Source organism: Sceloporus occidentalis, unplaced genomic scaffold (genome assembly GCF_023333645.1).
Source record: "Sceloporus occidentalis isolate IW3139 unplaced genomic scaffold, rSceOcc1.0.p SCAF_170, whole genome shotgun sequence".
Lineage (NCBI taxonomy): Eukaryota > Metazoa > Chordata > Lepidosauria > Squamata > Phrynosomatidae > Sceloporus > Sceloporus occidentalis.
This window is the reverse complement of record NW_028317150.1, coordinates 40,499-184,677: the sequence shown is the minus strand read 5'-3', so window position 1 is coordinate 184,677 and position 144,179 is coordinate 40,499. Positions and strand designations below refer to the sequence as shown.

The following is a 144,179-nucleotide window of genomic DNA, read 5'->3' as shown; positions in this document are numbered from 1 at the left end:
TTTGAGAGGACACCATCCCTGTTCCCAGGGGAGTCCTGTCTAACGCAGAAATAGCCATCTTCTGAGTCTTAGGCTTTAAGGGTATATTATTGTCCAGAGCCCAAGTTTTGTGTATAAAATTCTCTGCTGCCCCTGGAACTGGTTCTGCATCGCCGGCTTTCTGCTGTCCGATCTGATGTAACGGCTTCCGTCACGAAAGCCGGCAAGCTGTTACATTTTTTAAACGATGATCGCGCGATCGGGTATTCCCTTCCGGGTCGCATCACTGCTGGCGTCACTCGGAAGGTCATCGGAGGACAGGATATCCCCTGCAGGGGGATGCCGGCAGCGGACGGGTCAAGTAAGTGCCAAGTACCTGCTACACGCGGGTACTCGGGTGAGGAGCTCTGTTGTGGGGCATGACAGTATCATGACCTAACCAGAAAGGGGACAACATACATTCATGAATAAACATATATAGGCAATGCTACCAGAAGAAAACAATTAAGTGAATTAACATAAGCTAGATGTTTTCTTGCCATTTTTTTGAAGCGGGTGCTCACGACGATCCCTCCTCCTGTGCTGGCCTTCTTCTGTCGCCAGGAGGTGGGCAAGAGACATGCGCGCTCACCACGCCCCCTTCTCCGTAACGTCATGGGCCAGGGCGGTGGTGCATGGCAAGTTTAAAACCAAGCACTGACATCCATTCAGTGCTTGGTTGTTCTGTAGGCAACCTGCATCCAGCTGCGCCCTGCAACCAGCTATACCCCGCAACCAGCTGCACCCTGCAGCACCCTGCAGCACCCTGCAACTTGCAACCATAACTCCACGGAGTTCATTGACTTTTTGCTATACTTGTGGACTGTGCTATTAACTGTTTCACAGCAACATACATAGCATTTGTGTATTCTGCATCGCTGTTGCCTTATCCTGTTCCTCATTTGGTTAAATAAACCTGTTTCTACACGAGTCCCTGCATACTGGGCTCCTTTCCTGAGACAACGTTACATTACAACCAAGCCGACATGGAACCCGCAGGACTGACTGAAGCTGTAGCTGCTCTTACACAACAAACGGCAGCCTTCAATCAATCTCTATAAGAAGTGCAAGCAGGACAACATCAGCTTCGGCAGCCAATCCTCCGGACACAAGGAGTTCCAGCCATATCACACTTTCATGACTTCTTGCCAAATCCTGTTCCGGCTAACACCAAGAACCTATTGTACGGACTTTATAAAAGTGCATACCGTTATCTCTTTGCTAACAGAGGAACCTCAGCTCTGGGCTCACTACTTATTACGTTGCAACAGCCCGATACTAGAAACCTGGGAGTCCTTTTGCCAAGCCATGAATGCACTGTATGAAGACCCCCTTAAAACCTCCTCTGCGTCAAGCATGTTACGGGCCCTGAAACAAGAGAAAAGCCAAATTCAGACGTATATCAATGGATACATCCTGGAACGAATCGGCGCTCCATGATAAGTTCAAACCGGGCTTGTCTGAGGCAATCAGGGATGAGTTGGCACGCGCTAACATACCTGATTCCCTGGAGGAGTTCTCCTGGTTGACTATACAAATAGACCGGAGACTACGTGAAAGAAAAGCCAAACGCCACACTCCCTCTTCGTCCTCTTGGTCCGTGGTTCGTCCTGTTGTTCAGCCACCAAAAGGTTCCAGAGAGAAACCTATGCAACTGAGTCTAATTAAAGGCCCGCTATCCGTGGCAGAGAAAAAACTCCGCAGTTTGCTTGACTTGTGCCTCTACTGCCCTAACAAGGGCCACTAAGTGAACAAATGTAGAACAATACCTCTGATGTTTCTCCTCATATCTGCAAGACGATTGGTACCACCTTCTTCCATTAGCCAAATTCGCATACAACAACCACATCCACTCATCCACACACATGTCCCCCTTTTTCACCAATTATGGATTCCACCCTTCCATGCTTCCTGGCTCCCCTATGCCCAGTTTTATCCCTTCAGTCACTGAAAGAGTCACACACCTGACCAAAACCTACAAACTGTTACGTACTGTCACGACCACCACCACACTGGCACTTACCGCGGAAGTTTTTCTACCCAAAGTACTACTGCTGAAGGAGAAGCCCCCGGCAGCAGCACCCCAGGATTTAGAGGATCCCAACAGTAAGGAGGCCAGGTAGAGGTAGGTAATATTGGAACGGAGTTGGATCAACAAGGTACTGGAAAAGCATAGAAGGATCTGGTAAAGGATCCCACAGGGTGGAGACGATGCCAAAACGATAGTCAGGAAAGCCGGGTCGGAGCACCAAAATGGGGTAGTCATACAAGTCGTGGTCAAAATCCAGAGAGGGTAGTCGAACAAGCCAGGGTCAAAATCCAGAGAGGGTAGTCAGACGAGCCAAATCGGAGAAAGCAGCGGTACAAAATCAGCAGGCAAGAGAGACATCAGGCAAGCAAAGGGTCAAAATACTCAGGAGACTAAACAGCACGGTGCATACAGCAAAGACCACAACAGGGTAACTGGGAAGAGGATTTCCGGATTTTTTAATCCGGCGCCAGACCTAAGCTCCGCCCACTGGATGACATCACTGATGCAGCTTCAGCCTGCCATCAAGACCACGCCTCCAGCTATGCTGTGACGACACGCCCCCGTCTTCTACACAGGAACCATGGATGTGCCGAGATTGGGTAAGTACTTGTCTCTGGGGGTCTCCACATCGTGGTGCCCGTCGCGCACGGCATTAGCTTGCCCATGCTGACCGGGACCCGGAGAAGCTACACCAGTCCCGGAAACCTGTCGTGCACGGGCATTCGCCTGCCTGTCACCGTCCCGGCGGCTCCAGACGCCGCCGGGAGTACCACTGTCCCGGCTCCGGCCGCCGCCGGGAGGAGAACTGGCCGCGGTTCTCGAACGCCGGCCGTTCAGGAAGGCGGGCGGTCCTCCGCTCGCCGCACAGGGGTTAGTAGCGGGCGGAGGGTTGGCCGCGGGTCCCGGGAGAACATCTCCCCGGGCAGCGGACAATCCTCCGCCCGAGGTACGCGTCGGGGGAAATTTGAGTACTTACCCGTCCTCCGGTCGTCGGTCCGCCTCCCGGGCTCGCGGCTTGTTACTGGGGATTGAATGACGGCTGGGGGGCGTGGTCTTTGTTCTGGTCCGGGAGGGGCTTGTGAATTGGTGCCAGTTTTAAAAGCCGGCTGTGCCTTTCACAGGCACCCTGTTGTGGTCTTACAGTTTAGTGATTTCTGCTCGTGTTACCAGTTTCGTGTTTTGTCCTTTACTCCTTTGCGCTACGATTTGGTACCTTCGCCTGTGACTTCTGGTTTTGACCCCTGGCTCGTCTGAATACCCGCTCCGTGAATCTGACCCCTGGCTCGGCTGACTACTCGCTCTGTGTATCTGACCCCTGGCTCGGCTGACTACCCGCATTGTGCTCCTGTCTCGTGCTGCGCCTTGCTGCTGCCGCTCAGTACCTATCTCCAGCTGGTGGGAGGTTGTCCACTGTTGGGATCATCTAAGTCCTGGACTGCTGCTGCCGGGAACTCCTCTCTCAGTAGCAGTAGTTTGGGCAGAAGAACTTCTGCGGGGAAGACCTTCCTTAATAGTCCAGCGTAATAGTGACACTGCCCTTGCTTGCCAGGACCCGGGACTGTGACACGTACCACTTTACTCCAGGCCCAACAACGGTACAAACGGTATGCAGATGCTCATCGTACTGCTGTTCCCGTCTACAGACCTGGCAACAAGGTCTGACTCTCAACCAGACACTAAAAACCTGGGACCCAAATATATCGGACCATATGTGGTGACCCGTTTCCTATCACCGATTACTGTAGAAGTGCTGCTATCTTCCATGTGTCGCTCCCAAAACCATTGAAGACGCAAAGATTTTGCCTCTTGCAAGATAGCAGCATCCCTTAAAAAATAAACAAGTTTCCAAGAGGGTCCCTACAATCAGGCAAGTCAATAGAGCCCAGCTTTCTAATCACAATTTGATTAGTAAAATATTTTTTTAAAATAATGAAAAAATAAATAACCATTAGCTAAAATAAATAAAAATGTGGTAACATTTAAAAATAATTATGCAGTAATGTCACCATCACGGGAACTGTCCATTTCCAACAAAATGTAAAAAAAGTCCAAAATTATAAAAAAATAAAAAAGAACGTTTATTTTTATGAGCAGCTGCTTATCATGAGGATCACATTACACCATAAACTGGCTACACGACCACGTACTACACAGGTTAGTACAGTTGACTTCATTTATTCAGCTATAAATTTGCCACATATTGCATCATTTATTGTTCTTGAGAAAGGATCATTGACATACCTGGAAACTCTCCGGATTGCCGGGTGAGCACTACTCCCCCGGTTCTCCGGGTCAAGACCCGAATCCTAAGCAACACAGAAGTGCTTCTGAAAAAAAAAACAGGCTACCTTTGACACTGATTGATGGCCAAATAGCTGATAGGATAGTCTGGGTTGTCTGCTTTACAGAAATATATACTTTGGTGGGTATTTGTGGTTTATTTGCAATCCCATCATACCTAATGTAAAAATTCTGTTTTTAATGTACTGTTTAAATGTACTGTTGTGGGGTGGATTGAAGAAATTGTAGTGACTGCTGTAGTGCATTGCAAGGACTGCAGCAGGCATTTTCATTAAAATCTCAGTTTATTAAAGGTATGCATGAAGACAAGTTACAGAATGTACATAAGACAATGTTGAAGAAGCACACCAGGGTCCAGAGGACTCAAAAGACAAGATGTGTACATCGCGTAACAAGGAGAATTGAGAAAATACAGAACAAATTGCACACATGCGAGCCAGTACCGTATGACAAGAACACAGAAGCATGTATGAGATTACAGGCATGAGCACAATGAAACAAAATAGAAATAAAAAACAAATGAAATACATAACTCGAACAAACGACTCCAGGATGTCAGTGTTGCTAAATCAGTGTGTGTATGAGTAAGTGAAGTCTGATGAGTGATACCTCCCAGTGAGAGGCTAGTGCGACTGAGAAGGCCTATCCCGAGCCCGGCTTGTCACCGGCCCCTTGGGGGAAGATGTCTAAAAATCTAGGAGAAGCCACAAACATGGACCAAGGAAGCCATTTGAGGCCATTCTTATATTCTTGCCCCTTAGAAGACGCCACCATATCTTCCATTTGTGCGATAAAGTTAACTCTAGACACCCAAGCCCTGATAGGAGGGGGCCCCACTTTCTTCCAGTACCTTGGGATAATGGTTTTTGCCGCCTGGATTAGGTGGATCAACAATGATCTTTTGTAAGAGCCCAGAGAGGAGTGCGTATGATGTAGCAAAAGCGCCTCCGGCGAGGCCACCAAATCTGGCTCTACAGTCTCCTTGATCACTCTAATTACCGTCTGCCAGAACGCATGGATATCACTACATTCCCACCACAGGTGGAGGTAGGAGCCCTCACCCAGCCCGCACCTCCAGCACAACGGCGAGATTTGTGAGAGATAATTATGTAGTTCCACAGGTACCTTGTACCAACGGGAGAGCAATTTAAATGAGCATTCCTGTACTCTAGCGGAAACAGAACCCTTAAGTATGAGACATATCATCTTATCCCATTCGGGGTCCGTAAAAGCTTTGGGAAAGGGATAGATCCCTTTCCCAAAGACTAAGATAAAATGGCTTGGTTGGGCCTTGGGCATCAATCAGCAGGGCATAGAGCCAAGAGAGAAGGTGGGCAGGTTCCGACTTAGCAACACATAATTGCTCAAAGTTAGTAAGAGGTCTACTAAGATGCGAGTCTGGTAACATAGTGTCTAAATAATGCTTAAGACGATGATATAGAAAAACCAGCCGAAAGGAGTGGGCCCCCTGCGGAGGGTTCACCAAATCATCCAGGGGTCAAAAGGTAGCACCCCGAAGGACCCGGCAAACTCGGAGGGTATCCGAGTGCTCAGGCGCTAACGACCGGAGAAGGGCAGCGGAGATGTGGGAAGTGAGGTCCGGATTATGTGACAAGGGAAAAAGCGGGTCTGGAATAGAAGTTAAGACCTGTTTATTGGCCAACCTGCGCAGAACCTTCATTGTGGCAGAGATAGTAGGGTGAGTGCCTGTCAGACACTTGCTGGTGTCTGTATTAGCAGGGTAGAAGGAGCCCAGAATGCAGGACTACTGGAGGTAACAGGAACAGTCCAGAGTAGTAGAGATAGGGCACGATAACTAAATCAGGTAGAGGCAGGACGCCAAATAGCGTAGACAGGTCACAGGCAAGGGTCAGGTCCAGGCAGCAATCAAATAGCGAAATCAGGGCACAGGCAAGGGTCAGGTCCAGGCAGCAATCAATTAGTGTAATCAGGTCACAGGCAAGGGTCAGGTCCAGGCAGCAATCAAATAGTGTAATCAGGTCACAGGCAAGGGTCAGGTAACAGCTCAATCAGGATACAAATAGGTAGAGGAGCACAGTACTGGGGACGCTGTGTAGGGCACAGAGCGTCTCAGAATATCTGAGCGCCGACATAAGGGAGCTTGAGGGTTTTATAGAGATCCCAGACGTGGCGTCTGACGTCACGTCTAGATCTCCACCCACTGTTCCGCCCCCAACCACCTCTTCCCTGTGAGACGGCACAAGAGGTGCCGCCCCTCCAGGGGAAGCCCCTACCCCCACTCCTCCCCCTCCCTCCTGCACACCGTTAGCAGGAGGAGAGGAACTTAGGGCGGCGTGCTGGAGCACCGCCCCCTTCATGGGGACCTGAATTGCGTCGCCGGCGTGTTCCCCGGCCCGAGACGGCGGCAGGAACTGGGAACCTGCCGCGAGCAGACACGGTCTGCCACGGGAGGTAAGTCCCGGACCTCGAACGGCACGTACCGTACGCCGGACGGTATGTGCCTTACAGAGCCCCCCTCCCAGACGACCCCTCCGGGGGCGATCAGGTTTGGGGCGATCAGGGTGGTTACGGTGGAAAGCACGGAGTTTGGCAGGAGCATGGATATTACTTATAGGTTCCCAGGAACGATCCGTCGTCCCATAGCCCTTCCAATATATTAGATATTCCAAATGGCCGTTCTTTACACGGGAATGTGCTGAACCTCGTATTCATTCTCTCCTGCAATCTCTACCGGAGGCGGAGGAGGAGGATCTGACGAGGGCCTCCAAGGTTTCACAAGGGAAATATGGAAAACCGGATGGATACGGTATTTATTGGGTAGCTGGAGACGGACTGCAGCAGAACCAACCATCTCAAGGACGGAAAAGGGACCAATGAAACGAGGACCGAGTTTCTTCGATGGACAGGGTAGACGAAGATGTGTAGTGGAGAGCCATACTTTCCTTTTTGGTAGCACAGGGTTGGAGAACGGAGACGATCGGCATAGGTCTTGTATGTCTCTTGGGCCTTAAGGATGTTGGTTCGTGTGGTATTGAAGGACCGGATGAGATGTTGAAGTCTGGTTGCAGCCTCAGGCACTGCATCGGAAGTAGGGGCGGCTGGCAAGGAAGCAGGGTGATACCCAAAGTTAGCGAAAAATGGAGAACAGCCAATAGTCCTTTGGGTTTGATTATTATAGGCGTATTCCGCTGTAGGCAACAATTGGACCCAGTCATCTTGTAGATAGGTTATATAGCAACTTAGATATTGTTCGAGTATTTGATTAACTCGCTCAGTTTGCCCGTTGCTCTGCGGATGAAAGGAGGAGGAATAGTTGGGCTGTATTTGTAGTCCTTTACAGAAGGCACGCCAGAAGCGAGAGGTGAACTGTGTTCCACGGTCAGTTGTGATTGAGCAGGGTAAGCCATGAAGACGGAAGATCTCTTTGAGGAATAAGGTAGCTGTCTCAGAGGAGTTGGGTAGACCCTTGGCTGGTAAGAAGTGGGCCATCTTAGTGAACCGATCCACCACTACCAAGATGGTTGTATACCCATGTGAATCAGGTAAGTCTACAATAAAATCCATTGAAATATCAGTCCATGGTCGTTCAGGTACTGGTAGAGGTGGAAGGAGTCCGGCAGGTCGTTGGCGTGAGGTTTTGGAGGTGGCACACACTTGGCAAACTGAAACAAAGGCGATGATCTCTTTACGCATAGCCGGCCACCAAAAGAGACGTTGGATTAACTCCACCGTTTTACGTGAACCTCCATGTCCTGCAGCCAAAGTAGAGTGGTGAAGACGGATTACCTCCTGACGTACAGGAGGAGGCACAAAAATCTTGTCGCGGAAGTAAAGCAACCCCTCTTTGCGTGTACAGAAACGAGGGGCAGTAAATCTCTCAGAGGTGCTATGATAACAAAGTCTCTCCCACATAGACGGAAAGGATGCTAAAAAATGACCTTTGTGTAAAATGGTTTCGTCGATGTCTGGTGTACTCTCCAATCCCTCGTTAGTACGAGATAGGGCATCCGCTTTGCCATTCTTAGATCCTGGACGATAGGTGATGTTGAGATGAAAGCGACTAAAGAACAGGGCCCAACGAGCCTGGCGAGGTTTTAGTCGTTTAGCTGTGCGGAGATACTCCAAATTACGATGATCGGTGTATACCAATACAGGATGGGTGGCCCCCTCCAAATGATGTCGCCATTCTTCAAGGGCAGATTTTAGGGCAAGTAATTCACGGTCGCCGACATCGTAATTCCTCTCGGGAGGAGTCAATCTCTTAGAGAAAAAGGCAACTGGGTGTACAATGTTCTGAGGGCCACTTCTTTGAGAAAGTATAGCCCCTATCGCAGAATCGGAAGCGTTTACTTCCAAAATATAGGGTCTGGAGGGATCAGGAAAGGCAAGGATAGGTGCTGAGGTGAAGAGACGCTTGAGACGATCAAAGGCATCCTGAGCGGGAGAAGTCCAGATGAATCTACCCTCCTTTTTGGTCAAAAGTGTAAGGGGTTGTATTACTTTAGAGAAATCACGGATGAATTTCCGATAGAAATTAGCGAAGCCTATAAAACGTTGGACTTCTTTCTTGTTGGTAGGACAAGACCAGGAAGTGATGGCCAGAACCTTTTTGTCATCCATTTGGACCCCTTGGGGGGTTACGAGGAAACCGAGGAACTCCACTGTGTCTGTTTCGAATGCACATTTTTCCAATTTAGCATAAAGATTGTTTTCGCGCAACCGGATGAGAACCTTGTGCACATGTTCTCTATGCTCTTTCAGGGTCTCCGAGTATATTAATATGTCATCTAAATATATAACAACGAAGACATCCAGATAGTCCCGAAATACATTATTCAGAAAATGTTGAAATGTCGCTGGGGCGTTGCATAAACCAAACGGCATCACGGTGTACTCAAAATGTCCGTACCGTGTCCGAAAGGCAGTCTTCCACTCGTCTCCCTTTCTTATCCGTACCAAATTGTAGGCCCCACGCAGGTCAAGCTTGGTATAAATATGGGCAGAGCTAAGACGATCCAAAAGTTCAGGTATCAATGGCAAAGGATAGCGGTTCTTTATTGTAATATCATTAAGAGCGCGATAATCTATACAAGGACGCAGACCCCCATCTTTTTTTTCCCACAAAGAACATCCCTGCACCGGCTGGAGAAGTAGATGGTCTTATAAACCCTATATTAAGAGCATCATCAATATAGTGTTTCAAAATTCTGAGTTCAGGACCCGAGAGAGGATAAATGCGTCCATACGGAATAGGTGCACCAGGGAGCAAGTCAATAGGACAGTCGTAACTGCGATGAGGCGGGAGCTTGTCTGCACCTTTCTTTTCAAATACATCGGCAAAAGTGTGGTAAGCGCTAGGAATACCCGGCGTTATCTTATTGACAGGTTGTGACTCTAGAGGAAGCAACTGTCCATGTGGAGAAGCGGGTCGACACAAACAAGTAGTTCTGCAATGGATGGAGGAGAAGGAGAGTGTTCCCTTCTCCCAATTTATACAGGGGTTATGCAGTCTTAACCAAGGTAAACCGAGGATAACAGGAAACATGGGGGACTGGACTAAATCAAATTGAAGAAGTTCGTGATGGCGGGTTCCAAGTGGTTTCTTGGGTAACTGGACCGGAGGCCAGAGGATTACCATCAACCAGGTAAATAACAAGAGCTCTAGACTTGGTGAGACGAGGTATCCGATGCGCAGAAGCAAATGCAGAATCCATGAAGTTCCCGCTGGCACCGGAGTCCACCATGGCCGATGTGGTGACGGAGCCCTCAGTCCACTGTAGAATGAGACAGACGGATAAGTGAGGAGCAGAACGAAACATAGTGGGTCTCTCTGCGGTGTGCATCGTAAACAGCTTACCTCGGTTCTTAGAGGGTCTCACTGGGCACTCGCGGAGCATATGGCCTGCCTTGCCGCAGTAAAGGCAGAGATTCAATGTCCTTCTTCTGGAGTGCTCCACAGCAGAGAGTGGTCCCCGAAAGATGCCTATTTGCATAGGTTCCTCTGTGGGGGGTGCGAAGGTCTGAGGGGATCGGACAACAGCTGGAGCCGGAGCAGGAGCAGGAGCCTGGTAGAGCCGACGCCTTGGAGGGCTGGATCCCAAGGTACGTTCATGTCTACGCTCACGCAAGCGACGATCTATCTGGATAACCAAGTCCACAAGTACCTCCAGGGAGGTAGGAATGCCAACGCGTGCCAGTTCATCTTTCAGAGGGTCTGAAAGACCTAGACGGAACTGATCGAGGAGGGCAACCTCATTCCACATGGATTCAACAGCAGCTTGACGGAAGTCCGTAACATACTCCTCCACTGGTCACCTACCTTGCCTGAGGTGGCGCAGTGTGTTCTGGGCAGTAGCTGCTCTTAGGGGATCATCATAGATCTTGGTTAAAGCTGACTGGAATGTGGGCCAGGAATCAAGGACCGAGTCATTAGTACGAAGAAGGTGATGAGCCCACTGCTGAGGTTCACCTGCTAGTAGTGTTATTACTGTGTGTACTTTCGCACGGTCAGAGGCAAAGGTGCGAGGCTTGAGTGTAAACATCACTTGGCAGGCAGTAAGAAAAGTCCGGAATTGGGACCTCTCCCCGGAAAACTTGTCAGGCATCGCGATATGAGGTTCGGGATCCATAGCCCCTGCCTGAGCAAAAGCATTGGACGGATCCAGAGCCGATGGTGCAGAGCGTCCGGATCGAAGTTCCTGTAGCTGATACCGGAGATCAGCCACTTCTGCCTGGAGTTCCCCCACAGTGCGATTAAGGGAGGTTAGTTGGTGGGCCATAGATGTAATGGCCTCTGCTAGCCCCGCGGACTCCATGTATGGCTCAGATATTATGTCAGACACTTGCTGGTGTATTAGCAGGGTAGAAGGAGCCCAGAATGCAGGACTACTGGAGGTAACAGGAACAGTCCAGAGTAGTAGAGATAGGGCACGATAACTAAATCAGGTAGAGGCAGGACGCCAAATAGCGTAGACAGGTCACAGGCAAGGGTCAGGTCCAGGCAGCAATCAAATAGCGAAATCAGGGCACAGGCAAGGGTCAGGTCCAGGCAGCAATCAATTAGCGTAATCAGGTCACAGGCAAGGGTCAGGTCCAGGCAGCCATTAAATAGCGTAATCAGGTCACAGGCAAGGGTCAGGTAACAGCTCAATCAGGATACAAATAGGTAGAGGAGCACAGTACTGGGGACGCTGTGTAGGGCACAGAGCGTCTCAGAATATCTGAGCGCCGACATAAGGGAGCTTGAGGGTTTTATAGAGATCCCAGACGTGGCGTCTGACGTCACGTCTAGATCTCCACCCACTGTTCCGCCCCCAACCACCTCTTCCCTGTGAGACGGCACAAGAGGTGCCGCCCCTCCAGGGGAAGCCCCTACCCCCACTCCTCCCCCTCCCTCCTGCACACCGTTAGCAGGAGGAGAGGAACTTAGGGCGGCGTGCTGGAGCACCGCCCCCTTCATGGGGACCTGAATTGCGTCGCCGGCGTGTTCCCCGGCTCCCCGTGTGGACGTGGGGAGTGAAAAACACACCGCCCGAGACGGCGGCAGGAACTGGGAACCTGCCGCGAGCAGACGCGGTCTGCCACGGGAGGTAAGTCCCGGACCTCGAACGGCACGTACCGTACGCCGGACGGTACGTGCCTTACAGTGCCCTCGAACAACTTCCCATAACGGGGAGGCAACCAGGGGGCCGCCGATATGTGATAAAGGAAGAATGAATCCTCAAGGTTCACCCATTGCTTAGGCGCCCCAATTGACCACTCCACCACCCTACGAAGGTGGGAAGCCATCCAGTACCCCTCAAGACTAGGTAAGCCCAATCCACCCCTAGTTTTATGTCTGATGAGGTGCTGGTATGCAAGTCTCGGGGCACGATCACCCCAAACATATGCCGTGAAAAGTCTGCGACAGGAGGCAAAGTAAGACCGTGGTAGAAAAATGGGCAAGGACTGAAAAAGGTAGAGGATCGTAGGAAGAACGTTCATTTTGAGAACCCCCACGCGGCCAAACCATGAAATATGAGGCATCGCCCACCTGCGAAGATCTGCGGTCACGAAGGACAAAAGTGTGTCATAATTCAACGAGGCAATTTTGGAGAGGTCCGCAGGGATCCATAGGCCGAGGTATTTAATGGCCTGCGCTTGCCACCGAAATGGGAAAGCACCAATAATCAGTGCCTCCGAGCGAGCTGATACATTAACCCCCAAAATTTCTGATTTTTGAATGTTTATTTTAAAGTTAGAGAGGTCACCAAAAGCCCCCAACTCTCTAGTTACATGATGGAGGGAGTGAAATGGATTCGTGAGTATACAAAGTAAATCGTCAGCGTATGCTGCCAGTTTATGAGTAACCTGCGAGACCTCACAGCCTGTGATGTCCTCATTGGCCCGAATCGCATTAGTAAGTGGTTCCAACGCAAGAATAAAGAGGAGGGGGGACAGTGGACAACCCTGACGGGTACCGTTTTCAAGACAGAGCGGAAAGGATCCCATTCACTCTGACCTGGGCTGAAGGATTAGAATAAAGGGCCTTAATTTGGTTCAGGAAATTACCCCCAATGCCAACAGTCTCCAAGACCCGAAACAGATATGGCCAGGACACCCTATCAAACGCCTTTTCGGCATCCATGGAGACAAGCGTCAAGGGAAGTTTATGATTGCGGGCATACGTCAATAAATTAAGGATCCGAATTGTATTATCCCTGGCCTCCCTGCCGGGGACAAAGCCGGCCTGATCCCTATGGATCAACGAGGGGATGTAAATCTGAAGGCGCATGGCCATGACCTTCGCCAAAAGCTTAACGTCCGAATTAATCAAAGAAATCGGGCGGTAACTTGAACATTGTTCCGGATCTTTGCCGGGTTTGGGGATGACCGTGATATAGGCCAGATTAGTTTGAGGGGCCAGTTCTGTAGCGGAAGCCAGGGAATTAAAAAGTGACACCAATTGTGGACCCAAAGCCGGCAACAGGCGCTTATAATAACCAACGGTGAAGCCATCCGGTCCCGGGGACTTGCCGTTTGGGGTTAGTTTAAGAGCATTCGCAACTTCCTCCTCAGAGACAGGAGCATTTAACGTCTCCCTAGCCTCCGGAGCCAGACGCCGCGGAATGTGTTTCGTTAAATACGCCTCTAAAGCATCATGATACATGGGGGTGGCGCGCTCAGGCGGGGGAAGATTGTACAGGGACTTATAGTAGGCATGGAAACACTTGGCAATCTGATTGGACTGAACCGAGCCAGCCTGGTCCCTAATTTTGGGAATATAGGTAGCCGCCCTTTGTGCCCTAAGTGCTCTGGCCAACATTTTAACGGGTTTGTCGCCCATCTCATAAAACGCCCTCTTGGTTAATAAGAAGTGGCGTTTTGTTGTTGAGTCCAAAAGGGAGGCCAGGTGTTCCCTAAGAGAGTGCAGCTGTTCTAGCACTGCCGGGGCCAGGGAGGATTTATGGGCTTGTTCCAACTGATGAATCTGCCTTGTCAGCGAAATGGCATCAGCCAAATGTAAGTTCTTAAGTACGGAACCCATCTTAACTAAGCGACCCCTGATGACTGCTTTGTGGGCTTCCCAGACCGTAGGAAATGGAACTTCCTCCGATATGTTTTCTGTTAAATAGTTACGTATGTGCTGCGATAAGTCCGACATGCAGGAGGGATTGTCTAAGATATTTTCATTAAGTCGCCAACACCACGGTCGGGGAGGATAGGAGGCGAGTCTCAATGTGAAGTGCACCGGAGCATGATCACTTAAAGATCACACTTCACATTGAGACTCGCCTCCTCTCCTCCCCGACCGTGGTGTTGGCGACTTAATGAAAATATCTTAGACAATTAGACATTGGAGAATGCCTATGGCCGAGGTGTGTAAATGCAATAAGTGATGGTGTGAGAGGAATAAAGCATCAATCCTGGTATATCTAGCGTGTAAATGAGAATAAAAAGTGTAATCCCTGACCGTCGGGTGTTGCGACCTCCAAACATCTACAAGCTGGTTGAGATGTAGCCATTTCCTAACTTTCTTAATTTTGGAGAAGGGGATGTGGGAAGACCGCGCCGACAAATCTCTTACGGGATCAAGCATCATATTAAGGTCCCCACCAAAGACAGTCAACCCCTCACGGAAATCGGCTAGTGCAGCAGGCATTTTCCCCTGTTCCTGAGTAGATTTTAGTTGATTAAGACAGTTGCCCATTCCGGCTGTCAGAGAGAATTCCCCGCAGCGGTACGGGGAACTCTCCTCTCTGCGGAAGGTCTGCGCGATGGACGCAGACAACCCCCGCTGCTAACGGCACCTCCTTCCGGCTGCAGCGGAAGTTGCCCCGACTACACACCAGGGAGTCAGAAGTACCAGCACCGGAAGTTACCAGACAGGAGGATCCAGGTCCCCTGCAGTGCTTTTGGTTATATGAATTGGCCACACCATAATTAAGCTCACCCGCCACGTCAAGGCACACTCTCAATAGGGTGAGAACCTACTCTCACCTCCTACATAGTGGGCACACAAAGCAGTTTATACTACTACCAAAACATTACTAATGTGTTGGGGGAGGTGCAATTAAACCTCCTCCCAATAAATCCCTGGACAGCAAGCTGCAACCAGACAAATGAGGAGCCAACAACCTCAAATATGTGCATTTGACTAGTTTAAGACAGTTGCCTATTTATGCTACAAGCCAAACCTCTAATTTGTGAACATCATAAAATATTTTCATTATCAATTTATTGGTGAATAATAAAAATTGGGGACAAAATCTGGCATTTGACTGTGTGAAATTCCTGAGTATCAGTATAGCGTTTAATTTTTATATAGCAACATTTGGAAATGTCCGTGAGTGTTTTCACTGTTTGTGGGTTAGGCAGAGGTGGCATCAGGCGAAAAAGTAGTAGTGGCAGCAAATAGCAGAGCAAGCACTGGCACTGTCAGATGATAGCAGTAGATCTGTTTTTGCCCTATAACATAGCGAAGAAGAAGAGGAAAGGTGTATACTTGCAACAGGAGTGCTTAGGACCTTACTTGGCCTTCTGCCCAGGTGAGAAAGTCAGATTTGGAGTCAAGCAACACATCTTTCAGTTTCTCTGTTGAATATGTTCCTCCTTTCACTGTGCTGAATCTGCAGCATAGCTATGCCACTACCACCATCACAAAACAAGTATGGAAAGAAAAAGAACAAAAAACACTAATACCACTGCTAGCTTGTCTGCGGGGCAACATAGTGGTAACGTGTAGGAGCATTTTGAGGTGGAAGATGGAGGCAGTGCATGTTGTGTCATAAGGTATGAAAGCAATGGCAAACCCACAACAGCTGCCACAAGCAGCAAGAGCTGCCAGAGCAGGGTTTGGTGAGGCCTCAGCCTTCTGGAGGAGTGTGACTGATTCAGGTAGGACACAGGCATCCACTGTACCAGCCCACCTTAAAACACTTTTGCGCATGTCAAAGCTGCAGTCAAATCAGGTGACAATAATTTTTGATCAGCTTATCGCTGTTGGAGGTGCCTCCTTCTCAATAATAAAGGGGGGCTTTCCACGCAGCTGTTAGGGCTCTTCCTCCCTTCTACTGTCTCCCCTTTTGCACCACCTTCAGTGAGACTGGACGCTGTGTCCGGAATGGAAGGGGCCTGCTCTCTGTGACTGGACTGGTAGGTGCCTACCCTCAACAAACAAGCAAGTATCAGAGTTCAACATGGTCAAGCAAGGTGAATAACCCTCAGGTAAGGTGCTTGACACACAGCAGGAAATACCAAAGGCAGGGCATAGAACACACAACAGAATAGCCCACAGGCTGGACTCACGGCAAGAAAGCCCTCATGGAGGACACTTGGACACATGGCAGCGGAGGCTGTTAGGGATGCTGGTAGACAGCAGCAGACCAACAAGCAGCAGCAGACCAACAGGAAACAGACAGAGAGTAGCAGGCGGTAATAGATGCTGACAGCTGCACCTCTTTGACCATCCTCACGCTGGGGGAACTTTTTTTTTATATTTCTATATTACTGAGATTCAGACCTGCTCCACTGGCCTGCATGTGCCTATCTGCCCACCCAGACGCAGAGGCACTAAATTTAAAAAGAAAATGCTAAATAAGATAATGTATTTACATTTGGATATAACAAATGTATTTTAGCCTTCAAAGCATATTGAAATGGTTTAAGATGTTTAGCTTCTGGTGTATATGTTACATCATATTAACTTTATAATGTTTCATTATCAATATGAAATATATAATTGATAAAAGGCTATTGCATGATGTTAATCTGAAAATGGGTTTTAGAATAAAAAGATATTACCTCTAAAATAATCTTGTGTACATATGTTTACTAAACTAAGGTATAGAGGACAGAATTACAATTATATTTGTCTGTTTGCAGACTGTTTCTCTTGTTATATTCATATGGTTTACATCTGTGTAATTTATGTTAATTGTGCATTTATATTCATAGAATTACATGGTCTACAAAATGGTGAGAATATATCACATACCAAGATATCTATTCTGCTTAACACAACTCCTGAATGTGCATATGCAAGAGGATGTCATGTTAACTTAAAGAGACCCCTCAGTCCTCAGATGCATTAAACTTAAATTAATGTCAAATGAACTAAAATCTAATAGGGCTTTGCATACATTTCAATAATTGAAAATCTCGATAAAACCAAAATAGATTTAACTATTATGTTCCTCTAAGTCTTGATAAAATACCAACTACTGATGCAATTTTGATGGGTGTAAAAAGTCTAAAAGAATTAGAAAAGCTTTGAAAGATGTTTCCTGTTAGCTGTTAGTACTTACTGGATAACATATAAGGAATTAATCAGACACTCACATTTGGTCTTTTCTGTATTAAAAATCCATGAGCAGTGATCATCAAAGCATCTTTATCAATTGTGAGATGGAGTAAATAAAATACACTGTTTACATAAGTCAAGTCATGTGCTTGATTCCTGAATAAAGTAAATTACCCATTCGTTCGAATAAAAATAATTAACTTTACTTTGCAGACAATTTATAAAAAAAGAAAATTGGCAAATACATACGAATGGAGTTATCTAACAAGCTTTGGTGCCCAGAAGACCAATGTATATCGATATGAATATATACATTTACACTCACACACTTTTACTAATTTTACTTTACTATGCGCCGTCTGTTCCTCTCATTATCACAGGGTGCCGGATTCCCTTCTTTCAGCGATCTATGTAACTACTGCCCTCTATCTACACAACAAGCTGTTCTTTTTTTACAACGGAGCAGCGATTCCTCTGCGATGATTACCTCTGGTAGCCTGAAGCAGTGCTGTTAGAAGATCCTTTCTTTAAACTGGAAATCGGGGTCAGAGCCGTTGGTGTATTCGATGCAATCTTGCATCTGAGCCTGAGAAAAGATGTGTCTAGTGAAGGCACATCTGAACTTCATTTAGAGCTAAAACTTAAAAAAAAAGTCACGACCTCCCATCCCCTTTTGTTTTAAAAGTGACTTAAACATATTTATCCGGCAAGAGTTATAACACGCGTTTGTTTGTTTTTTCATTTTGTCTAATAACATTAAATGGACCTTAAAAATTAAGCCTCCTTAAAGCGTTCCCGCATGCATTTTTGCTGTGATACACATATGTGCACGCAATATATATAAACATTTTTTTTATAATCGAAATTATTTCTTTGATTTATTTTATGTTAGAACGTGTATACAGCAATAATTGGGTAAATTTTTTGTACAATTTTGTAAGACAACACCCTAGGATATTGTCTATTCGCCAAGAAAACGTTTCCTTACAATCAGCATTGAAATAAGACACACACATATATAGATAATGCAAATTATGCAAATACTATATATGTTCACTGTAAATCACGCATATATAAAGCAGAATGCGTGGTAGATTATAAAAACTCTACAAGGACAAGTTAGAAAAAACACCAAGGTGACCTTCAATATCAAGGTCAATACTATCTGCAATGAATTAAAGATTACAGGTAATTATTCGTTTCCGTTGCTGGGGAGTTTAATTTACTTTGACACATAGCAAAAATGTACAAATAAAATGTATTCCTTTACATAAAGCCAAGCGTATAAAATCACAGCGTGTAAAATCATGCTTAGAAAAAGCTAATTCTACTATAATGTTTTCCTTTAGCTGTGAAAACACGGTAAACCCTTTATACTACAAACGTGTTTCAGTATTTGAGCTAAAATAATACCTATGTTATTAGAAGCAAAGGTTAGGTCTGTTTACTTATCTGCTAAATTCCCTTTCATGCTGTGGTTAAGAGCACAGCATTAAGCCAATTATAAATATTAACTGAGTGCTATTATTTATGCTTCCGTTTGCTGTCATATTAGTGACTACTGGAGCTCACATTTAATCAGATACCTTAAACTACTGCGTGTGGCAGTGTGTTAATTGCCTGGAAATAGGAAAACATACTAAAAAAGTTTAAAACAGTGATTGGTGCAATGAAATAAATGATGTCGATATCTCTGGAGGGACTGGCTAAACATTACGACTGAGACTTCCACCCGGTAATATCTGTACCCTGTTAATTAAAAAAAAAAACATGAAAAAACACTTACATTTTGATCACATGTGCTCAAATCCCAATATGATAGATAGATAGATAGATAGACATACGTGACTGTTGTACCCACAGATTGATTTCAAGGATGCATAACTGTGCCGTGGTTCATGATACACAATAAAAAGCTTGTTTTCACTCTCCATTCCATTAAGATTGAGATAATCGCCATTTTCGTTGAATTATATTAAATTATATATCATTGCATGATTTAAACGGCAAGACTTTATAGTACGCAATAAAAACGTAAAGGAAATCATTCTCTTAAGCGCACATCGTGAAATTGTTACCGAATAAAGATTGACCATTGCAATCTTTTTCAGTGCATGCATTTAAAAATTGATATGGTACTTTCCAGAGAGTGAGAGAAGGACAAGGGTTAGAAAGATAGGCTCATAGACAGAAAAGGAAGTCATCGAATTGATTACCAAAATTATGTTTGGTTATTTGTCAATCACCCACTACCAAGGAGGCGCCTATGACTATGGCTAGTGTCTGTGGTATGAAAGGGGAAATTGTCGAGGGAAGACACTAACCTTAGTCCTCCCACTAGTCCACTAGTAACTAGTGAAACCAACAACCTGAGGCATAATTAATTTCATATAATACAATTTAATTAGTGTATTTTGTGCTTCCATCCACATAACTGTTTTGGGAGCATTTACTTTAAAAGTTAGGGACTTTGGTAATTCAGGGAAGATGGAATTTGTTGCAAACGTGACAAAATCGCACTGGCTCGCAGTACCGATCAACGTCCACAAAAGGAGATCAATTGGTCTTGAGAGTTACCTGATAATTGTGTTTGCTTGCATGCAGAATCCTCTCTGTATATTTTAGTCCTTGTGTCTCCCAGTTGTAGTCCTTTCTGGAAGATGTGTTTGGCAAAACAAATCTCTTGTTCAGAACTCTGCAGGTGCAAAATGTATCCAGCCTGCTCCATAAATAACTCACCCAAAATCTCTAGAAGTTCCAATGAAACCCACCACTCATATGACCATTTTGCATTCCCATTGTTTTATAGAAGCATTTTCCTGCTGCATTGAACAACCGAAACTGATAGAATTATGTTGAATGGAGGAAGAATTCGTGTGCTACAGCTGCACTGTTTAAAGAAGGTAATAGTTGAAGAAACTTTTGCGGTACTGGTAAATATTTAGGTATCCCTAAAAAGCTATTGGGCAACCAGCATACCTTGCCTCCATTGACCTACCTTAATTGGTCTTAAAGGTGGTTTAAAATGCAGCTGAAGATTCATCCTCCTGACTAAACCCGAAATATCAACAGTGTATCCTATACTGTTGCTGTTAAAAGAGCTACGTTGAAATTATTACAAAACAGCTAAGAGATTCAATAGTGTATCCAGAGCAATAGGCTTTTACATTAGAGACAGCTTTATACTGATTTTGCTGACCACAAGAATCATTGTCTAGAAATATCTATTAATGTCTACTGTAATTTAAACCTTTGAAAGCTAAGGCCATTTGTATTACATAACAATTTACCAAATCACACTTGTACCATCTAAGTGTAATCATTATAATCTTCCTAAATGTATAACCTGGAGAACATGTTATATTATTCAAAGTTGGAATAGAAATGCTATGTGTTACTTGAATGGACACTGTTGAAAAAAACTGCTTAAACTCATAAATCAATTCACAACATATGCCGCCATATATTAGGGGGGATACGAATTAAGACTGTTACTTATATTGACCAAAACCTGAAAAAAACTCTTGTTTTATGTACTATAATGTCTATATGAGGAGTTGCAATTGAAACAGCAGAAACAAATGCCTGCAGCTGAAAATCTTCAAAGCAATGAGCAATGGTCTGCACTGCTTACCAAACCTCCCCCTTGAAGTAACATAATTATTTAATGCAATTCTTCTATTTTCTGTGTGCATCAATTATTAGTTGAAATACAAACATGCACAAAATTGGACATAGATCATTGGACAAGTCTCTTTATTTGTCTCTGACTACATTTACTTAACAAGACTTAATGCTGCTTGTCTTAATTTTGCCTTACTATACCAGCCTCTTCCCAATACAGATACTCTGAAAACCTGTCTAATTAAGCATGTCACTTTTTTTACAATCCCTCAACAGCAAGTAGATACAACACCTATAAAACATTATAGCTATGGCCTAACTCCCTTTATGCTACCAGTGTTATCAGTACCACTTTAGGCAGTTTATAAACAACTATTAACAATAAGCACTTTAAGTACCTTCTTTTGTGGAATGCCACATAAAAGTAGTGACTATATTAAATGAAGCGCTATAGGGAGATTAGAGGATAGTTGGAAAGATAGGTGACCATTTGGAAACAATTACAAAAATAAATGTAATTATAATGTGTATAAATAGTCAAGATAATCAAAAGGCAGAAATACTAGCTTAATTCCATTATTAGCTCCATGCAAACTTTGTGATTATTTATGAACTATAACTTAGAGATGTAAATAGTAGACATGATTACACTCCATGTAGAAGATAGGTAAATATATAATTTATGTTACAATATGTACCTGTTAAATCACAGTCACAATATGCACATACACACAATGATATATGTGTGGAAATTTCTAAATTTGTGAAGATGCATAGATGAATTATTCAAACATGTTACACTGGCACCAACACACGCTGCTAGACTAAAGAACAGAAAGGTGGGGGAATGGGAGGGGGTTAATGATGAAAAAGTCTCCTAGTCCCAGTTCCTTAATTAAATGCATAGAAAAAGCTGGGGAGAGAACATCTGGTTTCAATCTGTATTCCTTTGATGGCATCAAATGTTCTTTCCCTAGATCAGGGGGCTGCATGTCTGTCTATGGCAGCTTGGAGCCCAGGTTCCTGCCATTGAAACACATGGACCTCAGCACTCCTGTTCAGACCCTTTTTAAACCTCATGCAATCCCATTATTTCTGTTTTCTTACTTTCTGTAGCATTTTCACAAAAATATACACTCAACACAAAACAATCAAGCACTCCCATCAACCAGGATCAAATTAATGACAACCTTAGCATGCAACTAACTACAAGATACTTTAAGGACTTAAGGAGAATTGCTCTCACTTTCTTTTGATGCTTTAATGATTGAAAACAGCTTATGTTTTTTATTATGCAGTATTATAATATGACTAAACAATCAGGCAGATATTCAAGCATTACACAGAAGAAAGGAACAAACTTTGCAAAGTCAACCAGACTGTTCAAGAGTGGGTGAAACTATATTTCTAAAACAAAGATGAAATATGAATCTGAATCATGAGCCACAAGCACAATTATGTCCTTAAACCCTAAAAGTATGAGACTAATCTAGTTTGTGTTTCTGAGACTGGACATAAAGTTGCAGTAAGCAACCTTATTTAACTTGTTTAAGTAATAACTGTAAAGTTGATTTAGAATATTTTGGCGTTCAGCTAGAAAATACCTAAGAAAAATATTTGCTTATTATGTTTCTGGGAAGACTCAAGACAGCTAATTAATTTTTGTTGTATTAGAATTTTAAGTGCCAACATACTATGTGGAGCTGTTCCACAAAGCTACATATACATTTAAGACTGGCCATAATGTGAAAAGTTCACTAGGTTCACTTTCTAAATGCATCTTTACTGCATAAGCCACCTAAAAGTAATAAAACCTTAACGTTCTTTAACAATATTGGTTTATTTGGTTAATGTGTATATTAAAAATAATCAAGAAAACCAACAGTATGTGATTTAAATCATCAAAAAATACAAGCATAAATATTTTGCTTATGAATAAACCGAAAGCTTCTCTAAAAGCTAAACAAATGAAACAATATTATGCTTCCAAGTAATTTACAAGGCAACGTCTTTGTTTATTCTATCATATTATTTAATTTTTTAATAAGGTCCTCCAAGGCTGTCAAGTTTATTAATGGAAATATCCTACTTGCCCACATCTTGTTCCACAAAAATCATACAGACAAACCGAGCATTACTGAGATGCATTTCAATATAAAAAAAACGTAAATATTTGTTTAATAACTGATGCTTTACAACCAGTAATGTTGGTTTTACATAGCATGAATGCCCTTGAAATTATTATACAAGGTTAAATTAATCTAAAACTACAATTAGCGCTTCTTTGCATAATATTGAAAATTATTGTTTGTGTTATGATCTTATTCTTAGCCCTGAGCCTTGTTGATGAACAGACGGGAAACACAAAAAAGTGTTGATAGTATTAGTCGTGGATTAGCTACAGAAAATGTCCCTGCAGTTCTTATCAAAACACGCAAAAGAGATTTTACAACATGACCTTAAAAAAGTCACAAGGAAAAAATTATAGAAAAAAAATAATCACATTGTTTGAAGTGACTGGCTCAGAATAGCTGTCGGTTTGTCTCCGTACAAACTTTTAGAGACTGAGAATCAGAATTTGACTCCAACAAGCTGAACGAAAAAAAACTGGCCAAATCAGATGTTGGCAAGCAACTGCTAATCACAGTGATTTTTGGTTGGTGCTGCTGTTGGTCAGAGAAGGGGGAGACATAATTTGTGATGTAGAAGAAAGGGGGTGATCTGTGAAACGTCAGAAACAGCACAAAGAGATTGCCACGTAATTACAGGCTGTTATTAAGTCGATCTGCCCTCCCCTGGGTCTCCAATTTTCATTTATTCTTTGCAAATGCTCTCCCTCCGTGCCAGTCTGGGGCGTTTGATGTGCCAAAGAGTTTCTTGATCCAAGAGAGGAACGGTGAAAAAAACATATCTGGACTCTTTAAATCTCATTCCTTCCAAAAGAGAAGAGAAGCGAAAACTGACGTTTTTTTATGGTTTTTTTGGGGGGGGGTTTTTTTTTACATCTGCAAGACATCATCCCCTGTGAAACCCAAGTCATTCTTGAAATTGGAGAGAGCAGAGAGGGAGAGGATCCACTTTGTTTTCAAGATGCACCAAGACTAAGAATGTTCTGTTATTGGCATCTCTGTGTGTTGGACTGGAGTTGAAAAAAACACTAATGCTTGCATTTCTTATAACTTGTCTGACTTAAATCAAGAAAAAAAACTGCCAGTGGGAGTACTAAGAAGAGCACGTCTGGATTATACGTCTGCACTGTAGAATCTACAGGATCAACAGCTTCTTGTGGTGGCCTCAAGATTTATAGGGGTACCAGGAGGTGGGTCGATTATATTGTAACCTCTCGGTTGTTATTTTTCAACATAACCTGAAAGCCTGAGGAAGAAAATCATGACCAGCTATAATCAGCATGTTATGGACAGACAGGCTGCCCTGGCCAGTCGCTTAGATAGTCCGATCACAACTAATCTGGACAATTTACAGGCTAAAAAGAACTTCTCAGTGAGTCACCTGTTGGATTTAGAAGAGGCTGGGGAAATGGTGGGAGCTCAGGCGGAAGAGAACTCAGGAGAAGCCGGTAGGAGTTTACTAGAATCCCCTGGACTCACTAGTGGAAGTGACACTCCACAGCAAGAAAGTAAGTGGACTGTATTTGAATGCAGTATTGTATTACCTAATGTATAATGCTATGATTTATGTAACAAAAACAAACTATGGCAGGTAATTTCACGAAGAGTGTTTTCACTAGGAGACAATATTTTTTAATATTGCACAGTAAAATAAATCCACGGGTAATGAATAATCAATAAAATTGCCCATCTCTACAATCATTAGTCTAAATGGAATCATCTTATTTGCAGTATCTCCGTTTGGTGTCACTGGAATGCGTCTTTAATTGTTATCTTTATAAAGATGTTTGCATCCCCAGTATCTCTTAGAACTGACACAGTGAGAGTAAATCATCTTAATGGTCGTGTCTGTTCCTTGCTGCCACTGGGATTTTTTTTTTAAATAAAGACTCAACTCCAAAATGCCATTTGAAGCTATTTAACCTCTCCATCCTGGGTTTATTTTATGCAGTATCAGTTATGTGGCACCCTTCAGACTAGCTCATTACCAGCACAAACTGGTTGGTTGATATACAAGGGGTTAGTTTACTATTTCATATTACTTCAGTTATTTAATCTAAGAATTCCGCAATAAATAAAAGCATGGAAATAATCATTGCACGAAAATGTGTATTTATATTTATTAAGTAGTCACTTTACACATTGTGATTTTTATGTCATCCTGAGATACAAACAAATTGTCAAAGTTACATATACCTACAAAAGCTTAGGAACAGTTTTCGGAAAAATACTAATAGAAAGCAGATACTTAAATCATAATTTAGGATACAGATACAGTTTAAGTGTTAAGTTAAATACAATGTATAATTACACCAATACATTGCAACGATGTATTATATGAATAATTGTAAACTTTGCCAAAAAAGTAGGACACTAATCTCTGGAATCTGAAGGGAGATAAAAGATTGAAACGTTAAGTGAAATTAAAAACTCAAACATTAAATAATCAACTGATACAGAGGCTGGTTCAGGCAATTAGGGGACCAACTGAGGTCTTAAGAGTAATTAACACATGAATGCAAACCAGTACTGGCACATTATCACTGGGCGGCTGATGAACAGTTTAAATACCTGAAAAGCGTTAGAATAAGGAGAGAAGAATGATCTATGAGGTTAATTACACAGGCCAATTTCAGAGTTGTCATAATTAGGGAGTACGTGAAGTGCTCTAAAATCTGCGTTTTGTGAGCCAACCTCTTATTACTAGAAAGCGCATTTTTATGGGCTAAACTTTTTTATGATACACATTATTAGTAAATTAATTTACACCTACTGTCTATTCTAAAAATATATTCGCTCTCAACTTCAGCAGTGGATGAATGGCTATATATGATTATAAATACCTAAATAAAAAAGTTTGTTTTGAATTTAGTTGTCCATGTGAAAAACAACGAAATAAATTGGAAGTATGTTATTGTTTACTTACCATATAATATTACACATAACCTATTAGCTGTTTTTGCGTGTCAGTAAAGGCCACATAAGCATATTACTGTATGTATGTCTGTATATTAGGTTTTGCAGTAAGTAGTCAATTATAAGACAAGGTAACAGTTTTTACTGTTAAAAAAATTCAATATTTTTTTAATACTAATGGTTTTAATCTGAAGACAAATTTCACATTTCAAAAAAATGAAAACGTAATGAAGTCAATTCATAAATGTGTTGCTGGCTCAGCTGTAAAGTGAATACACCTCTTTATTAAGAGATATAATCTAATGCAGGAATTAGTTACTAAATGGCACTACAAAAGTGTTTTATGTGGGTCATAAAGTGTGGAATTTGCTCTCTGCGATTCTGATTAGTAGGGACAATCGCTCATAACCAGCCTGAGAGCAAGGGGAAACCTTTTGAAATGGAGGAGTAACACAGCGATCACTGGAAGTCATTAAAATCTTAACTTAATTTGGTCCCTCGGTGATAAAATGTTTTTGGTTTTTTTTACAGGGCAGTGTCTGAGTAGCGTTAATACAAGTATGCATGTGATAATATATTCTCCTTAGGTATTTCATTTGTAAAGTAGAACTGCTGTAAATTGTGCTATACAATTATGTAACACAGTCTATTCTACTGATTATATGTATCTGTTTCTATGTAAACTAAGTCAAACATAACAGATTAGGTTTCTTAGTGACATTTGTCTGACGTTAAAGGGATGATGAGTAATTTAGTGGTAAGATCGAGCAAGACTCAATCTTTACAGTTAGCAAGTAAAAATTAGTGTGTTCAGATAAAGGTGTAAGTATCTTTGCATTACCCTGCTGAAATATGTTGCATTTATATTTCTTTGTTTAAAGATGTATGAATTAATTGTTGTATAAAGTTTTTTTATTGGCTCAGTAGCATGCTATTGACCATCTCGGTTTCATACATAATGAAAAAAATAATAATCGTATGCTGTTGCTGATAAAGCAGATTTCATAATAAAATGTCCCAGGGAGATTTATGTATGCATCGCTTTCTCATAAATACACACCGGTGAACCAAGAGGCTTTGTAATCTCTGTAAACGAATATTTTCTTTAGTAGAAAGGGTTTAAGCAACCAATTCAATGGAACCAACTTATATTTAATCACAAATTTCTAATTGTATGCCAATCATTCTGTACACCTTGCAGAAAATAAAATGTCATTGATGGCCATTCTGAGTGTTTTGCAGTTGAGACATTGCCGAGATTTAGTCTGTAAACATGAAAGGATTTGAAAAGAAGTGAGATTATGGTGATCGCAAAGTAATGGCGCTTAATTCACTCCAGGCTTTAATTGGTGCCTCAGATAGCAATTTAGGAAATAAATCCTTAAGCATTAGGCCAGAACAAACACTGTTTAAGTCTCACGTTGATCATCTAGTTACATTTTCTAGTATATTATTATTGTATATCCAGTGACGTGAACTGTAACATCTGATAAAACGTATCATTCTTAATATAAACGCCAAAAAACATTTAACCCGAAAACACAATTCAGGGTTGGACTGCGTCAATTTACAAATCAATTCTTCAAGATTGTAGGCTTGCCAGCAGGACCCTCTCTACCTAATGTATCGGATTGTCTTAGTCTTTGGATTCTCGTCTTGTCATACAGTTTGAACATAAGTAATGTATTAAGCGCTGCGTAAATTGTTGGCGCTATATAAATAAAATATAATCATTTCCAATCATACCTGAAATAATGTTATACAACGTTATAGAAAGCGTGACCATTTTGCTATGAATGTGTTGCACACATTACACACGGTAATACATATTACTACGTTGTCACATAATTACGTTGCAGCAAGTTAAAAATAGTTATCACCATTAAAAAATCAATTTAATACATTGCCAGTTCAGAGAACAGGGTTTTTATTTTATAGAAAAATAAACTATATTCCTCAAAAAGGAAAAAAAAATAGAAAAAAGCGGATCCTTAAAAAATGACACACTGCAATTTATGTGACTAACAGTTGTTACTTTACTTTATTCACCTTTTAACAATACACGGGACACACATGAAAAAATGCATACATATACGCTTACATAAGAACAATATGACAAAACTCATAATATTGTTTTTGTGCTCTACTTTTATTTTAAAAAGTGTCAATTTGGTAACTCTGCTCGTATGTTTTATATAAACTAATTTTGATAAAATCTATAGATCATAATATGAAGATAATTAAATCATACAGATTTTTAATGAACAACTATAAAACTATCCATGCCTTTGGTTCCTTATCTCTTCAAACAAAACTTATTACAGATATTGTAGCACGGGCGCATATGGCTATGTCGCCCACTTGTAATAAAAAATATGACTGTCTTATGGATATATTTTGCAATCTCTAAAATCACAATACAGGTAGAGTGTATATAAAAAACAGTAGTAAATCTAACTTAATATGCTTATATAATAATGTTTGTCTGTTACATTTATAAAATCTTTATTGCACAGGTGTGCAAAACATACCGTGTGAAGGCTATATCATTGATTTCTAAGATATCTAGTGAGCTAGCTGTAACATTATTTAGGTTGTAATTCAAAAGCAAAATATCATATAGATGTATCACTATTGATATGCCATTACCGCATACAATAAGTATTACATGTTATAATACTAAATTAGTAAAGCCAAATTGTCCTAATAAGTATTTGTAAGAAAATATATGTGGCCAGAGAAAAAAGTGGGACAATCAATTTGGCTCAGGTTTATAGGGTGGTGTGATATTTTCATGTTGAATTGTTATCAAAACAAATCCTACCATAGTTAAATTAGGTGATTTGCCATGAATTAAATGGGTAACACTGTTGCTGAATTACTCATCTGGGTATGTGTGAAGGTAAACATACCTTTGAATACTTTTGCACAGAAACATAACCTTTTCCTCATTTAAACATCAGTTGTTGTTTTTTTTTTTTAGAAAACAAGCTGTGTACTGCTCAACCTGTTAATGTGACATAAAATTTAATTACAGTATAATACATCAAAATAAATATAAATAGATGAAATGTGGTACAGACACAGTTCTGTCCACTCTGGTATGCTGCTTCATTGCTTTTGCTATTATGTCCCCAAACATACTGCACACACCATCCCATGCATTTATATAACACATACCATACACTGCAAATTCACACTTCTCTACCAGTTCCTGACATCATATCCTGGCATATATCAAGAACATGTGGTACCATGCATGAGAAAACTAGGGAGGCTGTGTCAACTTGACCCATTGAATGGTGGAGGAGACATGGAGCTGCTGCCCCACTGGACCTGCCACTCTAGGCCCTTCCTCTGCCTCCCTAGCTATCTATCTATTCTTGGAAAATGTATCATGCACAACATCAAACAGTTACAAATGGAGATTTTCAAATACAGCAATGTTATCTGGACCCAAAATTGACCAATGTGTGATTCCATACACATTTGCTGTCAAGAAATACCAGGAAATATTTCTGTTTATGAAATCTGGTATAGTTTATTTGCTTCATTTACAGTTTATATAGGAACACCTTCCATCAGCGTTTGGGTTTATTTAGCACCCTCAATGCATATCTATTATGGTATAAACAATTAAAGGAAATTTTAATCTAATACTATTACTATTTTTTTTAGTTAATCATTCCCAGTGCATTTAAGAGAAGGATTATATAACATTTATAGTATTTTAAAAATGTAATTTGATCTGTTCAAAACATGTTCATCTGTGTTTTCATTCCACTTGATTCAGACTACCGAATATTTATTATGTTTATAAATACTGCATAACATATGTATCAATGAATGTGTTCATATATATTAATGCTGTCCTTACCCAAAACTAGTGGGGGATATTAGTGTTCAATAAGAATTGTTTTTAATTGAAAATGACTCTGATAGAAACATTTTCTTATAATGAGCTTAGAGGTTTAGTTACCATACATAATTAAAAAAGTCATAATATCATAGAGGCAGTATTTGTTTCTCAGAAAAAAAGGAGAAATCTAGCAAAACATTTTGTAAGATTTATAGGCTATAACAATTGTTAACACTTGTTGGGCCTAAAGGTGCCTGAACATTTCACTTGATCGTTTAGTATTTAGTTCATATTAAGTTTACTTGAAAACTACGAGAACAATGTCAATGTGGACACAGCTCAAAAGTACTCGGCAGTCATCATTTTTTTCAAACTGTTCAAAGTTAATTTAATTTAGTTACTAAAATTAGCTACTTAAATGCTAAATACAATACCATTCTAAATCCTAAATAGTACTGTATTCAGCACTGCTATATTCTCTGTGTGCTGCTTGTAAAAATGCTATTTTATTACAAGATACATAATTCGTAACTATTCTCTAGCATGTGTGACTTATTTTGGTTCATGTGTTTTTAATAACACAATCAAAGTTAAAATGCAAGTTTAATAGATAAGCAGTTTTTGTAATTTACAATGGCCAGCTTTCTTTAGTTATGTAAGCTACAGCAGTGAAAATGACTCCTTTAACTTCCAACAGCCTTGTTACACTTAACAGAAACCCCATGTGAGTGAGTTGTGCCAGCATGCTTTAAATAAATTCTTGTAAAATGTAACAGCTTTCTAGGGGGATACAATCTTTGATTGCAGGTGGGTGAAATGGGCATTTTGTTCCCTAATGGAAATTTTAGTAACACAAAAAGAATAAAATCTTGGAAATCTTGTTTGTGTAATTCATTTTTCTGCAAACTCCAAAGTAATATTTATATATTAATGTCCTACTTAATCTGGAAAGACAACAGGACCTAGGATACACCAAGACCCAAAAAGAGTGAGGTACATAATAATATATTATTAATCTAAATAACCTATAAAATGATCACTTTTAAATTTAAACATGGTTTTAATTTTTTTCAGTTCAAATGTTTGCAGTTTACATTTTATTCTTAAATCTCCTTACCCATGTTTTATAAGTTTGTAATAATGACATATAGAGAGAGAGAGTTATCCAGCAATATTTATTTTTAGATATCATATTGTATATTGCATGCACTAAAGAGGTATATGTTATTTTCCCATATAGGAATAAAGAAGTTAATGTTTACATGCCAAAAAACTAAGTGTATATCTGTTTGTTTTTAATGTTTAGTTTCTAATGTTTCTAATGTGTTGTTGCAAATGGTTTCTAAGAATGTATACATATAATGGATTACAGGACGGAAAATTGTAATGGCTCATGTCACAGCCAGTCCATGGAAGGTTCTTACAGTTTGTTAATCTGTTTTTTTTCTGTTAATAAATTCTGTCTTGTGTAACAAAAATGTGAATACATTTTAAAAAACCCCTACATTTATTATTTTGTATAAATGTATTTCATGTTCAGAATAAATAAAAACAGCTACCCAATTGACATAGCTTCCTATATTATGAAATAGGTGAGTCTTAAAAATAGTTCAGTGGATAGAATAATGTTGAAATGTACATTGTAACCGCAGCCATTTTGCTTTCTCTCTTCTATCATTAGTTCAGAAAACTATTTTACAACTGAAAGGTTTAATTTTGCCCTGGTAAAGAATCAATAAACCAAGATTTCTTTATATAACTACCAAATACAATCAATTTTATATTATTAGTGGGGTGCGCCTTTTTGTAACATTCTTTAAATAAAGGAACAAATGACACTGTACATGAAACTAAAAATATTGGTGAAGAAGATACAAAGAGTGTTTGCTGTCTTATATCAATGTCAGTTGGCCACTACATTTTTTTCTACCAAAATACATGTTGAATTAAGGATAGGGCCTCTGTCAACCTCGATATTTATCATTAATTAGCTTTTGTCGCCTATGAATAATTTTTCCACTAAGATTATTCTTTTTTATAAAACATTTTAAATCTAAATCACTTTCCAAAGAAACATATTAATAGTGTTATGTGATTTGTAGTCGTTTAATTGTGTAACAGTATTTGTAACTTGTGTGTGATTACACCAATATATTTATATAATCACTAATTTATAATATTTATTAACTTGTATAGACAAATATATTGTACTTGCTTTAAACAGGTGTTATTTTTATTAAAATAAACGTACACTCAAATGAAATACATGTGCCTTTCTAAAAGTACCATATTACGTGGTATTATTTAGTTTTTGTCTACCATGGATATCCACATTTTAACTTATAAATTCCTTTCCATCCATTTTATTTGCACCAAAAGTAAATTATTAAAAGAAGATGAAGCATATATATTTTTAAAGTGACTATATACAAAACACCCTACTTCTAAATAGAAGAATGGAAAACATTTATAAGCTTAATTAATACAAGTACCAACAAACGAATTGACATTTCTAGTTTGTGTGAATTTAAAGCTTGAGCAGCATTATGTTATCAGTCTGGTTTCCATGGTACATATATATTTTAGAATCACAGAATTACTGTTTTAACTGTTATATCATGATTTTCAATTAAATAATCATTTACAGAAAAATCTTTTTTTAATATACTTAAACCATAATGGTGTCTTTAGTCTTTGCGTTTTAATTCATTAAGGTATACAAAATTATTAGGTGAGGGAGTTATAACTTGAAAAGCTTCATTTCATAATTAGCACAGAAACAGAGTGGCCCAGGAGACAAAAGGAGCTATGTATCTTATTTTGTCCCTAGCAAGACACATAATCATAAGAGAGCCATTTTATTCCTACAACCATTTTACTGTGGACAGGAAAGCAAGCACTTCGGAGCAGGTATGTTTCATTGCTGTGCTAGTCTTTTGGATTTCTTGCTTAAATATGTTCAAATTCATAGGCAGTTTTGTGTCCAATAGAGAGTTGTCTATTTGTAATTATAACTTTCCACTCTACTAACAGTTGAAAAGGGGATACAATCTCAGACAGTATATTGTGTATTATTTGCAGATAAGATTCATTCTGCATGATAAGAAAATTTTTAATAAACAGGAATGATTGTTGCATTTACAAACAATAACTCCTATTGATAATGCTGATTCTTTTGGCTATAATGGTAGTGAGAGGTTTTGGAGGGCTGGCAGCATACAGCCCACAGGGCTAGCCAAAGCTAATATAGTGTTCCAAGACATATGGCCAAAGAAAGCAAGGATAATTGTGCACAATTTTGCCTGTTAAATGCACATTTTCTAAAATGTAAAGAATTGTTTTACCTCGTGTATTCTGAGATCTGTGCCACATGGTGGCAAAACTAGTCTATATCTGATTTTTTTTATCCTGATGTTACTTTACTTTCTTTCCTTATATCTAAGTAGGTTACCTGAAAAATCAAAGAGCATTCATGTATTAATTACTGTCTTTTTTGTAGTCAATAATGTATTTATATAGCTGTAAAACATTAACAAAAAAGCTAGCGCTAACCATATTTTTTATATTCATTTACTTCTTCATCTTATTGAAGCATACAATTCCCACATTTCAGTTAATGTAACATAGTTGAACACACCTTCTATTATTTTGACCTTTGACCTTTGATTTTGATACATTTTTTCAATTCACTGCAACAGGTTAATATTAACATTTTGGGATTACATGTAACAGCTCCAGATAAATTATTAGTATTTCATATTTAATATACAGGTCTGTGAAACTGATCGTAGATAAAATATGTTTAGCACAGCCTGTCTGCACATTTGCCTTCTACATGAGCAGTTAGTTCTTGTTTCAATAGAGTATTGTAGGGAATAAGTAAAAACACAGTAACAGACATGTTTTCATGACATAGTAGTTGATTTATTTAAATTCAGGTGGAGGAATTGTTAGAGAAAAAGTTATATATGGAATGATATCAAGTAAATTTATATACTATGTGACTAAAAGTATGCAGACACCTGACTATCACACAATTATATGCGTTTGTTGGACACCTTATTCTTAAACCATGAGCATTGTTATGAAATTGCCCCCTCTCTTTTGAAGCTATAGCAATCTCCATTCATCTGGTAAAGCTTTACACAAGATCTTGGAGTGTGTCTATGGGCCATTCAGCTAAAAGAGCATTTATAAGGTCAAGCACTTATGTTGGTCAAGGTGGCCTGGCTCCCAACCAGCTTTTAATTTGTATCCAAAGGTGTTTAATGGGGTGAAGGTCAGATTTCTATGCAGATCACCAAAGTTCCTCCACACCAAGCTTGACAAACCATGTATTTATGGACCTTGCTTTGCGCACAGGGGTGCAGTAATGCTGGAACAGTAAACTTCCTTCCCTAATCTGGTGCCACAAAATGTGAAAGCATACATTGTATCAAATGTCTTTGTATGCTGTAGTAATAATATTACCCTTCATTGGAACTAAGGAACTTAGCCGAACCATGAAAAACAGCCCTGAACCATTAACCGTCCTCCACCAAACTTTGCAGTAAGCACAACGCAATGCAAAATGTAGCATTCTCCTGGCAGATTTGCCCATTAGACTAGAGAATACATTTCCACTGCTCAAGAGTCCTGTGGCAGAATGCTTTAAGCCACTAGAGACGATGCTTGGCATTGAGCATGGTAGTCTTCAGTTTGTGTTCAGCTGCTCGGCCATGGAAATTTATTTCATGAAGCTCCCGACATAGAATGCTTGTGCTTCCAGAGGTAGTTCGGAAAGCTTTAGTGAGTGATACTTTAGAGGACAGGCAATTTACACACACTATGCTCTTTAAGGACTCTGCGGCCCTCTCTGTGTGTTCTACGTCTTGGCTGAGATTCCAATTCACAATAAACTCACCTACGGTAGAAAGGGGCAGATCTAGCAGGGCAAACATCTCACTGACTTGTGGCAAAGGTGGCATCCTCATGAAAATGCCATGTTTACTGAGTCACTGAACTCTTCAATACCACCCATTATACTACCAGTGTTTGTCTATGGAGATACACACCTGTGAGCAGTGGGTGTGGCTGAAACACCTAAACTAAGTAATTAGGAGAAGTGTCCACATACGTTTGGTAATACAGTATGTTGTAGATGTACACATCAAGACAAAAATATGCTTTAACATCTTGTCTGCTTCTCTTTGAGACATTGCATTGTGATTACAATGGTATGAAAGCACACTGTGATATCGCAAAGTGGGGAGAGATCTGTTTCTAAAAATGTTTCATTTTTCTTTTGATTGAGGCATATATATTTTTTTTTTTTATTATATAAATTTTTTAATAAATTTTTGTTCATTCATTACAGACAGTATTTCTTTCAGCTAAAAATAAAGAATAAAGTTCTTCATCCTATACACACAGGAAATTTCCACACAAATGAGTAACATAGTGAGGATAGTACATGTATGGAAGCAAACTGTCAACATTCAAAACCTAGACGGCAACAACAACTGCCCTAGATTTAATCAGAGCGAAAGGCTTTCGAGGGATATGCTCTGCAGAGTAAGTATGACTAGAGATATAAATTGCCAAGGTAAGAAAGAGATAGAAGAAAAATAAGAAGAGAGGAAGAAAGGCATCATTAAACCATAGGCAGTGATATATTTCGCCAGGGTAACCAGATCTTCTCATATTTTATTAAATTATTATGTATTCTGTAAAAATGTTTCTCCATCCGATGTTGGTATTCGATTTGATTTATGATGTGTGACCATGCTGGTACAACTTCTGATTTCCAACATCGGGCCATACAAATTTTTATTGCTGCTAAAATATTAATAATTAAATCCAAATTCAATTTGATTTTATAAGGTACATCAATATGAAAGAGGAAAGCTTGAGGAGTTAATTCCCATTGCATACCAAACATCTTTTGGAATAGGTCCATAATTTTACTCTTTAAATCAATTAAACTACTACACTCCCACCAAATGTGAGCCATAGAACCCAGTTCGTGATTACACCTCCAACATACATTTGGAATTGATCCCAACATTTTATGTAAGATTGTGGGAGTGTAATACCATCTATGGAGGATCTTAAAGTATTGTTCCTGGAGATTTATACAATGGATGGCTTTCCTTGTTTTAATCCAGGCAGAATGCCATTCTTCTGGTGAGTAAGAAATGTCTAATTCAGCCTCCCATTTCAAAATAGTGTTGGATTTTTCTGTTAATGATTGCTTTTCTAGTAATGTACCTATTTTGGATATTAGATTTTTTTTAAAATGAGCTTCCACAAATGCATCTAAAGTAGTTGCTGATTTCAAGGGTTTAGCTTTAATAAAACTTATAAATCTTAAAAAGGAGAATTGTTCCCTAGCTGGAAGAGAGAACTTCTCTTGTATTTCTGAAAAGGATTTGATAGCCCCTGAAGAATAAATATCTACTATTTTTATTATCCCATAAGCCTTCCAAGATTTAAAATCTATATCTTTGATACATAGATGTAACGCTTCTATGGGCATATCCAATGACCAAAATTCTGCAAAACCAAATTTTTCTTTAAATTTAAACATATTTTTTAAAATGTTCAAAATTAAAGGATTAATAATATTTAAGTGCTTTAGAACTTTTGGATTATGCCAAAAAAGGTGGGATGGATCAAAACCATTACATTTCCATATTTCGTAATTATACCAAGGTAGATCCTGGTCGCGTTTGATATCCCAGGCTAAGAAATGACTGAGCATACAGATTTTATGTAGATTTTGAATATTGGGGAAATTCACCCCAGCCCGAGCATAGCTATTACTCAGTATAGAGCGTGATACTCTTGCCTTCTTGTTTAGCCAAACAAATGATGAAAATATGCTATCAAATTGATTTAAGATCTTAGGAGGTACAAATAATGGGATAGTTCTAAATAAGTAAATTAGTTTAGGTGTTATATATGATTTAAGTATGTTTAACCTTCCCAACCAGGAAATTTCTAGTCGTTGCCACTCTTCCAGTTGGGTCTTCAAACTCTCTAATAAAGTCATATAGTTATAGGTTATTATGTCTTCTAAATTATTATAAATTTTAATACCTAAGTAATCAATAAATTCTCCTCTCTCTAGGAAGGAGAACTTATCCTTTAAAGTCAGTAATTTGGGGATATCCAAGTTAAAAACAATTGTTTGTGTTTTATCTATGTTTAGTTTATAGTTTGAATATTGACCATATTCTTTAATACGTTCCAAAGTTTCCAAAATTGAGGTCTCTGGCTCAGTTAAAGTAAGCAAGATATCATCTGCATATAGTGCTATTTTGTGTTCAATTGGACCCGTTGATACCCCTTTAATTTTAGACGAGCGACGGATGATAGCCGCAAGAGGTTCTATGGAGAGAATATATAATAATGGGGCTAACGGGCAACCTTGTCTTGTCCCGTTATTGATGTTAAAGAAATCGGAGTCTAAATTCATACCTATAATTTTGGCTTGAGGATTTTTATAAAGAGCCAGAATGTTATATAGGAAAACATCATTCATACCGAACATCTTAAGGGTTTCTTCTAAGAATGACCAATTAACCCGGTCAAACGCCTTTTCGGCGTCTAGGGCAATAAAAACCGCTGGGGAGTTAGACTCATTTAGTTCATATATAAGATTTAAGATCCTTCGAGTATTATCCTCACCGCTCCTTTCTAAAAGAAACCCAGTTTGGTCAGAATGAATTAGAGGCCGTATTACTTTTTTTAATCTCTCCGCTAAGATTTTTGAAAAGATTTTGATGTCTAAATTTATCAAGGAAATAGGACGATAATTCGTCACTTTACTTAAATCCTTCCCTGGCTTCGGGATAGGGATTATCGAAGCCTGAAGCATTTCTGATGGAAAACTTTTTAATAAAGGAATCTGTATAAACAATTTCAGCAACAGAGGAGAAATAATCGAATTTAGCAATTGATAAAAAGGGGCCGAGAACCCATCTGGGCCAGGAGCTTTAGCTTTTTTTAAGTTACAAATGGTATTGTTTATCTCGGAAAGCTGAATTGGGGCATTTAAGGTGTCTTGTTGTGTTTTAGTCAATTTGGGGAGATTCAGACTATTAAGATAAGTTCTAATCTCTTTTTTATCTTTACTTAGGTCAGGGAGATTGTATAATGAGTTATAATACAACCGAAAAGCTTCCCCTATTTGTTTTGGGGTTAAGTAAGATTTATCATTATAAATAATTTTATTAATTCTATTTTTACTGGTTCGACTTTTGATCTTATTTGTTAGCAATTTGCTAGCTCTATTATTACTATAATACCAGTCTTGTTTTAATTTTGTTAAGATTCTATCAGACTTCTCAATTAACTTACTTTTTATTTCAAGTTGAATTACATTTATCTCACCAGCTATAGATATTGATGGATTTAACTTATTGATTGATTCGAGTTGTGCTAGCTTGATATAGAGATCTGATAGAATCAGACCTTTAGATTTCTTAATAGCTGCCCCTTGTTGTATAATAAACCCCCTCATAGTACATTTAAATGCGCACCACAAGTTTGTATCCGGGGTTTCTCCATTGTCATTGTTTGTTATAAAATCTTTGGCCAAATCCACAAGTTTTTTTTGAAATAACGGAGATATTAACAATGATTCATTAAGTCTCCATTTGGACCTAGATTTAAAGTCAGCCTTATTTTTTATTTCTATTGTTACCGGGGCGTGGTCCGACCATGTCCTCACGCCTATAGAGGCAGAGCTACAAATTTCTATTGTGTTACTATCGACCAAGAATGTATCTATTCTTGAATAAGATTGATGTACAGCAGAATAAAATGTAAAATCTTTTATGGAGGGATTATTTGTCCTCCATATATCAAATAAGTTATTTCTTGCTATACATAAAGAGAATGATTTGGCCAAAGTTTTCATTTTTGCATCAGGAGAATGCCCATGTTTCATACTTTTATCCATCCTAACATCTTGTATGCAGTTCATATCTCCCCCTATAACCACATAACCCTTTGCTTATCCCCACTTAGCTTATCAATATAAATAGTATGAGTTTATGAGGTATCTCTTCAGTACTTGATAAGGTATATAGAGAGGAGAAAGAGAGAAAAAAAAATAAAAATATATATATATATATTCCGTGTTAGTGTCGACCTTAATAAGTATCAACGTCCATTTTTCTGATTTTCTGAGTTTCCATGTTTCTTATCGCTCGGATGAGCATAAAATCAGTTATAAGCAAAAACAAATATCAAGAGTTCAATAGGATAACATGTAGTAGACAGCTGGTCAATGGTCAATAGGATCTTTAACCATATAAAACTCAAGGCTAACTCAAGGTAGCGTGGAGCGGCTCAAAATTAAGAGTATAGAGCTAGAACCTGTAGCTCAATATAATAAAGTAAAGCACGATGTGAGGTACATCAGAAACCGTTCATTGTAACGTTCAATGCAGCATGAGCCTCAAAGCATAGCTGGTGATACGAGCCGGTATAATGCAAATAATAGGAGGCAGTGTGTAATGATACTGCACCGTATTGTAGCAGAGCCGTTATGGTCAGGCGTCTCTAGGTGGCGTCTCCAGGTGGCTTGAGCAAAACGCCGCCAGATTTCTTCAGGCGGCTTCAAGCGGCTTTGCCGCTGTTCGCTTTTGGCCGCTCGTTCTTTCGGCCACTTGTTCTTGCGGCCGCTCGTTCCTGCGACCGCCCGGTCTTACTTGCCGGACGTGATTGCCCGTCCTTGATTACTCCTCCTGCCGCCTGCCGTCTGCCACCTGCCGCCTCCTTCCAACGCACCAGCAGTCCCGCGAACTCATTCAGCCGCATCCATCACAGGAGATCCAGATCGGCACCAGCCGCCGACGTGTTGCGCAGCTCGTCAGACGTGCAGCGTGCTACGTCACAACATCCATCCCCCCGAGGCATATATATTTTAGTAGGCATATGTACAGTGAACGAAAACAATATTTGATCCCCTGCTGATTTTCTACGTTTGTCAACTGAGAAAGACATGATCAGTCTATAATTTTAATGGTAGGTGTATTTGAACAGTGAGAGACAGAATAATAACAGAAAATCCAGAATAGCGCATTTCAAATAAGTTATAAATTGATTTGCATTTTACTTAGTGAAATAAGTATTTGATCCCCTATCAATCAGCAAGATGTCTGGCTCCCAGGTATCTTTTATACAGGTAACGAGCTGAGATTAGGAGCACTCTCTTAAAGTGAGTGAACATAATTTCAGTTTGTTACCTGTCTAAAGACACCTGTCCACAGAAGCAATCAATCAGATTCCAAAGTCTCCATCATTGCCAAGATCAAAGAGCGGCCCTAGGATGTCAGGGACAAGATTGTAGACCTACACAAGGCTGAAATGGGCTACAAGAAAGACCATCGTTGAAGAGCTTGGTGAGAAGGTGACAACAGTTGGTGCGATTATCCGCAAATGAAAGAAACACAAAATAACTGTCAATCTCCCTCGGACTGGGGCTCCATGCAAGATATCACCTCATGGAGTTTCAATGATCATGAGAACGGTGAGGAATCAGCCCAGAACGGGGGGATCTTGTCAATGATCTTAAGGCAGCTGGGACCATAGTCACAAAGAAAACAATTGGTAACACACTACGCCGTGAAGGACTGAAATCCTGCAGCGCCCGCAAAGTCCCCCTGTTCAAGAAAGCACATGTACAGGCCCATCTGAAGTTTGCCAATGAACACCTGAATGATTCAGAGGAGAACTGGGTAAAAGTGTTGCAGTCAGATGAGACCAAAATCGAGCTATTTGGCATCAACTCAGGAGGAGGAGGAATGCTGCCTATGACCCCAAGAACACCATCCCCACCATCAAACATGGAGCTTTGGGGGTGTTTTCCTGCTAAGGAGACAGGGCAACTTCACCGCATCAAAGGGATGATGAATGGGACCATGTACTGTCAAATCTTGGGTGAGAAACTCCTTCCATTGAAATGGGTCATGGATGGGTATTCCAGCATGACAATGACCCAAAACACATGGCCAAGGCAACAAAGGAATGGCTCAAGAAGAAGCACATTAAGGTCTTAGAGTAGCCTAGTCAGTCTCCAGACCTTAATTGCATAGAAAATCTGTGGAGGGAGCTGAAGGTTCAAGTTGCCAAACATCAGCCTCGAAACCTTAATGACTTGGAGAGGATCTGCAAAGAGCAGTGGGACAAAATCCCTCCTGAGATGTGTGTAAACCTGGTGGCCAACTACAAGAAACGTCTGACCTCTGATTGCCAACAAGGGTTTTGCCACGTACTAAGTCCTGTTTTGCAAAGGGGTCAAATACTTATTTCACTGAGTAAAATGCAAATCAATTTATAACTTATTTGATATGAGTTATTCTGGCTCTCACTGTTCAAACAAACCTACCATTAAAATTATAGACTGATCATGTCTTTGTCAGTGGACAAATTTACAAAATCAGCAGGGGATCAAATAAAGTTTTCCTTCACTGTATATCTTAGATTAAATCATCTCTATATATGCTTAATCTGTCATGGTATTACTGAATTATTTTGATCTCTTGTTTCATAAATTTGCCATGCAGTTTTGCATGCTTAGATGTCAAATAAGAACTGGTATTTTATATAGCATCATCATATTCCCGCAGAGCTGTACAGTGGGTAAACAGGACAAAACAAGTAGTATTTTGGTTCTGAGTTACTTAAAAATTCACACACTGTGTGTGTCTTTATGATCTTTAAAATGATGTTGGTAAAAATGTCATGTGACATTTACAAAACAGTAATTATTTCATTTGTAAGACCAAAAGCATATGACCTAAACTGACTAGATTTAAAGCAGTAAACTGGATTTGGTAATCAGGATTCTCAGTTTGCTTTGGCTTAATAAACCTGATACAATGAAAATATCTGATCTTCCTATGTGATCTATTTATGCTATAGATGTATGTGGCTAACACAGGCTACATAGTCTGGTGCTGCACATCCGAAAAGCTGGGTTATGTCATTATACTGTATATACAGGTAAATTGGGCAAAATGGTAGCTGATAGCCCTGCATTTTTGCAATTAATGGCACCGTAATGGCACACGCAGTGAGTATAGTGGCTACACAGGTAGGCCTGGGCAAGGCCTAGGGCAGCGCTCAACTTTATTACACCATTAAGACATGACTATGATAACATTGTCATAATAGCTTCTCTGTGCTATTGTTTTATTCAGAACTGTTCAAACATAGAAAATCACACTTATCTTTTGGATTATTAATCAGGATAGGATGAGCGGTATAAAAATCTAAGAAACGAATATATAAATATAATATAAATATATATTAATAATAATATAAATAATAATAATGATGTTGCTGCTTTGCTTAGGCCTGATGCCACCATGTGTATCTAATTAAGTGTGTATTGTATAAGTGACACCATATATCATGTATTGATTGAAATCAACAATTGGTATTTTAAATAGTCTAAAATCAGTGGAATTGTGGTTTAGTGTGAAATTCAGTTGGCTTTAAAATAATTAGCTTGTGCTTCAGCTATTCTCTCAGAATGAAAATTTACTCTTATAAACTATGCTATTTCCTAGCTTGTTATAGGTACCCTGCAAGAATGTTAGCTTACATTTATTCCACTACAATTTATACCTGGAACATCTAAATTTTCTTTTTTCATTCTATTCTGCTCCCTCTGTCAACAATGTGCTGCATAACTATCTCATTGAATACATCTGCACACAGGCATTTTACTCAACCACAAAGGCATTAGGGAGAACTCATGAGCTATATACTCACAACACATGTGGGAATTGTCACAAATTCAGAATTCTCATTTTATACTATTTCTAACAATGCTTCTTCTAGAAGTCCAGGAAACATAACAATGTGTAGCCCCCCCCCCCAAAAAAAATAATAAAAATACTGGGAATAAAAAGTCTGGGAATTGGCAAATCCACCAGAAATCCGTCATGGCATTAAACATCCACATATTTTTAGTTCCTCTGTTTAATCATTAAAAAGAATTAAAAGGTAATACTAATGTGGTTTGATAACAATGCAGATCCCTTTCTAGCTACAAGAATTGACTGTCAGGTTCAATGCCTGAAGACATAAGAACATAATGGCTTTCTTCTTTTATATTCATAACAAAAGTTATGGTGGGTAAAGGTGATGGAAAAACCCTTCCACTTAAAATTAAGGGGGTAATAGAAGCATTATTAAACACTCATCTGCAGACACCAGACAAGGAAGAAGGCTTGTTTTTTCCTTAGAAATATCATGGTGCTGCCACAACCACAAGGGATTAAGCCATTATCACAACCTCATGCTGACAAGTCCCATTAAGGATGAAACAGCTGCACTAAATTACAGGCATAGATCACAGGTTGCACACCCCAAAGGCCAGCCCTGGCGTCCACATTCCCCACACATAACCTGACCAGTACTCAGATTACACAAACAAATTACAGTCCAGAGTGAGACAACTTTGTCCCCAAACAGCCCAGTGTGAGCCAACTTTGTCCCCAAACAGCCCAGCGTGAGCCAACTTTGTCCCCAAACAGCCAAGCGTGAGCCAACTTTGTCCCCAAATAGCCCAGCTCACAAATAATTAAAGCAATTCATCCACACACATTAATTCATTAATTCTAACTCTTTATTTCAATATACTTACTACCCCCCCTTTTGTTACTTTTATCCCCACTTCACCCCCTTCTCACACTATCTACCCCCCTCCCTACCCCCTTCTCACACTATCTACCCCCCTCGCTACCCCCTTCTCACTAGCTATCCTCTTTCTACCCCCCCTTTTTGCTAGGTACCCTCTCCCTACCCCCTTTGTAGGTTACTTATCGTGCAGTCCTGTGGTGGGAGCACGAGGCCTCTGCCGCGATGCGCTCGGCTTCACTGCTGAGCACCGGCATATGATGTCATATGCCGGTGTTCAGCGTGAAGTGCCGGCAACGAGACAGGCGCCTCACGCTCCCACCACTGCAGTCGGGGCAGCGTTGAGGCGGGTGGCGGCGGCAGGGAGCAGAGGAGACAGGAGGATTCCGAGCGGTTGCTGAAAACGACCGCTCGGCACCCCTCTCCCTCCTCCTGCTGCGTTTCTATTGGGGGGTTCCTACTGCCCTGGAGGGGATTTCTTCATTAACGGTCCCCCCCCGCATGAGTTACTGGGGGGGATCTATCCCCCCCGGTTCCTACGCCCATGATCAGCAATGATCTTTCATAAGCAACTGCTGCTGCCCAACGATCTAGGATAGATTATAAAGCCATTTCCAAACAATTTAAAGTCCATCATTCTACCATAAGAAAGATTATTCAAAAGTGGGAAAATTTAATACAGTTGCTAATATTCCCATGAGTGGACATCCTAGCAAAGGTCAGACCGTGTCAGGTGAGGGCTGGCAGCCTACTTGTGGCCCATTGGAACAAAGTCCTGTAGACAGAAGAGACCCATGTGGAGATGATTGGCCATAATGCACAGCTCCATGTTTGGTGAAAACCAAACACAGCATATCAACACAAACGCCTTATAAAAAATGTCAAGCATGGCAGTGGAGGGGTGAAGATTTGGTTTTGTTTTGCAGGCAAAGGACCTGGGAACCTTGCAGTTATTTATTCGAAAAACAGAAACTGTCTGCGCTTCTTACCCTTATAAAGTTGGCAACAAATACATAAACATAATATAAATGAGAGGTTTTGGTTATATGAATTGGCTAAAGCATAATTAAGCTCACCCGCCACGTCAAGGCACACTCTCAATAGGGTGAGAACCTACTCTCACCTCCTACATAGTGGGCACACAAAGCAGTTTTATACTGCTACCAAAACCTTATTACTGTGTTGGGGAGGTGCAATTAAACCTCCTCCCTATTAACCCCTGGACAGCAAGCTGCAACCAGACTGATGAGGAGCCAACAACCTCAAATATGTGCAAACAGGGAAAAGAAAATGTCGGTGCTCTGAGCTAGTCACAGGCTCAAATAATACAAATGTATAATATGAGGCCTACCAAACAGGTGTAAGCATGCTGCAAAAACAGTGTATTGGGTGTACTATGTATACAAAAAACAGAAACTGCCTGCGCTTCTTACCCTTATAAAGTTGGCAACAAATACATAAACATAATATAAATGAGAGGTTTTGGTTATTTATTCGAGCAAGAACTTCTCTGTATACGAAAGTATTCTAGAGTCAAATGTTAGCTCATCTTCCCGACGGCTAAAGCTTGGCCAAAATTGGGTCATGCAACAGGACAATGATCCCAAGCACAGAAGCAAATCTACAATAGTATGGCTGAAAAAGAAAGGTCCAGACCTCAACCTGTTGGAAATCCTTTGGCGGGACCTTAAGAGAGCTGTGCATAAACAATGCCCACAAACTTCATTGAACTGAAGCAATGTTACACAGAGTGGGCCTAAATTCCTCCACAATAGACATGTGCAAATGGGCCAAAAAACGATTTTTTGGTTCATTTTTGGCCCATTTGTTTTTGAGCAACAAATTTAGTTCCCTGCCCATTCAATTTGCCCGAAAACGGAATTAATTGCAGGTACCCACATTTACTCTCACTAATTTACACTCTCATTCTTGTTCAGCCTCTCATGCTCTCTACATTTTTCCCTTCCTTCTCTGTTGACCATTTCTGCTTCAGCATCTTCTTCATCTTCTTTCTTCTATCTATTACCTTCTCTTTTCTCCATTCTGTCATCACTCTTCAATCCTTCTGGTATATTCTTTCTTTGTCCTCATCTCCGTGGATTTAACTCGGCAACATGGGGGCACTGTGGCGATATCCTCAAGTGAACTGAGGGCACTATGGTGGCACTAAGTGTGAAAGAATGAGTGAGAGAGTATGAGTGAACGTGGACCCACGTATTTAGAATGAAAATTCAGAGCTTTTTGCTTCTTTTTCATCCAATTTGTAGGGGATCTGGCCTTGGTTTTGGGGCTTTGTACAAATGACAGAATTTGCAGTTCGTAAGAATCCGAATGCACAAGTCAACCCTACAACAATGTGAGAGATTAATAAAGTAATTCAGAAAATGATTACTTCAAGTTATTGCTGCTAAAGGTAGTGCTACATGCTATTGAATCATAAGGGATACTTAGACATGGCTTTTTCATTTAGGCTTTATTTTGGTTGATTAAATTATGAAACAGTAATATGTCATTTGTAAAACCATAGAATTCAAAGAGGATGTACTTGCCTTTTCACACAACTGTATACTACATATTTTAAAAAATGTAGCTTAATTGGGTAAAACTATTAGATTCAATTAGATCACAAATCACATGCAACACATGACAAATCCAATGATTGTAAATATGTCTCCCCGCTGAATGTTACAAAATTAACGGAATATTCTTTCAGCAGTTCCATAAAAATAATTTTAATTCCTCTGTTGCCCTCACAGCTCTACAGTCCCTTCCAGAAATCTCCAGTCCTTCTCATTTTTAATGTTCAATTACATAAAAAATATAAAATGTATCTTTAAAAAAATATAGGCGTTAAGTAATACATTTCACTTTGGTTGGTAGGCACGATTTGGGGGGAGACATCCTAAATTCTCTACAATGACTGTGTCTTATGCAATTGGTAGAGGAGTCAACAAGGAAGGAGGCTGTGCTGGATTTAGTTTTTACAAACAAAATATTATTTGGATGTCACTGTATTGACACCACACTAAACTAAGGTTTTTTATTTTAGAAAAAATTGTAGGCGAGTCTGGTTGTCTGGACATCTTTAGATGGAGTCCAGGACATTGCATTACACTGGTTAGACTAAAAGAAACAGGAAACTACTGTGGTACTCCACAGATGTAGCAAAAATATTGAACCAGAAGAAACTAGCTTTTAATAGCTATAAACAGACTCAAAATGAGGAAGATGGGAGCTCATTATACCGGTGCTCTGTTTCTTAAAGGCACATTGTATTGAAGATGCTGACCCAATGGTGAATACAGCACTAGCTACAAATAACAAGCACTAGATGAAGTATAAAAAAATTACTATAATGATTGAAGGCATAAATGGAAAGGTTTCCTTCTAAATATTCTAAATACAAATGTAAATTGTAATAGCAAACACACACATTGGTCCACAATAACTAATGCAATATTTTACAACTCCTGTTCTGTCAAATTTATTTTTATTTAAGATGTATAACAATATTTGCATGATTCTGGTGAGACCCCCACTAAGCTCAGAATTTTTATCTGAAATCTGTGGGTCCTTTTACTCACACTCTAATGTTCCTAAAAGGTTTCCCTACCACTTCTGCTTCTGCTTTTACAAAGGTGTGTAACTCTGGTATGAAAATTCCATGTACTTGAAAACTAAAAGAGAATCCACCAATTTATTGAAAACCTAATACCAAGGGGATGCATTTTAATTTTTTGTACATCACTCAATATAACTATAGAGAAAAGCATGCATAATTAGATATGTCCATTGAGAAAGGCATAAAGGTTCGGTATAAATAGAAATGATTCTCACGTATAATAGGAAAAAAAACACATAGTGCAATATGTTTTTAAAAAATATACTATGCAATTTAATTTATATTAAAACACTCACTGATGCATTTGTTACATTGATATCGCTCAGGAGCAGCCCTCATTGGGATAGTCATCCTCCATCTGTACATCGGGACTTCAATGATGGTTAGGGTGTAATTGCTGGGAAGGGGTCCCCTTGTAGAGGCAGTATTACTCATTCTGATTCTGAATGTATATTTATAAATTCATGTATTTTCATACGATTCTATTGATTTTTAAATACAACTAATTGGGAGGTTAAAATATTGATGCCTTTAACACAATTTTGTTATTTGTAAGAACTATTCAAAACACAAAACCTCATATTTTCAACTATTGATTCTGTTAAACATCAAGAGTCAAGACTTAATGAATGGACACCCTTTAAAACATTGTATTACCTCTCCCTCATAGAGGCTGGATATGATTTGCACAAACAGGATTGGAGAACGGTTCTCACGTGACTCCAAATTATTGCTATTTTGTATCATCAACCACTGGTTGGTCAACTTGGGGGCCATGTTTCCTCAATTCAGCTGTTATAAGATACAAATGATCTTCACTTTTATTCATTAAGTGCTTTATACAAGCCCATGAGGAAGTCAGTTTAATCTGAAGAAACCTGTCGGCCCCTGGTATTTTGGAATAGGTCGACAGCTGGGATTTATTGGAATGAGTAACACTGTGTCTATGAGCCCCTACATCCTTATCATATTTGAAGTCTTCTCCAGCGTACAGAAAGAGAGTGAGAATGAGAGGGTTTAATATAACAAATTGTTCAGGCATTTCTTTTTTTTGAGAAATTACACATGTTTTGTGAGTGTTTTAATATAAATGTAATTACATTGCATATTTCTTTGAAAACATATTGCACTATATGTTTTTTTTCTTATTTGTGTATTTATTTATTATGTGAGGATCACTTTCTATTTACAGGGGTGTGTGTGTATATATATATATATATGTGTTAACGTTTCTACTTTATAATTAGATGTGTGTCAGTATTGTCTCAGCAAGTTTGAAATGTGTTTATTAATCCTTGGGTTTAGCCTGTGTTAACCTGCTACTGATGTGCATGATTATGAGTGGCGAAGACTAAAGTGCTCGTACAATTTCTAAAAAATGTTTAATATGGTGCTTTCTGAGTTAACAAGGGTATCTGAGGTAACAAGTAAAAAGAGGGGAACCTGCACACTCAGCGTATTTGTAAATAACCACAAGCTGAAACCTTTTGGTATTACGTGCTGCTTTGTAAAGTGGCTCGTATGTTGAAATCAATTACTAACAGTATTTGAAAAACTGCAAACATTAACACATGGCTTGATTTTATGCTACATCATTTGTCTACTGTATAGCACTGCAGAATATGATGGCGATATATAAAACAATACATATTAATAGGACTTTAATGTAGTCCAGAAAACTTATTTAACCCCTTCACAACAATTGATATGCCAGCTATGTCATGGAAAAATACTATTGGTGACAGTTGACATGCCTGGCACTTTACTTTAAACGGGTATAGAAAGTGATATTTTTCACCCAAATAGTGCTGCTTTAATGTCGTGTGGCCCCTCCCCCAGGCGTCAAAGTCCGCCATATATTGTATGGAGATTTAAAAGCGTTTAGGAGGCGATTTCATTAGGTCCTTTGTTTCTAAAGTGTTCACTATAGTTTGTACTTTTTTTTTGTAAATTATATGATACAATCAAAATAATGGCATTTAAAGAAAGCCCTGAGAAAAACAATATATAACTTTGGGGGTTCAATAAATGAGAAAGAAGAAAATTACAGCTAAACACGAGCACTGTGGAATTGTTAACCCCTTAAGGACAATGGGTGGTCCCAAAACCCATTGAAAACAATGCATTTTGAGCCCATACATGTATAGGCTTTGTCATTAAGGGGTTAAAAAAACCAGCCATTGTCACGAAGTGTACAAAAAATTAAATCATGCATAGTACCTTAATGAAGTCATCTTTTCCAGATGTTTCCATTCGGTATACCTTAGTAAAATCTAGCTTCTCCACATTTATTTGGAGAAGCAAGAAACACAGAATGAGCCAAAAACTATTATCCCAAAGAACTTTAGATGAAGGTCTAGGCTACCCAAACATCAGACACCAATACATGGTGAATATGATGGCACATGTCTATAGATCTTAAGAAGAATCTGCCTATGAGGAGGGATGGTATGCCATAGAATCCAAGGCCTTAGAACTTAAAGATTTATAGGGGGTTATTTGGAATAGTCGCAGTTGGAGTCTGATGGCACTCTCCCTAGAAGAAAATATCATTTTAGGACAAATCTTTCTTGTTTGGGGAAATATAAAGAAGTGATTAGGAATACAAGGTGGTTTTCCAGCTTATATTGGTCTGAGTACTGTAGAACATAATGACAGATATGGTTCTGGCCAAATGGAAGAAGAAAGGCATTATGAATATACAGCAGATTTAAAAAGATGGCAAAATTATGACCTTCCCGTCCTTAGTCACAGAATTTGGTCTGCTGAGCTCTGAGCTATTCCAATATCTTAGAGTGAAAAATTTCCTACAAGAGCATTTACTTAAAGGCGACCCAAAAGTTTGGAATAGGATTGAATACATTTATAAAAGTGTAGCCTAGAGGCTCCGAAGAAACATGCCCAACTGAAAGCCTGGAAAAAAGATTTAGAAAGGGAGATAGAAATAGAGGAATAGTGTAAAGTTTGGGACAAAACTATAAAACAAATCCACTGTGTCACTTTAGCCGAAACCCATTTAAAATTAATTAATAGGTGGTATTTATCTAGAATGGCTTCCATATTGCCATCCGTTTCATCTCTTCGTTGGAGGTGTGGTAAGAAAGAAGGAACGTATATGCATACATGGTGGAACTGTAATGAAATTGATAAAACGGTCTTGTGCGTGATTTAGGAAACATGTGAAGTAAAAATATACCAATTATTACATTTTAATGCCACAAAATCTTATGTACACCATAACACTTTCATGAAAAATACATTGTATGTCTGAAGGCTGAAGCACATTTTACATTATATAACTTAACTGATCTGGCCTTCGATCAGATCTAATTCATACAAACAGTATGAAAGATACTTATTTAAAAAGTCATTATTCCAAACATTAAGGCTTTTAATCAAGAACAGGAGAGCTTATCCTTACTGCCAGACATATGGAATCTACAGTTGTTGATAAATTATGTCAATGGAGCACAAGGAAATTATGTGATTTCTGGCCAATGATAAATTGGAATCTTTCAAGCCATGATTTATTGTGTCATTGCAAATTCTTCAACCATGTGAAATATAATTATACGCCAATATAAATAATTGCACCTTTTGGCCGACTCTTAGTTGATTGGTAGGATCAAATTAACCTCTTCATAACAGAGGGGTTTACCACCTAAGTTACAAGAGCCTTTTTGAAATGTTTACCATATCTTTGTTCAATCGTGATTCTTGTCGTCCATGTTAAATGCACTCACACAAATTATATACTATTTTTTTTAGAAAAGATATTAAAAGTAGAAAAACATGGAATTTTCATAGTTTTACCTATGTAAATTACCACTGAAATAAAATACCTCAAAATGTTGTTATATAAAAGTGTCTTGATTTAGAAAATACTTCATTTACAGATAATTTTCATATACTTCTAGCAATTACATGGTAAATCTTAGAGTGTCGATTTTGTTTGTTTCAAGCTTGTAAGTTTTTTACCCTAAGCATGTAAGATTAACCCCATTCAGGACAAAGCCCGTACATGTACGGGCTGCTTTCAAATACCTACAACCGACTTTGCAGCATTCTCGGAAGCCTCACAAATGAGGCTAGCCGTGGATCATGGGAAGAAAGAGGCTTTGAAGATGGCAGCACCAATGGATACACCAATGAGTTCACAGAGGGTCTATCCCCCTATAGGTTTAATACAGGTACTGTATTCAACCATGCAAGTCAATGGAGCCCATCTCACTAATCACAATTAGTAAAATAAAGAAATTACAACATAAATAAATTAATAATAACATTTTAAAAAATTGTTAACATGTACAAATAATTCCCCACTGATGTCACCAAAAAAAGTTCACATATATTTATATATAACGTTTTTTTATGAGCAAGTCCTAAAATTATCGCTATATCTTCATAAAAATTGTCGCATGGAAAGAGTTAAAATGCCAGCATTTAAAAAAAATGTATGATTTGATGGGGTAACTCGAATTGACCGGCTTCAAAGATGTTCCAAAAATAGGACATGGGCACAGACTGACCAGATGTCCAAACTCCAAAAAACGCCCCCTTACAAAGCTGGTCTTTCACCTCCCTAATAACCCAACAAGCACATGCATGTGAGGTATGACTGTACTCAGGCTATGTTGCTAAACACATATTGTGGTGTTTGACAATGGCATCTACCAGGATCAGTAAATTCATACCTGAAGTAAAATGTGTGTGAAAAAAAACCCAAAAACAAATTACTACCATAAAAATGGAAAGAGTGAAGATACTATCATTTGAAATACCCTGGGGTGCCTAGTTTTCAAACTTATATGGTTTAATGGGGTAAATGGAAGTGGCCAGCATCAATTATGTCCCAAATAAGATATGGAGGTAGAATGACCATATTTGAAAAAAATTGTCATGAAATAACAAAATGCTACTTGTACTTATATCCCTGCAAACCCGTGCAAAAAAGCAAACAAAACATAAAAACATTGGGGATTACTAAACTCAGGACAAATAGAATCTATTTAGCAGGTTTTTGCATCAGTTTTTGCAGATGAGATACAGGTAGATACAGGTAAGAAAAAGTCCCTTTTTTAAAAAAAAAAATCACCATATTTTATCATTTTTATAGTAAATTAGATATGATAAAAATAATGGTATCTACAGAAAGCCCTTCTTGTCCTGAAAATAACCAACAATATATAATGTGTGTGGGTGCACTAAAAGTATCTATGAAATAGCCACAAAAATGAAAATTTAGCAGACAACCCAGGATATTTCCCTAGGACCATTAGAACACTTGTCATGTAACTACACTTCCTCTGTACTATATAGTGAAAGTCAATATGTCATACTTTTAAAACCGTCACAAAAGTTTATTTGATTTATTTTTTCTAATCCACCAGTTGTAGTGTACCACTGTCAAGCTAATGATATATTAATGGGAGTTATACTGTACCACCTTCAGGCTTAGTATATAATGATTGGAGTTATGCTGTACCATCGTCAGTGTCTGGCTTGCTATATAACAATGAGAGTTATGCAGTACAACCATCAATGTCTGTCTCAATATATAGTAATGGGATTTAGGCTGTATGACATCTGTCAGGCTCATTTAGTGCTTTTGCTTACTATGAGCTTCACTGCATCATATCTATGTCTAGCTAACTGTATGCTGATGAAATTTATGCTGTAACACATGCACATATGGGCTATAAATTTGGTAAGAAATCCACTTTTTACCCCATTCACACACAGGGCCCTTCCATAATTTAGTGGAGAGAGAGCTATGTTGCCTAGCAAGGGAACCAGTCTGCACTTCTAATACTATTTCTAAATTATAGAGACAAACACTACTTAGTCTTTAAAAAAGGTGGACATTATAATTAAAAATTCTGATAAAGGTGGTGCATTTGCTGTACTTGATACTGTGTATTACAGAAGTGAGGCTCTGAGACAACTCTCTGACCCCAATTTGTACTAGTGGACGATGGTCTATCCAATGAGGTGTTTACATAAAAAGTTGCAGAGTTTTTAGTGATTGAATACCCGATAGTATCTATATTCTACCACTTACCAAAAGTACATAACACTGTGACGGAGTGTGTGAGGGAACTATCAGTCACTGGGGCCCCTGGACAGGGCGGAAAGCAAGCCTGCTACCCACAGATTATGGACCCTGTCTCCCTGCCCTGTTGAGTGGGATTGTTGTCCTCATCTGGGACCCAAACTCTCCAGTCTTCAAGTCTACCCCAGTACTAAGCCATTCCCACCCTGGTGCTAAGGCAATTTTGAGCATTTTGCTGCAGCTCAGTTTTTTTACATTTTTACTTTTTTAACTTAATATTTTTTATTCTTCTTTTACAAGTTGTAAACCTTATAACCTTACGGTATATGTTGGGGGTCTGTAGCTGCTTAGATGCCTAAGTCCAGACGTGGGCCTCCTTGCTCTGTTGTGCCTAGAGGTATACCAACCAGACCCCACTGATGAGGCACATGAAGGCTGGAAGCTATGTCTGGGGTTGTCGCAGTCCTTCTCATTGCTGCACTGATAGTTATAAAAAGATCTCTTTTCACCCAAACTGGTTTAGCTGCCTTTAAGGGAGGAGCACTTGGATGAGTTGCACACCCGTGAGTTTGGAGAAATGGTAAGGATTGCTTAAATAGGGATGTGACTCTTGTTAAAAACCCAACTAAAACTGGGCAGGCATTATGTTAAAAAGAAGTCAAGACGCCATATTTTTACACTAGGAGGTGGTTTTGGTGGCACGAGTTTGTCGCTTCCGTAGACTTTCAGATTATCCTTGGCCTTTACTTGAATACTACCCCTCTCTCAACATCACCCCCACAGGCAACCTGAATGGTGATACTTCTAGGACAGGTAGGGACAACGGACGGTACTTACATTTTGACTCTGTTCTTTATTTGTGTATTTGTCTTCTGCATTCCATTGGTGGTATACCGATTTAGGCACTTCTCTTCTTTTATATTTAGATTTTGTTTTTGAGTAAACGCTTTCAGGGCCCTCGTGTTTGAATGTTTCTAATTGGTTTTGGGTATTTTGACTCCGTTTAATCTTGCAAAGCTCAATCTCCCCATAGAGTTGCGCATGACAATCTATAAATTTCTCTCTGAATACCGATAAAATGTTGGGCTTGTCATGATGAGTCTCACGTTCCTGTACATCTTAGGGAATCGTGTAACATTGTCTGCTTTCACTTCTCTGTAACATCTGGATTTTGTACCTTTGCATTGTTCATGTACCCTACATTTTACTTTGCTCAATAAACGGAGAATTGATTTAAAAAAAAAAAAAAAAAGACACCATATTTTTCATGGTATTCTTATCGGTACTGACTTTCAGTGTCCAGGCACAATCAAATGCCTTCAGCAGCCAATTCTGTAAGCAGCATTTGCAATCATATATTTAACTTTATTGTTATTGTAAAGTAACCTATTAATACTTCTTATAAAATAAAAATATAATTTATGATATTTATTTTATAAACTTTACCTGCTTTTCATGTAGGTGTTTATGCTTGGGCTAGTACTCTCTAGGTTGTGGACCTACAGTGCATTGCACAGGGTGTACAGAATAGCAATTTTAATATACCTCACATTTGTAAAAACAATGGTATGTTTACAACAGGGTTCACAATAAATCTGCATCAAGTGTCTAAAACAATGGTATATTTACAATGATTTTATTGATTCATTTTATTTCTGCTTTTCTGAATTTGTAATGGTTTTAAAATCACAACAACCTTTCAGTAACTTTCTCACTAAACTCCCATTCTACTCTCCCATTTTGCCTCTCCACCCTGCCACTGGTCAGACCTTGACCCCTCAAGCCATCTGGCCCTTGCCAACCCAGAAAAACAGGGCCTGCACCAAACCATTCTGAAAACCCAAATTGAGCAAGTCAAGACCCACAAATGAATCCCATCCGCCCTAAAATAACCCAGAATAACTCCCGATGCCTAACCACCATTCCACCTAGTTTCTTAACAAAACTGGCAATCATTTTGTTAATTTTACCCCTACACCTTGAAATGGCCCCATAATTCCTAGAATGTCTCCAACACAGGCAGGGAACCATCTCCGACCAAATGACCATAACCCCCGGGACCAACTTCACCATGTCACGTTTCATCCTTTTGACCAACTCCCACTGCGGCACTAAACCCAAATCGTTACTCCCCACATGAAATAACACCAAATCCGGGAGTCTCCCTGCCTGCAACCGTCCCCATACCTCGGAACACACTAGGGCTGCAACAACTAATTAATAAAATCGATAATAATCGATAATGAGAATCATTGCCAATGAATTTCATTATCGATTAGTTGAATCAATTTTTATCGATTATAAAATGAGTTTTTTTCAGAACAAATGCTCTGAAAAATACCCCTCGTTTTATAATCCGTTTCATTCTGTGTGACTTATAGCAGTTACTACTTACTAGTACCTCCCTGCCGTCACGCTGATGATTGGCCCCGCCCATTTCCTTATAGCAATTCATATGTGAGTATTAAATGTATATTTGGGTTGCTGAAAGTTAGGGGAGGTGGGGGTTAATTTAGGGGCAGTTATGGTTAATGGGGTGTTTAGGGTTAATTTAGGGGAAGTTATGGTTAATGGGGTGTTTAGGGTTAATTTAGAGGCAGTTATAGTTAATGGAGTGTTTAGTGTTCATTTAGGGGCAGTTATGGTTAATGGGGTTTTTATGGTTAATTTAGGGGCAGTTATGGTTAATGGGGTGTTTATGGTTAATTTAGGGGCAGTTATGGTTAATGGGGTGTTTAGGGTTAATTTAGGAGCAGTTATGGTTGATGGGGTCTTTATGGTTAATTTAGGGGCAGTTATGGTCAATGGGGTGTTTAGGGTTAATTTAGGGGCAGTTCTGGTTGATGGGGTCATTAGGGTTAATTTAGGGTCAGTTATGGTTGATGGGGTCTCTAGGGTTAATTTAGGGGCAGTTGTTGTTAATGGTGTCTTTAGGGTTAATTTAATGCTGAGGACTGAGGTTTAATTTAATTAATTTAATAAAGTTAACTCAAGGTGCAGTTAGAGGTAAAGGTGGGCAAACTAAGGGGAATCTAAATCCTGGGGGCAGTGAAGATTAATCCTGTATTTATTTATAAAAGTATTGTGTCAGTGTGCTGTGAACGAGTCTGCGAATATATGAGGGCACTATGGAATATCTGAGGGGTATAAGGCATATCACGGGGCACAGTGGCATATCAGGGGGTATAAGGCATATAGGGTATATAAGGCATATGTGGGGAGGGAGGAGTGGCATATTAGGGGGTATGTAACATATCTGGGAGGCAGTGTGGGAAGCCTTGGCTCAAATGTGCATAACTGGGGGGGGGCAGGTTGGGAACTAAAAACAAGAAATGCATTTTTATCAAAGTTTTTTTATTCTGCTGCTTGTTTTTAACATCCTGTTTTTAAATTATTTTAAATAAATAAAAAATTTCGGAATCGCTTCCTAAGCATAAACGGTGTTGCTGACATGCCTCGATGTAGCAACACAACCCCCCTACCCCGATAGCCTTGTGATTGCTCCGAACAGCAACCACAAGTGCCATCATGCAAATGACATTGCCGCCATTCACAAGATGGCGTCAACAATAGAAAAATGAATAAGTTCACAGAGCGCCTATCCAGACCCTCTTGAGTGCAGGTACTGCATTCAACCATACAAGGTCAATGGAGCCCAGCTCACTAATCAGTGTGATTAGTAAAAAAAAATGAAAACATTTTTTTTTTTTTTTTTTAAATGGTAACATGTAAAAATAATTCCCCACTGTCACCAAAAAAAGAAAAAAGTGCATATATATATATATATATATATATATATATATATAATATATATGTTTTTTTATGAGCAAGATCTACAATTCACGCTATATCTTCACAAAAATTCCTGCATGGAACGAATTCAAATATTAGCATTATAAATGCCCACAGGGTGCCTAGTTTTAAAGAATGATTTGATGGGGTAAATTGAATTGTCCGGCGTCAGAGTGACCATATGTCTAAATGGCAAAATAATACAAAACTCACAAAGGTGGCCTTTTACCTCCCAAATAACCCAACAAACCCAACAAACCCATGCATGTATCATTGCGCTCAGGAGATGTTACTGAACACATATTGGGGTGTTGTTTGACAGGGACATATACCAGGAGCGGTAAATTTATACCTGAAGTGCAACATGTGTGAAAAAAATACAAAACATTTTTACTACCATAAAGTTTGACAAAGGCTGGTGGTGCATGGAAAGGGTTAAAATACCAGCTTTTCAAATACCTTTGGGTGTCTTGTTTTTAAAAATATATGGTTTGATGGGGTAAATTGCATTGGCCAGCTTCAAAGAAATAGCACATGGGGCAGAATGACCAGCTTTGGGGGAAAAATGGTACCTTTAGCCCCATAACGTGCAGAAAAAAGCAAAAAAACATAAAAACATTGGTTATTTCAAAACTAAGGACAAATAGTAGAATCTATTTAGCAGGTTTTTGCAGATTTTTTTTTTTTTAAAGTGAGAAAAAGTCATTTTTTTTTAATTTTTTTATAGTAAATTAGATGATATGATAAAAATAATGGTATCTCAAGAAAGCCCTGTTTGTCCTGAGAAAAACAATACATAATATGTGTGGGTGGACAAAATGAGAAAATTACAGTTAAACAGCAACACTGAGAAATTTTAAAAGAGCCATTGTCCCAAAATGTACTACAAGTAAGAAACAGTCTTGTCATTAAGGGGTTAACTACCCATTCTAAAATGAATTTAACTTCTCAAAATAAGAACAAGAGATAGAACAGCCCATCAGCAAACACAAATCAACAAAGTAATTACCCTCAAAGAAACATCCCAACAAATGACGACACTTTGGGTGAATCGGTAGCAACCTAAACACCACCTCAACAGCCACCTTAGCCATAAGGGCATTCGGCCCAGCCTTCCTTGCCAACTCGATCGCCTGATCGAATGATGCAAAGGAGACCAAACACAATTCCCTATCAATGTCGTCATTAACTGACGACCCCTTAGCATGAGATAAATCAAGCGAAACTTACTCACTTTGTTTTTTGGGACCACCCCCAAAGGCGAAATCCGCAAGTTAGGCAGAGTTGGGGCCTCAAACAGCCTACGCAGCTGCACCTCTTTCCATAGCTTCTCTCTAACTATCTTCGGAAAGGTCTTCACCGGTTTCAAATTCTGACAACTTTGCCTCAACTCTCTAAACTGAAAAGCGATGAAAAAAGCAAACTGAAACCCCTCCCTTAACAACACCACATCCTTGCACTTGCCATAACGGCTGAGCCATGGCAGCATCGCCCCCAACTTTACTGGGGACTTCCCCAGCGGGAGCTAGTGATGCCGCTGAACCAGCGCTACCTGCAGAGGGCCCTGGCTTGACCCGCTTAAAACACCTGCTAAGGCTGTGAGCCCCCCACAACCGGAACACTCGTGTTTAAACTTAAAACTGGTGCCCCATGTACACTGGCCTTCACTGAAAAGCCAGCAAAAACCTCTTATTAACGGCCGATGAGGAACCCTGCATTTCCATCTCAGCCCCCTGCTGAAAGGGCAAAGCCCTCTGAGCCATCATCAGCTTCATCCACAACGGCAGGTCCATTTGGTCCTACCGCATCCCAGGATTATCCAATAAATGCTGCCTGAACTGCTCATCGTACTCCCACCACGCCAAACCACCATACGTATGATAAGCTTCCCAAATCCAATCCAAGTAGCAAAATAAAGAAGGGCATAAATTCTGCGACTTTTCCCCGAAAACACTAGCTGAAATACCTGCGATACCTCTACTCTTCCTCTTTCTTGGAATCCTTCTTATCCTTCTCCTTCACATCAATGAATTCTTCCAGAGGAAGAAGAGAAAAAATCTCTATAAATTCCCCTTTCCAATTTTTCTCCTTAACTTCCTGTTTTAGGTGAACCCCCAATAGACCGTCAAACGACACATAAGCATTCTGCCTGGCAGCATCAGGAATACCACCTGCTAACTCCACTATCTCACTACCTACCACCACCTCCACCGCTGTCTCTTCCACCTCGCCTACCAAACCACGTCCCACCGCTGCAGACACTACCCGCTGCGGCCCTTGGGGAACCCAAACCTGACCGCAATCTGCTCCCTTTGACACCCTTTTATCCCATGACTCTAGAAAAGCACACAATCCTGCCACAAAACTACCTTCGTGAGAGACAATACCGGACTCACCACCAGAACCCCCGGCTGCCGTGAGCCCCAGGGTCGACTCCTGACCGCTGCCAACTGGAGGTCCAGCTGGCCCGGCCGTCATCCTATCCGCTTCGCCAGCTGCCATCAGATCACCACGCTCCCCTGCAGGCTTGATCGCTTGTCTCTGCTCCCCCAGCTACGTGCCTCCTATCTGTCACCTCGGCTCCGTGCCAAGCTCCCTGCACACCAGTCACACTCCTGCCTCCGCTATGCCGCTCCCCAACCGCAGCACTCCACAGGTCGCTACCTTCAGTCCCTGTCCCAGGTGCGGCCCCTTCGGCCCACCCTCTCAGAAGTTCTTTTAATAAACGGGTAATTGTTACCATTGTGCAATACCGATTAAAGCTTCTGCAATAACTAGACCACCGTATCTCAAAAGCCAGAGCAGCAGTTTGAAGCAAGGATCTTAGCTTTTATCTTTAGAAAACAGAATAGATCTGTCCACACTCTGAAGTGCTGGAAAACAGTTTAGTGAACAGATGTTTAAACTGACTTCTTGAGAAGTCATTCATCTTCTGGTGAAATTACAAAATGATGCTACAATCTTTTGATGTATTTCAGTTCACAAAAATCTAATCTTTCTTCAGAAAGATATCCAGTGGGATTAAAGGAAAAATAATTTATATAGTTATCTGAGGAGAAGGAGAAATGAAATGTAATTTAAGATAAAAAAAATTTAAAACTGCTAATGTTAGTCTCTTTTTTTCCATATCTATTAAAGATACTTCCTTTAAGGCTTGCTTTTTGTTTAAATGGTAATGCATGGTTAAATTAACCACATCACTAGCACACGATCCTAAATTTGACAAAATAAATATTTTTTAAAACATACATGTCATTTTTTAATTGGTTAATTCATGAACCAAAGTGCACTTAGAAAAATAGCTTTCCTGCGAAGTGTACCCATGTAAACAATATCTTGTTTTTCCAAGGAGAGATAGAGCTTTAAAATGCAACAGTTTTCTGGCGTTCGTGAGATCGTGCAGAAAGCCAGGATATGTCCCTTCCGCTGCAAGAAGGGCAGGACGTACCGGTACGTCCATAGGGGATTCTTGGGATGCGTTTTTTTTACATACCGGTACGTCCATAGGGACAGAAGGGATTAAGATTAAGTTTTCAACATGCCAGGTGAGTGTAGATATATTGCTAACTCCTCCCCTAACAAAGATAATGCTTCTAACCACGCCCATTTTCAATAGCAAACACTCCAACTTTTTGGGCCCCACCACTATAACTCTATATACCGAGCCAGACATTAATAGTGATCCATAACTCCCATCATCATCATTTAATTGTTATGGTCTTTCACTCACCCTTTCTTATTATCTTTCATACTCTCACTCACTCTATCGCACATGTGCACACTGTCACTCATATCTCTCATACAGTGAAGGAAAAAACTATTTGATCCCCTGCTGATTTTGTACGTTTGTCCACTGACAAAGACATGATCAGTCTATAATTTTATAAGGTTTATTTGAACAGTGAGAGACAGAATCACAACAAAAAAACTATAATAAAGCATTTTAAATAAGTTATAAATTGATTTGCATTTTACTCAGTAAAATAAGTATTTGATCCCCTATCAATCAGCAAGATGTCTGGCTCCCAGGTGTTTTTTATACAGGTAACAAAGTGAGATTAGGAGCACTCACTTTAAGAGAGTGCTCCTAATCTCAGTATGTTACCTGTATAAAAAACACCTGGGAGCCACAGCAATCAATCAGATTCCAAAGGCTCCAAGATCAAAGAGCTATCCAAGGATGTCAAGGACAATATTGTAGACCTACACAAGGCTGGAATGGGCTACAAAGACCATTGCTCAGTGAGAAGGTGACAACAGTTGGATGTGATTATTTGCAAATGAAAGAAACACAAAATAACTTAGTGAGAAGGTGACAACAGTTGGATGTGATTATTTGCAAATGAAAGAAACACAAAATAACTGTCAATCTCCCTTGGTCTGGGGCTCCATGCAAGATCTCACTTTATGGAACTTCAATGATCATGAGAACTACATGGGGAATCTTGTCAATGATCTCAAGACTGGGACCATAGTCACCAAGTCACCATGCTGTAAAGGACTGAAATCCTGCTGTGCTCGTAAGGTCCCCCTGCTCAAGAAAGCACATATGCAGGCCCGTCTGAAGTTTGCCATTGAACACTAGAATGATTCAGAGGAGAACTGGGTGAAAGTGTTGCGGTCACATGAGACCAAAATCTAGCTATCTGGCATCAACTCAACTCGCAGTGTTTGGAGCAGGAGGAATGTTGCCTATGACCCCAAGAACACTATCCCCACCATCAAACATGGAGGTGGAAACATAATGCTTTGAGGGTATTTTCCTGCTAAGGAACAGGACAACTTCTCTGCATCAAAGGGAAGATGGATGGGGCCATGTACCGTGAAATCTTGGCTGAGAACCTCCTTCCTTCAGCCAGGGCATTGAAAATGGGTGGTGGATGGGTATGCCAGCATGACAATGACCCAAAACACACAGCCAAGGCAACTAAGGAGTGGCTCAAGAAGAAGCACATTAAGGTCATGGAGTGGTCTAGCCAGTCTCCTGACCTTAATCCCATAGAAAATCTGTGGAGGGAGCTGAATTTTCGAGTTGCCAAACGTTAGCCTTGAAACCTTAATGAGGATCTGCAAAGAGCAGTGGGACAAAATCCCTCCTGAGAGGTGCGTAAACCTGGTGGCCAACTACAAGAAACGTCTGACCTCTGTGATTGCCAACAAGGGTTTGGCCACCAAGTACTAATTCATGTTTTGCAAAGGGGTCAAATACTTATTTGCAAATGCAAATCAATTTATAAAACTTATTTGAAATGCGTTATTCTGGATTTTTATTGTTGTTATTCTGTCTCTCACTGTTCAAATAAACCTACCATTAAAATTATAGACTGATCATGTCTTTCTCAGTGGGCAAATGTACAAAATTAGCAGGGGATCAAATAATTTTTTCCCTCACTGTATTCTCTCAGTCTCTATCAATGTCTTCCTTCTTCCTTCCTTCTCTGCTGACCGCTTCAGCATCCCTATCGCCTTTCCAGCAGCTCTGCTTCTTCTCTGTTCTTTGATCTTTTTTTGTCTGCTTCTCCCAGTGTCTTATTTCTTTGGCTGCTTCTCCATGAGCCAGGCCTTCCTGTGCACTTCTGCAAAAGGGCAGAGCTTCAGATAAAGTGTACTGAGAGGCCTGGTTCACACAGGAGCTAAAGAAGACAGAGAGAAGTGGATGAAGAAATAAGAACACAGAAGAACAAGTAGCAAGAGAAGAAACAGAGCTGGGGTAAAGGAAAGGACGCAGAAGCAACTGGCATTAAAGGTAGGGAGACTTAGCCAGCTCCCCTTGCACTGTGCTCCCTGCCCGGTGCATCCCTGCTATTCACGGAATCGGTAAGAATTTCATGGGGAAATCCAAGGGAATTGCAAAACTGAGGCCAACATAGCAGAGTTAGAATAACAGCTAAATTAGAGATATTCACAACTCAGCTAATTTGGCCTCAGTTTTCTTGAAATTCGTTCCCCATCCTTTGTTTTTACCCATTTGTGCTTATTAATCCCCTCCCTGGTGTCTACCAATATATATACCGTATTTGCTTGATTATAAGACGACCCCCCAAAATCTGAATATTAATTTATGAAAAAAAAGAAAAACCCTGAATATAAGACGACCCTATAGGAAAAAAGTAAATGTTAATTCATGTAAACTATGTGAACAATTGTTTGTTAATAAAAGCTACAATTGAGAAAAATATTTTGTTTTTATTTCCTTTTTTTTCAACCTGCCCCCCCAGTTATGCACATCTGCCCCAGGCTTGCCACCCTGCCCCAGAAATGCCTTATACCCCATATATGCCACTGTGCCCCATGATATGCCTTTTAACCCTCTAAATGCCACTGTGCCCCATGATAAACCTTTTAACCCTCTATATGCCACTGTGCCCCATGAAATGCCTTTTGACCCCCTATGTGCCACTCTGCCTCCAGAAATGCCTTATACCCCTATATGCCACTCTGGCATTTAGGGGGTTAAAAGGCATATTATGGGGCAGAGTGGCATATAGGGAGGTATAGGGCATTTCAGGAGGAAGAGTGGCGTATAGAGGGTTAAAAGGCATTTCTGGCGGCAGAGTGGCATTAAGGGGGTTAGAAGGCATTTCACAGAGCACTCTGCCTCCAGAAATGCCTTATGCCCCCCATTTAACACTCCCTCCCCCTCCCTCCTCCAAACTTACCGGTGCTTCTGAGTCCCCCGGTGCTTAGTCCGGGCGCAGCGTGTAGAGCTCTACGCGATTCGCATAGACAACTTCCACTCTACGCGAATCGCATAGAGCTCTACACGCTGCCCGGACTAAGCACCGGGGACTCAGAAGCACTGGTAAGTTCGGGGGGGGGGGGGGCATACACAGGAAGATCCAGGTCCCCTGCATCGCTGCAGGGGATCTGGATCTTAGTCTCATAGTCAGACCCATTTGAGGTCTGATTATAAGACGACCCCGATTATAAGACGAGGGGTATTTTTCAGAGCATTTGCTCTGGAAAAAATCTCGTCTTATAATCGAGCAAATACGGTATATTTTTAATAATTAACCCTCTCCTTTATTTTCCCTCATTTTTTTATTAAACTCGTTTGGCCCCTGTTACATGCTTTACCTACAGAACTATATATATATATATACTCACAAATACACATTTACATCTTCATTTACACATTTACATCTTCATATACTCACTCATACATATGCATATGTGATTCAGATTTTTACACTTGCTTATCTTATTTTACACACCAATATACTTATACACACATACCCTATAATACTTACAAACACTAACATACTCACACACACATACACACAAAGTAATATACTCACACACAATAGCATACTTCCACACATTAACATACTTCCACACATACACTATAATACTCACACACTAACAAACTTACACAGACACGCACACTAACATAATTAAACACATCCCTTTGTTGGTTCAGAAGGGGGAGTGCAACAGCTCTCTGGTGCGTCTTTGTTCTAGCATGCTGCCTAAGGCAGGGCACCAGGAAACTATATCATATCTCATCACATAGGCTCTGTGAGGCTGTGGTCTGCTGGTCTAGCAGTGTGCCCAGCCAGGGGGCAAAGAGATTTGTGTAGTGTTGTGCTTGCTGCCTGCTTGGATGGATGACATTGGCTGCTGTACAAGCATGATGTCATCAACTGAGCGGAGCTGGCAGGTACATAAAAAGACAGTTGTTTTTCTTTGTAACAGTTAGCAGACATTATATTAAAAGCATCAGTTACATATTGAAATGGTCATTGCATTATTACGTTATTAAGGATATAACAGTTGGCGACGAGGATTCAACAACAAATTCACATTATAATGGCTTTATTTGGAACAGTGAAAGAGCTTGACCCTGAAACTGATAACTGGATTTCCTGGACTGAAAGGTTAGAGCAATATTTACGTGCTAATGACATTGGAGATACTAAGTCTGTCTCACAACTATTGGTGCTAAAACATATGATATTCTAAAAGTTCTGATACACCCAGACAAGCCGAGCAAAGTATTTATCTGAAATTATACAGATTTCCAACCGTGGCCATTAGAAATTGCTGAGCGTTTCACGTTTTATAATCCACGCCAAGGAATACATGAGACTGTATCTGCATTTGCCCTCAGCTTGAAGAAATTGTGTTGCTCTAAAGAGTGAGTTTAGGGAATTGGGTAGCAAGCTTAAGAAAAGGCCCTACAAGGTAATATTTTCTGAAATATTACCTGTGCCAGACACAACTGCAGAAAGACAGAGGGAGATGAGGGAGGTTAATGCGTGGCTGCACTGGTCTGTTTTTGCACTTGGATACAATCTTTATAGTCGTGATGGATTGCATCTGAATGTAAGAGGGTCTACTGTCCTAGGGGATAGGATGGCCATAAGGTTGGAGGAGTATTTAATCTAGGAAATACTAGGGGGGGCAAGGAAATTAAATAGGAGAGGAAGTAAACAGAGGGAGTATACCTTATATAGAACCAAGGAGGGTGGATAAGGGGGAATGGAAAGCTCAGATTATTATGGACAATAACAATGGAGTTGTACCCAGCCCAAAGTTTACCTTTTGATTCCTAAATACAGAACATTTAAATGGCCAGAGCAAAGTAATGGGGGAGGTATCCCTAACTACGAATTACCCAAATTCCAGATACAGCATTCATACCAAGAGGGGAGGATATTTGTGTAGACAGTAGTAGCATAAAGAATAAGGTTGCATCTGATGCAGATTGTTTTCATGAGAAAATATCTGATGGCAAACTAAATAGTCTACTAGCTAATGCAAGAAGCCTGGCTAACAAAATGGGAGAATTAGAGGTATTTGCATATGAGGAATATTTTGATATAATTGGCATTACGGAAACTTGGTGGGAGGAATCCCTCGACTGGAAAGTTAATTTAAACTATACACTTTTCAGGAGGGACAGAGGAATTAGGAAATGCGAAGGTTTGTGCCTTTATGTTAAGCCAGAGTTCATGCCTTGTATTAAGGATTCTGTATGTCATATTACTGACAATGTGGAAGCATTGTGTGTCGAAATATCCACTAAGAATAAAAGGGGTAATTCATTAATTTTGGGAGTTTGCTACAAACCCCCAAGCAGCGACCAGGATAGGGAAGATCAGCTTTTTTTACAAATTGAAAAAGCCGCACAACAGGCTAATATTCTAGTCATGGGGGATTTTAATTACCCTGACATTGGTATGTTGGGGCTAGTAATTCAGTGAAAGGGAGATTTTTAAACTTGTTGCATGACAACTACATGTCTCAGTTAGTAGAGGCACCTACTAGAAAGGCGGCTTATTTGGATCTTCTGTTAACAAACAACTGTTTTCAAATATTCAAGTACAGGAGCAATTGGGAAGTAGTGATCATAATATGGTGCAGTTTGAAATTAATTGTAAAAAGCAAACTGCTGTAACTATCACCAAGACACTTAACTTTAGTGGAGTATAGTTAAACTCACACTTCAAAAATATATTTCTATACATGCACCATTAGGAAGTAAATCCACAAGAAAGAAACTAAAACATTGTGGATGAATAAAAGTGTTAGGTAATGCAAAAAAAGGAATTGGCATTTAAACTGTACAAGTCAGAGGACTCAGTGGCATCATATGTCAAGTATAAAGAAGCCAACAGAGCTTGCAAAAGGGCTGTTAGACTGGCTAAACTTAACAATGAGAAGATGATAGCCAAGGAGAACAAAACAAACCCAAAAAGATTTTTTATGTACATTAATGCCACAAAATTTAGGAGTGATAATGTAGGTGTTTTGAAATCTGGAGATGGTAAGTTAATTAGTGAGGATCAGGAAAAGGCAGCAATACTAAATGCTTTTTTTCCCTCCGTATATAACAAAGAGCCACTACCTGCTGACTGGCAATTCAGCACTACGGAAACCTTAAATCAATCGTGGGAATGGCTGACTCAAGATAAAGTTTTTAAACATTTAAGTAAAAGGGTGCCTAGTTTTAAAAAATGTATGATTTGATGGGGTAAATTGAATTCATTAACCCATCAAATCATACATTTATTAAAACTAGGCACCCTATGGGCATTTATAATGCCAATATTTGAACTCCCTCCATGCAGAAATTTTGTGAAGCGATAGAATTGTAGGACTTATTCATAAAAAACTATGTATACCGTATTTCCCCATGTATAAGGCGCACCTTTTTTAGAAAAATTTGTGGTCTAAAAACTGGGTGCGGTGCGTCTTATACAGTGGTGGTAGATTTTTTTTTTTTTTTTGGAAAGGGGACCTGCTGCTTACCTCTCTGTTGTTCAGCAGCATCTCTTGATCCGTTGCAGCGACACAGGAACAGAAACTGAGCGGAGTCATGTGATGTACATTCACATGACTCTGCTCAGTTCATGTTCCTGTTCAAGCAACCCAGAGGGAAACAGCGGCCCCCACTGAAGTCTGTGAGCCGCACGAGAAGATCTGCAGTTCAGGTGAGGGTGGGGGAATAAATGAATGAATATATATATTTACTCACAAAGTCCATTGCACACCATTCCAAGTTTCCCAAGCCTGTTGCTAGTAACCAGCAGTTTCCATATAAAGCACTTTCAAAAGATGGTCAGCACTCCAGGTCTTTAAATTAACAATTTCTCTTTATTCAAACAAAGTCGACGTTTCAGTCATTACTGACTTTCCTCAGGACATATATTTGAAATAAAACAAACACATATTTATAATAAAATAGCTAGAGAACTCACCAATCTGAAGTGAGTGGGTGTGTGCTGAAATCGGCGTGTCAATGCCGTTAGTGAGCATGTGTGTGATAATTGGAAATTATTCTAGCCTTGGTGCCCGAATAATTATAATTTTAATAAAGACAGGAGGCGAGTATTTTGCATATCTTCCTTTACTTCTCACCAATAGCAGCAAAGAAAGAAATACTGATCAAAGAAAAAACAACCAATAAACATCCTTCAGAAGGTATATAAACCCTAGCCAGTCCTTTCACTTCCTCTTTCGACTGCTGAGAACCGAAACCGACAAAGAACATCCAAACACCGGCCACAGGCACCGGACACGAACTGGACCTCCAACCGGAAGCATGACGACGAGAAAACCCGAACCATGGCAGGCTTCAAACAGGAACAATGGAATCCTCAGGAGAAAAGCCTCAACAGCAGGCAACGAAGTATCCCGACCAGGAGGAGTACCACAAACACCCGGAGAGGGCATCAAGCTGAAAAGCAAAGAGAACATGTAACAGTACCAGATCCCAATGATAGGATAAGGGAGAACAAAGTTACATAGAGGCTGCGATAGCAGAGGCAAAAAAACAAAACGCTAAACAATACAGAAAAATGCACCAATTTCAACAAACAGGAGTAAAAGACCCCACAAACGAAAATTACCTCACCAAGGATCCTGACGCTAAACGGGAGGGAGGCCCTCGGAGACGCAGGATGTCCTGGAAAACCCGCGGGTGAAGCCTCCAGTCGCTTGCATCTCTCCAATGTCTCGAGAACCAGTCTGCTAACAGGTTCTCCGGACCCGGAAGATACTCCGCTTGCAGAGTGATGTTGTGAGAGAGACAAAAATCGAAGATGCCTTTCGTCAACTCTCTAAGGAGCTTGGAACGCGTACCTCCTAGGCGGTTGATGTACCGCACCGCCGAGATGTTGTCCATTCGGAGAAGGAGGCAGCAATCGGATCGGTCCCTTGCCAAGCTGCGGATAGCGAACGACCCCACAATCAGTTCCAGACAGTTGATATGGAGTGAGCATTCCTCCAGCGACCAAGAGCCTCCCGTTGCCTCGGTAAGGGGGGGGGCTGCGCCCCAGCCCAGCAAACTGGCGTCGGACTCCAGGATGAAATCAGGCTGGGACCCGAAAATGGCCCGGCCGTTCCAGGCTTCCATATGACGAAGCCACCAACCCAACTCCTGACGAGCTTCTTGATTGAGCCGGACCGGCTGATCGTAGGAAGGAAGAGAGCGAAGGTGTTGCGCCTTCAAGCGCTGGAGAGCCCGGTAATGCAATGGAGCTGGAAAAATGGCCTGAATGGATGCTGAAAGCAGACCCACCACTCGAGCCAGCATGCGAAGCAAGCAAACCTCCTTCCGCAAGAGGACACGGATCTCCTTCCGAATCGTCACCATCTTGGATCTTGGTAGACGAAGCATGGCCGCCTTTGAATCTATGATGAACCCCAGGAACTGAATCCGTTGATGTGGAACCAACTCGGACTTGAGCGTGTTGACGATGAAGCCCAACTGATGTAGCCTCTGGACCACAAAATCCGTCTGTCCCTGGAGGAGATTCCGACACCTGGAGAAAAGAAGAATGTCGTCGAGGTAAATAATACAAGTAATCCCCCGAGAGCGGAAGAAAGCCATCACCGGCTTGAGGGGCTTCGTAAAGCACCAGGGGGCCGAACTGAGGCCGAACGGAAGAGATCTGAATTGCCAAAGTTGATCGCCCCAGAGGAACTGAAGGAACTGTCTGTGTTCCGGGTGGATAGGGACGGAAAGGTAGGCGCTCTTGAGGTCTAACCTCATGAACCAATCCCCTTCGGACATAAGGTCCCGTAAAAGGTGAATACCCTCCATCTTGAAGTGGCGGTAAGCCACAAACGTGTTGAGGGACCTGAGATTTATCACAGGGCGAAATTCTCCGGAGCGTTTCCGGACTAGGAAGAAGGAACTGAGGAAAGAGATGGGACCCCTGGACCGTTCGATAGCCCCCTTGGCCCGTAATGCCCGGAGTTCTGACTCTATCTGACGTTGGTCAGACACGGATCTGACCGCCGGAGGAGGCCTGCTTACCTGGAAAGGGGGAGACACATAATCTATCAGATAGTTGCGAACTGTTTGGAGGATCCAAGGATCTGACGTAATCCGCACCCAGAAAAAACGGGAGATCCTGCCAGCAACCTGTGGATGGGAAGAGAGACAGGAAACATCTGTACTCGCCGAATCCTGAGCGCCCTCTGGGGAAACCGGAAGAAGCTCTGCCTCTGCTGCCTCCTCGCTGTGGAAATGGTCGCTGTTGAAAAGCCCCGATAGGACGGTTGAGTCTGCTGGGAGTATCTGGAGCCTTGGTAGGAGGAACGGCTGGCGACCCGGCCCCGCGGTCGTCCAGCCCTGGTGGAAAAACGAGGGGCTGGCTGGAATACCTTCCTCATGGAGAGCTTGGCTTTATTCCACGAAGACAGGAGGGAAACATCCCGATTAAGCTCTTTGACAAAGGCGTCGCCAAAAAGCATTCCGTTGGCAGCTGCTCCCAAGTCCTTGGAGCCCAGTTCCGCAAGCTGAGGATCCATACGTAGCAGGGCCGCCTTACGCCGTTCCGAGGCAACGGCGACGTTAGTGTTTCCCAGAAGGCAAACAGTCCGGAGAGCCCAATCCCGGACAAGTTTGGGATCCAGGGGAGAAGCCTGGAGATAAGCCCTATCCGCTAGAGACAGAATCTGGGTAATGGGACCTACGAGATCCAGGATTTTATCCAGGGCGGATTTAAGACCCTGCTCCAAACCCTTCCTAGGATCGTGCCTAGCGGACAAAAGGGCGACAATATTAGGGTCAAGCTCAGGTGTGAGCGCCACCTTGTCGGGAATGCAGGGACGAGGACATTCTGCCCGGAGTTTATTGCGCACCTCCTTAGGTAAAGGTTTGCGCAGCCATTTATGAATATACAATGCAATGTGCTCTGGAGGAGCCCATTCAGTAGCCCTGGGGTGGCGCATTGTGGTGGGATCAAATAGGGCAGTGCCGGAGGGGTCTACGACCGGGAGGTCAGTAGAAGTAGAGGCAGAGTGGGGGTAACCGAGGGGCCTCCGGAATGATGGGGTTCATTCAGGTGGGGTTCCTCCACCAAACACTCACGTATGTATCGTGAGTCCAAAGTCCTGGACGAGGCCAGGTTAATTGAAGCCTCAGAATTATCGGAACCCTCAGCCTGCCATTCGTCTATGATGGAGAGAGGGAGTTGGAGGGACTCCTCATCCCCAGCGGTATGATGCCCGGAGAGGAGGGATGGGGCAGAAGTTTTAGGGCGTTTGGCAGGAGCCTTGCCCTTGCCTGCCGAGGCACTGTTGCCCTTCCAGGGGCGTTTAGTAGATCTAGTCTCCTCCTCTGACTTCTCAGAACCTGAGTCTGAGATAACATTAGAAGGGGCCACCGGAGCTGGTGGTGGAGGCTGGGTCGACTGGGGCATGGAGGCTGACATTCTAGCTATGAATGACTCAACTGAGGAGGAAAATTTAGAGTCCAGCCATGCCATAAAGGCATCCTGGCTCGGGGCGTTGTCCTGAGGCATGATATTATCAACAGGGGCTCAGCCTGAGAAATATATGTGTGTATATGAGACAGGGACTCAGCCTGCCGAAAGCCAATAATGTAAATTGTGTGAACAGCAGGGGCTCAGCCTGTATAGATATGACAGGGACTCAGCCTGTCTGAAGCCAGTAGCAATAAAGGCTCCAATAATCTCTGAGGCACACAGAAGAAATGAACACACAAATTCAGGGGCTCAGCCTGATTGAAATAGTGAGACCGAGGGTTCTGTAAGGAAAAACGAGGTGACAACAGTAAAAATCGGAAATCAAGACACAATGGCATCCAAATCCTGAAAACGCGAGATCCGGACACCCCAAACAACATGGCCGCCGAAAACGGCAGCAATGTATAGATAGGGAAACCAAGATTGCTGCCGCCACAATAAAACCGTGAAAAAACAAAGATGGCGAAGCGAGACCTCACCGCCAAACCCTAATGGCCGCCGTGCGGCAACGAGGGAGGAGAGCTCCGGGAAGCCCGCGTAACCAAAAAAACGCCGGCAAGGGAGACGCCGGCACACAAAACGCCGGCACACAAACGCCGGTAGAAGATCGAAAAGAGGGTAAGGAGGGAGCAGAACAGACCACAGCAATCCGGAGGGGTAAAAAGAAAATATATATGAGGAAAATAAGGGGGGGCGAGATGGAAGGGGAAAAACAGAAGCCCCCAAGGGGGGAAAGTAAAAAAGGGCAGCAATGCCGGGGAAAACACAAATAAGCCGCAGTGTGTGTGTGTGTATATATATATATATATATATATATATAATTATTTTCAATGGAAACAATAAAGAACAATTATGCAGCAATATCACATGAAAACCTGTAATGGAAAAAATCTGACCTGTCGCTATCAGTGAGCAGCAAAGAAAGAGAGAAGTGAAAGGACTGGCTAGGGTTTATATACCTTCTGAAGGATGTTTATTGGTTGTTTTTTCTTTGATCAGTATTTCTTTCTTTGCTGCTATTGGTGAGACGTAAAGGAAGATATGCAAAATAGGAAGCCTCCTGTCTTGCCTTAAAATACCGCACATACCCGGAAGTGCAGTGTAGCATTATTGTGTTCCGGTTACTATAGTAACATAGTTTATTCAGTTTGTGCACAATCAGTAATGTTTTAAAGTGATGTGAAATATATTCTGAGGCTCCTGAGAGCTCATTATGTTAAATTTAAAGTGCTATAATGTGAAAACATGATTGAGGATTGACTTTAGATATTAAATATATCTATAATATGTGATATAGTGAATATACGTCTATTTACTAGACATACTATCAAAGAGTACTGATAATGTGCAATGAAATGTGCAAACTGCAAATAATGCAAATGGTGCAAATAGCAAATGTGCAAAATGAAAACTAGTCCAAAATTTAAAGTGACAGTACAAGTATGTTTCCAGGTGTTAACCCCTATCATAAGCATTATATACTTTTATTATTAAAATACATAAATAAATCACATTAAAAACCATGCATGTCTGTAGATGCAGCACTACAAAGGTGCGTGCAAATGCAACATGCAATACCAACTCACTTTAAATCACCATTATTATTATTAAATGGACAAATCAATGGAATTTCAAAATCCCTAATTCAAATATGCATAAATATAAGGCATGTTTAATAATTTAATGTGTCCATTATTATTGAACATAGTTCCTTATTCATGTATAAATCTAAATTCAACTTAAAGACACTATAGTTTTACGATTTATCTCAGGATACATCTATTGTCTAATATAGTACCAGATACCACAATTAGACCAAGCAGATCTCTACTGGTATAACTCCATCCATATAACACAAAACATTACACTATATGATTTTGCACAGTATCCACTAATATGTTCTAAACTTAGCGAAAGAGTTACATATCAGTCACAGACAGTGTTCTACTCCCTAAGTACCTACTCCAAAAGGCTGCATACAGGCATTAGACACTAACTATATACAGTTTGCGAGATAACTCATAAAAAGGATGTATATGTGAGCTTTTCATTCAATCCAAAGGGGGACATTGTCTTTAAATGAATATATATATATATATATATATATATGTGTGTGTTTTAGCATGGATGCGTGTGTGGAGGGGGCACAGGGAGGCTGATGCGCATGTACTGGCTGCCTGAGCATGATAGGAGTGTGATTGCTAACAATTGCTAGCAGCTAACACCAATCACACTCATATCATGCCCAGGCAGCCAGTACAATAACTTTATGTAACATAGTTCATAACATAGTTCATAAGGTTGAAAAAAGACCAAAGTCCATCAAGTTCAACCTATATACATATTGTGTCCCTACTGTAATATATATTTTTAAAAATTGCGGTCCCCAAAATGAAGGTGCGTCTTATACATGGGAGCGTCTTATACTTGGGGAAATATGGTATATATATATATATATATATATATATATATATATGGACTTTTTTGGTGACAGAGGGGCAACATTTTTAATTAAATTAAATTTTTAATTAAACTTTTTAAATTTTTTTGTAATTTTTATTTCTTTTTTTTACCAATGCACTGATTAGTAAGCTGGGCTCCATTGACTTTGCATGCAGTACCTGCATTCAACCTGCAGCGAGAGCTTGAGAGTTGGTGACGCTATCTTGTGAATGACGGCAACGTCATTTACATGATGGCACTTGTGGTTGCTTTTCGGAGCAATCATAAGGCTATTGGGGTAGGGGGGTTGTGTTGCTACATGCCTCGATAACAGTCATGCAAGAAAAAATGAGAGTGGAAAACCTTCAAGAACAAATACTGAAGGAGACTTGGTATGGTATAGGTTGTATCATAAAAATGAAAGATGGGCACCAGGCATAGTTGGCCGGGTTGAAGGCCCCAAAAAGTATGTGATAACCACTCAATCAGGTGTATGTTGATGTCATGTGAATCAGTTACGACCAAGGTTAGAGAGGAGAGAACAGTCTGATGAGGATTGTCAAATACCAAAACAATCAGATACAAAATTTGATATTTGAGGTGGGGTTTGGCGTGATCCAACAACAGACTCTGACTCAACTGAAAATGAGGACTCAGAGATACCAACCAGTAATGAAGAACATTGTGATGCCAGTAATGAAGAAATCCGTAATGATGAGTCAAAATTTTTTAACCAGGAACAAACTTGTCATGTTCGTACTCCCAGAAAAAGAATTCCTGTTGCTCGTTGGTTGCCAGAAAAGAATCTCAGAGACACTAGCCAGAGACAACGTGCCATATACCAAAGGAAACTTTGTCAAAAGAAGAAACAAGAAACAGTTTTCAAGTTAACACAAGAAAAAAACTACAGATGACTTATTATTTTGTTGCATAAGTTATTGTTGTTATATTTATTATTTATTTAATTTAACAAACAAAACAAAAAAATTGAGTAGGAAAGGAGATGTAGTGTTTGCTTGCTGCCTGCTTGGATGGATGACACTGGCTTCCGTACAAGCATGATGTCATCAACTGGATGGAGCTGGCAGGTACATAAAAAGACAGTTGACAGTTGATTTTCTTTGTAAAGGTTAGCAGACAGTATAATAAAAGCATCAGTTACAGATTGAAATGGTTATTGCATTATTACGCTATTAAGGATATAACAGTTTGCCAGTGGGGCCAGTGAAGAGAGATCCTATGATCTCCCTTACCAGGCCCCTTGAGGGCTGTGGGCCCCAGTGCCTTGCCCAAGCTTCACTCCCTATTATTCTACCCTTGGTTATATTTGCATGCATTGCCTGACTGGCCCACCGGGAAACCGGGAAATTTGCCGGTGGGATGGTCGGTCCGTGGGCTGGCAGACCGACATTCAAATCAGTCGTCTGTCTGCGAGCACGGCAAGTTCAAAGTAGCCGTCATGCGCCTCTAATACTGCCACCGCCAGCCGCCCAATGAAAGTAAAGCGTCCGGCGTACACACACCGTGCCGCCCAGTGGCAGTAATGCCTCAGCTCTTTGTCCCGTCCCTTTTAAGATGTGACGTTCAAGGGGCAGGCTCACAAAAGAGTTCCTCCTGACAGGGAGAGGATCGTCACGTCGGAGGACAGCAGGAAAAAAAACCACAAAAATGTAAGTATTACCAAAAAAATAGTTAGGGGTTATAGGAAAGCAGACCCATATTCAAGCGAGGGCGAAGGGGAGAAATTGCCTTGGGATAAAAATGTAATAATACAAAAGGGGGGTGGCTGGGTTGTGGTATTACAAAATCAATAGGGGGGGTGGCTGGGGGTAATACACATGGCAGTGGGGGAATCAATAGACAAGAGGGTGGTTGGGCATCACATTAGCCAATACAAAAAGAAGCCCACTGGCAGGGCACACGTCTAGGAGCCCACTGGCAGGGCACACGGCAAGCAGCCCACTGGCAGGGCACACGGCAAGCAGCCCACTGGCAGGGCACACGGCAGGAAGCCACTCTATGTAGGTGAACCGGCAGTTTTACAAAAAAAATTATTTTTATTTAATTTTGTTGCCTTTCATTGAGCAAGGGGGACAGAATGCTGATGCATGCTATACATCTGGTAGCAAAAATTACGTACTGTCACAGGTAATGTTGAACATGTCTTCTAAGAGATTTGATATTCATACACAGATAACTATTCCGTGGTTTTTTGCTTCAGCTTGTGCCTCTGAGGTCTTTTTTGGGGTGGTGTAAAATTATTGTTTAGGTTAAATCTACAGGATTTCACTTTACATTATTTCCAAAGTTCTGCTTAGCATTAAAAATGTTAAGTGGTCTTGACCATAGATTTGTAGAACTGATGGTATTATTTGCAGATGAAAAGTTGCAACAGAAATGATGGAGCCATCTTGCGACAATGATAAAAAAACACCCGTGCTAAAGTTTAGTCCTAGCAGGCTGAGCTCCCATAGAGCAAAGTATTTAGTCTTTGTTATTCTCACAGTATCACAAATGCAGTCTAGCAACATTGGTGCGGTAACGATGTGTATATACATTTTTTCATGTTTAGATTAAGATAGAATCTTTATATTGTGCAGATGAACAACTGAATGCAGAACAAAAGAAAAAAAGAAAGCAGAGGAGGAACAGAACTACTTTTAACAGCAGCCAGCTACAAGCTCTGGAGAGGGTGTTTGAAAGGACACATTACCCAGATGCTTTTGTACGTGAAGATCTTGCACGCAGAGTTAATCTAACTGAAGCACGAGTCCAGGTATTTTTATACATTTGCCTAATTTGGGGATTATGCTAATCTAAAATGTTCTACAAAGAATACATTAAATGCATGTGGATTTTTAAAATCATTCCTAGTGAGCTTTAGGACTTCTTGGACTATGTTTAAACCAAAGGCAGTTTGGCAGCTTTCAGTTTCGGTGATATGCCCAACCCAACCCCTGGGTATCAACAGCTCAGAAAATATACTCAAAGAGATTATTGTTGTCTAATTCAGTCAGCAGTGGCGTCGGCAGGGGGGGGCCAGAGGGGGCCATGGCCCCCCCTACATCATGCTGTGCCCCCCGGTGTGCCCCCCCAATTGAAACGCCGGCTTTTTTTTTTTTTTAATAGACCCGGAGGAGAGAGTGAGAGGCGCCGAGCGGTTGCTGAGGAATAAGTTCTGAGCAACCGTTCGGCGCCTCTCACTCTTCTCCGCGACCGCGAGGCCTCTTCCTGGTTCGCAGTGCCGGCATTTCAAGCCGAGCGCCGGTATATGTCGTCATATCCGGCGCCCAGCAGTGAAGCCGGCAGAACCAGGGATACAGAGACCTCGCGATCTCACCGCTGGACAAGCCCAAGGTAAGTGAACTTCAAAGGGGGGGTTAGAAAGTTAGGAGGGGGTTAGAGAGAAGAGGTAGATAGGAAGTGAGAAGGGGTAGATAAGGATAGATTGGGAGGGAGAGGGGGTAGATTGGGAGGGAGATGGGGGTGGATGGGATACATTGGGAGGGAGAGGGGATAGTTAGGATTGATTGGGAGGGAGAGGGGGTAGATAGGATTGATTGGGAGGGAGAGGGGGTAGATAGGATAGATTGGGAGGGAGAGGGGGGTACATAGGATAGATTGGGAGGGAGAGGGGGGTATATAGGATAGATTGGGAGGCAGATGTGGTAGATAGAGAGGCAGATGTGGTAGATAGGGAGGGAGATGTGGTAGATAGGATAGATTGGGAGGGAGAGGGGGTAGATAGGATAGATTGGGAGGGAGAGGGGGTAGATAGGATAGATTGGGAGGGAGAGGTCTTTATGGGACAAAAACGGCGTACGTTCAGCTGTTTGGGGACAAAGTTGACATAATGTGTAACTTAGGTGCTGGTCAGGTTCTATATGGGCAGTGTGGACACCAGGGCTGGCTTTGGGGTGTGTGACCAGTGATCTATGCCTGTAATTTAGGGGGGTTTATCTATACCTTTAATGCAGAGTTTATATGTAATTTCCAATTGATTTATATCTGCAAAGCTGGGTTTTGTGTCATTCTGTTCATCTGTATCGGCTATATTTCCATACATTATTAATGTTTACCTGCAAATATAGGATTTGCATGTCTTATTCAGTTGATCAATACCTGGAGTGCTGTTTCCATGTGTTGATTATTTGATCTAAACCTTCAGTGCTGAGTGTACATGTGATTTCCAGTTGATATATACCTGCAATGCTGGGTTTGTGTGTTCTGTTGGTTTATACCTGCAATGCTATGTTTCCATACATTATTTATGTATACCTGCAAATACAAGGTTTTTTTTAATCTCATTCAGTTGCATGTGCTGTTTCCATGTGTTGTTTATTTGATCTATACCTGAACTACAGGGTGTAAGTAAAAGAGCGCTATGGTTTAGTGAATGAGGGGACAAAGGGACTCTGGGGATGATTACAGGGGAGAGGACCTCTCAATGTCATGGTGCAGTCAGAAGGAGGGAACACTGCACTGACTCTCACTGTCTTCCCCTGATCTGCAGTCAGTGTGGCAAATATATTGGCAGCAGGGTCTAATATTAATATATATTGGCTGCAGGGGCTAATATTAATATATATCGGAAGCTGGGACTAATGTTTATATATATCGGCTGCAGGGCCTATTATCAATAAATATTGGCTGCAGGGGCTAATATTTATATATATTGGCTGCAGGGACTAATAATATATATCGGCAGTAGGGGCTAATATTAATATATGTTGGCAGCAGGGTATAATTTCTATGTATATCGGCAGCAGGGTATAATATAAGTATGTATCCGCAGCAGGGGCTAATATTAATATATATCCGCAGCAGGGGTTAATATTAATATATATCTGCAGCAGGGTCTAATATTTCTATATATCTGCAGCAGGGTCTAATATTTATATATATTGTCAGCAGGGGCTAATATTAAATAATGAAAAATAACTGTCACTTTAGCTGTTATTTTGAAATCATATTTTAATCACAGTCTTTACTTCAAAGAGATAAGTGCATATTATGTAGTTAAAAATGCACGTCTAACGTGTGTGTGTGTGTGTATATATATATATATATATATATATATATATAGTGTATATGTACCGTTTTATAATTGGCCCCCCTACTTTGGTCCCTGGCCCCCCATGTGCCCCCCCTAAATATGAAACCTGGAGACGCCACTGTCAGTCAGCAATACTCAATCCCATCAAACAAACATAAATAACTAGCAAATAGAATACCAGTACTCTCTGTATCAGTTCAACAATGTATGTGATCATATCTGTATCACAAAAGGCTACATCAAGCTAATCTTTTAGTGCCTTTAAGGTTTCAGCAACACCTGCAAGGTACACCACAACTGAAATCTGGTTAAGTGACCTGCGGCTATTGTCACTTAATGTTTCAAACAGGAGCCTTATTATTAGTGATAAAAGAAGAATATGGTTTCACTTAGTGTTGGAAGCACAGAAAAAAGAAAGAGCGGTCCTGTGAAACAAAAATATTTTCTCCTTGAACATAAAATGTAGTGCTTTGTACAATGGTATATTCAGAAATGTAAGCCAGTACTGACAAAACTTGGTTTCATTTAGTCTTGTTGTGATATCTGCAGACCTGAAGGCTTCCATTGTTGTCAGTTGTGTGATATTTTGGAAGACTTTCTATGCACAAAAAAACTCACTGAGCTGATTCTTTATGGCAATGTTAATGTAACCCTGCTTGTAGAATTAAATTGTTCCAGACATAGACTAGACTTGTGCATTTGGATTCGTATGATTTGGAAATGTAACTAAATTTGCTGATTTTGTAAATTTTTACAAATCCCTGAAGAGGAGGCCAGACACCCATGAAACGATCGAAAACACAGCAAAAAGATAAAATTTTTTGTCAATAATTCATGGGCTCTTTCAATATCACTCTTTCACACTCCCTGAATGTCTGTTTCTTTTTTGCCAACCACTACCACTTCAGGCTGGGTGAATGCAATTGAGCCATTCTATTGTTTACCACAAGGGAGTATGATAAGGTATCAGAGTGTTTGACTTGTAGATTTGTCGAAAATACAGTTTGAATAGATAAATAACTTAAGTTTAACTTGATACCAGTGATACAATGTTTTGGCAGGAGTATTAGTTCACATTCCAAAACTTACCTAATTCCTAAATGTACAGGTCTGTTTGTAAACTCATTTACAAAATTTGACATTCGTAGTGAATGCTGGGAAATGCTGCATCAAATACCCTCTCATATTTATTTCTCATTTATATTAAAATGTGACAATCTGTAAGAAATAGTCAGATGGTGTAACTAAAGTATGTGCAAATTACAGTTTTTTCAGAATAAATAATCAAATCAATTAGATAACCCGCTGGCTTAACAACCAGCTGACTTAATTATCATATTTACTTCATCATTTATTTACATGTCATCATGGAGAAATATATCTCACAGTGCTGCCACTACTGATGGACATTTTACGTTAAATGTTTGATGGACAGAATTTCACAGCCTGGAAAGTTCCCACTCTATTGTATATTGAAAATGGCATTCATTAAATGGTCTAGCCCATTCTGGAACTCATCAATCTTTAAATTACCATATTTGCTCAATTATAAGACAACCCTGATTATAAGACGACCCCCAAAGTTTGTTTTTTCCTTTTATTTGCCACCTCCCCATATATGCCTTATATGCCACTCTGCCCCCCAGAAATGCCTTATACTCCCTATATGCCACTCTACCTCCCTCATAAGCCACTCTGCCCCAGATATGCCTTATACACTCATATATGCCATTCTACCTCCCTGACATGAATTTTAACCCCCTGTTTGTCACCCCCCCAGATATGCCTTATATACCTTTATATGCCACTCTTCCTCCAGAAAACCATTGAACCCTCCATGCCACTCTTACACCCCGACTTATCAGTGTATCCATTTACTTGTGACCCGTGCTTCAGACTCCCTGGTGTCTAGTGGGCAGTGGCGTCGCTACAGGGGGGCCAGGGGGGGCAATTGCCCCCCCTAGGTTAATCCTTGCCCCCCCTGTTGCCCCCCTGCCGAATTTATTTGGAAAAAAGTCGCAATGCGACTTTAAATCCCGTCTTTTTTTTTTTTTTAATGCGGAGGAGAGAGAGGGGCGCCTAGCAACCGCTCGGCGCCCCCAATTCTCCTCCACGAGGCCTCTACCTCCGTCGCGGTGCCGGCATTTCATCCTGAGCAGTGAAGCAGCGGCCACCGCAGCAGAGAACGAAGACAGAAGCCTCGCGCTCCCGTCGCTGGACCTAAAGGTGAGCGAACTACAAAGGGGGAGGGTAGATAGTGAGTAGGGAGAGGGGTTAGAAAGTGATAAGGGAGGGAGAGGGGGTTAGAAAGTGATAAGGGAGGGAGAGGGGGTTAGAAAGTAATAAGGCAGGGGCGTCCAACATGCGGCCCGCGAGACCTCGAGGTGCGGCCCGCGAGACCTCGAGGTTCGGGCCGCGTAAGATCGCCAGCCAGTGCAACCGATCTTACGGGCCGCACCTCGAGCATGTACTGGCTGACTTGGCATGATAGGAGTGTGATTGCTAACAGCAATCAAAGTCCCATCATGCCTAGGTTCCAGCACTTACACATCCGACCAGTAAATGCTGGAACCTAGGCATGATGGGACTGTGATCACACTCCTATCATGCCAAGTCAGCCAGTACATGCTGAAACCTATCTAGCTGCCCCCCCTTGTGTATTGATGCTGCCAGCAGTATGGGGTCTGCACATCACTTACAGCCACCCTGTACTAGCATGTACTGGCTGACTTGGCATGATAGGAGTGTGATTGCTAACAGCAATCACAGTCCCATCATGCCTAGGTTCCAGCATTTACTGGTTGGATGTGTAAGTGCTGGAACCTAGGCATGATGGGACTTTGATTGCTGTTAGCAATCACACTCCTATCATGCCAAGTCAGCCAGTACATGCTGAAACCTAGCTAGCTGCCCCCCTTGTGTATTGATGCTGCCAGCAGTATGGGGTCTACACATCACTTACAGCCACCCTGTACCAGCATGTACTGGCTGACTTGGCATGATAGGAGTGTGATTGCTAACAGCAAGCACAGTCCCATCATGCCTAGGTACCAGCATTTACTGGTTGCCTGGGTATGATAGGAGTGTGATTGCATTGTGGACGCCAGGGCTGGCTTTGGGGTATGCAACCTGTGATCTATGCGTGTAATTTAGGGGGTTTTAAATATACCTTTTAATTACGTGTTTTTTTGTGAATTCCAATTGATCTATACCTGCAAAGCTGGGGTTGTGTGTTATTCTGTAGATCCATATCTGCTATGCTATGTTTCCATACATTATTTATGTATACCTGCAAATACAGGGTTAATATGTCTTATTCAGTTGATTAATACCTGCAATGCTGTTTCCATGTATTTATTTGATCCATACCTGCAATGCTACGTTTCATATACTATTGTATACCTGCAAATACAGGATTTGTATGTCTGATTCTGTTTATTTGAGATCACAAGTGAATTTCAGTTGATCTATACATGCAAAGCTTGGTTTGTGTGTTAATGTGTTGATCTATACCTGCTATCGGCAACTGGGGCTAATGTTAATATATATGGACAGCAGGGGCATCAATACACAAGGGGCAAAAACACTAAGGGGGGTATAAACGACAATGCAGTGTGAAAAATCCATCCTGATGTAGACGTCTGTGACGTAGATTGTGTCCTGCTGTTTTTGTGCTTTTGGTTATCCATGTAGCAGAGCCTGTCCTCAGTGTGTGTGTATAGGTGTTGGTGTGGCAGAGCCTGTCCTGGTGTGTGTTTGGGTGTTGGTGTGGCAGAGCCTGTCCTGGTGTGTGTGTTCGGTTGTCAGTGTGTCAGAGCCTGTCCTGGTGTGTGGGTGTGGCAGAGCCTGTCCTGATGTGTGTGGGTGTCTGTGTGGCAGAGCCTGTCCTGGTGTGTGTGTTTGGTTGTTGGTGTGGCAGAGCCTGTCCTGGTGTGTGTGTCTGGGTGTCGGTGTGACAAAGCCAGTCCTGGTGTGTGTGTCTGGGTGTCGGTGTGACAGAGCCTGTCCTGGTGTGTGTGTCTGGGTGTCAGTGTGACAGAGCCTGTCCTGGTGTGTGTGTCTGGGTGTTGGTGTGACAGAGCCTGTCCTGGTGTGTGTGTCTGTGTCACAGAGCCTGTCCTGGTGTGTGTGTCTGGGTGTCGGTGTGACAGAGCCTGTCCTGGTGTGTGTGTTCAGTTGTCAGTGTGGCAGAGCCTGTCCTGGTGTGTGTGTCTGAGTGTCGGTGTGACAGTGGCTGTCCTGTTGTGTGTGTGTCTGTGTGGCAGAGCCTGTCCTGGTGTGTGTGTGTGTTTGGTTGTCAGTGTGGCAGAGCCTGTCCTGGTGTGTGTGTCTGTGTCACAGAGCCTGTCCTGGTGTGTGTGTCTGGGTGTCGGTGTGACAGAGCCTGTCCTGGTGTGTGTGCTCAGTTGTCAGTGTGGCAGAGCCTGTCCTGGTGTGTGTGTCTGGGTGTCGGTGTGACAGAGTCTGTCCTGGTGTGTGTGTGTCTGTGTGGCAGAGCCTGTCCTGGTGTGTGTGTTCAGTTGTCAGTGTGTCAGAGCCTGTCCTGGTGTGTGTGTTTGGGTGTCAGTGTGTCAGAGCCTGTCCTGGTGTGTGTGTTTGGTTGTCGGTGTGGCAGAGCCTGTCCTGGTGTGTGTGTCTGGGTGTCGGTGTGACAGAGCCTGTGTTGGTGTGTGTGTTTGGTCATCTGTTTCCTGGCACTTAACTTACAGTAGGAATTATTTAAGAGATAAAATCCCCTCCTGAAGTTGTAGTGACTTCAGGGGACAAAACGTTACAAGGCCCTGAAATCATTTAGTGGAAAAGTTATTTATTGTGTTATAATATTTATTTCAAGGATTAGTCGCACTCAATTGTGGCTTCAGGCTTCCCATGTTGAATGATCAAGTATTATTTTAGCCCAATAACAAAAGTATAATTCCATAGCACATTACTTTTGGAAATTATTAATGCCCCCCCAGTTTGACTGTGGTATCTTGTGTGCCCCCCCTATATATTGTTTCTAGAGTCGCCACTGCTAGTGGGGCACCCGCTGGAGGTCTGTGCGATGCAGACCTCCACTGCTGCTGGCCAGTTCTTCCGCTGGGGCTTCTATGACTAAGCGCCGGTATCACATTACTTTCCGGTGCTCCACCATAGAAGCCCTGGCGGGAGTGCTGGCAGCAGTGGAGGTTGTCTGTGCGCATCCCGCAAATGTTCACCGGCTGCGGGATGCGCACACAGACAACCTCCGCTGCTGCTGGCACTTCTGCCGGGGCTTCTATGGTGGAGAACTGGAAAGGCATGTGATGCCGGTGCTCCGTTATAGAAGCCCCGGTGGATGTCTGTTTTTTAAACTAGATACCCCTTGGGTATTTAAAATGCCAGTATTTTAACTATTTTCATGCAAGAACTTTTGCACATAAAAAAAAAATTGGGGGGGGGTCTTTTTTACATTTTGTTGGAACTGGATTGTTCCCTTGATGACATCAGTGGGGAATTACATAGTACATAAGGTTGAAAAAAGACCTAAGTCCATCAAGTTCAACCCTTCTACCTAACCTTCCTATTCTTGATCCAAAAGAAGGCAAAAAAAACCCCTAATTAAGCTACTTCGAATTCTGCCATCAGGGGAAAAAATTCCCTCTTGACTCCAAAAGGCAATCGGATTTCTCCTTGGATTAAGATGCTCTAAAATATTAATTCTATTTATAGCCCTGTATGCCATGGCAAGATGATGTCCTCCTCCCGTGAATCAATACCTATTTTTATGCATGCCAAAACCTTATTGGCCCTTGCAGCTGCTTGCTGGCATTACGCACTGTTGTCAAGTCTATTGTCTTCCATTATTCCTAAATCCTTCTCATTGGTAGTTTACCCCAAGGATATTCCATTAATAGTATAGATTGCACTTTTCTTATTTTTACCATAATGCATAACTTTGCATTTATCTATGTTGAACCTCATCTGCCACTTGTACGCCCAGTCCCCAACTCTGTATAAATCCTCCTGCAAAGAAGAAACATTCATATAAGTCTGAATTACCCTGCCAAATTTTGTGTCATCAGCAAAAACTGTGACATGGCTCTCAATGCAGCCTGGGAGATCATTTATAAATAATTTAAAAGGAAGAGGACCCAGGACAGACCCCTGAGGCACTTCACTTAATACCCTTCAAATAATTTCCCCACTACCGATGTTAAGCTTACTGGCCGGTAATTGCCCGGTTGAGATTTTGATCCCTTTTTAAATATGGGCACGACATCTGCTTTGCGCCAATCTAAAGGAACTATGCCTGAATTGAAAGAATCCCTAAAGGTCAGTAATAATGGTTGGGCCAGAATTAGGCTTATCTCCTTAAGTACCCTTGGGTGTATACCATCCGGTCCAGGGGCCTTGTCTACCTTAACAGTATTTAATTGCTTGAGCACTTTTTCTCGCGTCAGCCAATCCCATGTTTGCTGTAATGGTTACCGTATTTATCAGCGTATAACCCGCACTTATGCCCCTAAACATTGGGTCTGGAAACGTAGCTGCGTGCTATATGCCGATATGCGCGGTCCAGCACTGGCACTTTGCTCTGACTCATTACTACACACCAGACTGCGCGGGTGATGTCACTGAAGTACTGCGAGCATTCCGGCATGTCGTAATGAGTCAGAGCAAAGCGCTGGCACTTTACCCTGACACACTGAGTGCCGGACCACAGAGGAGGCAAAATGAGGATGCGTGTTATACGCCTATGCGTGTAATACGCCAATAAATAGGGTACTTAAAATTAGCCAGCAGGGGCTACACTGGGGGTATTTACTATCAACTTTACAAGCATTTGGTTTACCGGAGACATTCATTGAGGCTGTTCACATCTTGTATAGCAATCCCTCTGCGAGGGTTTATTCTTCCGGATTTCTTTCTAAACCTTTTACTGGTGGCAGGGATGTCCACTTTCTCCCCTCCTCTTTGCCCTGGCAATAGAACCTCTGGCAATTGCTATCAGGCACAATCCCGACATTAAAGGTTTCACTGTGCGATCTACTGGAACTAAAATTTGTCTCTATGCGGACGACATTGTCCTGACACTTACCGAACCCATGGTTACTCTCCCGAACTTGCATGCTCTCCTAGATACCTTTGGTTATCTATCTTACTACAAAATGAACTGGGACAAGACGCAAGCTCTCAACATTGGGTACCATGACCACTTGATTAATATAATCTCTAGAGACTTTGCTTACTCATGGCACTCCAATTTTATTGTCTACCTGGGGATATGCATTACCAAAACCGCTGCCTCTCTATTTCGGTCAAATTACCTACCTCTGTGGTCTAAGATAAGTCGATCTCAAACGGTGGTCAAAGTTGTAAATCTCATGGATTGGCCGTATTGTTTCATTCCAAATGAATTCACTCCTGAAGCTATTATATCCCTGTCTCAGTGCCTACAATTTTCTTCCAAACTGTCCAGACATGACTGTCTAAATTTGTCTGGTTGAATAAACGTCCACTACTTTCACTCAAGATTTTACAATGGCCCAAATTGATGGGTGGTCTAGGTGTTCCTATTATAAAAAATTACTTTGTAGCTGCTCACCTCGCGCAGACCATTCTCTTTTTCTCTGACAAATCATGTGTTGCCTGGGTGGACCAAGAATCTATGATGACGGCTCCATATTCCGTGAAAGATCTACTGTGGCTCCCTAAAGCTAGCCAACCTCAGATACATGATATGTTGCCCACTACTTTAATGTCCATGGCGCGGTGGGACCGTCATCGCGCTACGCTCTGTTTCCCGCTTGACCTCCACAGCTCTGCTCCACTGTTGACTTTGAAATCTCTTCTCCCTCATGTCTTCCTTGATCGCTGGATGCAACAGGGAATCATCTCCATATCTCAGCTTTTCTCTCAAGGTCACATACAAACATTTCCGGCTCTTCAGGCTCTCTTCTCGCTTCATCGTCATGATTTTATTAAATATCTGCAGATTCGTGATGCCCTACATAAACATCTTAAACACTGCTTCTACATCCCCCAATACTCCGATTGTTAAACTCTGCTTAAAAGCACCTCACGTCTCTAACACTATTTCCTTCTGTTACTCGGCTCTGATGGGTCACAGGTCTGAAGACAAGCTCCCATACATGACAGTGGGAGAGAGAAATAGGTTCCACATACGATGGTATCATGCCCTTGCCGAGGTTTCTAAAAATGTTGCGCACTTTAAAACTAACCGCCAGGTTCTTTTCCATTGGTATTTTGTGCCCTTTAAACTAGCTACAATGTTTCCCTCCGCCTCTTCTCTGTGCTGGAGAGCATGTGGGGATGTTGGTACAATGTTACACATTTGGTGGAGTTGTCCTGTGCTCTGTTCCTTTTGGTCGGCTGTTTTCAATCTCATCACTTAATTGCTTAGCATCCCGGTGGAGCAAGGGGTTGAGATGGCTCTATTGGATATGATTCCCCGCTCCTTATGGTGCACACATAGAAAGCTCCTAGCACATGTATTAAATGCAGCTAAGATTTTTATTGCCCACAAATGGAAAGTAGCATCTCCCCCTACGATCCAAGAAGTTCTGTACTCGATCACATCGACCTGTATCTATGAGCAGATGGCTCACTCAGCCTCTAATACCACACATATCTTTCAGTCCACTTGGGAACAGTGGGATGCGTATTATAGTCACACATTTTGTCACACCCCACAGGGCCATGTCTTAGGCAATATGCTTACTCCCTGGTATGTGAAAGCGGTGACCGAGAATTAGGGTTTTCTCTATCATATTTCTTTCTTTTCTCCCCTCCTCTTCTAAATTTTGTATTTTCTCCTTCCCCTCTCTCCCTCCTCCCAGAGTATGTTTTATTTGGTTTGTTCATCATATTCTAAAAGTAAAAAATTACTTGAGATTTCCTTGTACGTGATGTATGTGATATGAATGATGCAAAGCAACTTGGAGGATTGGATACCTGTAGATAGGAAATGCCACAAATAGATGTGTGGAACAGGTAGCCCAGGATGCCAGGTCAGGAATACAGGACAGGTAGTCAGCTAATGTCAAGTTTGGTACAGTAAATGGGTAGTTAGAAGTAGTTACACAGAGCAGGTATTCAGAGAAGCTAGGTATGGTATACAGAGCGGGTCAACAGAGTACAGAATCACTAGGCAGAGAGTAGTCATACACAGGAATAGTAATAAGAATTGCTAGGAAAAGCAGGAGAAACAGCAATAAAATGAAGACCACAACAGGGTGCCTGTAATTAGCATTTCCTGTTTTTTTAAATCCTGGAGCTGACTCCACCAAACCTCCTGGTGCACAGCACAGAGGTTGCAGCAAAACAAGACAAGACCGTGCAGAAAATAGCTGTAACTTGGCTGCCTGTAGTACGTATTCGATTATACCGTATTTGCTCGATTATAAGACAAGGTTTTTTTCAGAGCAAATGCTCCATGGGCCAGGCGGCCGACAGACCCGCATTCAAAACAGCCACTGAGCGGCTGCGAGCGGGATTGAAAGCCGCCTCACTTCTCATGTCTTAAAAGGGGTGGGACGAAGAGCTGAGGCACGGCCATTGGGCGGCACGGTGCATGCACGCCGGCCCCTTTAATTTCATGAACGGCCTCCACCCGCTGCCCCCACCCGACACCAGGGAGTCAGAAGCAGTGATAAGTCGGGGGGGGGCATAAGTCTTTTCTGGAGGCAGAGTGCCCCATGATATGCCTTTTAACCACCTGTTTGCCACTCTGCCTCTAGAAATGCCTTTTAACCCCCTATATGCCACTCTGCCTCTAGAAATGCTTTTTAACCCCCTATATGATAGAGAATATGATAGAGAAAACCCTAATTCTCTGCCTTCAGAAATGCCTTATACCCCCCCTATAGGCCACTTTGTCCCATGATATGCCTTTTAACCCCCTATATGCCCCCCTAGGGGGGAGGAATCAATCTAAATGTATCAGGTTCCAAAGGTGACAATCTAACAGTGGATCATCAAAAGGGGCCTCCATTCTACCTAAACTCAATTATTTTTTAATCTTCTTTTTAACCACCTCTTTGTTATCTTCCACCCATCTTTAACCTATACACAATTTTTTACCTTTAAAAACAAGTATATGAAAACCTTCTAAAAACCCTACTCAGCAATTCAGCCTTCTGTTTGAATATTTGCCTAAAAAGGGAAACATTTTAACCACTGGCATCACTGATTTTCTGAACCTGCTCTTTACCTGCCTGACCTTTACGAAAACACCTCAGCAGGATGATTTCCTGAACAAATTTCACATTCATGTTTAATTTTCAACGAATTTGGCCATTTACATTGCGAATCATTAAAAGTGTGTGTTTGTGTGGCAGAGCCCGTCCTGGTGTGTGCATTTTTGGCGTCGGTGTGGCAGAGCCCGCCCTGGTGTGTGTATTTGCGTGTCATTGTGGCAGAGCCCGTCCTGGTGTGTGGGTTTGCATGTCGGTGTAGCAGAGCCCGTCCCGGTGTGTGTGTTTGCGTGTCGGTGTGACAGAGACCGTCCTGTTGTGTATGTTTGCCTGTCGGTGTGTCAGAGCTCGTCCTGGTGTATATGTTTGGGTGTCGGTGTGGCAGAGCCCGTCCTGGTGTGTGTTTGCCTGTCGGTGTGGCAGAGCCCGTCCTGTTGTGTGTGTTTGCCTGTAGGTGCGGCAGAGCTTGTCCTGGTGTATGTGTTTGGTTGTCGGTGTGGCAGAGCCTGTTCTGGTGTGTTAGTTTGCGTGTCAGTGTGGCACAGCCCATGCTGGTGTGTGTATTTGTGTGTGGGTATGGCAGAGCCCGTCCTGGTGTATGTGTTTGCGTGTCTGTGTGGCAGAGCCCGTCCTGGTGTATGTGTTTGCGTGTCGGTGTGGCAGAGCCTGTCCTGCTGTGTGTGTTTGGGTGTGGAGTTGGCATAGCCTGTCCTGGTGTGTGTTTGGGTGTCAGTGTGGCAGAGCGTGTCCTGGTGTGTGTGTGTTTGCGTGTCGGTGTGGCAGAGCCTGTCCTGCTGTGTGTGTTTGGGTGTGGACTTGGCATAGCCTGTCCTGGTGTGTGTTTGGGTGTCAGTGTGGCAGAGCGTGTCCTGGTGTGTGTGTTTGGGTGTCGATGTGGCAGAGCGTTTCCTAGTGTGTGTGTTTGGGTGTGGCAGAGCCTGTCCTGGTGTGTGTGTTTTGGTGTCGGTGTGGCAGAGGCTGTCCTGCTGTGTGTGTTGGGGTGTTGGTGTGGCAGAGTCTGTCCTATTGTGTGTGTCTGGTTGTCAGTGTGACAGAGCCCGTCCTGGTGTGTCTGTGTGTCGGTGTGGCAGAGCCCGTCCTGGTGTATGTGTTTGGGTGCCGGTGTGGCAGAGTCTGTTCTGGTGTGTGTGTTTTGTCGTCAGTGTGGCAGAGCCTGTCCTGGTATGTGTGTGTTTGGGTGTTGGTGTGACAGAGCCAGTCCTGTTATGTGTGTTTGCCTGTCGGTGTTGCAGAGCTCGTCCTGGTGTATGGGTTTGGGTGTCGGTGTGGCAGAGCCCGTCCTGGTGTGTGTGTTTGCCTGTTGGTGTGGCAGAGCCCGTCCTGTTTTGTGTGTTTGCCTGTAGGTGTGGCAGAGCTCCTCCTGGTGTATGTGTTTGGTTGTCGGTGTGGCAGAGCCTGTTCTGGTGTGTGTGTTTGGGTGTCGGTGTGGCAAAGTGTTTCCTGGTGTGGATGCAAAGCGTGTCTTGGTGTGTGTTTGGGTGTCAGTGTGGCAGAGCCTATCCTGGTGTGTGTGTTTGGGTGTCGGTATGGCAGAGCCTATGCTGGTGTGTGTGTTTGGGTGTCGGTGTGGTAGAGCCTCTCCTGGTGTGTGTGTTTGGGTGTGGCATAGCCTGTCCTTGTGTGTGTTTGGGTGTCGGAGTGGCAGAGCATGTCATGTTGTGTGTGTTTGGGTGTCGCAGAGCTAGTCTTTGACTAGAGCGTCGACCTTGGCTTCAGTGGTGTGTATACACTCAGAACCTAATAGGTGGCCACAAAACTCTAATTTGGGCACCATAAATTTGCATTTTGTTAAGTGCACTTTAAGACCATGGTCCTGAAGTCTTTGTAAAACAAGCTCTGCTTGTGTTCTTGGTCCGTATGACCAGTGATGAGCATGTCATCTGAGAGACACTGTGTGAAAGGAATATCTGCTAAGATTGTATCCATCTTCCTCTGACAGATGGCTGGTGCAGGTGCTATGTCAAACATCATACGGTTGTATTCATACAAGCCCTTGTGCGTGTTAATGGTGAGGTATTTCCGGGAAGAGGGGTAAACCTCAAACTGTAGGTAGGCTTGTTGGAGATCAATCTTAGTGAACTTCCATCCCCCCAGCAAGTGAGGCGAAGATGTCATCTACTCTGGGTAGAGGATACTGGTCTACATCCAGTTGAGCATTCAGTACCATGCGAAAATCCCTGCAGATGCGCAAGTCCCCATTTCATTTCTTTACTGGCACAATAGGTGATGCCGATTCACTGTGCTCTATTTTGGAAATGATGCCCTGTTCTTTTAGCCAGGTGAGTTCAGCTTCCACTCCTGCTCGAAGGGCAAATGGTACTGTCCGGGCCTTAAAGAATCTAGGATGGGCATCTGGTTTCAGCTTGAGCTTCACACAGTCATTTTTCATTTTTCCCAATTGGTCTTAAAAAACCTCAAGAAAACGCTTTTTCAAGGATTCCACCCATCAATAATTCTGTGTTGATGGGACTGTAAGGGTGTTGCAAGGGTTCTTGATGATGTGTCTGTGTGGCAGAGCCCGTCCTGGTGTGTGCGCATTTGCGTGTCGGTGTGGCAGAGCCTGTCTTGGTGTGTGTCGGGGTGCTTGCTGGAAAGGTAGGGAGCATAGAGCAGGGTAGCACCAGATGGAAGGAGTAAGCCAAATACAAAGTCTGAGTGATAAATCCGGGTCAGGGCAGGCAGCGAAGGAGCAATAACAAGAAACAAGCCGAAGTCGAATACCAGGAGGTCAAACACAAAAAGGCAGGATAAATGGGGAATCGCACAGAGCAGAACACAAGGCACTAGAAGCTCAATAACTAAGCTCAGACTGGAGGGTGAGCTGGGTTTTTATAGCCTACAGGCCAGGTTCCTCCCACTGACTCACAGGTGTTACCACCTACACCTGTGAGCATAAGTAATCCCCACCATGGGGTTAAGTAAGGTTACTTTGCGGCGGACAGCAGATGGCGCATGAGGACGAGATTGTGCGGGAGCGCGCCTAGCAGCAATTGCCGTGCGCGGCCGCAACGGCGTGGAGGCGCGCCTTGCGGCAACGGCTGCAGGCGGGCGTGATGGCCGAGTGATCCGCCGCATGGCTGGCGGCACAGGAGACACGGTAGGAGGAGGGGGACGCAGTCCGCCCCGTAACGGAGCACGGCGTCCAGCCGAGGACCCCGGTAAGGGGTGTGTTGAGGGGCTGGGGGCCTGACAGTGTGTGTGTTTGCGTGTGGGTGTGGCAGACCCCATCCTGGTGTATGTGTTTGGGTGTGGGTGTGGCATAGCCTGTCCTGGTATGTGTATTTGGGTGTCGGTGTGGCAGAGACTGTCCTGGTGTGTGTGGCAGGGTGACTGTGTGGCAGGGCCTGTTCTGGTGTGTGTGTGTTTGGGTGTCGGTGTGGCAGAGCCTATCCTGGTGTGTGTGTTTGGGTATCGGTATAGCAGAGCCTGTTCTGGTGTGTGTGTTTGGGTGTCCGTGTGGCATAGCCTATACTGGTATGTGTGTTTGGATGTCGGTGTGGCAGGGCCTGTCCTGGAGTGTGTGTGTGTGTGTGGGTGTCAGTGTGGCAGAGCCTGTCCTGGTGTGTATTTGGCAGTCTGTTTCCTGGCACTTTACTTACTGTAGTAATAAATTGAACTATTTAATTTTTACTTATTCAGGCATAAAACTCCCTCCTAAATTTGTAGTCACTTTAGGGGACAAAACTTTCTAGGGCCAGAAATCAGTGAGAGGAAAAGTAAAGGTTTTGTGTTGTTTGCTTTATTTCAATCTGCATATTTTAGTAAAGGCCATATTTTCTCTCAGTAAAAAATGAGTGTGGCCCACGCACAAATACATTTCTGATGTATACCACTGCAAATCTTGGACACCCCTGTTCTAGTTACATAATCCAGCATATTTTTTAATTCACTTTCCCAATAAACTCATGAACTCTTAATTAAAACCTATTGCTGACCTTTACTTGATGCCACTATCCCCACAACCACATGCAGCCTTGGACAATTTTGTAGCAGGGCTTTCCAAATGTGTGATCCACACTGCCTACCTCCGATCGTCTCCTTCTTGAGTATCCCCCATGTAACTTTATTATTCATTTTAAAGACTTTTTATGATGTACGTCTAACTATTGGGTCTAATAAATATTGGTTTGTCAATATAAATGCTATGTTTGCTCCCTTTGTTTTCTCTGACTTCCCATATAGTGTTGTAAAACTTTCAGACAGGGAGGACTGGGATCTAAAACACTTTTATATACTAGAGCCCGTATTGTGGTGGCTCTAGTAAATGTGAGTGCGATAACATACAGTTTACCATACATATTATATACACTCTATACAGATTCTCAAATTTTATTTTTTACATGTTATCTTTGGCGCCTTGAGCATTATTTTAAACATTATTTGATAAGTATGTTCCTCTTTTTATTTTTTTATTTTCTGTGCAACACATTCTTACATTGTATTTACTTTTCTTGGTTTTCTTTGGTGGTATGCCTAGTGTTTGCTGCATTTCTTTTTTGGAGTAGGCGTCTAAGTCAATTTATATTGTTCCAAAACTAAAGGTAAGAATGAATAGAAATACACACTGATATGCACTGGTTTTCTCATAAATATTATCATTTTGTCATTAAAGGTTTGGTTCCAGAACAGAAGAGCCAAGTTTCGTAGGAATGAAAGAGCCATGTTGGCAAACAAAAATGCTTCACTTCTGAAATCATATGCAGGAGATGTGACAGCAGTGGAACAACCTATAGTACCCCGTCCAGCACCACGCCCAAATGAGTATTTATCTTGGGGAACAGCATCCCCATATAGGTAAGGTAGACATTATTTTAAGTTTACTGAAATACTGGAAAAACATTATCTATTTTTCAACGAATTAAATATATGCTCTTGTATCTTAATGTATATATATATAATTATATACATGTTTTAATATCTATAGCACAATTAATAGCATAGCGGTAGAATAATGTAACTGTTACAATATGTGTCTACTGTTTAACCTCAAACATTACATGGAATTTGAAAAAAAATGGTTTCTTTTACTAAAATCAACTAGTTAATTCCAAGATACACATATATTTTATCATAAAGGTGGCCAATAGAAGCCATGTACCTGGAGGAAGCCAAAATATTTTTAGTATTTTTTCTACCATTTAACCCACAGACTAAGTTCGCAGCCTTAGTCACACTTGACTCTTCTTTCTCTTTCATCGCTCACATTCAGTACCTTACAAAATCCTGCTGCCGTCACCTGAAAAACATCTCCTGAATCTGCCCATTCCTCACACAAGAAATAACCAAAATATTAATCTACTCTTTTGTAATATCCTGTTTGGACTATTGCAACCTACTACTAAATGGTCTCCCCCTCTCCTACCTTTCACTGCTCCAATCCATCCTCAACACTGCAGCTAAATTAATTTTTTTCTTTCACTCAACGTTCCTCATCTGCTGCTCCATTATATCAATTATTTCCTTGGCCCTCATATCCTTCAGAATCAAATTTAAACCTCTGATCCTACAGAGCACTTAACAACTCTGTACCCCCTAGAGCTCTACTCTTCTATCCAAATACACCCCTAACTTCCTCTCATGACTTGTCACCCATGCTGCACCCCTCTGTGGAATTCCCATCCCATCAGACTTTCTCCCTTGTACACAACTTTCAAAAGCTCTCTGATAGCCCTACCTTTTTCAAGAAGCATACAACCTTTCTTTCCAACACTTTCAGCCATCATCCTAATCAAGCAATTTGAACGATCAACAACTTCAACAGATTATCTGGACCCAATCAGACAATTTTTTCACTTCTCCATCAACCATAGTCTAGTTTGTAAGGTCACAAGAGCAGGTGCCCCTTCTACTTTTGTACCATCGCTACAGAATCTGCTGGCACTATATAAATAAATGTAATGTAACTAGAAATTGTTTAACATCCAATGACGGCCCAGACACGTCAGACACAAACGGCCAGATAACGACCAATGACGTGCTTTGATGTCGAGGCATTCAGCAACACCAAGATTGGCATCAGGGGCCATGTCTGGCCCCTCCCTGGGGCGTCAACGCCCGTTTTAAAAGTTTAGCAGGTGATCAATGATCGCCTCCTAAACTTCAATAGTGTTGCTGAAATTCCGCAACGCCGAACACTCACCCCAGGACACGCTGTGACCGCTCCGGAGAGAGGTCACAACCACCACTGCAAGTGATTTTGCCACTCGCAAGATGGCGGCATGTCCTTTAGAGAAATAAAGTTGGAAAAGTTTGCTAGAGGGCCTTCAGACCCTCTTGAGACCTCTGGCTCCACTTGCAGGTTGAATACAGGTACTGCATTCGACCTTGCAAGTCAATGGAGCCCAACTTTCTTATCACAATGTGATTATTAAAATATTTAAAAAATAATAATTAATAATATAAAAGTTTATTATTATGAGCAAGTGCTAAAATTAGCACTGTATCTTCCCAAAAATCTTGACATGGAAAGAGTTAAAGTAAAAGCATTTCAAATACTGAAGGGGTGTCTAATTTTAAAAAAAATGAATGGTTTGATGGGGTAAATTGGAGTGGCCAGGTTCAAAGATAGGGCATAGGCAGAGACTGACCAAAATGGGGGGGGCGCACATCCCAAATGTGGCCTTTTAGCCCCCAAAACAAATCCATGTATGGGTGGCATAACTGTACTCAGGAGATGTTGCTGAACACATATTGGGGTGTTGTTTGATAGTTATGTATACCTGGAGCTATAAATGTATACCTGAAGTACAATTTGTGTGGAAAAAAAAATAAAAAAAAATTACTACCACCAACTATGGCAAAGGCTGGCGGTAGAATATCATGCATGGAAAGGGTTAAAATACCAGCATTTGAAATAACCTTGGGTGTCTAGTTTTCAAAAATAGATGGTTTGATGGGGTAAATTGAATTAGCTTTAAACATGGCCCTATTAGGAGATGGGGCAGTAGGACCAGATGTAAAAGTTAACAAATGCGCACTTCCTAAATGTGGCGTTTTACCTCCCAAACAACCCGACAAACACATGCATCACATCCCAAATGTGGCCATTTAGCCCCCAAACACCAGACAAACCCATGCATGGGTGGTATCACTGTACTCGGGAGATGTTGCTGAACACATATTGGGGTGTTGTTTGATAGTGACATACACCAAGATCTGTAAATCCATACCTGAAGTGCAATTTTTGTGATAAAAAAACAAACACAAAACAAATAACTACCACAAAGTTTGACAAAGGGTGGTAGTAGAAATAGTGCATGGAAAGCATTTGAAATACCTTGAGGTGTCTAGTATTTTTAAAAAATATATGGTTTGACTGGGTAAATTGCAGTGGCCAGCTTTAAAGATAACCAAAATGGCACATTTGGTTAAAAAAGTTATGACCAGATTTGGAAAAAAATTGGTTTTAAAATAGCAAAACGCTACTTGTACTTATTGCCCAATAATGCAATATAAGGCAAAAAAACATAAAAACATTGGGTATTTCTAAACTCAGGACAAATAGTAGAATCTGGGTCGGTCCCGTCACAGAATCTATTTAGCAGGTTTTTTCATTAGTTTTTTTTGATGAGTAAAATATTTTTCAAATAAAAGTGAGAAAAAGTGGGTTTTTTTTTTCAATTTTTCATCATATTTGTTATAGGAAACAAGATAATATGATCAAAACAATGAAAGCCCTTCTTGTGTGGGTACACTAAAAGGGTGAGGAGAAAATTACATCTAAACACGAGCACTGCAAAAGTGTTACATAGTTACATAGTACATAAGGTTGAAAAAAGACCTACATCCATCAAGTCCAACCCTTCTTACTTAACCTTCCTACTCATGATTCAAAGGAAGGCAAAAAAAAACCATAATTAAACTACTTGAATTCTGCCATCAGGGGGAAAATTCCTTTGTGACTTCAAAAGGCTTTCTCCTTGGATCAAGAAGCTCTACAATATTAATTCTATTTATAGCCCTGTCATGTCATGCCTTTCTAAAAAATATCCAGACCTATTTTAAAGGCATCCAATGTATTTCATAACACCACCTCCCTCGGCAGTGAATTCCATACCTTTATTATCCTTACTGTAAAGAATCACTTCCTTTGCCATCTATGAAATCTCTGCTCTTCCAGTCTCAGAGGGTGACCTCTTGTTCTTTTTACATTTCTGTTAATGAACAGGTCACTGAAGAGCTCCTTATATTTGCCCTGTGTTAAAACAGCCTCAGTCCCAAAGGGTACAAAGTGCAAATTCAAGTTGGCAAAAAATACAAATTCACTAAAGCCAACTTACATTAACCCTCACCAAAATTTGCAAGTTAAAAAAAAAAGTTTAGTAATCTTTAAACTGTCTGTGACTTGGAATATGAGTTGTAAATGTTGTTATTTGCAAGTCGTACACGTCTCCCTCACCCTACTACAGTAAACCTTTTTAAAGAAAATAATTAAGATAATGTAATAAAGGCTCATACCCCAGAGGGCATTGTGGTAAAGGAGGACCCACAGCAACCACCAGGAGGCCCTGTCCAGTGATGAGGGGGAGGTACAGCTTGAGGTCTGACTATCCCTTATGGCAGGGGTGTCCAAGTTTTTTCTGCAGTGGGCCACTTCATCAGAAATGTATGTGTGTGTGGGCCGCACTCATTTTTCACTGAGAGAAAATATGGCCTTTTAGTTTTATAATGCATATTAATACAGGGTTAATTTGGCGATAATGAAAAAAGCAGTGGAAAAGTTTTTTTGATCACCTTTTATATGTCATTTTATCAATACTAAATTACTTAAACAGTAAAACAAAGTCAGACCACAAACCATTTAACCCCTTCAATCCCAGGGGTTTTTGGTACCTCAAGTCCCGGAGCAATTTTGTCATTTTTGCGCTATGTCGGTTCAGCGATTATTCTCTTTTCCTGTGCATAGTGTACCCATGTAAACTATATATTGTTTTTTCAAGGAGAGATAGAGCTTTCTTTTGATACCATAGTTAGATGATTAGCTGTAAATTTAGAAGGAGAAATTTAGTAAAAACCTAATTTTTTAAAAATTATTTCCCTTTAAATGCTCACAAAATTTGGTAAACTTGGAGGAAAATCCTCTCCAAGTTTATCAATTCAAGTGTCCTGATTTCAGATTTTTTTTTATAGATTTTCCATACCTTTCCAGCACTTATAGGGAACATACTATAAGGTGTACATTACTCGTAACATTTTTATGCTTATGGCTTAATGGGTTTGGGGTTGTGAACGGGGGCAGGAGGGTTATACTAGGTAGATGTTATGTTGGGGCCCGGTGGGCCGGGCCGTGGCAGGGCTGGATTCACTTAGGGGCTGATGGAGCAGCAGCTCCAGGCCCCTACCTTAAAATAGGCCCAGTCAGGACCGAACTGACTGGGCCTATGTGGCCTCTATGGCCGCATTAACACCTGCCCCTTAAGCCCGCCGCAACTGCGACCGGGTCCGCCACTCTAAGGGGCCGGGAAGCCCCCACCAGGGCCGGCCTTACGGGTGTGCAGCCGCATAGGGTTTAAATTGAAAAATCGGGGGGGTTGTTGTTTTTTTACTTTATTTAACATCCTCCATGTTAAATAAAGTTTTTGTTAACTTTATTTAACATGGAGGACCCCAATGTTTTAATTTAAGCCCTGTGCGGCCACAGACCCCTAAGGTTGGCCCTGGTGGGGGCTTCCCAGCCCCTTAGAGTGGCGGACCCGGTCGCAGTTGCGGCGGGCGTAAGGGGCCCTGTGTTAATGCGGCCGTCCGGTCCTGACTGGGCCTATTTTAAGGTAGGGGCCTGGAGCTGCAGCTCCATCAGCCCCAAAGTCAATCCGGCCCTGCCGCGGGCCAGGTCGCAGTTGCTGCTTGCTCCGGCAACAAGGTAAGTAGGGGAGGGGGGTTAGATAGTGAGAAATGGGGAGAGGGGATAGATAGTGAGAGGGGGTACATATTGAGAAGGGGGAACATAGTGAGAAGGGGCAGATAAGATGGGGAGACGGGGTAGTGTGAATGCGTATGAGAATGAATGAATAAATGTGTGGATGAATTGTGTAAATGCGTATGCTGATGAATTGCTTGAATGATTTCTGAGATTGCATTAATGAATGTGTTAATGATTTGTGTGAATGAGTGAGTAAATGCAAAGATGGTACATGAAGGGTGGGCTTTAACAATAAATAAATAAAAATGGGCTGCTCAGGCTTAAATGCCCGGGCCTATTTTTGTCCCAGTCCGGGCCTGGCTGGGGCAATGGGATGTAAGGGTTTTTTTTATTATTATTATTATCTTTTTTATATATTTGTTTTATTTTTTATTTTTTATTTTTTTATTTTTTTGTGTATTTTTATATAGATATATTTTTTAAATGGTTAGAGGTCCTCTTAGTGACCCCTTGAACATGTTATTAATGCCAGTGATGTCAAAATGACATCACTTAGCTCACTTTATTGTTTTTTTTATTATTATTTATTGTATTATTTTAGTGATTTTTTTTAACCACTTACCACTTACCCCTGCACCGATCACACTGTGATCTCATAGGCAAGTCCCCACAGACTTGCATAGAGATCACAGCGTCTGTGCCTCATCGGAGGACAGGATATCCCCTGCAGGGTCTGTAAAGACCCTGAAGGGGATATCCTGTCCTCCAATGACCTTCCGGGTGACGTCAGCAGTGACGCAACACGGAAGGGAATGCCCGATCGCAGCTTTCTGGCTTTCGTGCCGGAATCTGCGACATCCGGTCGGACAGCAGAAAGTCAGGGGGGAGTCCAGGTTGTCAGTGCTCGGCAGATAATATAGCATAGAATCTTATATGATGGGACTGGGCATAATCAGTACACTAAAAAAGTCATCATACACGAGAAGCCTGAAGTCACAATTTACTGCCACTAATCCTTTTTAATAAAATATACAGACTGAAATAGAGTAAATAACACAAAACCTTTACTTTTCCTCTCTGATTTCTGGGCCAAGAAAGTTTTGTCCTCTGAAGTGACTACAAATTCAGGAGGGCGTTTTATCTCTGGATAAGTAAAAATTAAATAGTTCCATTTATTCCTTTGTGCATTTATGCCCCCACACCCTTGTGTATTGATTTATGTGATGCCCCAGTCAACCCCCTCCCTTGTGTATTTATGCCCCACCCCTTTTATATTGGTTAATGTGATGCCGAACCACCCTGTCTATTGATGCCCCCACTGCCATGTGTATTATTCCCCCCCAGCCACACACACCCCTGTTTATAATTTTGTATTGTAATGCCATAACCCAGCCCCCCCCCTTGAATATGGGTCCGCTTTCCTATAACCCCTATTTTTTTGGTAATACTTACATTTTTGTTTTGTTCTTTTTTCCTGCTCTCCTCCGATGTGAAGGCCCTCTCCTTGCCACGAGGAACACCTTCTGTGAGTCCACCCCTTGAACAGCACGTGTTCAAACCAGCCGTCTTTCGGCTGTAAGATTTGGCCCGTGGGTCGCACGTTGGACGCCCCTGCCTTATGGTTTTGCTATCATTATTTAAACTGCAGCAGAAGGGGGAAATTAAAGGGCCATATAGCCCTAGGTACTTTAACAACATTATTAGCCAAAGGTAGGTTATTGCCACCCAGTTTTTTTGAAATGCCTTTATTTTTAATTTAATGTATTGGATGGGGTGTAAACCTGTGAGTTTCAAGTGACTTGACTACTTATTGAATAGATTTAAAAGACCTCACAAAACTTAACCCCTTAACGACCTTTGAAGGTTCAGGGCCGTCACACAAAAACGGCCTGTTAACGACCTTTGATGGTCCTGAACGTCATTAAATAAAAAACGCTTAGAAAGTGATCAACGATCAGTTTCCTCGCTTAAACAGCGTTGCTGTAATGCCTCGATGTTGAGGCATTCAATAACGCCGAGATTGGCATCAGGGGCCGTGTCTGGCTCCTGCCATACATTGTCTGGCGTCAACATCTGCCATACATTGTATGGCGGCGGACACCCTTTTTAAAAGAGTTTAGGAGGCGATGATGAATGGTTTGATGGGTAAATTGGAGTGGCCGGGCTCAAAGATAGGGCATAGGAACAGACTGATCAAAATGGAGAAAAAAAGCACACTTCCCAAATGTGGCATTTTAAATCCCAAACAACCCAACAAACCCATGTATGTGGGGTATGAATGAACTCAGGATGTTGCTGAACACATATTGGGGTGTTGTTTGATAGTGAAGCATACCAGGAGCAATTTGTGTGGGGGAAAAAATACTACCACAAACTTTGGCAAAGGCTGGTGGTAGAATCTCATGCATGAAAATGGTTAAAATACCAGCATTTGAAATACCTTGGGGTGTCTAGTTTTCAAAAATATATGGTTTGATGGCGTAAATTGAATTAGCCAGCTTCAAAGAAGTTCCAAAGAGGAGATGGAGGCAGAATGACCAAATGCTAAAAGTCTGTGTTAAAAACCTGAATTACACGTGTCCCAAAAGTAACCTTTTACCAGCCAATCTGACAAACCTATGCATGTGGGGTATCACCGTACTCAGGAGATGTTGCTGAACACATATTGAGGTGTTGTTTGGCAGTTACATATACCAGGACCTGAATATTTATAACTAAATAACAATTTGTGAGAATTTTTTTTTTAATTACTATTACAAAGTTTGACAATGTGTGGTTGTAAAATTAGTGCATGGAAAGGGTTAAAATACACGCATTTGAAATACTCTGGGGTGTCTAGATTTCAAAAATATATGGTTTGATGGGGATAAATTGAGTTAACCGGCTTCAAAGATGTTCCAGAGAGGAAATGGAGGCAGATTGACCAGATTTGGAAAAAGAGGTTTGGAAATCATAATACGATACTTGTACTTATTGCCCTATAACTTACAAAAAACAGCAAAAAAACATAAAAACATTGGGTATTTCTAAACTCAGGACAAATGGTAGAATCTATTTAGCTAGTTTTTTACTTGTTTTTGTAGGTGAGTAAAATTTTTGTCAAATAAAAGTCATAAAAGGTGTTTTTTTTTATTTTCACCATGTTTTTTTTTTTATAGTAAATAAGATAATATGATCAAAATAATGGTCTCTGAAGAAAGCCCATCTTGTCCTGAAAAAAAAAAATATAACTTGTGTGGGCACACTAAATGGGTGAGGAGAAAATTACAGGTGAACACAAGCACCGCAAAAGTGTTAAAACAGCCTCGGTCCCAAAGGACACAAAAAGAAAAAATAAGCCTGGTTCTTCAGGGGTTAAATTGACACTTATAGTGGTGAAAAATGCATAGTTGTCAATTCACTTTTATTAAAATCAGTAGAAACTTACTACTCCTTTGCAGTTACAACGGTATGCTCATATACAGGTGCATCTACAATAGATACATTTTAACACATACTATGAAATCCTTCACCTTGAAATGCCTAAAGCCAGGTTAAAACACAGTACAACAAACAGTTTAATGACAAATTGAGCCAGTTATGATAAATTAAGTTAAATGTATTCATAAGCATTGAATATGTAGAGAACATTGTAAAGTTAGTTAGACGGAATGTAGCTTTTTTCAGGTGAAAGTAATTTTCACGGCACTGGAAGAATTTAAAACACAATCATATAAAGGCCCTTGGGGGGAGGCAGCATACCTTAAGCCCTGAGAAAATATACTATGTGGAAAGTATATAGATTGGAGCAATACTGCAAAAGATAGAGATTGGGCAAATAGGGGGTGGAAGGGAGAGAGAGAAAGGACAGACCCCCCCCATTAGTCCAGTGTCTTCCCAACGTTTCTTGCGTCACTGAATTTATTTTTCCTTCCTCCTGTGTGCTTGAGAGAAAAAGTGAAGAAGTTGCCCCTATTGTGTGTGCAGAGGCTCTACCCTGTTGCAAACATACTGTGAAGAGCCCTGAAAAGGAGAGAGGAATGCCTGTGAAGGGTAAACACAGAGGTTATTGCAGAAGGTAGGGAGAGAGCAAAAGGGAGTGAGAATGTGGAGCTCTCCCCTTTGTTATCATTTGTTTCATTAGGGCTACCTGTCAGGTTTCCACCCTACCAGCCTGGACTGCCTTTCAGTCTAGGCTTTTGCACTGTGGTGTATTCAGTGTCGCTGTTTCTCTGCTTCCTGGCCCTGTGCTGTTCCTAGCAATTCTTTGTAGGATCCTACTGGTTTTGAACCGGCTTGTCCTGACCTTGATCTCTGCTTATGATTTAGCTCTTGTCTTAGAAGTCCGCTCCGTGGTCCCCTATCCAAAGTCCGCTCCGTGGTCCCTGTCCAAAGTACACTCCGTGGTCCCCTGTCCAAAGTCCGCTCCGTGGTCCCCTGTCCAAAGTCCGCTCCGTGGTCCCCTATCCAAAGTCCGCACCGTGGACCACTATCCAAAGTCTGCTCTGTGGTCCCCTATCCAAAGTCCGCTCTGTGGCCGCCTATCTAAAGTCGGTATCCTGCTGTGGTGCCTTTTATCATGCTTATTGACCCGTCCTGTTTCTCCTGTTCTGCCAGCAAACTCCAATATTGACTGTTATCTGTATTCTTTTTTACGGTACAGATCCTCCTGGTCATCCTGGTAGGCTCCCGATGCATACAGCTGTGCATACCCTGGTAGAAAATGTGAAATGTTGTCAGTGATTCTGAAAATATGACTGCAAAAAAATGTCTTATTTTAAGCCATTTATTATCACATAGATGATTCTGGTCACTGATTGGCTGCTTGAAGAGGCCAGAGGTGGCCCTTGAAACAAGTTAGTAAATACCCATATTTGAAAATGTATATGTTGTGGAATAATAATCTTGGGTATGGACTCTGGTCGATTTACAGTTATCTGGCAACTATATTCAGTGCTACTACTTAATATTAACCAACAGACCTGACAGAGTAACTAATGTGCAGGTCAGGGGGCATCTAGGAAATAGTGATCACAATATGATACATTATAACTTGTCCTTCAATAAGGGAACTCTTAGAGGAGCCACAAGAACTATGAACTTTAGGAAGGCAAAGTTTGATCAACTAAGAGAAGCCCTTAACACTGTAAATTGGGAAAATGTCCTCAAAAACAAGAGTACAGACACTCAATGGGAGATTTTTAAGAATATCTTAAATTCTCACTGTGAAAGGTACATACCGTATGGGAATAAAAGAGTCAGGAACAAGAGAAAACCAATGTGGATAAATAAAAATGTAAAGGGGGCAATAAATGGCAAAAAAAGGCATTTAAGCTACTAAAACAGGAAGGCAGTGAGGAAGCACTAAAAAGCTATCGGGAAAAAAATAAAATATGTAAAAATCAGATAAAAGCAGCAAAATTGGAGACAGAAAGACTCATTGCCAAAGAGAGTAAAACAAACCCCAAAATGTTCTTTACCTATATAAATAGTAAAAAGGTTAAAAATGAAAGCGTTGGCCCCTTAAAAAGTAATGAGGGAGAAGTTATAGACGGGGATCAGGAAAAAGCTAATCTATTAAATATATTCTTCTCTGCTGTATTCACAGAGGAAAATGAAATACCAGGTAATATACAGCAGGATGAGATAAATGCCCCAGTACATGTCGCCTGTCTAACCCAGGAAGAAGTGCAGTGCCGCCTAAAAAAAATCAAAATAGACAAATCACCAGGTCCAGATGGCATTCACCCCCGCGTTCTAAGGGAGTTAAGTAATGTAATAGACAGACCCCTATTTCTAATATTCAAGGACTCTATAGTGACAGGGTCTGTTCCCCAGGACTGGCACATAGCAAATGTTGTACCAATATTCAAAAAGGGGACAAAAAGTGACCCGGGGAATTATAGGCCTGTTAGTTTAACTTCTGTTGTGTGTAAACTGTTTGAGGGTTTCCTAAGAGATGCTATTTTGGAGTATCTCAATGAAAATAAATGTATGACTCCATATAAGCATGGGTTTACAAGAGATCGGTCCTGTCAAACTAACCTGATCAGCTTTTATGAGGAGGTGAGCTCAAGACTGGATCGGGGTGAATTGCTGGATGTCGTATATCTTGATTTTTCCAAAGCATTTGATACCATGCCACATAAAAGGCTGGTACATAAAATGAGAATGCTTGGGCTGGGGGAGAATGTGTGTATGTGGGTACGTAACTGGCTCAGTGATAAGAAACAGAGGGTGGTTATTAATGGTACATACAGTACCAGTGGGTGACTGTTGCTAGTGGGGTACCACAGGGGTCAGTTTTGGGTCCTATTCTTTTTAATATATTTATTAATGACATTGTAGAGGGATTGTATAGTAAAGTATCAATCTTTGCAGACGATACTAAGCTCTGTAACGTGGTTAACACAATAGAGGACAGTGCATGGTTACAAATGGATCTGCATAGGTTGGAGGCTTGGGCTGGGATGTGGCAGATGGGGTTCAACACAGATAAATGTAAGGTTATGCACATGGGGAAGAAAAATCCAGGCTGGGAATATGTATTAAATGGGAAAACACTTGGGACGACTGACATGGAAAAGGACTTAGGAGTTTTAGTTAACAGTAAATTTACCTGTAGCGACCAGTGTCAGGCAGCTGCTGCTAAGGCAAATAAAATCATGGGGTGCATCAAAAGGGGCATAGATGCCCACGACAAGGAAATAATTCTACCACTGTACAAGTCACTAGTCAGACCACACATGGAATACTGTGTACAGTACTGGGAACCAGTGTACAAGAAAGATATAGTGGAGCTGGAGAGGGTTCAAAGACGGGCAACCAGAGTAATAAGGGGAATGGGAGGACTACAGTACCCAGAAAGATTATCAGAATTATGGTTATTTAGTTTGGAAAAAAGACGGCTTAGGGGGGACTTAATAACTATGTATAAATATATAAGGGCGCAGTACAGAGATCACTCCCAGGACCTATTTATACCCAGGACTGTATCTATAACAAGGGGACATCCTCTACGGCTGGAGGAAAGAAGGTTTCTACACCAGAACAGACGGGGGTTCTTTACAGTAAGAGCGGTGAGATTATGGAACTCTCTGCCAGAGGAAGTGGTAATGGTAAACTCAATAAAAGAGTTCAAAAGGAGCCTGGACGTGTTTCTTGAAAGCAATAATATTACAAGTTATGGATATTAGATTAATAGGGACAGAACGTTGATGCAGGGATTTATTCTGATTGCCATATTTGGAGGCGGGAAGGAATTTTCCCCCTGGTATGGGGCAATTGGCATCTGCTTCATAAGGGTTTCTTGCCTTCCTCTGGATCAACACAGTAGGGACACAATATGTATATAGGTTGATGGACTTTGGTCTTTTTTCAACCTTATGAACTATGTTACTATGTTACTATGTTACCAGGACAATTAATTTCAGAACTGATGCATGAATCGGAATTTTACTGCAGGTCACTTAAATGGAGAAAACTCAGTAATATCAATCTCTAACAGTTAGTAAATGTAGAGACAGAGTTATTTTATAAATTATGTAGCTGCACCTCATACAGGGCATTCACACCAAAGCGTTCATGAATACAAAGATTCTTCTTTGCTTGGTTTTAAGCATATACATTTTCAACAAATTTCAAAAAGGTTTGAAGGGTTCACCTGCTCAGTTCAGAACATAGAACAAGCACAGACTGTCTGGTTTTAGGAGCAATAGACATATGTTCTGTATATAATTTATTTAAATGTACAGAAGGACAATACAATAACTTTTTATATATATATATATATATATATATATATATATATATATATATATATTGTATTAACAAAATACCCCAGAGAGTAAAATTAAATATGTTTTTGGTATTTTCAATAATAAAGTTTATTGGGTCTGTTTAGTTGTTCATAGTTTATGCCTAATGTAATGTGTAGGGAAGGTCTGGCTTTGTTATTTGTAAAACTGACAGCAGATTTCTTTTGCATCCTGCTTTTTAGTGGGTGGAGCCAAACCCCCAAAGTGAGAACTTACCTTTTCCAGGATTGGTGAGGAAATGTGCTCTAAATAATCTGTTTCTGGTGAGTATTGGAAAGGCATCATGGATACAGCTTGGTTTGTATAGATCACTAATGACATTTGTTCTACACTAATAGATACCAAAATGAAGTTGAAAACTATTTTAAGATAGTGTGCCCATTTTCTGTTAGTTACAATGAAAAGAAAATTATTGTAGGAGCAAAACAAGGTACCTGTTTGTGTCACACATGATGTGGCATGCAGCATAATAACAAAAGTATTCACAAATATTGTATCTGTATATGTGTCAAATATCTTACAAGCCACTCTGGCACTGACAATATACACTAGTGTTGCTCCTTAGAATCTGTAGCGCAGCTAGGATAGGTAACATACAGCTGTAGTACAGCTGGGTTTTTTTAAAATATTCTTAAATAGTACAGTGTTTCAGAAAGGTGGTTCTAGCTGTGTTCACTCACTCTGACTAATGAAAGTCCTATGAATGGATTTAACTGTAAGGAGTACATCAGTAGAACTACCATAAAAGAATTCGCTAAATGTGATGTTTGAACAGGGGAAAGTCATCCAAAATATCACATGGCAGAAAATGGAATGGAATCTGCAGGCACCATATGAATAAAAATGTAATGGGTCATCAGAAAAATTACATTTATTAGAGCAAAATTAAATAAAACCAATATTTGTCAATGATAAACTGCATTCCTGTATACAGCACTGTGTTGTTTTGCTTGGGACCCTTTAAGACCATAATCTGAAATATGTATAGCTTGGAGGATAGAAGAGAAATTAGATATTTTATATAAACATTTAAATACTTAAACATAACAAAGTACAGTAAGGAAGAAATGTTAGAACAAGTGGTCATGGTCTAAAACTAGAGGGTCAGAGGTTTAGATATACCATAAGGAAATGTTACTTTACTGAGAAGGTGGTGGATAACTGGAAAACCCTACCATCAGAAGTGATAGAGGTTAATATATGAACCCCTTAAGGACTGGGCATTTAAAAAAAAAAAAAACTTTAAAAAAATCACTTTTTCTCACTTTTATTTAAAAAATATTTTACTGATCTACAAAAGTTAATAAAAAAAACATGGTAAATAGATTTTACTATTTCTCTTGAGTTTAGAAATACCCAATGTTTTTTGTTTGTTTGTTTGGGTTTTTTTGCAAGTTATAGGACAATAAGTACAAGTAGTGTTGCTATTTTGAAACCATTGATTTCCAAATCTGGTCCTTCTCCTCCCATGTCATATTTGGGACATCTTTGAAGCTAGCCAATTCCATTTAACCCATCAAACCATATTTTTGGACCCCCCCCCCCGAGGAAGCTAGTAATTTATTTTGTGGGTTTTTTTCCACACAAATTGGAATTCAGGGATAAATTTACAGCTCCTGGTATTTGTCACTTACAGACAATACCCCAATATGTGTTCAGCAAAACATCTGCGTACAGTTATGCCACCTATGCATGGGTTTGTCGGATTGTCTGGGGGCTAAAATGCCACATTTGGGACATGTGCAATTCAGGTTTTCAACTTGGAATTTTGACATCTGGTCTTTTTGCCCCATGTCCTATTTGGGACATCTTTGAAGCCAGCCAATTCAATTTACCGAATCAAACCATATATATTTTTTCTTATATTGTACTAATCATTGTGATTTTTAAGTGCACTGCCATCTTGCAAGAGGCAAAATCTCTCACAGTAGTGCTTGTAACTGCTCTCCAGGGCGGTCACAATGCATCCTGGGGTGGGTTTTCGGTGTTACTGAATGTATTGCTATCGAGGCATTTTAGTGACACCATTGGTGCTTAGGAGGCGATCATTGATCACCTCATAAGCTCTTTTAAATCAGGAGTCCAACAATACATAGTACTTGGAGTTTGATGACGCGCCATGGAGGGGCCACACAGGGCCTGTGCTTCCATTCTCATTTAAGCAAAGAAAGTAATCTTAGATCGCTTTCTAAGCTTGTTTAATGCCAGGCATGTCATCAGTCGTTAATTGACTGTTTTTCTGTGCCTTGACTGGCGCGCCATTGGTCTTAAGGGGTTCAATTCATGAATTTATTTAATTTATTAAAAATAAATTACAATAAAAAAATTAAATCCCTAAAAAAGGAAATACAGCAAAGAAAGTGCTTCCTTGTCAAATAATATGCCAATGAACATCAGTGGATGTTCCTGATTGCATGTTGCTGATGCAGAAACACGTCCTAAGTGACGGAAGCAATCATTTATCCCCTCATAAGGTCTTTCCAGTGGCAGAGCACTGCCATATTTGAAAGACATGCCATCTTTCTCTACAGAGATTGATTAAGATCTATTCCGACATCAGAAAAAAGGGGCAGACAAGACAGGCTGAATAATTCTTCTCTACCATCAAATTCTGTGTTTCTATGCTAACTCAATAGCTCATTCTTGATATCACACCCAATTATATGAATATTTTGTCCTTATAACATAAATAGATCAATTGCCAACCAGTGACAATACTATTTGGAAATAGGTAACCAACCTCTAAACTCACATTTCCATTTGACATCAATCTGTCAAAATGTATCCTCTAGTAGTTTGCTAATATTAAATTTGGTTATTTTTTTCTTCTGCTCCATGATATTTACTTACGGAATATCATTAGCAAGAGGTAGTTCATGTGATGCTAGCATTTTCTGGATAAAATAAATGTCAGTTCTGAGGAGATTTTGCCCGATTTAAGGCCATAGCAATTTAGCTTTATATAGGCTTAGGTACCCCCTTAAACAACGATCTCTTATCCTAAATAAGAGGCCAGTTTGTGAGCCTCCTATGAATATGGTGAGAATCAGTACCAAGCATTACGCACCCTGATTCAAGGTTGTGTTAGGGGCAACCGCATAGGATTAGTGAAATGGAGACGCAAAGACCAAGAGAGGGTCTATTCGGTCTGAGGTGTGCCATGACCGACGTACCAGGTAGGCCTATAGAGGGCCACCCTGTAAAAGAGATGAAAGAAAGGATAGAGGAGAAAAAGAGGAAATAAAAGGAAGGAAATGAATAGCGAGGGGGGGGTAAGGGTGGGCAACGTCAGACGCTGAAACGTAGTTTAGAGCAGGAGAGGCGTTGGTTAAGTAACCATAGCCCCTCCCACAACTACAGGCTAATTTACATTAGCCTTAACATTTGTGTTAGGGGCAACCGCATAGGATTAGTGAAATGGAGACGCAAAGACCAAGAGAGGGTCTATTCGGTCTGAGGTGTGCCATGACCGACGTACCAGGTAGGCCTATAGAGGGCAAAAGAAGAAGACACAAAGTTAGAAAACCATAACTTTATTGCTAAACAAAACATAACATGAAAACCATAACAAGCTTATAGAACTAGTGACGCGAAGGCATTACGCATCTCTGCCGTTGGTTGAGGGATATACAGAGAGAAACAGGAGGAGTTCCACCTGCCTAGCTTTTTAATCACATGGGCTGGCACCTTGTTTTTAGATGCTGCTGAGGCCGCCCCGATACGAAAAGAGTGCCCCGAATATGCCAGCGGATTGAGGCCCACCCTTGCCAGTAGTAACCTCACATATCTGACAAATGTAACAGATGACAAAGGCTCCCTGGGAAAGGGCAAAAGAGGACTGTTACCCGGTTTCCCAGACAAAAACACCAAAAGGGCACACAGGACTGCAACTGGGCACCAAGCAGAATTTGTTGGAAAGAACGTGATTTGAGTACTCGGCCCGGACTGATTGGTTTTAGTATGCCCGAGGGATAGAACAAAATAATCAGCAACAGGATGCAAATCAAAGACCTTCAGAAACGATGTCGCATAAGGTGTTGTGGCCAGTTCCCCAGGGCGCATAAAACCATAAAAAGCTAAAAACATGGCGGCTTTAAGCACAACACAAGTGGCTGGAGAAAATGGGTGAGAATCTAGACAGTTTATCAAGGCTTTGAAAACTTCCCCATCGATCGGCAAACGACTGGGGGTTTTAACTGGCTTGGTTTTTTGCAGACCTCTCAGAAATGTCTTGACTGGGTGTGAAGCGATCAGAGAGGGATTGTTCGGAAAGATTAAAGATATGTGATGCTGCACTCCCGTTAGATAAAGCTTAATTGAACCATATGAGAGGTTTAAGCTCGAATGACCGTATGCTGCGAAGGCCAGGAGGGTGGCAACTGAATATGTGTCCCTGGGGGCCGATGCTGCCACAAATCTGCAAAATAGGGACCAAGCTCTATCGTATGCCTTTCTGGTATTTTTTGACAATGCTCTTGAGATAATATGGCGAGCTGTGTTCAGATGCATCTCTATACTCGAACGAGTTCGTCGAAAAGCGGCGCAGTCGTCGGTGCTGCTGCCGCTGAGGGTAGGACCTCGAAAAACCTCTGGAAGTTGAAACGAGATAATGCGTCAGCTGCTATATTCTGTTCTCCCGGTACATGTGAACATTTAATAAAAAATTTATGATATAATGATAGCCACGTGAGTTTACGCATCAACCCCATAATGTGGAATGAGGACGACCTACCCTTATTTACGATCTCCACTGTGGCCATATTATCAGTAAAAAAGGTGACTGTATCACCTGTCCACCTGTTGCCCCATACTGTCGCTGCAACCACAATAGGATAAATTTCGAATAGGGCCGAGGTAATTTGAAAGCGGGGAATCTCAAGCATCTGTGACGGCCACCTTTCTGCTAACCACAGATCCTGGAAAATAGCTGAAAACCCAAGGGACGGCGTAGCATCCGTAAAAACCCTAGGGGAAGACAGACTGGGTCGAGAAATAAACATGGAACGTCCGTTCCATGTCTTCAGGAACCTGGCCCACATACGCAAGTCAGACCTAGCGGACTGGTCTATGACCACTGCCTTCTCGGACGCATGGGACTCTGACAGCAGAGACAGGAGATGGGAAATGAAAGACCTGCCTTGGGGAATAATCCGCATTGCAAAATTAAGATGGCCTAAAAGGGATTGCAATTGCAGTTTGGAACAGGTTTCAGATCTCATGAAACTCTGGATTATATCCTGAATTCTCTGAAGTTTTATGATAGGCAGACTGGCCTCCATCTTATTAGAATCTAGCACTATCCCCAGGAATTCCAAAGCGGTAACCGGACCTGCCCATTTATGTTGGGCTACCGGGACGTGGAGCTCATCGAACAATTCTAATAGCTTCCGAAGACTGCACGGGGAAGCGTAGGGGGCCTCCACCAACAAGAAATCATCCAAGTAGTGGATCACAACCGGGCACCGGGAAACATTCAGGAGGAGCCAAGTCAACGTCTCAGCTAAGGTGTCAAAAAGCTTAGGGCTACTTCTGGAACCAAAAACTAATCTGGTAGCAAAATAGTAAACCCCCCTCCATTTAATCCCATGAAGATGCCACAAATCAGGATGAATCGGTAATAGTTTGAAAGCATCCGTAATATCCGCCTTGGATAACCAAGCGCCCTTCCCTGCGTTTACTATAGCCTGAATGGCATTGTCGACGGAGGCGTATTTCAGCGAGAACTCCTCAGCCGGAATGAGGGAATTAATGCTAGGGCACGCCGAGGAATAAGGGGCAGACAAATCCATAATGAGTCTCTTTTTATTAGAGAACTTGCTAACCGCAATACCCAGAGGGCTAACCCTCCAAACCGGAAAGGGAGGGGAATGAAGGGGGCCTATGATAAAACCTTTTGCCAGTTCTTGGGATAGTAGTAAATCCACCGCATCCGGGTCCGATAAGGCTGACCTGAGGTTCGGGCATTCCCAGGACTCCTGGGGCATGGCAACTACACCCGTATGGAAACCAAAAGCTAAACCTTGGACCAGAAATTTTACCAAATCTGGGGAGGGGTGGACCTGTAACATACCCAAAAGACCCTCTACATTAATCGGGGATAGTCATTGCTTAGGGAACAAAGTCCCCGGACACATGGTCTGGGGGTGGGCCCTATGACATTTAATGCATATGTGGAGAAGCTTGCACTGACTAAAATGGCAACCGTTAGCGTTGAAATTGTTGCAGATCTGCGATCTGCCTAGAAATGAGATCGGTCTACCAAACTTATCATGGGGTTTGGAAAGTAGTTGACTAGGACGAAAGGGGGCGGACAAAGCAGCCGAGCTGGTGGAAGGGGGGTTGTCGATAACCGGACAAAGGTTAGCTGCATGGGCTGTGGACTGGCAATGCTGACACGCCGGGGTTTTGAGACCCGCGAAATGCCTGCAAAACAATTCCGTGTCTACTCTACTCCAGTCAGACGCATAGTTAAATTCGGCAAGTGCCGCAGCTGCTTTGGCGGAAAATGACCTGTGGTAATCGTAAAACGCACTACCCCCGTACTTATAGCCCAATTCTACCATTTTATATAAATATTGATCCAGCTCCTCCCTTCTGGACGGGAAGGCTGAACACAGGACATCCCTATACATGCTGAAGGCCAGGACAAATTCTGGAATAGATAACTTTTTGGCCAGCCTGGGGTCTTTTGCTTTAAGCACCACAGAAATGTCGCCACAGGAGAAGGCTTTATTTTCCGCCAGGTCATGGGAACTTAGGAGAAGGGAGACCAGGTTAACGTCTTTCCCTTCCAGGATATCCTTCCTCAGATTACCCTGGATAAAGTGAGCAGGGGAAATTGTAGGAGAAATACCAGATGACATACCTGACCCTGCGGGCCCCGCAAGGGGTGGTCCTGGGCTAGGCAGGACCTGAACGGGGGGAAGGAGGTGCGGGATGGTAGCCACTGGCTGGGTCTCTAGATTGGTTAGTCTCTCATGTAATGACGAGACTGATGCTACCAGTGAGGTAAGGATATCTCTCATTTGGGCCAGGTCCACTGAAGTGGACTGCCGCGGACTGGACCTAGTAGCAGGAGACTGGGGAGATGGGAATAGTAAGCGGAAAAGTTCCGCTTTCCTAGCGGAGGCCGAAAACGGAATGCCTCTCCTAGTTAATTCGGCCGTTAATCTTGGAATTGTCCATGCCCGGAGCGAAGGGGGGGTGGCGACGTCTGACCCTGGCGCAGGTGAGCAAGGCATGGAGGGCCTGTCCTCTTGGTCGGATTGGAACGACATACTAAGAACATAAGGAGAAGGAGCCTTATTAGAACCCCTACACCCAAGCACCTACCTAACTAGCCACTAGCTAAACGAGCTCTGCGAAAGAGCGGGATGAAACGTAGGGGGCGGCCTAGCTAACTACCAGTGAGGCACGGATTACTAGCTCGAGTGACGTAACCTCCAAGCGAGGAGGGGAAATTGCCTCGGGGTGGGAGAGGTGGGCCAATAGCTAACGTACACGAGGCAGGCTGCCTAACCGGTGTCGAAACGAACTCTCTAATGCCTCCTAACTACCTTGCTGAAACATACAACCCCGGATAGGGACCTCAACCAGTTACCTTATCCTATGAATTCGCCGGGGAGTCCAAGCTTCGACAACCAAAAACTGGCCTGAGATTGGGAAATGTCTAGGCCACCGAACTTATCGCCGAATGAACTTGAGCACCTACAGCAGGTAAAATGCATAAACACGACCACATGACTGCGTGAACACGGTCCAAATATAACAAGTTACCTGCGTAAAACCATACGTTACCCTGGCCTGAACCCTCCAGAAACATAACCTGCTGTACACAGAAACCAACATAGTGAGAACACACCCAATAACACAATGATAAGCTGGGACATAGCGGGCAGTAAAACCCCCAGCAGGATCATATGAAGAAGCCCACTCGCCTGCCTAAGCCCAAGAACCCTCAGGACAGTCCTACAATGAATTTAACCCTAAAACCACCAGAAAAGCGACCATGAATCAGACTGAATAAAAGCAACAAGAGGGAGCTACCGGATAGAATTGGACTCACAACAAAACGCCGAAGTGAGGGTCCAGATAGGAGAACCGAGAGGAACACGTATTTCGAAGGTGAGGTAAGTACCGTATGTCGAGGGCCAGAGTAGGAGGTTTAAACCCCTCCCTGTTGTTAGGAAGAAAAGAGGGGGTAAACACGTAGTTATGTATGCAGATCGCGTAAACCGAGTAGTATGCCCCTAAAATGTGAATGCGATATCAATAACTGGTACACTTCCCAGTTCTAAGTATGCAGGAAAGAACGACATCCAAAATAATATACCACATCCCAAAATCATATTACAAAGGATACCTTTAAAAACAGCACCAAATTAAATTGAAAAACCACCAGCAGATGGCGGTGTGTGACCGTAATATGCACTAGACCAGACTCGAGTATAGAAGAAAAGAAACCGATAGAAACATACGACCTGAACCGAAGAAGGGCTTCTGATGATAACAGGAACGACGGAACCTGCTAGGACGGACAGCTTCCTAACCGCCTGGCAGAATTACCGCCGGTTGCCGAGAAGAACCGCCGCCGGGACCGAAACGCCGCCGGGACCGAAACGCCGCCGGGAACGAAACGCCGCCGGGAACGAAACGAAACAGCCGCCGAGACAAAACCGCCGCCGAGACAAAACCGCCGCCGCTGGAACCCCCACCGCCGATCCACGTGAGAATCACCTTCCGTACAGCGTCAACGTCAGACGCTGAAACGTAGTTTAGAGCAGGAGAGGCGTTGGTTAAGTAACCATAGCCCCTCCCACAACTACAGGCTAATTTACATTAGCCTTAACATTTATGATATTTAAGGAGGAATGTTTATTTGATACTTGTAGAGCAGGAGTAGGTCTTAAATTGTGAAACTAGTACTCCTTGCTGGTGGAGCATTATGGCACTTGCTCCACAATAACCAGAGAGCTGTTGGTTATCAGTATTGTAGATAACAGAAGTGAGTGCAACATTTACTAAAATGCTATAGCTTATAAATTGCCCTAAGCCCTGGGGATTTTTCTAGAGAAGGCTACCATAAAAGATTTTATATATAACAAAAAAAGTCCAAAGACTATTGTGGAGGCAGGAAAAATGTAAAAATTCCTGTCAAATGGTTTTCTTGACTATTTGTGATTATTTTATTAAATGGTGGATAGTTTTTAGATGAATCTGACATATAGAATTACCCACCAGTGATATATATCATCTCACAGTTGTTTTTATTTATAAAGGAAACACAAAATCTGAGAATTTATTTTCCTTGTGACTTCCCGGTGCCATAAGAAGGGTAAAATGCCAACTGAGTGTTCAGGAGTGTAATATGGGTAGGTAGGAGATAACTCCTTACAAATCCAGGAGTTTAGGAAGTCTAAGACTTGATTTATAGGAACATAATCCAGCCGGAGGGGTTTCTGCCAAATGTTACCATATCGTGGATTAGTAACCTGTTTCCTACTTTTCTTCAGAAGAACAGGCTACTGTTGTAGCTGTTCCGGCTTGATTTCTAGTCTTCTGGGACTCTCCACAGACAGGCAGACAAGCTCTGAGTACCAAATCATCTTGGGCGAAGCTGAAGGGAACTAGACATCTTTCTTTCTTTATCTTCCATAGAACTCTGGAAATGAGAGGCAGAGGAAGAAAAATGTAACCCATGCTGAAGACCCACTTCTGGAAAAGGGCGTTCAGGGCTAGAGGATGGCCAGCTGCTGACAGGGAGTAGAAACAATACAGCTTCTTGTTGACTGCTGTAGGCATAAGGTCAATGTCTGGTATGCCCCACTCATCTGTAATCTGAAGGACTGCATTCTGGAAGAACTGGAAGAAGGATCTGGTGACATTCTCTCTTCCCCGAATGAACACCAGCCTGGTGGGACAGATTTTCTTCGGCCCAGATCCTTATTTTATACTAAAGTTCTCGTCGTGCCTCCGTGCTTGTTTAGAAACGCCAGAACTGTACGAATGTCTGACAGGATTTTTATTGATCCGCCTCAAATTTTTCTTTGTCAAGATCGAAGGGCTTTAGCAGACAAGGAAGAGACCGATCCTAGGCCCTCAGGATAAAACAGTCCCAGAAGGGACATGAGTAGTCTTAGACTGGAACAGCGGATCTTTAAGACCAGGCCAAGAATCCAAGAATATTCTGGACCAAAGTCTATAATATAGCTCCAGGAAGGAGATTATTCAAGTCTACCGAAGATAGGACTTTTGAAAATGTATGATCCAGCCTAGGTTTTGAAGAAGAGACACAGTCATTTGGATGTGATGAAATAGCAGATATGGAGAGCTTGCTGCCAGGTTACCATCTTTATCCCTTCCTTTCTTAAGAAAGCTGTGACGGGATTCCAAGCTGTTCCGACGGGAGCTTGGTAAAGATCCTTGGTGCGGAAGAGAGACCAAACGGAAGGGCTTGGAACTGCAAGTGAAAAACTCCCTCTGAAGAAGGAATGGCAACACACAGGAACCTTTGCGAGTCCTTCTGCATAGGAACATGCAGGTAAGCATCCTGAAGGTCGAGTGTTTCTACGAAATCCACCAGGGAGAGAAGCTCTACAGTGGATTTGACTGATTCCATCTTGAATTTCTTGTAAAAAAATAAAACGGTTGAGGAACCTGAGGTCTATAATCAATCTGAATCCGTCCGAAGCTTTTGGAACCGCAAAGACCTGGGAATAAATGGCTCTTCCTTTTTGGTCTGGGTACTGGAATCAGGACCTTCTTCGGTACAAAAGTCTGAATTAAGTCTTGAAGAACTGATAAGGATTTTGAATGGACATGACACCAGGAAGCGTTCTAGAGGAACACTGATTAGCTCCAGAATGTACCTTCTGGAAAGGATAACCCACAGTCCAACCATCTAAAGTGATCTGAGGCCACTGGTCTGCCTCAAGCATTATGGAACTCTCCCTCTTCCTCTGAATTAGTGAAATTGGGAAATATAGAGTCTCTCGTGAAATCGTGACCAGGATCTCGCATCCTGAGACCTGGGTGCTGTAAACGGGTTAGGCCGAAACAGACTTAGAGGTTTCCTTTTCAGTAAAAATGGTAGCCTTCTCTAGAAAAATCTCCAGTTCTTTCCCAAATAGGTCTTTGCCTGAAAAGGGAATACTGCACAGATGGTGTTTGGAAGCATTATCCGCAGAACAGGACTTTAACCATAAACCACGTCTGGATACTGCCGATAGAGTGGAGGCTCTGGCTGCCTTACAGAGAAAGTCGGCAGCCCCCTTGATGTCCGAAATGCTCCGGAGGATACCTTTTTTTCTTCCCCCTCCCACGATATCTTCTTCCACTTGTAGCCATGAACGCATGGCTTTGCCACAGACACTGCTGTGATGCTAGGCTTAAAAATAGCTGCAGAGGCCTCGAACACTCTTTTGGGTGTTCCCTCAGCCTTCCTGTCCATCAGGAAAATGGGAAGAATCCTCTAAAGCAGGGGTGTCCAAGTTTTTTCTGCAGTGGGCCACTTCATCAGAAATGTATGCGTGCGTGGGCCGCAAAAACACACCAGGACAGGCTCTGCCACACCGACCCCCAAACACACACACACCAGGACAGGCTCTGCCACACTGACATCCAGACACACACACACAAACACACCAGGACAGGCTCTGCCACACTGAAGCATAAAAAAAATATTTTCTACACTGCTTGTCATTAACTGGCCCTTTTGTATTTTTGCCCCCTTGTGTATTGATGCCCCAGCCAAGCCCCCTTTACTATTGATTAATGTGCCCCCCCAACCTTGTGTATTGCCCCCATACCCTTGTATATTAATTTATGTGATGCCCCAGCCAACCCCCTCCCTGGTGTATTGATGCCCCCACCACTTTTGTATTGGTTAATGTGATGCCCAACCACCCTTTTGTTTATTGATGCCCCCACTGCCATGTGTATTAACCCCCAGCCACACGCACCCCTGTTTATATTTATTTTGTAATGCCGTAACCCAGCCCCCCCCCCTTGGATATGGGTCTGCTTTCCTATAACCACACAAGGAACACCTTCTGTAAGCCGGCCCCCTCGAACATCACGTGTTCAAATCGGCCGTTGTGCGGCTGTAAGACTGCCTTCGCTGGCCGCTTAATGAATATTCAAAGCCGGCCGGCCCAGCCCTGCTCACACGGGCCGCACATTGGACGCCCCTGCTCTAAAGGGATGGCTAAACAACTGGTGGCCCTTTCTACCGGTGCATCAATCTTAGGAGCCATGCTTAGCTCAGATAAGTCCTCTGGGAATGGGAACAGTCTTGACATTCTTCTAGAGATGCTGAACTTTCTCTCTGGTATCTTCCACTGATCCATAATGATGGTCTTTAGAGCCTCATGTACTGGAAAGGTCCTAGCTTTCTTAAAGGACTCCTGAAAGAACGATCTGTATTTTCCTAAGGCTCTCCTCCTCTAGGTGCAGTGTAGCTCTCACTGCTCCTTCTAATTTATTAACCTCCTCTACTGGGAAGAAAAAGGTCTCTTCTGAGACCTCCTCCTCCTCAGGAGACTCAGGATCCAGCTTCCAGTCTTCCTCTAAGCCCGAGGAACCTGGTTCATCTCTTATGTTTCTGAAAACGGCAAGAGGCTTTGATAAGTGGGCAATATTCTGAGGCAAATAACCTACAACAGAGCCACACATCTGTTTAAAGGTGGTAGCTCCCTCTTCATTCATACCTTAAATTTTGAAATGGGATACTCCTTAGCCTTAAGACAGGTCGAGCAATATTGCTTTGTAGGATCAGAAAGAGTGTCCCCTAAAAGTTCCTGCATGCAAGATGCTTAATCTTAGACGTAGCTTTCCTGGCGACCGGGCGGCCGGCAGACCAACATTCAAAATAGCTGCTGAGAGGCTACGAGTGGGATTGAAAGCGGCAGCCAGGCTGCCTTCTTCGGCCGCCAGCGGCTAATGAAGTTAAAGTGGCCAGCGTGCACGGACCGCGGCGCCCAATGGTGGTGCCACAGCACTTTGCCCCACGTCTTAAAAGGGGTGTGACGAAGAGCTGAGGCACGGCCATTGGGCGTCGCGGTGCATGCACGCTGTCCCCTTTAACTTCATGAATGCCGGCCTCCACCCACTGCCCTCATCAGACACCAGGGAGTCAGAAACAGTGGTAAGTCGGTGGGGGATGTCAAATGGGGGGCATAATGCTCTTCTGGAGGCAGAGTGTCCCATGATATGGCTTTTAACCCCCTATATGCCACTATGTCCCATGATATGCCCCTGGCATATAGGGGGTTAAAAGGCATTTCTGTAGGCAGAGTGGCATATAGGGGGTTAAAAGGCATTTCATGGGGCAGAGTGCATATAGAGGGTTAAAAGGCATATCATGGGGCAGAGTGGCATGTAGGAGGGTATGAGGCATATCATGGAGGCAGAGTGGCATATAGGGTGGTATAAGGCATTTCTGGGGGCAGAGTGGCAAATAAAAGGAAATAAAAACAAAAAATATTTTTCTCAATCATAGCTTTTATTAAATATGAAAAAAATAGTTTACATGAATTAATAAAGAAATAAAAGTTTCTTACAAGAAGTTTTGTTCCACTGAATAAAATTGAACTTTTTCATTTAAAAATGTTTGCAGAAGCAAATGTTTTGATTCCATTATGTCTAATGTATTTAATTTATTAGGGCCTTTAAACACGTTTGCTTTCTGGCATTTTAATACAAATAATGTGATAAAAAAATGTTTTATAGTTATTTATATGACAAATAGTGTGACTCGGGTATGTATAAGGGGTGCATGTGGGTACCAGAGCTCGACCGCGAGATAAACTATATGGGGCTGGTCTCCAAATGTTTCCAGGGCTGCTTTTCAGTCCCAGTCCGGCTCTGCTCCCTACAAATGAAGCCACCCGAATCCATGCTGCTGTAGTATGCAAATTCCGCTAAGCTAGCAACCTACAAAACAGAAGCCCCGGGATCTGAAACGAAAGTATGCCTCTGCCTTGGCAAGCGATTCTCCCGTGGGTCGATCAAGACAGGGGCAGATAGACACTCCCCCGCTATCCACAGCAGGTAGCAGAGAAGTCAACGGAGCTCTCCAATGAGCCCTTGTAAAAGTAACAAATGTGGGATGACTGCGCCTACCCAGAATAGGGCAGGAAGGGGGGAGGTTCTAGGAGTTTTATTTTTTCCTGCCCTATTTGGATGGGAGGAGCCATCTCCTATGCTATCAAGAGTGACTAGGACAATTTTTGTTTAGCATATAAATATTAATGTTGATCATTTTCTAAAAACTATTAAATGCTTTTTTATTATTATGGTATTTATTTTGGAACTCTTATCAACAGCATTGTTGTGACTAGTAGGAATCTCTTCAACAGAATAACACTGACCTAAATGTTTCCATTCTATGTATTTCTGCAGTACCATGGCTACTTATTCTTCTACTTGTGCCAATGCCAACTCTGCCCAGGGGATGAACATGGCCAACAGCATCGCCAATCTGAGACTGAAAGCAAAGGAATACAGTTTACAGAGGAACCAAGTTCCGACCGTCAAATAAAAAAGGCTGGCAATACAAATGGTGTTGATATAAGAATGTAATTGCCAAATTATGCCTTAAAAGATACATAACAAAACATTGAAATTTCAGTGTGCCATAACACATAGAAGCAGGGTATAAACTGTTTGGAAATATAATTTTGGAAAATGCCACTGGATTTTTTCAGTTTTGTTATTCTTTAATGCTTTGCTTATACTGAAAAGTGCATTCTGTTTAATACATCTCCTTGTGTCTTTTTACATGGACTGGTCAATTTTTTGTGTGGCCACTACAATAATACGAAAACATTCTGATATAGGGTTTCCAGGAGTGTCACAATTTCCACCTCTCTCAAATGGATATGAAAAAATGCATCCTTGTAGAATAATGAATTGGTGAATAGATATATATATATATATATATATATATTCTATTTGTAAATGGATACCATCTAAAAAAAAACTAAACGTTTACAGCAAAGGTCAAATTACAGTTAACAGTTTCAACCGCAAGTGTTATACATTTACATGTATTGTGGAATATGATGTTTTATAAATCAATAAATAACAAAAATAATCACAGTATTAGCACATAGGGTGTATACAGTTTGAGCTAAACACCAGTTTAAATTTGAGAATAAATCAGATTAATGTAGGTCTAATCTGTATGCCATATCTAAATATTCAGACATTTGATTACTGCAAACTTAGTTGCAGTAATATTTTCTCAGTGGAACAATTCATTAGTTCATAAAGCACCAAAACCCAAATTGCCATTGTCTACCATTGGCTATGGTATGGGATCTTTGGCCCTCTGTTGTTAAAAAAAACCCCAGATGTACATTGCTGAAACAATTAGTGAAACAAATACCATTACGTTTGTCTTTGCGTGCCACAACTGTTAAGATGCGTTATGTATAAGTGTGTGTGTGTATATAATACATCATTATACATGCTTGCTTCTTAGATTTTTTTCTAAAAAAATATTCTAAATACCGGTTTTGTATTCATCAAAACTGTTTACTCCTTAGCCAAGCGTTTATGCCCTTAGTGATACTAACAATCCCACATGATAGTATAGGCCCTCTGTCTGACATAACTAAAATTCCCCACTGTGTAGGGGAGTAATACATTTAGGGAGGCTTGTTTTGGCCTGGTGTACTGGTAAAACGTGTAAAGATCTGCTGCTGGAGAAGGTCTTTTTTTATAGAAGCCAGGTAAGTGGCATCCCCCGTATACAGAGGGACGCAAAAGTCAATTTCCATGCAAGATATAGAAAAATCCCAAACCAAAAGTGTTCATATTTTACTAAAGTATTAAGGTAGTCTATCCTGTTCTCTTAGCAATTGATTGTACGGATCCAATCCGAAAAACTGACCAGCTAAGCCAATGCAGTCTCATCTGGAAATTTAAGGCTCTGTTTATATATAATAGACATGTACAAATTGGCCAAAAATTATTTGGACAACATTTTCTATTTGTTTTCAGCCCATCCGTTGTTGGCCAACAAATTTAATTCCCTGTCCATTTGTTTCGGCCAAAAATTTGGGGTCATTCGGGAATTAAATTCATTTCCTGGTGCCCACATTCACTTTCACTCACTCTTTCCTTCTCGTTCATGCTCTGTCTCATACTCTCTAAATGTTTCCATACCTTCTCTGCTGATCACTTCTGCTTCCAAATCTTTTTCTTCATCTTCTATCCTCTCCCTTCTCTATTCTATCTTAAATCATCATAAATCTTCGTTCTTTATCCACATCTCTGCGGACATAACCTGGTGGCAGTATATACTAGCTCTTTCATTTCGCAAGTAAACTCCACCTTCCCACGAGTGGGCCTACTAAGTCAGGTGCATGGAGTGTACGGCACCCAGGTAGTCGTGTGAAAAATATGCACCATAAGCAGCTTAGCTTAATTTACTAGTGGCTCATTTATCGCCTCTGCTACGATTTATTAAAAAAAGTAATTGGAGACAGACTTAATCGCAGGAAATGTACCTCTTGCTCAAACTCTGCAACAATGCATGCATGGAGGTTCTGGCTCCACCTTAGCAGGAAACCCATCTCAAAGCCACTCCTCCTGAAGAACTAAGGCTTCCTTAGTTATGATGTGTTGGCAATGTCAGAAGGAGCTCATCTTTATCTCGGTAAGTTAATATGAATGTAGTATTTTCCCACATTTATTGTGCAATAGGATTTCTATGGTAAAAACAAGTCTTTAGGCTTGCCTGTTGGATGTAAGTTGGTGTTTGGCAATGTTTCCGGATTTCTTAACTTTAAGTGGTGGGGTTTTTTTATCACCTTTTTTGTCTCCACCACAGCGTATTTTGAGGGTGATCCACATTACTCAAATTAATAATTAACTAAAATAAATATATGCTCTTTTTAATCTCCACATGTTTAACACCTTAAGGACCAGGCTGTGTTTTACTTTATGTACCCTTTAACACTTTTGCGGTGCTCATGGTTAGCTGTAATTTTCGCCTTATCCATTTCTTCAGATACCATTTTTGATCATATGAACTAATTTCCTATAATAAAAAAAAAAAAAAAATGTAGAAATTTTAAAAAAAACCTCTCAATTTTATTTGAAAAATCTTTTACATATCCAAAAAAGCTAATGAAAAAAACCTAAATAGATTCTACTATTTGTCGTAAGTTTAGAAATACCCAATGTTTTTATGTTTGGTTTTTTTTTGCTTTTTTCTGCAAGTTGTTGGCCAGTAAGTGCTTTGCTATTGCAAAATAATTTTTTGCCAAATCTAGAAATTCTGCCCCATGTGCTATTTCGGGTATCTTTAAAGCCGGGCAATGTAATGTCCCCATCAAACCACATATTTTTGAAAACTAGACACCGCAAAGTAATTCAAATGCTGACATTTTAACCCTCTCCATGCACTAATTCTACTACCACCCTTTGCTGTAGAATTGTTTTGCTTTTTCTTTTTTTCACACACATTTTACTTCAGGTATGAATTTATAGCTCCTGGTATATGCCACCTTCAAAAACATCCCAATAAGTCTTCAACAACATCTCCTGAATACAGTGGTATCACCCATGCATAGATTTGTTAGGTTGGGTTGTTTGGGGGGGGTTAATAGGCCACATTTATGGCATGCACAATGCATTTTTTAGAATTTGGACATCTGGGCTGTCTGTCCCCATGTCCTATTTCTAGGAAATCTTTGAACAAGACCAATTTAATTTACCCCATCAAATCATGCATTTTTTTAAAACTAGATACCCCATGGGCATTTAACATGCCAGTATTTTTTTTTAACTCTTTCCATGTGATAATTTTTGTAAAGATAGAGTTAATTTTAGGACTTGCTCATAAAAATAAACTTTTTTAACTTTTTTTTTCTCTCAGGAAATGTGTTTGTTTTTTAAATTACGCTGCCATCTTGCAAGAGGCAAAATCTTTTGCAGTGGTGCTTGTGACTTAGAGGCGACAGTGAGTCCTGGGGTGGGTTTTCAGTTTCAGCTGAATTGACGCATTACAGCGACACCGTTTAAATTGGTTGATCGCCTCCCAAGTTCTTTTAAATCAGGCGTCCTTTGGCATACAATATATGATAGACATTGACGCATGGGGGAGGGGCCACACGGGGCACCTGCTGACTCCAAGGCATTACAGCAACACCATTTGGGTGAAGAAAGTGATCATAGTGGGACATCAACTCGCGAACAGGATGGTTTTCTGCTGTTGCAGGTGGTGGTCCAGCACAATTGAATCTGAACCTTGAGTTGCTGCTGCTTTAAGTGAAAGGTGAGTCCAGGAGATAGCGAAGGCCTCAAAATTTCGTCCCAACTGAAAGGTCGGAAATCAAAAATTTTTGTCTGAAAATTGTGCACAAGTCAACTTCATATACACACAGACATGTATATTCAGATATGCTAAATTGGCACAACCACATGCATTCATACAGAGACATCCCCACATGAATACACAATGACATGTTGTTTCAAGCTAGACTATAAATACTGCTGTGAATGCAAGCTGCTGCATACAGAGCAAGACGTGGTGGCTAAGCAATGCTTGTAAATTAATTTACCTTCTACCTGATTTGATGGGACACATAAGCATGGAGAAAGACTCTTACTTATTTGACTATAAAAGGAGCTCCTTACTGGCTGATCCTGTCACATGATAGAAAATAGAAACCTCACTATTGCAAATACCATTGCGGTAGGAGAGAGACCCCATGGTCCAAGTATGCAACCACCAGCCAGAAATATAAGTATTATTATTATTATTATATTTTATTTATAAAGAGCCGACAGATTCCGCAGCGCTGTACAAGATGAAAATTTTACAGCTAACGACAGGTACAATACAGCAATTGACATACAGATACAAGAGGCATGAAGTGCCCTGTTCCCGCAGGAAGGGGTGGATAAGGGGTGAGAAACAGGAGGTGAGGACTGAGAAGAGAAGTTTTGATGTTTATGTCAGTGGTAGGCTTCCCTGAAGAGAAAAGTTTTTAGGGAGTGTTTGAAGGAGGGTAGAGTTGGTGAGAGTCGGCACAGCACAGGGAAGAGAGTTCTAGAGGGTTGGTGCTACGCAAGAGAAGTCCTGTAGGTGGGTGTGGGAGGAGGTAATAAGTGAAGATGCAAGGAGCAGGTCATTGTTGGATCTTAGAGGGCGGGCTGGAGTATATTTGCTGATGAGGGAGGATAGGTAGAGGGGAGTGGCGTTAGTGAGAGCTCTGTAGGATAGAGTGAGTATTTTGAATTTAATTCTGTAAGTGAGTATTTTGAATTTAATTCTATAAGTACTGTATTCCTGTGCAGTGTAGAAAAATATATAAATAATGCTGAAGCATGTAAGTAGAAAATGGAGACGTCTGCAATCAGAAGCCTTGAGGACAAATGCCACTTAACCCATTGATAATCTGCCCTGTTTCCGCCTGCTTCTGCTTCAAACAGTATGCTTCTTGCACGTATTCAGTAATACTTCTATTCTCGTCAGTGGAAGCTAAGCAGTAAAATGTGCTGGAGTCCATTACAAAATAAAAATACAATTTTGGGGACTAGAATTTTCTTTTAACTAAATTGTCAGACTAGAATGTCATGAGCAAATCTAGTTCAATAATGAAGGTCTGATCACCTAATAATTCATGACATTATTTGTGCCTAAAACCCTTAATCGCCTCATGAGATCAAGAATGCATTTTTCTTTTTTGAATTGAAAGACTAGAAATGTCTATCTTTGGCACATATTTTCAACATGAACAGAGTGTGTTCTCAGAGTCCTCACTGGGTCTGACCTTGTGTGAACAATATGTTTATAATACAGCAGGGGGTTCTTTCAAATACATAATGTGAAGCATGTGTTCTTATATAATGTTTTAGGTATTGCTTCAGTACTGAAAATAAAAAATGCACAGGCACATACCATTATTCTGCCAAGATTTTTACATTGTATTTCAAGTGATTAATTTTGAGATTTTCTAGGTATTCTATACAAATCCATCTTAGAGTTATGGTTAATAGGATTTCCAACTTTTTATAAAAAAAAAATGTATGGTGTCATTCATAAATGAGAGACATATCTTTTTCCAAACCTGTCTGAAAACCACTTTTTATCAAGCCAGAGTAACATTTTAATAGTTATGTGTAAGTGGAGGAAAGAGAGAGTAGGGGTGGCATAGGGAAAATGCTACCATTGACCAGTGTCCATATTAAAAGGTTAAAAATAGAGAAAAATAGAAAATACTTCCCACTGATCCATAGCTAGCTCCATAAAACGTTTTCAAGGGGAAGCACTAAACAATTTGTCACCACCAGAATAAAATTGGATTTAACATGGGATACATGGAAGAAAATGAAAAAATTGTAAAAAGTATGATAATATGGATCTCAGTAAGGAAAATAGGGATTATTTTTAGAAAAAGATGTTCAAAAACATAGTACTACTCTCTCTTGTAATATGTATATGTATATATATATGTTAGTGGTAATAAGTGTTACATCATATACGTGAATATGGTTTAAAATGAATGTGCTATGAGGGGGCACGGCAAGATGCGGACCAGGATGACTTTATAATGCTTAAATTGTGCCATCAACAACTTAAGTCTCATACCTGAACAGATAGCAAGCTATGCCAAGCGGCAGCAAGAAGGCATTGAAAAACAAAAGTTTCCGGTGGGTTACACGTAACGTTGGGAGAGAAGAGAGGTTTAGCAAGTTGACTACAGCGCGCAAACATATAATGTTTTGCCCCTCTTGACATATCAGTGGGCTATCAAAATGACATCCTAACAATGCGTTTGCATTTGTTTATTTGTGTGTTGCCATGATTGACATCTGGATGGCTACAATGCCTATTATCCAAGCATCTTCAGGTAGAGAAAGTTGTGTGTAGGACATGACTTCAGCATGTGAGCTATTAGATTAATGATTTTGCAATCTACAGCAAAGGGTGCAGATGGAAAGTGTCCATCTATAACTATCACATTTACATGAGTATTGAGGTCTCTGTAGTTGAGTAAAGCAATAATGCAACGTAATCATAATCTTACTTAAACTTTACAGTTCCTGGGAAATAGGGGTTTTGGTTGGTGGGTGGTTCCTTTTCCTCAGGCATCACATTAGTGGTTGTTGCATTTGATTGGTGGGAACCTAACAATCTATGAACAGCTGCAAATAGAAAAACAACTATTTAGAAACAAGAATTTAGAAAGTGACAGCTATTCGGCCCATCTAGTCTGCCCAACCTCTGAATACTTTCCTTAGTCCCTGGCCTTATATTATATCTAACTTAGACTTATGCCTATCCCATACTTGCTTAAACACTTTCACTGTATTAACTATATATGGAACTATATTCCATCCATCCACTACCCTTTCAGTCAAATAATATTTCCTGATGTAACTTTTAAACCTTTGCCCCTGTAGCTTAAGACTACTTCTTCTTTTAAATAAACTAGTATTTCTTCTTTTAAATAAACTCTCTTCCTTTATCATGTTGATGCCTTTTAAGTATTTAAATTTTTCTATCATATCTCCCCGTCTTTCTTCCAGGCTATATATGTTGAGGTCCTTTAACTTTTCCTAGTAAGTTTTATCCTGTAATCCATGAATCATTTTACCGACCTTTCTCTAAACTTTCTCAAACATGTCTATTAGGTCTCACCAGTGCCCTGTACAATGGCATGAGCACTTCCCTCTTTCTACTGCAACCAAGCATTCCGCTAGCATTTCCTGCTGCTCTATTGCATTGTCTACCTACCTTTAAATCCTCTGAAATAATTACTAAACTTGGGTGCCCGCGAAGTCTTTGTGTTCATGTTCGTGACGGTCTTCGTGTTTGTCTTCGGGGAAAAAAAACTTTGTATTCTACCAATATTCATCCGTTCCCTTGTTCGTTTCGGGTGATTATTCGTATCTGTTCTTCATTTTCTGCCGGTTGCCATGGAGTCATGAATGTGAAGCCTGATAATCAGAGAGACTGTTGAGGGAAGAGGACGTTTTCCTGTGCTCCCAGGGCAAGGAGAGGCCCTGAAGAAGACCATGCTTGAGTCAAGTGAGGCATTGCCTACCTGGAGTGTTTGTGTGCTGGCTGGGGGAGGTTTTCCAGAGCCTGGCTTAGCTGGGTTTGACTGGGCGGTCAAGTTAGTGGGTGATTAGGCTGGTCAGTTTGGGCCAGCATAGTTTAGTTAGAGAAGGCTCCAATTTCTTTTTATGATATGGTTTTGAGGTTTGGCATTTGAGCAGTTAAAAATAAAGCACTGTTTTTGCTACAAGCTGGTGTTCCTGACTCTGATTCCCCTAGATGACTGTGTTTAAGACCCCTAACTGTGGCATTTATGGCCCTCATGCTACAGGGTTTGTCACAACACGTAAACAAAGTGGAATAGGGAATTTGAGACCAATTTTAAATACTTGCCTAACATTTGCTACTTACCAACAATGGCATATTTACAACCAATCCGAATATGACGGGACAGGACTGGGAAAAAAACAGGACTGTCCCTGTTGGCAGGTATGCAAATGGTAGAACTTATAGGGTTAATGTAAGGTAATAGGTAGTAGTAGCGCATTGGTTTGGTTAAAGATCTATTATTATTATCAAATTTTAAATTTAATAGGTGTTATTAAATGCATGATGTCACAACAGTGAGCTGATTGGACAAACGAAGATCAGCTCCCCCAATCAATGTTCCTTCTCCTCTTTCAAGAAATGGCAGACGTGACGCGAAAACAAAGAAACAAAGGTTCTTTGTGTTGTGCGTCTTCATCTTCGTGTACGTTTATCCGCCAAAAAAAATGTTTTCGGTTTAAACAACAAAAATGCAACATGCGTGTTAGTTTTCATGTGTTCCCGAATACGAATGCACAAGTCTAATAACTACTCCTAAATTCCTTTCCTCGCAAATTGAGGTTAGGAGAGTATCAAATATTTTTATGTCCTAGGTACATTGTTTTGCATTTATCCTCATGAAACATCAATTGTGACAGTTCTGAACATTTTTCTAGTACAGATCCCTGAGGTATCCTACTGGTAACAATAACTTGCTCCAAATATACTTCATTGACTGCAACTCTCTGTTGTCTGTCACTCAGCCACTGCCTAAACCATTCAACAATAATCTAAACTCAGATTACAGTTTATTGGTAAATCTTCTATGCGGGACCTTACTGAAATCTAGATACACAATGTCTGCTGCACCAGCTTCATTAATTAACTTGGGGTGTATCCCATCAGGCCACATCGACTTATTTGTCTTTACCTTAGAAAACTGAAGTAGAACCTCTGCCTCGATAAACTCATATGTATCAAATTAATCTTTAGTTTTTTTTCCTTACTGAGGTAATTTCCTTCATTTTCATCTGTAATAATTGAACAGAAATATTTGAGTCAGCTAGATTTATTCTTTTCTACATACATTTCTTCTTTTGTTTTTAATCTAACTAGAGGGCCAGGCTCCTTTTTACAGATTATGGGCTTGGAAGGGGTTCTGTTTTTGGGAAGGTGGGTACAGGGGGTCTATTGAGACTACTTCTTACCCCCGGTACAGAGTGCCACCTTTCCTAAAGACTGTGGAGCTCAGACACAGATTTGGGGCACCTGCATTTTGGGAGAGGGTTTATGTGAGGTGTTTTACTCTCCATCGGGTCAGGACTTACAGGACAGAGACCTCCATGACCAGTATTTGCACCAGAATCTGTTAACCAGCAGGTTTCAGCCAGAAATCAGGGAACCACCTGTGGAGGTAGCATGCAGACTATGTCAGACACCTTAGGGAGCAGTATAACATAATTATATTAAAAATATAAATTCCAAGCATTATGGGTGTAAAAGGAGTTAAAGTGATCTGACATAACAAAACAACATTTGGCCAGTTGAATTTACATCCTCACAGGAAGGACAGACAGAGACTGATTTAAGTGAAAATGTAGCCCCCGAAGCCCACATCAAAGAGCAACTGTAAATGGTGTATTACATGGTCTGTATAGTCTGTTTGTAAATAATATGTGATAGTGTTAGTATTGTCTTTTAATTCGTGTATCCATAGGATTGTAAATTGTATGTATTGTCTTTTTGATTAGTTAATCCATATGATTGTAAATTGTATGTTATGTGATAGTAATGTCTTTTCATATTGTAATTAGTTAACCAATACAAATGTAAATGGAATGTACCTTTGATCCCACCCTATAAGAACTCCCTGTATGTCATTAGTTGTGTCACAATCTTTCCATCCTTGTTGCAGTTAGTTACAATCTTTACAGTCTTCATTGCCAATGTAACCCTGTGTGTGTTAGCCTTCATAGGCTTCATCACAGCATTAAACCCTCCATTTTCCTATCAAAGTAGTATTTTCTTGTGATTATTTGAGCTATGTGGATTTAAGTTATTAACCCCTAGACGAAGGTGTGTCGGCACCTGGAATCCCCTTTTTCCCAAATATATCCCATTTCTAACACCACCCTCCCCACAGACTACAATAGCAACCCCTTGCTTGGCTGAGTGTAAATACTGAGCCATGTGCAAAGGAGGGCCTGATGGAGAACTATGTGGGGTTTGCTATGTCTGTTGTATGTAACTTACCCCCTTGTGTGTTTATGTCTAATGCCTTTTAACCCCTATGTATCAGAGAGGCATATAGGGGTATAAGGCATTTCTGGAGGCAGAGTGGTATATATATATATATATATATATATATATATATATATATATATATATATATATATATATATATATATATATGGTATAAGGCATTTCTGGGGGGCAGAGTGGCAAGCCTGGGGCAGATGTGCATAACTGGGGGGGGGCAGGTTGGCAAATAAAAGGAAATAAAATAAAACAAAATGTTTTCTAAATTATAGTTTTTATTAAATATGAAAAATTAGTTTACATGAATTAATATTTACTAGTAAAACATTTTCCCTATAGGATCATCTTATATTCAGACTTTTTTTCCTAAATTAATATTCAGATTTTGGGGGGGTCGTCTTATAATCAGGGTCGCTTTATAGTCCAGCAAATACAGTATTTGGGTGTCTGTGTGGCAGAGCCTTTCCTGGTGTGTATTTGGGTGTCTGTGTGGCAGAGCCTTTCCTGGTGTGTATTTGGGTGTCTGTGTGGCAGAGCCTTTCCTGGTATGTGTTTGGATGTGTCGGGGTGGTAGAGCCTGTCCTGGTGTGTGTTTGGGTGTGTCGGTGTAGTAGAGCCTGTCCTGGTGTGTGTGTGTTTGGGTGTGTCTGTGTGGCAGAGCTTGTCCTGGTGTGTGTGTCTGGGTGTCTGTGTGTGCACTGTACTTACTGTAGTAATAAATTGATTTATTTACTGTTTACTTATCCAGAGATAAAACACCCTCCTGAATTTGTAGTCACTTCAGAGGACAAAACTTTCTAGACCCAGAAATCAGTGAGAGGAAAAGTAAAGGTTTTGTGTTATTTACTCTTATTTCAATCTGCATATTTTATCACAAAGGATTAATCGCAGAAACTTGAATGGTGGTTGGGATCTTCAGAGTGAAACCCAATTTAGTTGTAAGAACCGATTTCATTATTCCCGTTGGTTTCACAGTCCTTCCCCCTTAAGAGAGGACCTTTTACATAAACATACTGGCAGACCACTTTGCACCATGAACGGTGTGCTTTTTTTAATAAAGTATCTGGGATGAGGTATTCATTGGATGATGCAGTGCTAGAACAGTTGTGGTGGTATTAATAGCCAAAAGTTTCTTACAAGAATATCGTGAAGAATAATGGGATCACTGTTTTTTTCCACTGAATAAAATTGAACTTTTTCATCTAAAAATTTTGCAGTAGTAAATGTTTTGATTCCATTATGTCTAATGTATTATTATTATTATTATTATTATCTTTTATTTATATAGGGCTCCTCAACTATTTGTTTTAAAAGTAATGCTAGTAGGGAGTTTAGAATATCTGCACTCCGGGCATAACCAGCTACTTTGGTTTCCAGTTCACATCAGGAAGATTAAAGTCACCCAAGATTTTAACTTTCCCCCTAACTGCCATTTTAGCTATTTCTTTAATTACTAGATTATCTAGCTCTTTTATTTGTCCAGGGAGACTATAAATTACACCTACACAAGTTACCGTATGTTTACCAAATTGTAATGTAACCCAAACTGACTATGTTCTCCTCACCAACTTATGTTAGGTTAGATTTTATGTTAGCTTTCACATATAGGCCACCCCTCCCCCTTTCTTACCCTTCATGTCTTTTCTATATAAAGAGCAGGGCCGGCCCAAAACAAAATGCCGCCTGGGGCCAAGTTTAAAATGCCACACCCCCCCCCATTATTTACCCTTCCTCTCCCTGCCCCCCCCGTACTTACCTTTCAGCAGTCCTGCGGTGAGTCTCCCTGCTCGGTCTCGGTACCGGCTTGTAATGCTGAGCGCCGGAAATGACGTCATCTTCCGGCGCTCGACATTAAAAGCCGGTACCGAGACCGAGCTAGAGGGCTTGCAGAGGAGAGAGAGAGGGGCGCCGAGCGGGTACTGACAACTTGGTAAGATAAAACCACTCGGTGCCCTCTCTCCCTCGGCTTTAAAAAAAAAGGGCACTTTGCCGCCCCTTCAAAAGTGCCGCCTGGAGCGGTTGCCCCACTCGGCTCCATTGTCGGGCCGGCCCTGATAAAGAGTACCCTGGTTTTGCTATGTCCAAAATTTTTGTCATGCTTGTCATTTAACACACTTCTGTCTTTGTTTGTGGGGGCAAAATGTTTGCTTCTCCCTACTAAACAAGCCCCCAGATCCACCATTAATTAAAATACCTTCCCTTTCAATACTGTAATAGTATTTATTATCCATTTATTATCCATTCCTAGTTTAAAAATCTTCACCAACCGTCTAGCCATCCTCTCCCCAAGCACATTGAACCCTCTTGCATTCGGGTGAAATCCATCACGACTATACCGATTGTACCCCAGAGGTAAATCAGCCTAGTGCTGTAAAACCCCAAAACCCTCCTTCTTACACCAAAATTTCAGCCATCCATTTAGCTGCCTAATCTCCTGCTGTCTTTCTGGTGTAGCGCATGGTGCAGGTAGTATCTCCACGAATACTACCTTGGAGGTGTTTTTTTAATCTTACTCCCTAAATCCCTAAAATTATCTTTTAGGACTCTCCATCTTCCTTTTCATTATGTCATTGGTGCCGATGTACACGAAGACAGCTGGATCTTCACAAGCCCCTCCCGATAATCTATCCACTCTGTCTGCAACATGCCAAACCCGGGCACCATGGAGACAGCAAACCATTTGGTTGCTTTTTTTCTGACTTTTATATTTTTCTGGCTTTTATTTGAACAATCTTTTACTCATCTGCAAAAACTAATGAAAAACACTCATAAGTAGATTCTAATATCTGTCCTGAGTTTAGAAATACCATTTTTTTGTACACTACAGGGCAATTAATTGCATATTGCTATTTCAAAACTTTTTTTCAAAGCCAGCCACTGGAATATATGTTTGAAAACTAGACACCCCAGGGTATTTCAAATAGTGGTATTTTAACCCTTTCCAGGCACTAAGCGTAAGACTTCCTCATAAAAAAACTAATATATATATTTGTGGTAGGGGTAAAACATGCGCAAAATGTCCAGTGGATCTAAATAGATGTAAAACATGCACAAAACGCCCAGTGGGTCTAGATAGGTGCCTAGACCCCGAAAACGCCCCCTCAGGAAGGTAGGGAAGGGGTCAAAGAACCAAAGCTAAGTGAAGAAGCAGAGTAGGGTTTGTAGGTAAGGCTGTGAACAACTGTAGGATAAAGCTGGTGCCAAGAGGGGTTAATAGAGGGCAAAGTATATCAGCAGAGCGATAAACTGCCCAAGCATCCTTAAACACCTACCCCCTTTTCTCCCAGCACATAAATGAGGTGAGCACCTCTGAAGAAACTTGCCCCCCCACACTTAGCACGAGAAACAAGTGAAAAAGCAGACCTAACGAAGCAAGTGAAGGGTTAATAAACAGCCTAAGCTTCCCGAAACTACCACCCACCCCTCTTTTCTCACACAAGAAGCAAGAGAAAGAGCAGATCAAACGAACCCCCCCAAGTGAAGCAAACATGTAGCTTGACCATACAAAAGAAGATAGACTAGAGAAGCAGAGGCCAATAAGATAAATGCTCTGTTCTCCAAATAACCATCCAAGATGTACTCCCAATTGAAGTGCACCAACACAGTAACAGCAGAACCACTAGCAGCAGAAACTGAGGGGTATTGGAAGGACATATGTGAGGAAGAAAAAACACATAACACCAATGCAAAGTGGCTGCAGGGCATTCTCCCAAAACAGGAACCAGTCACCATCACAGTAGCAAACATCTAACAGCGAGTCAATAACATGAAGAGTCGGACAGCAGCCGGCCCAGACATGGTCCACACCTGCTGGCTGAAAAAACTGACAGCAGTACATCATCAATGCCTGGCAGCACAAATTAACCACCTGCTAGCAACAGGCTCCCACAAGGAAGAACAGTGCTGATCATGAAAAACCCTGATAAGGACGCTGTCATGATTAACTCATATAATGTAGTGGATGCATGGAAGGGTAACCCAGCAGAGGTGGTTAGTTTCTTTGTTTAAGCATTCAATGAGTCCTGACCGTGACAGACGCAACCCCCCCCCCCACTACCGGCCAATAACCCACCTCCCCACAACATGGAAAGTCCTATCAGGCAGCATAGGCACCAAACTACAGGACCACATGGTCCAATACATGAGCACAGCTCAGAAGGCCATTGGGAACACCACCAGAGGCTCCAAGCACCTGTTGCTCATAGATGGAGCAGTCGCCCAAGACTCAAAATCTAGACAGGCCAACCTCAGCACAGCCTGGATTGACTACAGGAAAGTTGACGATTCAATGCGCACATGGATCTGTGAATGCCTGGACCTATACAAAGTCAATAGAACAGTAAGGAAGCCAACTCAAGACAGATAGCACAAGTGACCATCAAGTGCGGCATATACCAAGGTGATACACTGTTCCTGCTGCGGTGCTGCATAGGCTTGAACCCCTTCAGTCAGCTAATCACCAGCCACCTCCTCTATATGGATAACATCAAGCTGTATGCCAAGAGGGAACAAGACATCGACTGGTCCACCTGACACGGATTTACAGTGAAGACATTGGGATGTCATTCCGACTGGAAAAGTGCAGCTGAATTGTAGTAAAGAGAGGGAAGGTACTTAAGACCAATGGGGTGAAACTACCAGCAGGCAACATAGCAGTCCATCTACTAGTACCTTGTGTTATGGAAGCCTCAATGCCATGGGCTCCTGGAGGGGCCTGAGGGCCAGCCTCCTCCCCACAGACTGTGGGTCCTGGCCTTGGAAGGTGTTCTGTTCTTAGGTGAGTATGGGGGAGGGGGGAGGGGGGAGGGGGGTCCATTAGGAATACTTGTTCCCACATTTCCACAAGTATGTCAGGAACCACTTTTCCGCTGCCTGAACCATGGCTTTTTTATACCTGTGGAGTTTAAATCTGCTACCACTAGTGGCCACCCTCCGCCCTTTGGAGCACTCAGAACTCAGGTGTGCCTTGTTACCTGGATTACCCTGCCTTTATGAACCTGCCCTGCCCTTCAGTCAGGGCCTTTGTATTGAAGTCTATGGACCTTTCTGCTGTGGCTCTGCACCTATACTGTTCCTGGTTCCCTGCTTTGTGTCCTGATCAAGTGGATTCTCTGCCTTTCGTGCCCTTCCAAGCGGGCTCTCTGCCTTTCTTGCCCTTCCAAGCGGGCTCTCTGCCTTTCGTGCCCTTCCAAGCGGGCTCTCTGCCTTTCGTGCCCTTCCAAGCGGGCTCCCTACCAAAAGACTTATTACCGGTATTTTATTTTGCCATACGTCAGGTTTCTTGCTTAGACTGAATTACCCTTATTTGCTGGTCCTGTTATATACGTAAAATACACTGCATTACCTGGATTTCTGCTTGTGGTGTCTGTTTGCATAATCATGCACCGTGGGTTACAGACTGAACCCCAAGTATCCCCTGCACATGGGCTCCTACCCAACCTGATCACCCGAGTCCTGACAGAGTACCAGAGACTCTGTGGACTGTGGACCTCGGACACAGATTTGGGGTTACTACATTTTGGGAGGGGGTTTATGTTTGGTGTTACTCTCCATCGGGTCAGGACTTGCAGGACAAAGACCTCTATGGCCAGTATTTGCACCTGGAACTGATATCCAGCAGGTTTCAGCCAGAAGTCAGGGAAATGTCCGTGTTTACCATTTTTCCCACAGACTACAATAGCGACCCGCTACTGGGCTGAGGTAGGCTGAGTGCAAATACTAAGCCGTCCCTTACGAAAAAATTACTGCAGTTTTTCTGAAGTAATACTGCAGTTTTTTGGACATGAAAAAACTGCAATACTGCACTTTTACTGCAGTATTACTGCACATTTACTGCAGTTTTACTGCATTTGTACTTCACTGTACTGCAGTTTTACTGCAGTTATTTTTGTACGGAAGTACAAATGCAATAAAGCTGCGGTACATTGAAGCACAACTGTAGGTTTGCAATATAAAAAAATAAATAAAAAAAAGTGCAGTAAAAGTGCAGTATTGCCGTTTTTTCATGTCCAAAAAAACTGCAGTATTACTTCAGAAAAAACTGCAGTAATTTTTCGTAAGGGGTGTGCAAAGGAGGACCTGATGAAGAACTCTGTGTGGTTTGTTGTTTCTATTGTATGTAAATTACCCCCTTGTACTGTTTAAAATACCCCAAATAGTCCTGTTTTCACCTCAACATGAGTGCTGTCTGATGCTTCAGGTGGACTGCTATGACGCTTTATTGTCCTTTTCAGGACAATAGCCACAGTGTGTAGCTGAACTTCGGCTAGCCACATTGCCAGCGCAGCTCTGGTGCAGCGGCATCCCTCCTTTTGTCTACAACACCGGATCTGTCTGGCACTGAAAAGGAATAATCGCTGGTGTCTCGGCAGGCGGAAGCAGCATTTGGTGGGCGTACACAGTCGGGGTACAGGGCGTCCCGTCACACCTTGCTGTCCAACAGTCCAATGAGAACCACAATGAGGAAGCAAGGAAAGCAGCAACATCCAAGTACCATCAAAGGATAAGGCAGATCTTGAAATGCCAGCTCAATGGGAAGAACAAGATCCATTCCATCAACATATGCACCCTGCCAGTCATCAGATACCCTGCTGGCATAAGTTGCTGGCTAATGGAGGACACAGAGACTGTCAACGTGAAGACCCGACCAAGACCCAAAGACGGTACACCACCCTGAAATAAGGCGGACGGGGTCTGGTAAGTGTCAAAGCCACTGTCATGGATGAAACCAAGAGCATCTAGGAATACATCAGTAAGATGGCACTCAAAGCTGAGCTGCTAAGAGAATGCTTGAAGAAGCACCAGACATGAAAGGAAGATCAAGTGTAGGAAGTACCATAGCAAGCCAAGACCATGCGTGGGATGTACCATTGACAAATAGCGTAATGGCTGACTGTGGGAAATCCTTCCAGTGGCTGGACAGGGCTGGCACTGATAATGGCACTGGAGCTGGCACTAAGCACCAGGCATCTCCTGCACCAGTGAGGACCCAAGGTTCAAGCTATGTAGAGCGGCTTCTGAGACAGTCCAAAACATAGCGGTGGTGTGTAAGATGCTTGCAAGAACAGCGTATGCTGAATGGCACAACCAAGTAGCTGGCATTGTGTACAGGAACATCTGCACAGGCTATGGGCTAAATCCTCCCAAGTCCCAATGGGAAATTCCACAGACGGTTGTGGAGAATAGCAGGGCTAAGATCCTGTGGAACTTTCAGATCCAGTCAGAAAAGCAGGTACTGGCCAAACAACCTGGCATTATGGTGGTAGACAAGGACAGCAGTGGTGATAGAGTAGGAGAAGCTGGAGAAGTGCCAGAGCCTGAAAGAAGAACTAGATAAGATGTGCAGAGTGAAGGCCAAAGTGGTCCCAGTGGTCATAGGAGCATCCTGGGCTGTGACTCCTAAGCTGGGAGAGTGGCTCCAACAAATTCCAGGGAAGACATCAGAACACTCTGTCCCGAGGGATGAGAAGGGAATTGTGTGTGTATGTATGTATGTATGTGTATATATATATATATATATATATATATATAATTTTGGACTTGGATGGTTCCCCTTATGGTGACATCAGTAGGGATTTTTTTAAAAGTCTCTTATTTTACATTTTTCTTACTAATCACACTGTGATTAATGAGCTGGGCTCCATTGACTTGCATGGTTGAATGCAGTACCTGGACAGACCCCCTGTGAACTTCTTAGCTTTTCAGTTGGTGCCGCCATCTTGGGAGTGAAAGCAATGATGAAAGGACATACATAGGAGTTTTTGGGTGTGTGATATGTATGTAATTATATTCTTTTACATTCAGCACGCCCTCTCTTTGCCTTTATTTATCAGCTGGTAGATAATAAGTCTGGCTATTTTTTGATAAATGGTATCTTTGTAATTGTCTCAATTTCTGTCACATAGTCTTTTGTTTAGTATTTCAATATCACCTCCTTTATCTTCAGGTTTGCTAAGTATCAATTCATTAATGCGCAATTCTTTAAGGGCTTGCTATTCTCCTTTAGTTAGGTTGCAGTGGTCTCATTTAATGCTTTTTAAAAAAAAATAAATTAAAAGTTGACATAAATCACACACTACCATAAATGTACAATTCATTCTCAGAATGCATTTTTCTTGAGAACACCTTTTATTTTAAAACACACTCACAAATAAATTTTATAAGATTATGGACTATTGGAACAGCGTCTTAAATATGCCTCTTGGTGGTTAGGAATGATTTCCAAAAGAAAAGAAGAAAAAACTTCCACATTACATTTTCAAATTTACCCACAGAGAACGATCGTTATGGCTATGTAAATTTGCCTTGATTAAAATAAATATTTTTTTTACATCTGGTACTATTTGAAACAGAAAGCTGAACAAAAAGTTTTCGGCTTGAAAGGAAATGTCTATTTTAAAGAAATGCTAAAAAATATCCCAAAGTTAATATTATCAAGTTTCTCCACACTCCCACCATATGTGGGACATGGTGCCCTCCTGTCCATTACATCTCCAGCACTGACTGGAGACAGTAGGTTGAAACCTGTGTAAAAGCAAGGGCACCATGTACCATCACCTTAAAAAATGCCGCTTAAATATTTATACTGTCAATAACGTGTCGGGTTTTGTTCCAAGCCTGATAGCAGAGATCTAGAGGAAAAATTATTCCTAACTGCCTTTCCCACTTTTTTAATTGCAGAAGTCTTTTCTATTGAGTATACATCATGGGGCTTCCCTGGCTTGGGTATGGTAACTACTACACTTGTGCATTCGTCTTCGGGCGAACATGAAAACAAACATGAAGAGTGCATTTTTATGTTTGTTCCGAAGAAACGTCTTCGTTTGCACGGCGCAACCGCCAAATTTTGAAACAGGAGTGAGCTGATCCTCGTCTGTCCAATCAGCTCGCTCTTGTGACGTCACGCTAAGGGTCTCGTCCAATGCCTGTGCTGCTGTTTTTTTAATTCAGAAACCTCCTTTATAAGACCAGAGCTTGTCTGATAGATTATTATGATGGGGTCAGGTGAGGAAACCAGTACGCAGGGATAGGAGCGAGGAGTATAGCATAATGTAGGCAAAGTCCAACAACAGGTATCAGGACGAGAGTAGTCGGGTAGCAAGCAAGGTTCGGCAACAGGTAACAGGTAGAGAGTAATCCGGTAACAAGCAAGGTCCAGCAACAGGTATCAAGTTGAGCGTAGTCAGGTAGCAAGCGAGGTTCGGCAACAGGTATCAGGTTTGAGAGTAGTCGGGTATCAGGCAAGGTTCGGCAACAGGTGTCAGGTAGCAAGTAATACAGCAAGGTAAAGGTAACACAGGGAGCTCAACCGTTAAAACAACTGAGCACCATGCACGTCCTTCTCTCTATGGCGGTTCGTTACTACGAACCGCCGAGCGCGGACACCGTGAGGCATCGGTGTCATAGCGATCCGGCTCATCAGGGGGATCGGGGACGTAGGACGACCGAGGAGGTAAGTTTCGAGTACAGCGCTTCTGTCTGTCGTCAACTGTGTAGTGCTGTTGAGTTGACAGTGCACACAGTGCCTCACTGGGGTGCTCTTGCCCTGGGCTGACAGTGCCTACTGCCTGCCCTGTTTTCACTTAGTTTTTAAGCTGAACTGTTTAGAATTATTAAATAAATAGAATTTATAAATAATAATGTAATATAATCATAAATAATATATAATAATTTAATACATTAATATAATTCATGATTATATATATTGTCATATATCATACTAGTGTAGACAACTACTAGTTTGTAATCTAAAATCATTAATATTTAGTAATAATATCATTAATTCATTTTAGCTAGCTTAATAATTAGCTATATTAATATATTATCTTATTTTGTTTGAGACTGTCTGTTAGGTAGAAGGGTTAATAATTTATCCCACATAAAGATTAACCAGTCCACTACTACCCTTAAACTCAATCTAGAATTTGATAATTCATTTTATTATTAATTATATTAATATAAAAACTCCGTTTTAATTTAATAGTTAAGCTAATCTTATTAGTACTGGTGCTGCAGCTCTTTAGTTTGTGCTTTGTTTTAGCAACAGCAAGAGACCAAGTAAATTTTTCGTAATTATTTAATTTCATTTCATTTGTTTTGCTCACCTCAGTCCATCGGTGAAGTGAACTTGTTGGGCTAGTGAGTGCAGCCGCATAAGTGCTGTGTGTTTTTGTTCAGCAAGCAGTGAAGCTAACTGTTTTGCTGTTACATTTTATTTTCTCATTTCTTTACAAGAAAGATTGTCTGTGTGACGACAACTGTACTAAGCAAAGCTTCAAGGTACTATTAAAAAAGAAAATAATTTAGCACATTTTTGTAGAGTAAGCAGAAGTAGGACAACTATATCTGTCTGCTTCTGTATCTGATTTAAACTAAAAGTTGTTTAAGCCCATAATATAGTAAGTAATTGTAATTTATAATCTATTTGAAAAGGTAGAAGAAGGGCGCTATGGAAAGTGCAAACATTGTGAGAAGCTAATAAGCAGAGGGAAAGTTTCTGGCCATTTCACCAGTGCTAGCATGAAGCATCACCTCAGCACTCAACACAACGCTGTGCTATTGGGGGAAAGATGAAGAAAAACATAGTGCAGGCAGCATAGCTGGTGGCAGTGGTACTACAACAACAACAACTAGTACCATCTCCAGAGAGAGTGGAAAAACCCCCAACAGCTGCTTCTGAGCCAATAGCAGCTACAGTTGGTGCTGGCAGCCAGAGACCAAGGCAGGTTGGAGCACTGCATGTCCAGCCCACCCTGGAAGAATTTGGGGCATTCCACTCCAAGAGGTCAATGTCCAACCAGCAGGCCAATAAAGTAACCCGACTTATTGGTCAGTTCATTGCTGTTGGTGGGGCATCCTTCTCCATGATTGAAGGGGAGCCTTTCAAACAATTGATTGCGGCTGTGGCTCCACAATACACAGTTCCATCACGTTCCACTTTCAGTAGGAACATTGTCCCCTCACTGTATCGGTCCTGTGTTTCAGCAGTAAAGGGGACCTTTCCAAGGCTGCTGGTCAGTCTGTTCATTTCACAACAGATTTGTGGAGTGCACCTAGCGGGCAGCATGCCTTTCTTTCTTTGACAGCACACTGGTGGCAGCCCGGTGTGTCTAAGGAAGCTGCTGCAGCAGGCTACCGATCATTCCTTCTCCATGCAGAAGTGATGGATGAAAAGCACACTTCCGAAAATATTCTGCATGCAATGAGGAAAATGTTTTGCCTTTGGGTGGGAGCAGAGGCGGGCACCAATGTTGAAGCCGGTTTTGTAGTAACTGACGGAGGTGCCAATATGGTGAAAGCGCTGCAAGATGGTCGTATTGTTAGTGTGCGCTGTGCATCCCACATCATCCATCTTGTAGTCAAGGCAGCCCAAGTTGGGGTACCCAGCTCTTAGCTTGGAAAGTTAATTTTCCTTAATTGTCAAGGTAGTTTCTCCCCTGGTTGTGCTTGTTTGCGGTGTGGCAACGTCTGCTACCTCCGTCGGTGTAGCCAACTTACGCTAGGGCCTAGTGTTTGAGCTCTGAAAGTCTGCTTCCAAACGTCAAGGACTGACAGTGTTTGGATGCTTTGCCCTGGGGTGAAACAGGTGAATAGGTCGTCAATTGCCCACTCATTTGCCTTTCCCAATGCTGCTGGTGGTGCCAGCGTCTCTTCTCTGCCAGTTCGCTTCCTGGCTCTGGAAGCCAGCTAGAGTCATGCCCAAAATGTCCCTAATGGTAAGGGTAGTTTCTCCCCCCTGGCTGCGTCTGTTTGCGGTGTGGCAACGCCTGCTACCTCCGCCGGAGTAGCCAGCTTACACTAGGGCCTTGTGTCTGAGCTCTGAAAGTCCGCTGACAAACGTCATGGACTGACAGTGTTTGGAAGCTTTGCTCTGGGGTGAAACAGGTGAGTGGGTCGCCAATTTCCCACTCATTTACCTTCTCCATTTTTCAATCATCTACTTTTTCTCACCAAATCTTTCATTTCATTTTTTGATAAACAACCAACCAAACATAACACACACACATGTACAATTCACAAATCACAAGGACCTTTCCTGTTATTTGCCCTGGCCTTCACTTCTATACTCACTAGCCTACAATTAACGCTATAACTCTTCACCCTATAACCACATTTTTCCATCCGCATACCTGCCAACAGACCCAATTTTTTCGGGACAGTCCTGCTTTTTTCCAGTCCTGTCCCAACAAATCTAGATAAACTAGGTATGCAAATGAAGGTAGGTAGCACTATAAACATTAAATAAACATAATAAAGTAAATAAATATAACTAAAATATAATAAAATTTATTAACCCCCTTATTTTTTTTTAACACCAATTTAAATTAAATTATTATTTAGACATAATACATCTTTAACCAAACCAGTGCACTGCTACTACTCTTAAACATAAGCATACATTAACCCTAAGCTATTTTTAGTTCTTGTCCCACATTTTTCCATCCGCATACCTGCCATCAGACCCAACTTTTTCGGGACAGTCCTGCTTTTTTTCAGTCCTTCTCTTGTAAAAGTTGTGTTGTTGGAAAGTATGCCATTGTGAAATTAAAAATTTTTAAATCCCTATTCTTTTATTAAACATCTATGGAGATGTGTGTGTATGATAAATAAATAAGTAAATAAATAAATAAGTTTCTCCAAGGCCAAGTTCCTCAGAGCGTTTGTCTAAGTCTCAGACAACTACTCTGAGCAACTTGGCCCTCAGTTTAGGGCAATGTGTATTTCTGTACACCTCGGATTGCACCAAGGTACATGTGTGCGACTGTATTGGTCGTCGGCAGGGGGCTCGCTTGCCATCAACGAATGAAGTGCATTCTGAAGTTCTGCAATTCATTTGTTGATGCCAGATGAGCCCCCAGCCAGCAACCAATACAGTCGCACACACGTACCTTCATGGCGCCAAAGCGGCTGCTGCTGCTGCTCCGATGTGTTTCTTAACCTTGTATTAACCCCTGCTAGGAAACCGGGAAAAAAACGAAGACAAAACGAGCACGAAGAATGTCCACAAATATTCGCCCGAAGAGAAGACAGGACCGGGCGTATTTTTTTTTTTTTTTTTTCTTCAAGAGTATATGTCCTGTATGTTTTGAATTAATGTTGGCCAATTGGAGTAGTCACCTGTGATAAATTTGTTTGAGAGGAATTCAGGGCATTGAATGATGACAAGGTATATATGACCGAGTTAAATGAACAAACCAGAATAATGTACCATCCCGCGGGTCCGTGTATTTATGTTTCAACCAAAAAGCGAATGTTTGGAGATTAGTATAGAGAC

General features: G+C 41.5%; 1 protein-coding gene across 1 annotated transcript; it reads left to right on the top strand.

Moving 5' to 3' along the window:
* The first annotated feature begins 24,128 nt into the window (after positions 1-24,128).
* Positions 24,129-120,862, top strand: PRRX1 (paired related homeobox 1). The gene is made up of 4 exons (XM_089501298.1): positions 24,129-24,375; positions 76,014-76,189; positions 93,281-93,462; positions 120,724-120,862. The coding sequence occupies exons 1-4, from the start codon at positions 24,129-24,131 to the stop codon at positions 120,860-120,862; spliced, it is 744 nt and encodes a 247-aa protein (XP_089357424.1).
* Positions 120,863-144,179: the final 23,317 nt, after the last annotated feature.

Excerpts from the sequence above, each read along its gene's own strand:
- PRRX1 (XM_089501298.1), top strand. The coding sequence starts at position 24,129 with ATGACCAGCTATAATCAGCATGTTATGGACAGACAGGCTGCCCTGGCC. Across the intron at positions 24,376-76,013 it reads TGACACTCCACAGCAAGAAA|ATGAACAACTGAATGCAGAA; the intron begins GTAAGTGGACTG and ends TATATTGTGCAG. Across the intron at positions 93,463-120,723 it reads GGAACAGCATCCCCATATAG|TACCATGGCTACTTATTCTT; the intron begins GTAAGGTAGACA and ends GTATTTCTGCAG.